This window comes from Microchirus variegatus (assembly GCF_963457635.1).
Source record: "Microchirus variegatus genome assembly, chromosome: 5".
Classification (NCBI taxonomy): Eukaryota; Metazoa; Chordata; class Actinopteri; order Pleuronectiformes; family Soleidae; genus Microchirus; species Microchirus variegatus.
In genome coordinates, this window is record NC_139806.1 from 15,164,087 (window position 1) to 15,268,201 (window position 104,115).

The 104,115-nt window shown below is 40.5% G+C and overlaps 7 protein-coding genes across 7 annotated transcripts in view; 1 reads left to right on the forward strand and 6 right to left on the reverse strand.

Annotated features, from left to right (window-relative positions):
• Window positions 1–28,522, reverse strand: part of ece2a (endothelin converting enzyme 2a) — a gene marked incomplete at both ends in the record, with an annotated part of 65,823 nt that extends 37,301 nt beyond the window's left edge. Inside the window, one exon of the mRNA XM_083889548.1 lies at window positions 28,363–28,522. Coding sequence (XP_083745674.1) covers window positions 28,363–28,522 — 160 coding nt within the window. The remainder of the gene's footprint in view (window positions 1–28,362) is intronic.
• A 5,663-nt stretch (window positions 28,523–34,185) lies between these two features.
• On the forward strand, window positions 34,186–45,727 carry map6d1 (MAP6 domain containing 1; the record flags this gene model as incomplete). Its single annotated transcript, XM_083890553.1, has 3 exons — window positions 34,186–34,625; window positions 38,108–38,447; window positions 45,659–45,727. 3 exons carry the CDS (start codon window positions 34,186–34,188, stop codon window positions 45,725–45,727), a joined length of 849 nt encoding a protein of 282 aa, XP_083746679.1.
• Window positions 45,728–46,895: 1,168 nt separating this feature from the next.
• yeats2 (YEATS domain containing 2) lies at window positions 46,896–65,691 on the reverse strand (the record flags this gene model as incomplete). Its single annotated transcript, XM_083889919.1, is given in 30 exon segments — window positions 46,896–47,733; window positions 48,873–48,946; window positions 49,093–49,167; window positions 49,279–49,514; window positions 49,831–50,035; window positions 50,661–50,740; window positions 50,836–50,912; window positions 51,151–51,301; window positions 52,276–52,401; window positions 52,942–53,076; window positions 53,183–53,570; window positions 54,564–54,569; window positions 54,571–54,723; window positions 55,765–55,911; window positions 56,659–56,783; window positions 57,309–57,467; window positions 57,620–57,848; window positions 57,938–58,123; window positions 58,713–58,801; window positions 60,090–60,257; window positions 60,686–60,928; window positions 61,421–61,580; window positions 61,658–61,702; window positions 61,954–62,065; window positions 63,479–63,640; window positions 64,587–64,705; window positions 64,833–65,063; window positions 65,167–65,259; window positions 65,393–65,490; window positions 65,592–65,691. Coding segments are annotated over 30 exon segments (4,281 nt in total). The 3' UTR covers window positions 46,896–47,624.
• A 1,596-nt stretch (window positions 65,692–67,287) lies between these two features.
• klhl24a (kelch-like family member 24a) lies at window positions 67,288–85,508 on the reverse strand. The gene is made up of 8 exons (XM_083889849.1): window positions 85,286–85,508; window positions 83,412–83,530; window positions 82,477–83,321; window positions 80,527–80,711; window positions 76,648–76,766; window positions 71,703–71,891; window positions 70,976–71,164; window positions 67,288–70,894 (listed from the first exon to the last, which is right to left on the reverse strand). Exons 2-8 carry the CDS (start codon window positions 83,484–83,486, stop codon window positions 70,694–70,696), a joined length of 1,803 nt encoding a protein of 600 aa, XP_083745975.1. The 5' UTR covers window positions 83,487–83,530; window positions 85,286–85,508; the 3' UTR covers window positions 67,288–70,693.
• A 3,167-nt stretch (window positions 85,509–88,675) lies between these two features.
• Window positions 88,676–89,635, reverse strand: LOC310927255 (putative G-protein coupled receptor 148; the record flags this gene model as incomplete). The annotated part of the gene is made up of 1 exon (XM_083889549.1): window positions 88,676–89,635. The coding sequence occupies one exon, from the start codon at window positions 89,633–89,635 to the stop codon at window positions 88,676–88,678; it is 960 nt and encodes a 319-aa protein (XP_083745675.1).
• A 1,428-nt stretch (window positions 89,636–91,063) lies between these two features.
• On the reverse strand, window positions 91,064–93,461 carry mterf4 (mitochondrial transcription termination factor 4; the record flags this gene model as incomplete). The annotated part of the gene is made up of 4 exons (XM_083889550.1): window positions 91,064–91,483; window positions 91,875–92,059; window positions 92,764–93,196; window positions 93,435–93,461. The coding sequence occupies 4 exons, from the start codon at window positions 93,459–93,461 to the stop codon at window positions 91,091–91,093; spliced, it is 1,038 nt and encodes a 345-aa protein (XP_083745676.1). The 3' UTR covers window positions 91,064–91,090.
• Window positions 93,462–94,431: 970 nt separating this feature from the next.
• pask (PAS domain containing serine/threonine kinase) lies at window positions 94,432–102,239 on the reverse strand (the record flags this gene model as incomplete). Its single annotated transcript, XM_083889551.1, has 20 exons — window positions 94,432–94,598; window positions 95,126–95,275; window positions 95,362–95,495; window positions 95,703–95,902; window positions 95,989–96,123; window positions 96,208–96,333; window positions 96,583–96,750; window positions 96,857–96,999; window positions 97,109–97,662; window positions 97,907–98,027; window positions 98,151–98,386; window positions 99,092–99,263; window positions 99,540–99,657; window positions 99,747–99,928; window positions 100,418–100,667; window positions 100,775–100,912; window positions 101,068–101,202; window positions 101,276–101,446; window positions 101,531–101,760; window positions 102,035–102,239. The coding sequence occupies 20 exons, from the start codon at window positions 102,237–102,239 to the stop codon at window positions 94,432–94,434; spliced, it is 3,735 nt and encodes a 1,244-aa protein (XP_083745677.1).
• Between the last annotated feature and the right edge of the window lie 1,876 nt (window positions 102,240–104,115).

Here is a 104,115-nt window from a genome sequence, read left to right on the forward strand (position 1 = left end):
TACAGTGTGTAAACACTGTCAGCATCAACCAGACTCACAGACGATGCAGAATCAGCCTGCAAAGTAGGTTTTGTTTTGGAACGTGAAAAAGACAAAGGAGGGCGGTGGCAGAACTTTGAAAAAGAGTGAGTCATATTTTGTTTGAAGGGTCACCTTGTCTGCACAACATGATGAAGAAACATCGGTGGAAAGAGGGCAGCACTCAGTGTAAGATTTATACATTTCAGAAAGGGGTGATTCACTTATTATGCAAGAATGTGTGTGTTCATGTGCGGCAACAAAAATAGTGATAACATTAGACTAATATTTACAACAAGAATAATACTTAAATGAATGAGTCCAGCATTATCCAATATTATTGTATTGCAGTGTATTGGCAAGAATCTGGCAATACATATCCCTATACAGAGATCCAATAATGATATCCTGGATACTACAAGTAAGGCCTTTGTGAATGTGTTAAGAAAAAAAATGTCATATTAAAAACATTTTCACAAACAATGCACTGTGTAACAAGGGTAAGAGAGTATAATGGCCGAAAGCCTCTTGCCACCATCAGTCTTAAAGGACTCGTATCCTATTTTCTCAAAGTTAACCTAGTTCCCTGGTGTCTTGATGAACATGTCTGTGACATGCTTTTGGTCAAAATACCATAAGAATGAAGCACCAGAGCAGTTCAACACGGACACATCCTCTGAGGCTGGAAATTTGTGTAGAACTCTGTGCTGCACTGTGCAGCCAAGAATAGAACACTTTGCGTCTTCCGCTCCCTCTGCATAATTTTTTTTTTGGTACAAAACGGAGCTCCGTGAGACAACAATTCTAACTCTGACGTCAGATACGGTGAGGAAGTCGACATCACGTTCCTCCTGTATTTACTACAAAATATAGCGCGTCAGTGTTTGTGATAATCAACGGTTACAATCATTAGTTTTAGGTCTTCCTCGGTACCAAATTCTGTCAGTTTTGTAAATGATGTTCCCATTTAGAGGTAATTAGACAATAAAAGCATGTGCACATACGAGTTGACACCAATGTGGTTGATTACCTGGTTGCATGCTGGCCCATTTTAATATACAGTCTAAAGTAAAAAAGTGAAGCAGTACAACATCTTAATGTGAATTAAAACTTCAGTCCAACCAAAAACTTCAACTCTGATTTATAGTTCGTAATAGTGATTCCATAGCTCCTTGTCTAACTCAACATAATTATAAACATTTGAGATTTGAACTTTGACCTATCGTGAGTACACCACAGTAACAGTGACTCTCCAGTGTCCATCTATGGTCAGGAGGGGTGATGGGAGGGGAATCCCTGCCAGTGAGGCAGCGGGGTAAAATATCAAAGCTGCTATCTCTGAGGTGAGTTGAGCCCAGCAGTGGAAACTCCATGATGTCAGAGATATGCAGGATATTCATTCTCATCCCTGATTGGTTTTGACACATTAAGGACAAGGGGAGGGGGGGAACGTGGCCAACGCTGACGACAGGGCGATGACCACGTGTTTGAGCATCAACATCATCCCCCCCCCAGGCTGTGGGCTAGCCCAAGGTAAGGCGACACCACAGTAAAGCTTTAGAAAGTTCATCTCTTTAAGCGCATGTACGCGCGAATCACGTGGCTGCCTCCAACTTTCCACAGGGAGTCGTCACGAGTACCTACGGTAGTGAAAGTTGACACTGGGTCACACTGGGACTTGTTTTAACCAATTATCTGTTGTCATTTTTCTGTTGTTGTTATCATCCACCACCATCTGGTTGTTCATGGATAAATGTTAACATGACGAGCATTTGTACACCCAATCAAAGTTTTCTGACGTCCCGTCATTCCAGAGTAGGAATAGCTGAACTATATAATGTTTGCTTATTTCTTTAGCTCAGTGGGGCTTCCCTGGTTAAATGAAAGTTAAAAATAAACGTAATCTGTTCGAATTCTTTCTCCTTTTGCAACTGTTTTATATCTCGTCGCACAACTGTGCAAGCAGCACATTACATGGATGAAGGGATGTGTGATTATATAAAAATGGCTGAATGTGTGTACATTTTGTCTTTCTCTCACCATCTCTGCATCATCACCAGATTAACATTCCCCACCACCCCGTGTTTTTCAAGCAGTTTCAGATGCTCTTGAGAAGTTGCATCAGCAGCAGCAACGGCAGAGACGAAATTCTCTCCAAAAACTATTTTTTCCTCCCAGTAAGTTCTCCTTAGAAGTCTCCTTTTCTCTACACTCACAAAAGCAACCTCAGTTACATAACTGAGTGTACAACATAATTAGAGACTGAATAATTAAGCATGTGCCCACAAAATGTGACTGTTTGATGGAGTGAGAGTGTGATCGGTGTGCGCGCGTGTGTGTGTGTGTGTGTGTGTGTGTGTGTGTGTGTGTGTGTGTGTGTGTGTGTGTGTGTGTGTGTGTGTGTGTGTGTGTGTGTATATGATGGAGGACTTTTAGAAGGACTCCTTTGTATGAATCCGTCTCTTTGTAGTGGTGCCCAGCCTAAAGCTTCTGTCAAATTCCCAAACGCAGACAGCCACCAGGAATAGGGGCTTTTGTATAGCATTTAATTATCGTCTATACTTGTGCACATAAAAGCCAGCAAATGCACAGGATACAAGCGCACAGATCGGTAAACCATCCTCATGAGAAACCATTTCTGCTCCACGAATACACGAACCGAGCACGGAGCTCAACCCACACAAATGCTAAACTTTGGAACCATTGGAGGTGAGAGGAACTCTCTCAAACACTAACATTTGATTGATCAGCCTGGAGAGTGGACATGGTCCCAGTTGTGAAAGTTGATGACAGTTGCATTTTTGGACAATTAAAAACGACTTTATGGATATTTGGAATCCATAAAAATGAAACGAAGAGATAATAATGCAGGTATCCACAATAATCACTGGGACTTATTGTTGGAAGATCACATTTGTGAACACATGGTAGAAATGCTCTATCATGAGGATCGTTTTCTGCTCACCGACTGTGTGCACTCGAATCACGTGCATACATGGATTTATTTTTCATGAGTGGGTTTTGAGAATAAATTTACACCATTTTCAGACTAAATGAAACTTTAGTAAATGGTATTGGAAATTTAAAAGAGTCCTTTACACATCAGCCTTCTCCTCCTCTGCTCACACAGAAACAAAACTTGAACACTTGCATTCTGCATTTAAAGACCTCTGTGTCCTGAAGTAAACCTGCTGTGTAGTGGTCAAAGTCTGGAAACGAAAAAAGGATGGAGAGAGCACAAGCATGAAGGGTGAGCAGCTGTCAGACAAAGTGGGCGAGTCGAGAGCAACAGGGGTGATTTAGAGTGGGTGAGCGTGCGAGAGAGAGGCAAACCGACAGAAAGAGTTTGTGGAGAGTCCGAATGAAGCTATTTGATATGCCTTCAATGTGTAACCGAAGAACAAAAGGACACGCACGCAGACACAAAAACACAGAGAGAGACAGACAGAATGACTCAGTAGTGTAACTGCACATCCCTGTAAAGGATGACGCTGTAGTCTGTTAAGCTTCGAGTGACAACAACTATCCTCCCTCAAAATAATTGTGACTATGATAATAATGAACGACTTACGCAGCACATCAACTGTTTTTGGCCATTGTTTTCATCCCACTGCGGCTCAAAAACTGATAAAAACTGATCAATCAACACCAATCAACACCTCAAGTACACCTCGTCACTACATTGCAACATCTCCTGGCTCATATTCGTCCAAAACTGACCCAGAGTTTGTTCGTATTTTCATTGAGGTTGCAGAAGAGTTCCTATATTCCTGTTCCTATATCAATATCAAACAGTGTGTTTACATGTATGTTAAAAGCCAAATTTGAGTTGGACGAAGACAATAATGAAATTTTCATAATGTCCGACTACAATCGAGCTAGCCTTAGCCAGACTAACATACCTGGCTAATGCAATTCATAGTCCGTTTACTCCTACATGTATATGCTCGGACTGGAGTCGCACTTGGCGTTCTGCACCAAAATTTTCACCCCGGTCTTTGACCCAGAAGTAAAAGTAAAACCTGCACTACTTTTGTTGGAACACAGCAACCACAATTATATCACGGTTAACTTGTACAGCGGGTACGAAACATACAGAACCACAGCACGATCCATCTCGCCAGTCCGGTTGCCGGTCTTAGTCTGACAACGGCCTTAGCGCGATTAAACTATGCATGCAAGTTAGTTTGAATCCCTGATTTAAGTGGTGTCTAACGCCTGCAATTGCAAAAACTATATTGTTGTAGTTTTTGACAGGCCATACATCCTACACTACAGTTACACTGTACTGTAGCAGCCTGTCCAGGACTGTTTGCTTGCACATTTGTGTTAACAGCTGTGTCTGTCAACAGCTTTCTCCTCTCACTCCCCCCTAGATATGTATGTGTGTTATACCTCTGCAACACTGAGCCAGTTGCAGAGGTATAATATTTATTTTTCCACAAGTTACTCCAGCAAGAATGTAAGTCCTTGAGTAACCACTCACTCATCCACCCCACCCCCCCCCCCACCACCTGTACTGTGTGTTCTCTTTGAATGTGTTGTTTTCAATATGTCGGTGACTCTGCGATGTTGTCAGCAGAGGAGAGGAAGGTTGTGAGTCAGCTAAACAACCGAGTGAGTCAATGCACATGTGTGCAATCATATTCACACACAGGGATAATTTCTCTGCTCCAGTTTATGCGAGACTATTCCTCCTCCTCACCTGCACTTAGAAACCAGCCTAGAATGTAATGGGAGGTCGGTGGTTCAAGCCCTGGTTGGTCATACCAAAGATGTGAAAGATGTGTGGATTTGCATCTCTTCCAGGGGGGAGTATAAACACTCATTTTCACTACTTCAGAAACTGGAGATAAGCTCCTTCATTGAGCGTCTGACCTTGTGTTACTTACTGTACCAGGGATCTGCACTGTGACCTACATACACATGAGACAGAACTAACTCCAGGATGGTTAAAGACATTCCGTCTTTTGGAAAAAAACAAACAAAAACATGATCTGCCTGCAATGAGGATGAGATCATCTTAGTATAAAAAATCTGGCATTGTAAGAGTAGATCCATAATCCCATGTAGTTAGGCACTGCTTGATGTCGCTCCATGTATAGGATATGAATGCTTCACGTTAAAGGCGATATAGCCCGGAAGCGCCATTACCTTGTTTATGACGAGAAAGGACCATTCCATGTCACCTTTAACGTTTGACATTTGGTGGGCAGGTCTGTTGACGTCTGGCACTGGAGATGAGTAGAAAATGGTGCTCAAGTTATGAAGGTATGATGTCTACCTTGGGTGCATTTTTTAAGACAAATAACATTGGCAAAAGAGAGAACAGCCTTATCGGAGAGCTCTGTGTTTGAACCTAATGCATAAACATGATTGTATTGGCTAGCCGTTTAGTTTGAAAAAGTTGAATATTTCTCTCAACTTATGACACACACAATGTGAGCAAAATGGTAATGGAGCCATAATCCATGCAGTTGGGCACTGCTTGATGCCGCTCCATTCAAAATGAAAGAGACACCACATATGTATGAGTCAGCCATATAGGTACATAAACAAGATGACAAAGATTCATCAGAGATGCCACAACAGTAAACAGCACCAATAAGTGGAAGATAAATTGGCCCTTTCATCTGAATGTGTGTGATTAAATGAGGCCAATTCATGGAAGAGTTTATCACTATCCCAGACTGCGAGTGCAATGCTGGTGAATAGTCTCGGGCAAAGTACACAAAAAAAGCACGTGCACACATTGTTGTGTAAAGGAGGCAGAGGAAGTAACAGCAGTGTGGTCATCTTCAATTAGCCACCTACCAAGACCACGTCTGTGACAAAATGAAATAGCTGAAAAAGCACAGGTATTCTGAAAGTGCTTATTAATACACACACACACACACACACCACACACCACACACCACACCACACCACACACACACAAACTTGACTGGTTAATATACTGCCTTTTGGCAGATGAGTTCATCAATTCAAGGTGACTGTGTCTGTATGTAAATGGTGTTGTTAAGTGACCTTGGCTTGATTATGCAGTATGGATCAGATTTTACAGATGAGGATGAAGTGTTGGAGTCTTCGGACTTACAAAGCATACCAACTACCCGAGGAGGAACAACATGTCACTATGCACTGTCATTCAGACATGATATTAACAACCCAAAATGTGTCCTGGATGCATCACCTGTGACCACAAAAATGGACCTGGCTTCCAGACGTCTGTTTGCAAGCACAAAAGAGCCAGGATAAAGTGAATCAAAGCTCTGTTTGTGCTGCTGTAACATGAAATATGATTTCAACCATCCCAAATTAAACCAAACAAATTAAGTAAATCAATGGCTGGGTGCTGATTAATACAAAAAAGGGAATGTTGTGGATCAGAGGACATCGGCAGAGGAGATAGTCTATTCTGTCTTGAAGACGGATTGTGACAGGCTGTGACCACATCTAAGGACATATTCAGGACATATTGAGAGCTTTCAGACCTGCACTTGGCACAATATCCAGATGATGGGATCACTCAGGACAGTTGTAAAAGCCAGGTCTGTACAGGGTTAACATCATATGAGGTCTCTGTGCTGCAAGTTAAGGACCAGTTCACTCAGGACTGGTCTCTAGTTCGGTCAGACTTGGTCTTAACCCTGTGGAGGCCATACATTGACCTACACATAGTCCACTGATGATATAGACAGTCTGTGTTTATTCAATCACATTCATTCACACAGTGCTTCCAGAACCATCAGGAGCAATGTGTGATCAAACTGGGATTTCGAAAACACCATGCTCTACCCCCATGAGCTACAGCAGGGTTGCATCACCACCTTTAAAATCATAGACTTTCCAACAGGTGCTGGTGCTGACATAATCGTGCGGCCTGCAGCTGACAGCAGTGAAGTTGCTAGAAAAAATGGGTGAGTCAGCCAGGATACAAGCTGGTGGATGAAGATGGTGACTAATACTGTATGCTTCATCCCCTCTACTAAACTGCTGCTACATGCAATATCTCATCACTACTCTCCATCGCTGTCAAGCACACTCATATGGTCAGTGTTCTAGCTGTCTGTCTGAAACTTTAAAGAGAAAACAGTTAGTCATCATCGACTCGTTTACATGTACACTTATGTCAGGGTGCACGACGTGGATGTTCTGTCAGAAGAAGGTTGTGCTGTGTGAAGTATAAAACCTGAGACACACACACACACACACACACACAGTGAAACTCACATGATAGTCTGTTCTCACTGAATCATAACCTCTTCCTGGTTGGCAGGAACAGAATGTTTTTCATTCCATGACAAAAACTAGAAACAAGAATTGAAGGAGGTGAGAAGGAAGAGCGAGAGATAGTTATCAGGACAATATCACCTTTAACAGGCTCTATCTAAACATGATCAAATTTTAACTCGTCAGTGACCTTTCAAAAGTCACTCTCTCAGCCAAGAGGAAGTACTTGGTGTCATGGGAACAGAACCTCCATTAAGGAGCGGTGAATGTCCCAGTCTTAATATCTGTGATGCTTCGAGGTTACGTTCAGTGTGAGGGGGGCTGCTGCTGCTGCTGCTGCAAGTGAACAGCTCTTCTCAGACTGACAGAGAGGTATGAACGACAGTCAATTTGTGGGAAACAGGAGAGCGAGGGATGTGAATGGCTGGGTCTATGAATAAGGGTAAGAGCGGAGGAATTTAGTGGGTGGGGTGCGGCGTGAAAGAGAACGTGGAAAAGGAGCAAGCGGAGATCGAAGAGTGTGAAAAGAAGTAATTGGCAAGTGCGACGATAAGGGGAAGAGAGGAGAGGCTTGGAAGTGAGTGGGTGGTGTGACGTGTTCAGTCTTTCTCTAACTCTTCTTTGGCTTCTTCATTAGGTATCTCTGCTGCAGCGTCAACTCCAACTGCATACTTGATGAGAGAGTCAACACACAGGCGCGCTCGCATAATTTGATAAGGCAGAGCCAGGGTTCGCACTGAATCTGGCACCAGCCCTGAACCAACCGTGTCTGTATAACAAACACACAAGTTTGCACTGAGACACAGAGAGAGAGCCGTGACAGTGATAACACAGTTTTCAGCCTATTAATTTATTTATTACAAAGGTTGTTTGATTGACAAGACAGCATTTACTTTACCAGCAACCATCGGAAGAATGTGTAAAGCAGGGGCCTCAAAATGGCGGACCGGGGGCCACATGCGGCCCCCATTCGATTACATGCAGCTCCCCACTTCATATCATGTTATAATTTAAACATGGCCCACGACCTCACCGTCTTTTAAACACAGTGTGTTGCTTCAGGCACAGCTTCCAGCGAGGTGATAGAATATTTGTCTTTAATAATGATAGCAATAATAAGACATTTGTTCATAATTATCCCATTATTAAAAGTATCATACACTACACAACATTCAATTACATCCATAAATACGGTTGTTTGGGCCCGAGCCACCAAAAGCAGTGGCCAAAACGGCTCCTGGCACAAATTTCAATGACAGTTGTCCACACTATTATTTATGTAATTTAAAATAAATGTCTGTTTTTTATATGAATACATTAATTTTGCATCATAAATAGTATTATAAGTCTACATGTGAGATCATGATGTAATATTGTGAACAGTTGTTTTTTTCCCCACTTTTTCTTCTCTAGGCCGGCCCCCTCTTGACCACAATAGATGCGCATTGGCCCCCAGGTCATTTGAGTTTGAGACCCCTGGTGTAAAGGGTTAGTTCAAGACGCAAAAATCCTCACTGCGTTTGAGTTATTATTAAAGCACATTGTGTGTTTGTTGAGTTAGATGGAGGTCAGATAAAAATCAATGGATCATTTATGCAGAAAAATCCAAATGGGTTCACTTTTGTCTTTTTCTGTATCGTATTTTGAGCAGATAGCAGATCACTGCTGTATCACTTTACTGTAAGGCTGCAAATAGAAGAAAACACATCTAAGCTACTGTGCACCTTGAGGACAAAATGTGTGAGCTATATTTGGTAAATGTAAGAGGAATAGTGAGAAAGCCTAATTTATTATTCCTCCCACTGCAAACCTTTTCCTGTAGCAATGAGAGTGACACGTGGAGTTTTATGTTTGGCACTTGTCAATCTGTGTGAAACCTACCTGCAAGGACTAAATGCAAATGATGTCAAAAGAAATAAGCTTTCATTTTGAGTTGGTGGCAATTTGCAGAACTAAATTTAGTGGGCTTTCTTTTTTCTGTCACATAAAAGATGAGGGCTGCAGAAAATACTGTTTGACACCCAAAGTGGCCCACACAGAAGTCAGTTAAGTCACAGAACCATTATCCTTTTACTCAGAGGCAACATCCATCTTTATAAAAAAGCTTCCCCCCTTTAAAGTCCTCACATCTGGGACACAGTCATCTGGAGCATTCCCAGTTTCTCTCCCCCTTTCAATCTCATTGTCCTCACCCTTCACTCCCTTTGAGCGACTGCTGAGAAATGCATTAGGAACAAGATTAAGACCTTTAAAATGGCCAGAGTGGGAGGAGTGAGAGGCGCAGACTGAGAGAGGGGGCAGTGCTCTGAAAGATGGTAGGATATAATGCTTGGTGAAGGCGAAGACTGCTGCCAAAAAAGTAGTTACATCATCACAGGTCAGCGAGGCAAAGTGTAATCATGATGGAGATGATGAGGGGATGAAAGGGGGGAGGAGGAATCACGGAGGGGGAGGAGACCAGATGTCAGCTCCTGAAGAGGAAAATGAGCTAGAGCCACAGAAAAGGTAGCTACAAGCACTATATGGAGGGAGGTGGAGGTAACAAAAGTACTTTGTTTGACGATAACAGAGGCAGTTACACCCAACAACAGATCACTCTGGCAAAAACACAAAGAAGCAGAATGGGTAGTGTTTAGCATGAATTGGTGAAACAGAGGAGAGAACATCAGGCTTCTTATGAGAGCAGCCAGGCAGAGGACCACTTCTTAGCCTCCTCCAACTCCTTACTTCCATCATTCCTCCCTGCACCTCTCTAATGTACATTATGTAACCTGAGCAACAGACTCCAGAGAAGAGGAGAAATGAAGAGCAAAAAAATAAAAAATAAAAAAAAGCACAGTGTGCCACACAGAGACAGATAGACAGATAACGCAAGACAGACGTGAGGTATAAGAGCAGCGGCATTAAGTAGAGAGGAGGCAGCAAACAGCAGAGAGTAAAACTGAATCAAGGTAAAGGGTGGGGGGGAAAGCAGTTTAGGTTTGAGGAAAAAGAGCTGGGAGTAAAAGACAAGACACGAGATGATTCATTAAACATTTAGAGACGACGGGAAGAGAGACATGCAAAGAGAAGTGGAGACTATGCGGATCCAGGAAGGAATTCAAGGGAGGAAAATGGATAAAGAGAAAAATAAGGAGGGCACAGAGATGATGTGGTTGATGTGTCAGGGTTTTAAAAATACATCTGTGTGTGTGTGTGTGTGTGTGTGTGTGTGTGTGAATTGAATTTAATCTGCATGGGAACACAAGGTCTGGATAAACTCCCAACATTGGGATTTGTGAAAATCTGTAGCTTAACTCCCTCATTTCTCCCAATATTTTCTCCTCCCTTCTGGTCTTTTAAATTTGTTTTATTTATTTATTTCTTATGAAGTGAATAACAGATATACAGAGCATTCACTGAGCCCATCCTGCCAACAACGGACTGTTGTCGGACACCGCGGGCCTGTTTCCACATGTTTAAATGAAACACTGTGCAAGTGCTGCTATTTTTTTTTTTATATACAGTACAAATGTATATAATAAAATAATTTTTTCTTCTGCCATAGCATATGTTAAGCATTAGAAAGGTCTTTCTTTACATGCAAGTGTGACTGCACCCAGATACATCAGTACATGAAACAACAAGGAGGGAAGAGGTAAGAGCAGAGAGTGGAAAGTTTTGACATCCTTTCGGGTATGCCAAGGCCACTGTAGTTCCCCGACATACTTGGGAAAAGAAGAGAGGGTGGAGTCGTCCTCCGCCATTAGCGGTGTGCAAATTCTATCCTGCTCGTGACAGAGTTAGTCAGATGAATGCCAATGCGTGCTCTATAAAGTGATGCAATAACTGTTTTATCCTGCATTGGCATTAGTACAATGCCACACAGCACTGGACACCTTCTCTCCCTCATTAAGCTCACACACAGCAACAAGGACACCACCTCCTTGTTACATTCCATAAGTAAAATAGATGAATAACCATGTGTTTTCAAAATAAATATCTTGGGGAGCAGGTAGTCATGGCAACAAGCGATGGTAGATTTGTATTTTAGTGCTCTCACAGACTCCAGCATGATTTAATACAGTGGGGAAGGGAGGGATTGTCTTGATAAATAAAACTAAGCACTGGACTCAAAACTCAGGGGGATTGCTGCTCTCGGTCTCACTTGACTTAACAAAGCATGTCTCACACCCTTTCTTTTGAGCCAGTGTGGTATTCAAGGTCCAATTTTGAAGCTTAAATGAGCAAAGTATTACAAACTGTGGCAGACCATCTGCTCAGCGAGTCCCTGTACAGGCGGATGTAGGCTACGCATGAACACGTGGTTTGTTACACTTTAGTGGAGCTCGGTGATCACGGCGTGAGACTCAACACACCATCTCATATCATCAGCCATGATGAACCATGTGAGTTAGTACGGCACATAAAAAAGGGCCATTTAATCAGGACGAGCTGTGGGGCATCATTCCCCAGAACCACTTCGATGAAACATTCACCTAACAGTGAAATATCAATAGTTTCAGCTCCAGTTACTAACTTGTTTATGTGTAGTCCGTCTCTCCCCGACATCCAATTATAGAGTTGATCCATAAGGACATATGAAAGTCTTCTTTCATGGTATAGCAGACATTATCGAATCACACGGGACTGGGCTTCTACGTGCAATAAAATGAGCACTTTAGCACAAGCACGTTGACATTTTGGAACCTAAAGCGCTTTGAAATGTCCTGGTTTGCCTCACTGCATCACACATTCTGCATCGTCATTCGTCTGTCATTGATAACTGGAATATACAGCACATGCTGCAGTCGCTCATCTGTTATTAGCTGCTGGATACAGCCTGCATGTGTACATGTTAATCCTCATTATTGTGCAAAGTCCCTATTCGAAATATACAAGTATTGCTTATTACCCATTATCAATCCATGCATTATCAGTCAGCAATAATATGGGTAACATAACATTACAGTACAGTAACAATGCAATCATAGTGGTGATATTTGTTGCAACAAGCAGTAATATTATGGTAATAATATGTGGTAATCACCAATAGTAGCTTGTAATAACACAGACTATAGTAATTCTTATTAGCAAACTGTAGATTATTTTGGAAATGACATGGTATTACTGCAATATTACCACACCATTATGGTTATTACCAAACTGGAAATTAGAAATAAGAAGTATTGCCATAATATCACTTCCGACCTGTAAAATTATTATCAAACTATTGCCATGTTGTTACGATTTTAAAAGTCACGATTAACCTGACCAAAATAATTGCGATTAACGATATTATTGCAATGACTGAAAAAAACGAATTAATAAACAGGGGCAAAAATGATTTAATAAGATCACGGATGATTATCGAATGAATGGGAAAGATGCAGCTCTCCACACACACAATAAGAAATAGATCACAAGGACTGTATGTTGGTTAGACAGGATTTTCAAGTCACTCACATGAAATATTAATGTTTTTATTCTTCATTCACGATTAACATACTAGAAATTACCCACTTTTAGCACAATGTAAGTGTAAGTTCAATCCTGATAAGCGATAATATCGTATATTGTCCCATCACTGGGATGTGTTAACATTATTTGTAAGATATAAATGCCATTATTTTCTGACTTAAAAATATAATATGTAACATTTCTCAAAACAACAATAATAATATATATATATTGTTGCGTAATGTGCTTTGAATTGGATTGGAAATAATGTTGCAAATATACAGAAATCTGTTTTTCTATTCAAGGCAACTGTCTGATTCAGACAGACGAATAAAATGTTCAGTACTACAACTTAATCAGTGTGTTGTGTGTGTTTTTATTATTACTGTGTGTTTTTATGGCTTATGATTACTCATAGTCCTTTGCTGCACATTGTGCCATCAAAGCTCTGCCAGTAAACCAAACAAGACAACAACTCTCAGGATGCCACATGAAATCTATCGTTATCGTTTTGATTGACAGTCCCCTAGTGGTAGAAATGACTCACTATGTATTTAAACAGCCTGTGTCACATCAAACTGTCTAAAACCTGACAGTAAATAGTTTTTTTTACATTCACAGACAGCTCAGAAAACAAGAATGTTGTTAATGTGATATGGAAATTTCAATTTATTATCTTGTTGATAATGAAAAAATAAAAATACTTTGCCAAAGACACCATTCTGAAAGCCCAGAGACAGAAAGAGAGGAAGTCCAGTGATGTGCAGTGATGGAACTGAGGGGACAGGTGGCTCTCAGCAAGCCAGAGTCTGCACCGAGTGCTTTCCCCATTAATCAATTCAATCTCCCTCTCTCTCCCTCTCTCACTCACAGAAACCTCATTTTATCCGCCTCGTACTCTTTTAACTGGTCTCACTCTTATTGGCTCTCTGGTCGGCTCATTGCTGCACCAATGCCCACAGTAACACACAGGCAATAAAGAGAGGAGACACTGAGAGAAACTGCGTCATAATGCGTCATGCAGAAATCTGAACAGACTCGTGACCAATGGATTTAATTTTTTCTGAATTAAAATCAATCGTTTTACACTTAAAGCTCATTCTGATTAGGGATGGGAATCGGTATCGATCCATATCGATCCCATACTGGTCAAAATCACTGGATTGGGCAGATAAAAATGTAACATCCAATCCAATGCTTCACTATACACAGACTGTAAAAATGTAAATAAAAATCAGGAAAAGCATTTCAGCTGAGTCATGTTTGGGCAGTTCATTTCTTCTTGTGTCTTTGAAATGACTCAGCACAAATGTGTTGTTAGATGAACTTCATAGTTCATAAATAAAGTCTGTAACGACCGATATTAGAGTTTGTCATATTGGAACCGGACACAAAAAGTGCTATCCTTAATTTGGATTACCAATTTTTTTTGTTCATACATGTTGTTCAACTAAAATGTGACGAACTCATGGTGAAATTGCACATTAGATTTTCTCGATTAATTGTTTGTCCACAAAAAAAAATGATTCATTTTTAATGATTTCTTTGTTATGTGGAGCGAAGAAACTATTCACATTTAAGAAGCTAAAACAATCAGAATTCTTCTTTTAATAATGAAAAAGGCTTTAAACTGATTAATTGATTATCGAAATAGTTGAGGATTCATTTTGTAATCGATTAATAGATTAATTGTTTCAAATCTTATTCTGAAGATTCATTAGACACAACTTAAGAAATACTGAATTTGAAATTAGATGGACGTACATAACATGCTAGGTTATGATATGTAATTTGTCTCTGAAATAATTTTTACTTAAATCAAAATCCTCTTTCAATTATGCTGGAAAAAAAAGAATGATTCACATCACTGAAATGCTCTTATTTTGAAATAGAAACAGGATGTGTTGTGTATATGTAATATATGCAATAGATAGAGATGTTTAAACAGTGGTAAAATAGAATTTCCAAAAATCAAAGTACAAACTACACATCAGCAGCAAGTCACAGGAGAATAAAGTGCTTTACTCTGCAGCATCACAGCAGGCTCGCAGCAACGCTGCATCACTGCAGAGAGCTACATGAGCTGCTGGGACATCAATGACGCACGCACACACGCACACACACACATTGCCGTTACCTAGCTGAGGGGGCTTTCCCTGCACAAACCGATGTGACGACAGGTTAATGACGACAATGTGACTCGGAACACAATGTCTACCACCTCTCTCTCACTGACAGGCAACACAATCGACCACAGCAAAGATGCATTTCTCTCGCAAACGGGCACAGAAAGCTTTAGATTCCTGTCCAATTCCACAGCTTTTACCCAACAGAATTATTTAATGCAAGTGTTCAAGCAACACAGTGAGTGATGCTGAAACTGCAATAGCTGCTCGATACCCTGGGTGGGGTACACACTATAAAACCATGTACAAGCTCTGAGACACAGAGAACCCATCAGTGAACTGCAGATTCGTTCTGTTGTGCTATATAATGCGGCAAAGCAATTTACTTTGTGTCATTAATTCAAAATGCAAATAATAAAATGACTTCAAACCACTCCCAAGTACATAATTAGAAATCACTCCTTGCCTATTAGCAGCGCCATATGTGCTCCAATATTGTTCATATTAAAGGGGACATATTTTCCCCTATTTCAGCAAGTTAACCTAGCTCCATGGTGTCCTAATGAACATGTCTGTGACATGCTTTGGTCAAGGAAATGACATCAGCCACAGAGGCTACTGGGAGATAACAGCAGTGAGCATTTGGAAAAGTGGTCATTTGCAGGCTCTAGCAGGCACATTACTGTCATATATAACATGTATCCACTGTACAGATAAATCCTCTGAGGCTGGAAGTTTGTGTAGAACTCTGTGCTGCACTGTGGAGCCAAGAATAGAACTTTTCACTGACTTCCGGTTTTCAGATACCATTGCCCTCGCCAGCACTCTCGCGTGTTTTATGGAGCTCTGTGAGACAACAATTCCAGGAACTTAGCGCATTGTGACGTCCCAGTGAGCACGCAAGTCAACATGGCGTGTTTTATCTCCTGTACTTAGACTGAGGAGGACCACAAAAACATGAGTGAGTCATCTTTTTTCACACTTTGCCAACTGATAGGATCTCCAGAGTCCCAAATATAAGGATTTAAATTATTAAAAAGTTGATTTTGCATAATATGTCCCCCTTTAACCTTATCACAGTTTTAATCTTTTAAAGTCTGTCGTTTCTTTTAGACAACTCCCCAAATTGAACCGGGCTCAGAATCAGAGTGAAAAAATGTCTGAGTGAGACACATTTACAACAGCAGGAGTTTCTTCTGCTGCGTTCTCACATGAGCTCACACCATTAACCAAATATCAGACTAGTGAGCTGTCAGGAGAATCTCCACAGAGTGTCCAGAGCAATTCAGTGGACATCGGGCAGGTTTTAAACAGTCCCTTCACATGACCTCCAGAGTATTTCTGGAATTCAGTGCATATCTATAAGTCATTTACAGTATATAGCCAAGTAACATGCCCACCACCTACTGTTTCAGTATAGTTTGGCTTAAATTGATGAGGCAGAACCGAAGCTATGTTGCCATGGCTACAGAGGTGGTGTTTACAGGTGATCAGGAGACATGTATGGAAAGAGGTCAGAAAAAGACCAGGCTTAGTGGCAGATATAGACAAACAGGTAAAAGTGAGGATGAAGAGAGGCACTGCAGGATTGAGTGGTACAGTATGAGGCAATGAATGTGTATTTTGAACATTGAGCCTATAAATGACCAAATGCATGGACACTTTAAGCTCTTCATGCACAATTCTGTGATGTTGTTGCTCGCCGTTACATACAGTCAGGTGTGCTAGATGTGCTTTAAATGCATAGCTTTAATTTGAGGGTACATCCAAATCAGGTGAACGGTGTAGGAATTACAAAACTTTCTAGATGTGCCTCCCACTTTTTAAGGGACCTCTACTGAAAGGTGTTCTAGATCTTTGCAGCTGACAAAAAAAACATATAAGTATCAAATGTACAGCAAACTCCAGAACAGTACCTTAGCACTTGAGAGGCAACTCTGCAGCCTTTCTCCTTCTTTTTCCTCCTCCTCCTTCTTACCGGAGGAACATAAAAAGACACAGAGGAAGTAAAGAGCGGAGGTGAGAGAGAGGGGAGAGAAGGATGGAGCAAGGGTAATGTGATGCAGTGTGCTGTGCAGACAGAGGTGGCCGTGTGAATGCTAATCACCAATACATTCCCCAAACCCCTCTGACACACACACACACACACACACAGTGTCTGCTAATGACAAATTATTATCATAACTTTACTTTATTTATGGTATGTTCTATAATGAAAGTCACAACATCCCAAGTTGCCAATTCCACGATGAAATTACATCCTAGGAAAAGCACTTAAGACGGCACAAACCTCCGCCAAGGCCGCTCAGGTTCCCATATTATCATGACAGATCACAGATCTGGATTTGAACAAACTACACAAAAACTTTAATTATTGAAAACTTCCCCACCTCGCGAGGTTAACACACAAACGTGGTCAAATTTCAATCGTCAGGGTGAAAAAATAACTGCAGCTGTGTGTGCATCCTGACGGGAGAGTAGGATCTTAAAGAGATAAAGTAAAGAAACCAAAAACATTCACATTTCGGGAGAACTTGTAATAATCATTGGGGGAAAACACTCAAACCGATTTATTGATAATCAATTGTCCACAAAGTAAAAAGTCAATGTGAAGATTGAGTGGATTATGCAGCTTAGTGTGGACACTGTTTCTGGGAAGAAAGCTGAAATGAAAGTCTACTTACATCGACTGTGTGAGCAGAATTTCCCAGCAGCTCAAACCAATATTTAGCACGTTTGGATAAAACAAGTAATTAATGTGGGATGGAACTGGAACCTTTAATGGAGGTTGACGAATTAGACAGCAAGTCACTCAGTCATGTCTGCCGTAAGTATGACCAGGCCCTAAAGACCAAAACACACAAACAACCACTGCTAATTTCTCTATTAAAAAAAATCCACATCAACTGTTCCTCTACACTTATTTCTCTCCATTCTTCTTCCTTTGGTGTCTTTACCATCTGCCTTTATATCTTCAGTCTTTAAGTCATCCGTATAAGACCCCATTTAATGTTTTCCATACTAAACAACAGCCCTCATAAATATAATTGCATACAGCACATGCTTAATCAAATGAAGTGGTCAGGCTCATAGGCGAGCTGTATAATATGTACTGTGAGTAGCAGCCATGTACCTTTTTACTCCCATCGACTATTTTATTAACACAAGTCAATGACTGATGAGAGAGTGTGTGTGACCCTCACAGTCCAGGCACGTATGGCAAGCAGTTTTAACATTTAATCGCCAAGTTTGACTTTCTGGAATTACCATGACATACATCTGTGACATCATTTTGACTGACTAGTATGAATTGGAGTTGTAGATACCTGTGATGTCATTGCTACGAGACAAAACTACAGTTACAGACATCTGTTATTCAGATTGGTAAGGTTCAAACTACGTTTGCCATACATGTGAATGGGGTTTGTCAGTATAGACATCTACAATTCAGCTGCGGATAACTGGAACTGAATAGTAATCTATAATTCCAGTTTCAGATATCTACTCATTATGACTATCTGAAACTAAATTAAAGACATCTGCATATCTTCAAATGTCTTCAACATATATATGCACATATGTGCATATAAACACATATGTGCGTATAAACACATATATGCACATATGTGCGTATAAACACATACGTGCGTATAAACACATATATGCGTATAAACACGTGTGCGTATAAACACATATGCACATATGTGCGTATAAATACATATATACACGTGTTATACATATACACATACATATACACACATCTATATATATGTATGTATGCATATTATACATGTATATGTATGTATATACATGCATACATATATTTATATTTATTTATGTGTATGTATGTGCATATATATGTTGAAGACATTTGAAGATATGCTTATGTATATATATCTATATATATCTATATATATATAGATATATATTGATATATTTATAGATGTATCTATATCGATAGATGCATCTATATCGATAGATGCATCTATATCGATAGATGCATCTATATCGATAGATGCATCTATATCGATAGATATATATATATATATATATATATATATATATATATATATATACACACACACACATATATATTATTAATGGATATATTGAACTATAATTGTGACTAGTAACAATGATTTCACAGATATTGGTAGTGAACCTCCTGAGTAACGATTAAATGTGAAACGACTCGCCGTACAAGCCCCATCTCTAAGGGCATTCAATGTCAACTCACACACACACACACACACACACACACACAGTTTGCACAGCTATTCTTCTTTAGATTCTGCATCGACTTCCAGTCATTAGGAAAACTTTAACAAAATAACCTTATCCCTAATCCTAAACAGCAAATGCCGAACCCTAAACACAATTCACAGCCTAGCCCTAATATTAAGCAGTTCTTCAGAAATTAGGTTCAGCCTCATTAGAAAAAGGTTTTCTGATCATAATAAGGTCTGGGGTTATGCCAGAAAAGGTCCTAAATAGGTGTACACATAAGATAATAAGATATCTTCTAATTACCCCAGAATAAAGAAAATCCCACTGCAACATCAGAGACGCTGTGGCACACACACACACACATGCTGTGCTCTGTTTATCAGGGCCAGGCCCATCGATCATCCGAGCCTGGTTGCCTGGGTAATCCCGTTATTATTCAAAGCATGCAGCAACAGCTTGCAGAGTAGCTTTCGTAAATGTGTGTACATGTGCATGTTATGTGTGTGTGTTATAGTAGGTATTGGAGATTCCCACTGGCAACGCACACCCTGGTTGGTCCAGGATTCTGCCTGAGCTGCATACCTATGAGGGTGGACATCATCTCAAGCTCACACAGAATGAAGATGATGATGATGATGATGAAGATGATGATGATGATGATGATGATGAAGAAAATAGGGGCACGGGAAGCGGAGCCTGGCTATTTCACATTCTTTTCACTTCCATCACCTTTCTCCACCAACACACCGCCTTTGCTCCCTCCCACGCTTGTGATTTTCATTCAGCATCCTTCTTTTTCTCTCAATTTTCTTTTCCGTGCTTTGCAGCATTTCATTCAGCCCGTGTGCACCCCCTATCTGCTCGCCCCCCCCCCCTCTTTTTTTCTCTCTTTCCATTCACATTCTGTGTCTTTGAGGCTGATTCATTCATAAACAGCACCACTCCTTACAGCAGCAAAAACTGGAGAGGAGGGGGGGGGGGTGTGATGGAGGGAGGGTTGCCCCCTCTGACTTAGTGACTGCTGCATGTCGAGGGCTCCCGGAAAACCGAAGACAGCCAATCCTGATGCCGAGAAAAGGGGAGGGTAAGGAGGTAAGGAGGGAAGGGTGAGTGTGAGGCGATGAAGAGAGGAGAAAAGGATTGGGAATAAGAATTCATATGCCTCAGGCAACTCTCCTCTGCCCTCTCGGTTTTCTCTCTTTCATTCATTCATTTGTTCATTCATTCATAAATTTCCCCTTTGTGGGAAAATAAAAAACTATCATATCTTATCTTATATTATATTATATTATGATTGATTCATTCAAACCACACAACACACTGCACCTGTGGTAAAGAATTTTGTGTGTAATTGTAGTACTGCATATTATATATGTATAATGTGTACTTGTTGCCTTTTCAGGACCTTTTCTGACATAAACACAGACAATAATCCTCATTTCTGAGGATTTAGATAAGTTTAGGGATAAGATTTGAGTTGTGGTTAGGTTAATGTTAGAGTTAGGCATTCACCTGTGATGGTTGAGGTTAGGATAATGGCTTGTTTGAAATGTCCATGGACAAATAGCTGCACAAACCCGCATGTGTGAGTGTGTGTGTGTAATATCGCTTCCTTGAAGCCAGATGACACTGTAGACAAAACAGCCCCCGTTGAGCAGCACCATTTATCAATTCATCACCTTGCTCCTGACAGTAAAAACAATATATTTCTCCCCTCCCTGTTGCTCATCATCACCCCACAATACACACGTGCTGTATCCTTCACAATATTCAATGCCAGAATTGAGCCACTGTCAAATATACACAACCAATGCTCCTGTGAATGAACTACAGTAGGTGGCGACTGCCAGCAAAAACTGGGACAACGATGACGACGATACAAGCCCATCAGATCAGATATGCTCCGCCTCCAACTGCCAGAGAAAGGGAGGGCTGCAATCAATACTAGGAAGGACCATTGTGAAATGGCCGAGGCTCATCTCTTGGTTCTTTTATTCCGGAGGCTTGCATGCAAGTGCTTGGCGGCGCAGCAAGTGAGAGACATGAGAAAAAAACAGGATGTGTGAAAAAGATGAAACAGATGCAGGAGTGTAAGGAGGAAAAGAGGGCAACAAGAAGAAAATAAAAATGAGGGGAAGCTTACAACATCACACACATATCTAATCAGAAAGGTTAACATTTTCAAATCTGTAATAATCATAATAATTACGATTGATAACGTCCGATTTAAGATTGATGTTATATTAATTGAAAAAAGGTGCTTTTCTTTCAAAAATAAGGACATTTCTACGTGACGCAAAATTTTGGAATGGTAGTGTATTTCACAAATCTGACGTAAAACATTCATGTACTATACCTCCAAATATATATGTGCAAGAGATCACTATATAAAGAACTTCTGTTATGTTGCGAATGGAGAAATTGAGACCATAATATAATATTCGGTATAGCACATTTCAAACAGCAGCAGTGACCGACTGCTTCTCTGGAAGCGTGCACATCTCTAGTGGGATGCAAATTTCAAAACGAGGTGTACCTGCACACAATAACCCACCAGCAGTTCGTTGGGTCTACCACAGCTCCCAGCACTGTTGTAAACACCTCTGCTCCAGCTATATATAAACAGGGCTGGCTCAGAAAACACAGGTGGACGCCTTCGATACCAAACACTGACACAAAGGCAGAGGCAAAGGCTGGGGGTAGCACAAGTGAGGCAATTGTCTATGAGGAAAATGAGAGAGATGAGACAGAGGTGATGAGGGAAGAGAACGGAGTGCTAGAAGGTGACGGGAGGACGTGATGAAGGAGGGAGAGGAGAAGACAGGTGTGAGGAATGATTGAGTAAGAAGGGGCCTGCTGCAGGCAGAGGGGGGACTTTAAAGGAGTCATATTATCCCCTATTTCTCCAAGTTAAACTAGTTCCCTGGTGTCCTAATGAACATGTCTGTGACATGCTTTGGTCGAAATACCATAAGGATGAAGCACCACAGCAGTTCAATCACCCTGTTCCGAACGCTCTGTTTAGTAGAATCTCTTTAGGTCCACCTTAAAAAAAAAAGTAAAACGAAACTTAAGGGACAGGAAATGACATCAGCCACAGAGGCTTCTGGGAGCTAGCAGAAAGTTAACATTTGGAAAAGTGATCATTTGCAGGCTCTAGCAGGCACATTGCCGTCATATATAACATGTATCCACTGGACAGATAAATCCTCCGAGTCTGAGGCTGGAAGTTTGTGTAGAACTGCTGCACTGTGGAGCCAAGAATAGAACTTTTCACGGACTTCCGGTTTTCAGATACTGTTGCCCTCGCCAGCACTCTCGTGTGTTTTATGGACAAAGCAGAGCTCCGTGAAACAACAATTCCAGGAATTTGTCCTTCCTGAGTGTGTCAGGAAGGACATGAAGGTGTGCGGCCTGACCAGCGTGAACCCCCTGGACAGAGCTGCATGGAAGAGGGGTGTGACGACTAGCCGGCTGCTGCCCACCCCTGTTCCAGGGACCCTGGCAGCAGTTTAATCAAAATACTGGATACTACTACTACTAGCACATTGTGACGTCTCAATGAGCGCGGAAGTCAACATCACGTTTTATCTCCTATACTATATCCTGTGACTGAGGAGGACCACAAAAACATGAGTGAGTCATCTTTTTTCACACTTTGCCAACTGATAGGGCATCCAGAGTTCCTTTAAGCATATCAGAGTTTTAAATAAGTCCCAAATATAAGGATTTAAATGATTAAAAAGTTGATTTTGCATAATTTCCCCTTTAAAAAAAAAAAAAAAAAAAAAGATGGACTTTTCAGAGGTTGCATTCTGTTACCATGCAGTAATGTTCTTAATAAAACTTGTAATGTCATCGTAGTTGGGGGCACTGTGACACACATAGTGATACATCAGCTGACTGAAAAGTCACACTACACTATTCCTGCCAACAAACAGCGATTACGTCATCCTCTGAAGCTCAAGGGACCCATGAAGTCAGTGGCCAACAATGTCAGTAGGTGAGCTAAAAATCGAAAACCGCAATGCAGCACATTTAGATGAGTAGGTCATGTTCTCTTTTGCAAGTCTATAAAGTAAACATCGATTGACATAAGAAAGTGTGAGTGAAAAAGTGAATGGCAAATAAAGCAGCTTTGAGTGACCATTTACCATTTAAATCAGAAAATATGCAGATCACAGAGCATTTAGTGCAACTGCATGTGTCAAACCTTTAGTATTTCCTGCTAAGGCAAGTCAAAGGGTTACTAAAAAACAATGTAGAATTGTCTGTCTGCACTATATGACAAATTTATACATTTTAATCGTCTCACAAACCCTAACAGATAGGTGTCCTTGTGTCATGTCCTGTGTGCCTGCAGCGCACTGATGTCAACATGTAGAGATGCACTAGATACTCGGTTGCAAATCGCGACCCCACACACACACACTGAAGGAGAAAAAGAGCTGTTACATCATTACCACCACTCGCCGTTGGGCAGGGAGGCATGAGTACTGACCACTGGGAGACATGGGGTCATTACATCACTGGCAGCAGCCCAGAGCAGAGCGGGCCATTAAAGAAGGGCTGTGCGGCAGGAGGGAACTGGACCGAGCGCGAGCCGATCATTGCTCGCACTCATGCAGGTCAGGTAGGAGCGACAACCCTGGAGCCCTGCAGCTTACCAAGCCAGCCAACAATAATGGACATTAGTTATGTCACACAAAGTTATACAATCAAAATATACATGTATTTTTCTGTATTATCACTTAGTAGTGTGCCAGAGTGAACCAAGAGGTTATTTTCCATCTGGACAGATTTAACATGATTTAAAATGAAATACTAAACTATTACAGCATCACTCAAGTAAGAAGAACAGCAATACAATACATAGACGTCTAGAAAACCAATTTCAGGAAACCTATTTCAGAACTAGGGGTACCACACGATTCGATACATGGATCACGATAGGGCTGAAAAATTCATCCAAATCCCAATATGGCCTATTTTCAAATCACAGAGGGCACAGTATTTCTTAAAGCCAAAATGTGTGTCAAATTACCATTCTAGATTAAATACAGTCCTGGCCCATACACATCATATTCTACAGACTTTGTTTCTCATCAATCTGCACAAACATCACACAGTAATCATTTGAAATATGTTATTCAAATTAGAGACAGACCCATTTGTTTTTTCAGGGCTGATACAATACCGATTACGAGTAGTCAAGGAGGCCGATAACCGATATTTGGAGCTAATATTAATTTGCAGCTAAAGTGAAAATATTGGCGTCAACATTTTGAATGATACAAACACCAACAATTAACTTTAACGTTGAAATGCCTTTAAGCATATGTTTATTAAACAGATTTGCAACATGCTAAAGGTTTTTTTTTTTGTTTGTTTTAAAATTCCAACAAAATTGCAGGAAGCTCCCCAACTGAAATTTTAAATAAATAAATTGATCTCTTAACGGCCATTGGATTTTAAAAAAAGCAGATGATAATCGGCCCGGCCGATAATCAGGCTATCCGTAATTCAAATGATGTAAAAATGACCTCTAATCCCTCGAATCGCAACTTCAGTCAAAATAATCACAATTAGATATTTATTCAAAGTGGCTTTAATCAATATATTGCAAGACAATCATATAACGATGCTTGACGATATCTGTCTAACTGAAGAAAACAGAAAGTTAACGTGAAAAGTAAAAAAAAAAAAAAGGCTCTATTTAGTCACAACATAGAGAACAAAGGTCATAAAGTCTATGTATTGAACACATTATCCCGCTGTAAACTCCCTCTTCTTCGGCAAAGTAACTTCCGAGGAAGTTTCCCTCTCTCGTTTGAGCAGCGCCACCATGAGGAGACGTCAAGAAGAAACGCCCGGCAAGTGAAACTTGCAGGAACTGTTTACTTTAACGCACCTTAACGTACAGTATTAATTCAAATATCAACCCTGGCATATCGATTATCGTAAGGAAGTACAACGATATATATCACCACACCCATATTTTGACTCACCCCTATTCAGTACATTACATTAGCAGGTACTAAATTCAGGTATAATTCAAAACATACAACACACATGCTCAGTTCCGCACAGACGCAAGAGTTAACAGACCAGAATATTAATCAAGCATTTCTTTATGTGCTCTAAATAAACTGAACGCAGCTCGTTCTCTTATTTCTCAAACAGTTGTTGGGATAGAGATCTCACATTAACTTCCTGCATTATATTAAAGCAAAAATAACACCGATATGACCTCATGTCAACAGGGTAGAGGTGGGCGTCAGCAGCACAGCCTGGAAACAGATGATTTGATTTTGTGAAACGATTTTGCCACTTGTTGGATCACGATGCACCAGAGGATCAATACTTAATGCCATTTTGAGAATTCATCTTTACATAACACTAAAGAAAAGAGGGAAAATCATTCATTTCTACTGTTTATTTATGAGAAAAGGGGGGAAAGTAGAGATTAATTAATGTGGATTATCTCAATTCATGGATTAGTTTGTTACTGTTGTTATTGATTGCACACTTATACAAAGCAGAGATGATAATATGCAGTTTGATCTCTGATTATTACAGACCTCTTAAAAAGGTACGATTATGTGTGTCTTTCTGAGGAGACTGACAGACTCTGCTTTGTAACAGAGAATAATATCACGAGGCGGAAGTAGGTTACGAAGAAGGTGGGGAGCAAAAATCAGTGAGATGAGGAGAAGAGGACAAGAGGCATTTGAAGGAAAAACAGGTAAACAAGCATTATGGAAATGGAGGCTCAGAGAGCGACGACAAACTGCGGATAAAGACTGCAACAAGATTAAAAGATTCACATGAGGAGAAGAGGAAGGAGAAAGACATTAAAACTGTCGTCGGCAGGCAGCAAAGCATTAGACCTTGCATCATTGATCATCTCTTCCTCCCGTCTTTCCATTCCTCTGTGCTGCTTAGATTATCTTAATGGAAATGACCTCCATGTGAGGCAGCTGAGTGGCCCAAACCTGATTAGTAATTTACCTCCCTTCACCATCTCTCTTTCCATTGTCCACACATCTCACACACAAATGGCACCACAGTGCCTCGGGTCTTTCTTAACGTCTCCCCCCCCCCCGTCCCCCATTCCTCCCTGCCAAGTGATGTCCAGGTCCCCCCCCCCCACCCCGGTGGCGATGATGGTAATGTATTGTGTCATTTCATGCGAGCCAATAGTCTCTCTGGATTCACACAGTGAAGTGAGGGTTAGTGTGAGCAGCACGGCGATACTTGAGTGCTTTTAATAAAAAAAAAGTGTGTGTGGGGGGGGGGGGCTGTTGTATGTGTACAACACGTGCGAGTTCACGCATGTTTTAAGTGGGTTTTCCATATATAGCTCCTTATCTGTGCATGTGCGTTGTTGAAAAAGACGGCAACAACACGTGCCGCTAAGAAACGTGCGATTCCACGATTGTGAGAGAGACATAAAAATAGAGCGACGCTGTCCACGATGAGAGCTCTCAACACATATAATGGCTCTCCTTTAAGCACAAATCAGTTTGCAATAAAAGAAAGAGTCTGCTGCTGTGTAACGCAGGAGAGAGAGAGGCATGGAAAAGATATTTCATATGTCAGACTCCAGAGTCTGTGAGCCCACTCACGCCTCTGCTGTAGGTGTGCCGATGACGCACAGAGAAAAAGTGAGACCGTCTGTCAGCGTTCTGACTTCATGCTTTGAAATACAGTTTTGAAGCAGCACGGCTACAGACGAGCATCATCCAAATTAAAAAAAGAAGAAGACCGAAAGGGAGTCATTAAGTTTCTGTATATTTTAAAACTAAAGCCTTGCAGGAATTTAAACAGCAGAAGCAAAAAAAAAAAACACACTAAGCTACTGAGAACCTCTCCAGCTCCCCACATACATGCACACACACACACACACACAAAAGCCCCCGTCACACCCTGACACAAATTGAACAAACCTAAAAACAGCACTGTGCATGCATAAACAACAGTCATATGAGCAGGAAATAGACCACCATAGCCCTCTATGTGTCTGTGGAGGTAAAACAGTCACACAACTAAAGACCTGAAAGGTGGTATTTCAACAAACTGGCATCTGTCTATTAGAAATTAGAATGATAAAACAAGAATTATTTAAAAAAACTACCACTTCCATCAGTCTTTGTCAAATTAACTGCATCCGAACACAGGTGATTACATCAAAGTGTACTCATTTTCATCACAAGTAAAACTGATTAAGTTTCCGTAAATTGCCCGCATACTCCGTTATCAGCATTGGCAACACTTAAATATGCGATCTGTGTGGGGGGGAAAAATAAACCCTCAATCTTGCTTAGAATGCACCCAATAAACAACAAGGTCAAATTTGACTTTGTGCTAACAGTGCAAACAGCTGCTTTACATTTAATGCAACTCTAGGTCACAAAATGAAACTCGGCGCTCATGCTTCAAATGTTTCTGTAGCACCTTGTACTGAGAGAGATGCACACAGCCATGACAAAGGTTGTACTGCAGGTACAAGCCAACTTGGCTTCATTTCCAAAAGAACAGTGACACCTTGTGGACATGAACAAAGCTTTCACTCCAAGTGTCAGGTCTACAAACAACAAACAATGTTACAATAAAATAACAAAGAATAATGTGTAACTATGTAGAATTTCAAGAGGAAATACATCATGATTTGTTGACACTGTAACACAAGCCAATGCGATTTGAGGTACCACACTAAGGCGCTATAATAGCGCCGCAATAACAACAAAAATGATCCAAAGTTCTGCACGGTAATTGTTCAAAAACATTCACTGAACAACAACTTATTTCCCTTTGTTAGTTAGCAATTATTTAAATGAGATGGGTGGATGAGATGGACGGACAGATGGATGATGTATTGGAGCAGACATTAATGTATTCTGGTGAAATGAATGCTGTTTGCAGACAGGTCTCCTGGGCCCGAGTTTAACGGCCTGTCATGCAGCTGATGTCGACACATCAGGTGTTCAATCTGTTAATACACGTTACATCAAAGCATTCAGGTCACGTCCACGCCGTCGCGCACAAGGACAATGATATGCAAATGACTGGGAGGAAAAAACCATGACGATAGTATCTGATACTCACGAGGACAAAGGGTCACGTGCATTTTTGCTTAACCTGACAACAGAATAGAGAAGGGTCACAGGATGTGAGGGAGTGGAGCTGAAGCTTAATTTTCACACAGTTCACGAAGCAAAAGTGTTGCAATACGACCTCCGGTTCATAATATTTTGGATTCTACAGGATTGTGTGGCGCGAATACATATACAGGACAATTAATGACACAAGTACTCACCAAGCATGAGAATGGCGTCTTCCTTCTTGACATGTTTCTCCAGAAGGTGCTGGAATTTGGAGAAACTGCCCAACCAGTCATAACACTGCTCCGTCTTGTATCGGTCATCCCAGTAGTCGACATCTTTGTACTTGGCGTTGTGCTCTGGCAGGTGGTCCATCTTCCCTTTAACATACAAATAATCGAATTTACTGTGGTTACATCTTGACAGTTCATACTTAAAACAACATTATTAAGAGGCGTGTCAACTAAAAATGCCCCAAAACTATTCAATTACAAGTCAAGTAATGATTCCACCTTTGGCTCCCGTGATTTGGACCTGTGATTATCACAGTTTATGAATCAAAAGACAAAATAACCTGCATATTATTATTATTGTTATTATGATTAGTACTGTCAGGGTAGGGCAGCAGGAGGAGGAGGAAACAGGGTACAGCAGCATGATTAAGGGATAGTTCAGGTTCCCCTGAGCCAGCCCTACCTATAAGATTAATTTAAATAAATAAGGTTTTAAATATAACTTTAAATACAGAGTGGTTGTCTGTCTCCCAAACTGACAGGTACCAGGAGCCATGAGAGGAGCCTGGTACCTGAAGGCACCGCCTCCAATTCAACTCTTAAAGGCGGCTTGCTACTAGTTCTTTGTGTCTGATACCAATTATAGCAATATAAAATACAAACAAATATTATGATATGCAAGGTCCTTGGTAACATTCACTAGAGCCGTTTCCATACTATGACGTAATCTCGTTTTATCGCCGATATTCACGCAACTGCGTTGCAACAGCCTTTTCTAGCGTTTTGAGAGTAAAGGGAAGATTGGACTAAATATCTGGGCCGAAGGTAGATTTTTAAGTAATAATTGCCACCTTAAAAGCTTGGGGTTTGTACCCTATTAAAAAGGATAGATTGGTCCGACTTAATATGGAGCTGTTAATTAAAGGAAAAACATCTTTAAACAGTTACGTGGGACAGGATCCAACAGACAAGTTGTTGGTTGGATAATGATGCTAATGATGTTAACTCAGGGAGATCTATAGGGGGAGAAACTGTGTAATGACCATCTGGTGCTTCAGTGGCTTCTAAAACTTTTGTGCTGGACAAAACATCGAGTGAGTAGTTTTTCCCTAATGGATGTTATTTTATTTACAAAAAAAAGATAATGAAGTTGTATCTATTGAGCGTTAAAGGAATAATCTGCTCAGTAGAGCTTTGAATCTGTGTCAGCCTGGCTACAGTGCAGTAAAGATACGTACAGAGCCCTGCTAGGGTCAGGTGTGGAAAAAATAAAAAATCGTTTGAAAACTGTTCCCTCAGGTTAGTAAACTGTTCCCTCAGGTTAGTAAACTGTTCCCTCAGGTTAGTAAACTGTTCCCTCAGGTTAGTAAACTGTTCCCTCAGGTTAGTAAACTGTTCCCTCAGGTTAGTAAACTGTTCCCGCAGATTAGTAAACTGTTCCCTCGGTTTTGGAAATCAGTGCCTGGTTGTGTATTTCCTTTTCAGAGGGGTGATGTAATCTTGCGAGGCTACTACACTATCAATGATATTATTGATGAGAGAGAGTGTGAAATCAAGACTGCCAACTTCATCTGGAACTGGATTAAACAATGGCAGCAATTCCTCCTTGAATTTATCTGCAGTGTTATCTAACTGGAATGTTATTTCTCCCCAATTCCATTGTAATTGGACATTGAAATTTTACTAAATAAGGTCATAAAAGAGAGTGCTTTGGCGGTATTCTTCACTTTTTAATCCCAATATCAATGCCACATGTCAGAACAAGAATTGATGGCAAATTAAATGCCGATCTATCACTGTTGTTATCTACATGTAATGTACTTAGTGGGTGATGTCGATTTATTTAAAAATCAACATATTCTTCTTGTTAAAGCCATGTTTTAGTAATACAGCATAAACCAATATGATGATGAGTTATGAGCTCATTAACTAAGAGAGTTTGTAAAAACGAACTTTATACTTAAAAGCCCACATATAACTGTGGTAGTTTTTAAACTTGTTTTGGTTTTGTTGATTAGGTTTGAATTTCTAGAGGGATGTAAATCGGTATTGGTCAGTATTGGTCTGAAAATCTCTGGATCGGATATCGGACAATACAAAAATCCTATATATATATATATATATATATATATATATATATATATATATATATATATATATATATATATATATATATCACATGCTTCACTGTGCACAAATGGTAAGATGTAAATAAAATCAAAAAATGTCTAAAATTAGTGTATCGGACTAATATCGGTATCGGTAGATATTCAAACTTTGATATCGGTATCGGACACGAATAAGGTGGTATCATTCCCATCCCTGTTCTGGACCACAGCCATCCAGACTACAGGAGCCTGAGTGTACTAAACCTCATACATGTCACACACACTTTCCAAATGTTTACATTCTTATTTTTAGCTCTGGACTCTGCACATATATATGCATCCTACATTAAGCATGCATTTCTTTTCTAGAGTTGTTTATTGGTTCTCCTCCTTATCCCAACCGGCAATGGGAACTTTGTTATTCGCCTTTTAAGGGCTTCATCCGGTTGAGTGTGAAAGACAACTACAGAGGTAGCCACGGCGCATGCGCGGCCAAGTGTAAATATCAGGAAGGTCTCTCTTGTCACTCTCTCTTTGCTGCGTTCACACGAAACACGTGGCTGACACAATTAGCTTAGATTCACACATTTTTCCTGTAGTTACTTACGGGTTTCACGTAAACTCCTTTTTTAAACAACGCCGGTTGGTGCCGTGGACGTCCACGTGCTGTGACGGCAGCGGAATCTAGCGTGGACACATCTGCAGCAAATGAAGGAGTGACATGAGCTGAAGTGTGTCTGCGCTAAAAGCTGCACTTGTCTTACAAGTTAGTCAGAAGAAGAGAGACACGTTTGTCCTTGTTTTTGTGCTCTGTTCCTTCTACTTTGAAGAGTGTAGAGCTGCAGCCGCCTCTCGACTCTCTACTTCAGGCTAACGTGAAGGTTTAGTGGGCGGGGTGATACCGTGCTGCATTCAAATACACCGCCATGCTGTCGGATATTACAGCACTCATAAGCACACGAACTCCTGCTACTTTCCCATAATTAATTAACTTTTATATATAACTCACATTTGTCAAGTTTGTTTTTTCATTCGATTGTGATAAAACAAGAACATAAAAATACATACGCAGCAAGATGACAAGCAAACAAAATAAGAAGGAAGTGTTTAAGGTATGGAAGCCCGTGTCTGCCACACAAATACAAATAGATATTAGTAAGTCATAATTATGAGAAAGTCTCTCATTCTTATGATGTAATAAGTCCTAATTATCAGACAATAAGTCACAATTATGAGATAGTAAGTCATAATTATGCTAAAGTATCTGATAATTATGAGAAAATCTCTAATTCTTATGATATAATAAGTCATAATTATCAGATAATAATCCACAATTATGCTAAACGACCTCATAATTATGATAAAGTTTCTAATTGTTATGATAAGTCATAATTATGCTAAAGTGTCTCATAATTATGAGAAAGTGTCTAATTTTTATGATATAATAAGTCATAATTATCATATAATAAGTCATAATTATCAGATAAGTCATAATTATGAGATAAGTCATGTCTATCAAATAAGAAGTCATTATGAGAAAGTAAGTCATAATTATGAGGAAAGAATCTAATTATTATGAGATGATAAGACATAATTCTGCTAAAGTATCTCATAATTATGCGATAGTTAGTCATAATTTACGAGAAAACATCTAATAATTCCAAGATGTTAAGACACATTCTCATAATTACGACTTACTAATATATATTTTTATTTTTCAAGTGGCAGAAACAGGCTTCCATTGTGAGGGAGTACGGTGAAGTTTTCTCGACCAAACTCTTGCATCAAAGAAGCTAAAGTGTGAATATGTTAAAGGGATAATTTAGTCTATTTGAAGTAACTGTGTATAAGAAACTTTACTGCAGCCAGCCTTCAGCGTGATGCCTGTTTGGAAAGGGAAACAAACGAAGCTGAACATGATTTGATGTGAATGGAACAACTGAGAAAATGACTAACTTATAGATGTAAATAAGACATTTCAACTCTCATTTGACCTCTTCAAAACTGAGGAGAGTAATGGCATATTTTCTCCACCAGATGGTAGTGTCACACCATTTATATTTTATTGTTATTAATATTATCTGCTTTGACCATTGTCAACTCATGCCATCATCTGTGGCTCACACTGAGCTGAAAGTAGAGTGGTGATTAAGATGATTTATGGGCAGTCTCCTTTTCTGTGTCAAACCCACCAAAGTGGTTGTTAAATTGTTGCACTGACTCACTTTGGGAAACTAACCTCGTCGTCTCAATGAACTATCATCGTGCACATCTCTTCATTAACTTGGACAATAAATAAATGGACGCCCTCTTCTCTCTTCAGTTACATAAGGAGAAGTAGAGCACATGCAGAGAGACTCTTTATCCATTTATAACTTTAAAAGTATAGACTACACTTAAACACAGACTTCACTCTTCATTTATACAATATGTTACTCACCACTGTCTGTACGATACAGGGTACCTCACGATACGATAATGATAGCAATAATATCACGATACAATGCATCTGTGAGACGATCATATAGCGATTCTATCGGATTTCTCTATTATTCACAACATAGAGAGTGCATAAAGTCTATGTATGCGTAATGCTTTAAAGGCAAATGCTTGGTCAACAGCAGATATATTATTATTATTATGCAATCATATGTGATTCATGCAAGTATTATGTTTAAGAAAATACAATAAATGATGTTGCCAATGCTAATTTTTTTTGTTTGTTTGTTTTTTCCTGAATGTATTCCTAGAGCACATTTAAAAATAACCAAGGTTGACCAAAGTCCTTTACAGATTTAAAGGCACAGCAACATAAAATGTATAAACCATTGAATCAATACAAAAATAGAAGTAAAATAGTGACATATTAGAATAGTAAAATGGTAAAAACTACATAGAAGTGTGCGGGGTTGACTATGTTTGATCCTGCGGCGAAGGTCAAGGAGAAGAGGTGGCAGTGCAGAAACTTTCACCCAAATATGGCCTTTGTTTCTGGAGATATGCTGCACACACATAAACAGACAACAGGCAACAATATGACCTATATGGCAGAAGAAATAATATTTTTCTTGATTGTCAATAACTTAAAAAGTCACAAAGTCATATTGGACAAGTGTCATCCCAGGATGTTTGTCCCCTTCCCTGCAGCAGATTCCATTCTATTCTATACAAAGAGACACGTGAATGAAGATGCAAGAGTGTGTGTGTGTGTGTGTGTGTGTGTGTGTGTGTGTGTGTGTGTGTGTGTGTGTGTGTGTGTGTGTGTGTGTGTGTGTGTGTGTGAGTAGATCATCCTGACAGAACAGGTCTTTATTTCAAAATGGATCCAGTGAGACTCAGCACTGAATGCAGACTCTCGGGATCCAGTTAGTGAGGTGGTGGCAGGCGGGGGGATACTTTGCCACATTTTCTCTCTCTGCATAGAATTGTGGAGGCTTTATCAGGGACCACGTGACAGGAATGTTCAGTCCCACACACACACACACACACACACACACACACACACACACACAGAGAGGTTCATCTCCACTGCTGCTGCTCACATGGACACTCCTGGACTCTCCTCACCTGAGGGAGAGCGCTGCTCTCTCTGAATGTAACATCTGCTCTTTTCTCTTCTTTTTCTCTTCTTTGATTCTTTTCCTCTCCTACTCCTCCTCCATCACCTCCATCTCCTCCTCCTCCTCCTCCTCTCCTCATGGCTTGGCCGTGTATCAGCAGAGTGTGCTGCCTGGCTCGCTTGTGGGACCAGTTGGACAAGTCGGACCTCTCCGTTCCCCTGACCACGCAGAACTACTCGGACATCACGGAGCACGAGGTGCGCTCCGTTACCAAACAGGTCGCCGCCTCGTACCGGGAGCGCGCGCCGGGGAACGGACACGGGACCCGTGGATCATTCAGGGCAAAGAAGGAGGAGACGGAGGAACCCGGAGTGCCTTTCCCCAGCGTCACACAGTACAAGCAGGACTTCAAACCCTGGCCCATTCCCAGGAAGGAGAATTTCCCCTGGATCAGTAACGGAGGGAGCAGCAGTGTCTCACACAGTCCGGCGAACACTCACCTCAGCCGGGGTGTGAGAGTGGAGCGGGGCAGGGGGAGACAGGGGGAGGAGGAGGAGAGCAACACCAGCTCCTACAGGTAGGACCCAGTGGCGGGAAAGGGGGGGGGGGGGGGGGGGACGGGTGTTCAGGTGAAAAGTAGGTCATCCCTATGTCATAATTACTGATTGAAACAAATAATAATAATAATTCCATTTACACCAGAAGTTGGAACAGAGATTGAGTCAGATCAAATCTATGGTTCTCAAACTGTCGTATGTGTACCATCGATGGTACGCCAGCTTCCTCGGGTGGTACTTGGAGGAAAATCCAGTGTGTGAAGTACAGTCAGGTCCATAAATATTGGGACATCGACACAATTCTCTTCTTTTTGCCGCCGTACACCACTACAATGGCTTTGAAATGCTTTAATTTGAGGGTATTTAAATCCAGATCAAGTGAACGGTGTAGGAATTACAACACTTTCTATATGTGCCTGCCACTTTTTAGGGGACCAAAAGTAATTGGACGAACGAAACAATCATAAATCAAACTTTCATTGTTTAATACTTGGGTGCAATTAATTTGCAGTCAATTACAGCCTGAAGTCTGGAAGGCATAGACATCACCAGACGCTGGGTTTCATCCCTGGTGATGCTCTGTGAGGCCTCTACTGTAACGGTCTTCACTTCCTGCTTGTTCTTGGGGCATTTTCCCTTCAGTTTGGTCTTCAGCAAGTTCCACTTAGTTGCCTTGGTTGCTTTTACAGTATGCTTTGGGTCATTGTCCATCTGCACCGTGAAGCGCCGTCCTATGAGTTCTGAAGCATGTGGCTGAATTTCAAATCCATTGTAGTGGTGTATAGAGCCAAAAAGAAGAGAATTGTGTCCCAATATTTATGGACCTGACTGTATATGTGAGGAGGAGGATGATGAGAGAGCAAATGATCTTATTGGCAATAAATCTGCCTCCTGTGGAAAGTCTGTAGCTGACTTTACACCACTGTATTTGAACATCGATGATGATGTACTTTCTCAGATGGTACTTGGTGTAAAAAGTTTGAGAACCAATGCTCCACATGATATTTTGCACAAACAGCATAGATCTGACATGAGCAGGTGTTCCAGTTGAAACTTCCATCTAGGAAATGGGAAACTGGAACACACCACTGCACATTTAAATGTTGCAAACAGATTTTAATAGATCGATTTGTCTTATTATCGTAATATTTCAAGTTTACTGCATACCGTTATACAGACCAAACTGAATGTATATATAAGATTAGTAGGAAATAGCCTTTTAACATTATTAACATAAAGTAAAGTAGTTTCATGTCTGACCTTGTACAGGAAAGTTGGCCCTGAACAAAACTTACCTTAACTTACACACTGACCTGGTCAGAGGAGGAACAGTCAGAGTGCTCATACTTTGATGCTTATTAACATGCATTTAAAAAATGTTTTACCTTCAGGAAGGGCTGGTGGATAATTAAAGGTACAGTGCATAGTAGCATCTATTGTGAAGTTGAATGCTGCAGCTGAATATCTCTCACCCCAGCCTTCCCTTCCAAGCATGTAGGAGAACCTATGGTCGCCTCAGTTATCATTTAAACTCAAAAGGTGTGTAATTTGTCCATCAAAAACATGGTGGTCAAACATCGCAGCCTTAGACCGAGTCGTGGGATATAAAAGGCCAATTGTGTGGTCATGAAAACAACTGACTGATGTGAATTGTTTTAATCATGATTTTTGGAGTTTTGGCTCCGCCCCTGCCTCAAGGTTTAGTAAAGGTTACTAAAGTAGGATTCCATTAATCATTACACAAGCCAAAACCTATTCCTTCTGGGATACACATTTAACATATAGAAGAATTACAACATACAATAAATACACAAGACTATCTAACTACACGATTGTAAAATGAAGGACTCTAACAGAAGAAAAAGTATCATTGCTGGATCATTTAAGTTAACATACCGAACATTTAAGGCTGTAGTTCAGGGAAATAACAGTATAATAAGTATAATAATATGTGTCCAGCCATGGCAAAAGGGTTCACATGTCTACTTCGGGACATTTGGAGTTATTTACAGATTCCGAAAGTGTGATATCTAAGCTTTCCAACAATGTCAAACCCATGTCCATCTTGTTCTTATATTATAAGAACAACTTAAAGGTGCCATATGTAAGAATGTGGCCAAAAACAGTTACTACATTCAAATCCAAAATACTGAGGTCTTTTAGGTTTCATTTTCTGACGTAACTGGCAACCCGTGGTTGCTCGGCAGCTGAGACTCTACTGACTGCAATGATTGGTAGACGGCGGTAGGTGGCGCCACATGCCAAAACATGATTTGCAGTCTGCAAAATATTTTTTTTGTTTATGCAAATATTTTGTCTGTACTGTTGTTGTTGGTGAGTTCAGTTTGTTAGAGACTCAACATTATTCCTGAGTCTCTGTGACATATTAGGAGGATTTTATGGCCAGTTGCTTTAGATTTATTACATAATGCACCTTTAAAAATCAAAATAAAGAAGAAAGATAATAAATACATAACTCCAAGAAATGTCTGTGTGCACACAGAATTCCCTTCTGCATGAGAATAATACATTTACTGGTTTGAAGTTTCACAGTCTAATTATAAAATAAATGTCATTTGCGCATTCAAATCTATTTTCCTATCCTCATAATCACCTTACAACCCCTCAGTTTTAACATATGATCCACTGAGCTGCGATTCTTTATCCACTGGAAACTCACATGAAGACGATTCAGTGATTCAGTGTAACACCAAAAGTAATGATGAGACATTTAAAGACTGAATCCTCTGTGGTGCAGATTAATCAAGCTTTCATTTCCCCCTCACATCTTCAAACTTCACATTTTCACTTTCTAACAAAGAAAAGGTTCCTGTTATTGTTGGGGTCAATTTGACCCCATTCAGCGTTTCACGTCTTTAAAACATTATTTATATCAGAAATTATTCATTCATTATTCATTAGTCATTTTCTTGGTTAGAAAATTTGAGGATAACAGAAGATTTAAGCCGAATCCAAGAAAACATTGTTTTCAGTGCAGTTATTTCCATAGACTTTAACCCTTGGTGCACCTGTGGTAATTTGCCGTGGGAATTATACGTACACAACTCCTTATATGGACGTCCTGGGTGTGTGTGTTTATAGGTCACAGGTAGCGATATAAAGGTTGTGCATAAGTGAACTTTGAACTGCAACGTATTTCCAGATTTCACAAATTCAATCCAATTTTAAGCATTTTGAGTACTATTTGCTCAGGTGTGTTTATTTTGTTGGTGAAATTTTTCTTCTTTTTTTTCCATCAGATTGCCTAGGTTATGCTGAAAAAAGTGATATAAGACACCTCTATATTGCACATTGTTACTGTACTTTTTAACATAGTAATGGGGAAAAAGTAGCCAAAATGCTCCGTGTTCTGCTCTGTGGAAGCTCATGTTTACCAAGCTCTTGTGTGGAAAAACGAAACTGAGCTGCATGTAACTTATATAAACAGGATATAAACTTTCCTGAACCTCCGTCTGCCCCTCATGTCCGTCTCCTCCTCCAGGCATGAGTACAGGCCGTGGACGGGAGCAAAACCAGCCAAAAGTGCAAGAAAAACTCCCCCAGCTCAATATTCCAGCCCAGGCACAGAGTCCTCCCACCTCCCACTGTGTGAGACCAGCTACCAGGCCGCCTACAGTGTGGACGTCCACAGGTCCTCAGGGCTGCAACATCAGGAGCACGTCCTACCGTCTGCCGCCTCTAACGCACATCAACCTGCTGCTGTTGTCTCCCTGTCCATGTCCTCTGGCCTTCACGCTGCCGCCACTTCACCCGGCTCCTCCAGCCTCCAGCGGGACGTCGCACCTGAGAGGACTGAGCTCAGCGGAACAACTAAAGGAGAGGTAAGTGGTTTTCAGAAGTAAAGTCCAGAGTCAGTGATGTGACTGTTGTTTAGAGTTCACTCAAAGAGCAACACCACGTTCCTTTGGACCAAAGTCATCTTTCTTTCCCTCGTCTCCCCGGTGGCCTGATGCTGCTGCAGCGTCTCAGAGACGTGAGACAGCATTCTGTCTCTCAGTATCTCAAAGTGACCCAGCAGTTTTAAAACAGGCCGCACACTGTGTTAGATAAGACTGCGCTGGTGCTACACTCACTTTACTTTGCCCTGAATAGAAGACGTTGCGTACTGTATATGGACAGTTAGACGAGCCATGCTCTACTTTCAAAATAAAACAAAACTGCAGTAGGTAAATAGATTAAAGTCTGGAGTTAATGTAATTCTGACTTCTTGTTGGTGAAATTGTCTCGTCTCTGTAACTCTTTGTACCATCTGTGCTGCTATATTGACCAGGACTCCACGTAAGAACAGATCTTTGTATCTCAATGGGAGGCTTCCTGGCTAAATAAAGGATAAATGAAATAAAAACACAACATAAATAACAGTTTTTTATTTATTCCAACAGTTAAATAATAATGCACCAAACCACAAGGCAGACAATACAGTCCCGTTTATATTTCCTTCTCTCGTAAAGCAGTTGATCATAGACCGTTTAAGATGTTCATAAATGTTGTGAAATTCGACATTTGAAGGAAATAGAAACAGTTCAGAAAAGACAGCTGATATTCTTTTCTTTACTTTGGTCAAATACACAAACTTTCTGGGCTTCTGTCTTGTGCTGTATGAAGTAAAACAACTAGAAAAGCACTCAGAGAGCGCAGACCTCCGCCAAGGCAGCTCAGTGCCTACAAAATACACCCTGCCGCCGTGCAGCGTGTACAAATCACACCCAAAATGTAATCACTTGTTCCTGGTCCCATCGCGGACATTTCCTGAAAATTTCATCCAAATCCTTTTTGGACTTTTCGAGTTATGTTGCTAACAGACATACAGACAGACAAACTCCGGCAAAAAACATATACCTCCGTGACTTAAAAGTCCATTGTGTCTTCTCATTAAGGAATATTAATGCTTTGTGGCCCTGGGACATTTTTTAATTCAAAAAAACCTATGACCAGATTTGCATTTTCCAACAAAATGAAAGAAAAGAGAAGCAGATGCACAGAGACTGAAAGCTGAGGCCAAACTAACTGCAAACACGAGGTGAGAGGATTTACTCAGTTCAGTTCAGGTTGTTGCAGATTATTGTCGGATTAAAAAAAAAAAAAAAAAAAAAAAAAAAAATGAAGAGACCCCGCGGCCCTCAAGTGGTGGATAAAGTGGTAGGAAATAAAAAAACGAATGAATGATAAAGGAAGGGAGGTAACTCAGTAAGTGCCCGACACCACTCAGTACCATCCATCAGGGCAGAGCAGCGTCGGGTCGAACCGGTTTGTTAGAATCTCATATTGGAAGGTGTCACAGAAAGTTAGGAAATGTTTTTGCAAACAGCAACTTCTCTCTGTTTGAGGAAGAGTTCACACAGAACTGGACAACCTTTCTGTTTTTTTTTTAATTTACATTTTTTTTACTGATTAATGGCTTTTCCATTAAGGTGTAATGCCTGTCACTTAAGCCTGTGACGTTAATGGAGGTTGACGCGAGAGATTTCAACAGTCAGCAGGACACAGACTCTATTAATATCACGAGTGGCCCAGTTGAGTTCACCTCAGTGATGTGCTGCTGCCACCGAACACACACAGGTTTGCACTGCTATTCCTCTCAGGACACTGCAATGACGGCCTTAACAAAGTGTGATCCCCGATCTTAAACATGAACACTTAAAGGACTCAAATTATACCCTATTTCTCCAAGTTAACCTAGTTCCCTGGTGTCCTAATGAACATGTCTGTGACATGCTTTGGTCAAAATACCTTAAGGATGAAGCACCACAGCAGTTCAATCACCCTGCCAAAACAGCCCTGTTCAGAACGCTAGGTTTTGAGTGACTGTCTCTTAAAATGCAAATGAGACACAGGAAACTACGTCGGCGTCACTGAGGTGTCGGCAGCTAACAGCAGTTAGCATTTGGAAAAGCCATCATTTGCCGACTCTATATATAAAATGTACCCACTGGACACGTAAATCCTCTGAGGCTGGAACTCTGTGCTACACTGTGCAGACAAGAATAGAACACTTTGTGGACTTCCGCTCTTCCGGATACTATTGCCGTCATCTGCACTCTCGTGTTTTTTAGGGATAAAGCGGAGCTCCGCAAGACAACAATTACAAGAATGTCTCATTGTGACGTAACATAAATAACGTAAATAAAGTCATTCAATTCAAATTGAAAAAAAAACAATGAGTGCGGAAGTCAACGTCGCATGTTTTATCTCCTGTACTTGAACTGCGGCGGACCACAAAATCATGAGTGAGTCATCTTTTTTCACATTTTGCTACTCATAGGGCCTCCAGAGTCCCAAATATAGGTATTGAAATGATTAAAAATTGATGATTTGACATGTCTGATGTATGATTTTGCATAATATGTTTCCTATATTGTTAACTAACAGGAATTTAAGGGAATTAATGGGAATAAAGTGGAAATGTTCAGTTGTTGAAGATGGGGAACATAAATATAGTTGGTAAAAAAAAATATTGTAGCATGGATTACTATTATTATTATTATCTTGCCTAAAACAATCAAATTTGATGTGAATACGTAGTTGAGTATAATATGCTATTCCTCAAGTCACAGGGACGTAGCACTAACCATTGTGCATTCGTCCATCACATTTATTACACGTTTATTTCTAGAATTCTGAATGACTAAAGCTAAATTTCTGAGCCCACCACACAAACAAGACTATTGAAGCCACAGCGTTTGCTGTATTTAAAAAATTTTTTTTTTTATCCGACTTTTTTTTTAGACAGAAGGGGAGTTCTGAAAGGGAGAGCTGTACGAAATATTCCCGTCAACGTTGACGTTTTTGGTTGTTCAGTGAAAGAATGAAACGTTCTACGAACAAATAAATCCGCGTCATGTTTAATTTTTTAATTTAACTTTAGTTTAATTTAATTGTATCCTTTGGCAACTTCTACTCACAACATTTTTCATATTTATATATATTATAACATATATATTTATATTTTATATTTATGTTGGTATATGACTCAGTTACTTTAATTTATCCAAAATTCCCAGTTAATTCCCCAAATTCCCATGGAAAGTTTCCAATTTGGAATACGTGGGCGACGGTTGTTCAGTGTTAGAGCGAGTCGTCCTTCAACTTGAAGGATGTGGGTTTGATTCCGGGCTCTGCTCGTCTACATGCCGACGTGTCCTTGGGCAAGACACTTCACCCCACGTTGCTCCTGACGGCTGTGAATTGGTACGATAGATGAATGGGTGAATTTGAATTGTAAAGACTAGAAAAGCGCTATATAAATACAGACCATTTACTCCAGTATGCAGTGGAGTGGTGGGTTATAACACTGTACTGGCAACAGTCTGTGAGGACGACAAAGATACTTCATTTAGTACAGAGCAGAGAAGCTGATTCAAACAGACTATTTCGTTGAATGATTTAAAAGCTAAGTCCACAATAAGCTGCTAAAATCAAAATCAATCCGCTCTTGCTGATAAAGAACTTGAGCAGCCGTGAAATTCTCATTATGGCTCAAATCAATCTGTCAAATTGCGCACGAGATAAAAAAAAATCCATCACCAGATAAAAGCCGTCTTTAATTTTATGACACGCAGCAGACATTTTAGCGATTAGATCGAGCCGATGCTTTTGTACGATGAGAGCGCTGGAGGAGAGCAGATTTATGAGGACGGGCGGTGTAATCCACACAGTTCGTCAGGGGCCGAGTGAGACAAAAAAGTGGCGACGGTGAAGCACATTTAACATGCTGAGTGGAAAGCTCAGCAGGAAATCCTTATTATGGGCTGTTTCACAGTCAGTTTGGAGACAGCAGTTCAATTACAATGTTGTACAGTTTCAGCGCTGAAAAAATCCTGCCCAAAGTGACCATGGACACAACGACTGGAGCTCAGTCAGAGTAACACGGTGCTTTTTTTAAAGAAGGAAAATAAATAATACTCGTATTACAGCAGCAGTATTTAGTGTAATATTATAAAGTGGTGGCGAAGTTCATGTTTACACAGTAAAACTATCTTTACTAACATGGAATCTGTTAGCAAGGAAGCTAGCAAAATCAAGTAGCATTCTAGGTCACTTTGGTACATGATAAAAGATGTAATTTTACTATTAAATTAAGAAAAAATAACTATACACAACATACAATTTCACCGAATGCAACATATTCTCATGTGTTATTATAAACTAACAGCTAACGGTTATATTTGGAGACGTGATACATTAGCTTGGGTTAGCATTAGCATTAGCTTCGAGCCACTGGACAAACCTGCTTCACTTCAGAGCGCGGCACATCGCGGGATGGACATGCTGCCGACAATGGTTTTTAAACTATGCTGAGGTTTAAACAGTCACATTATAAAAAGTTGTTTTAATCTCAATAAAATATCACAGCATACTACTCTGCTGTTTCTGTACCAAAGAGGCTCGTATACGGTAATTTTTGTGTCATTACTTCTCACGCGCAGGCAGTTTTCTGCAGCCGTCAATGTCAGCAATGTCATTTCACCAACTAAAAATATTAGTGGCCCTTATTTGACTTAATACAACACACAAAATAATAATATATGGAGAAACTAAAAAGCACAATAACTGTAGACACAAAATCAGAAACAACATTCTATACAAAAAACTCTTAAAAACAAACTGTAAGCCTTTGTTGATGTCGTCTATTAAAGTTAGAATATGTAAGAATTAGTAACATGTAAAGGTCAGACTGCAGATGTAGGTGAACTACGGTGGCCTCCACATGCCAGAAAGGATGTTCTGTCTCTTCTGCTTATTGCTGTGGAAACACAGCGGCGGCACAAGATGGCTGTGACCTTTGTAAAGTACAGGCTGCGTTCACATTAGCAGGCTGAACTGACTTATACTCTTGTCATGGCTGCGTGGAAGTCACAGAACGTCCGATCGTGAATTACAAAGCAGATTTGTGTCACTTCAGTATTTGGTCCTACATCAGATATATACTGAATATACTGATATGTAGCCATTGGACATGAATGAGGATATTCAGATCAGAATCTATGCCTTTCACCCCATGTCAGCTGAGACTGGGAGCAAAATTCTAAATTTCAGCCAACCTTTTTCAAGTTTAATGACTCACTAATAACCAGACCTGGTGTTCATTATTAACAGCCATAATTTAAGATAAGACGAAAACTAGGCGACTTTCAACCCCCGTGAACCTCATGTGGATGATAAAGCAGTAGAAAATGGAGTTACCATTACTGAATTCCCCCCTATGGGCTCAATATAGAAATGAGAACAATCAAATGTGATCTGTAATGAATCAGATTTGATCAACATAGCCGGTAATCTGAAAATAAACCAAACCACTCTCCTAAATGTTACACACTGGGCATTTTATGTCGTTGTTTGACGTTTATTACACTGAAGACGTAATGCAACTGTTATTGTCTTAACACGACTCTGTTTTCAGGTCCGTCCATTAAACTCTACCTGGACCTGATATAAACGATTAGAATCCTCTGCAGCTACCTCCCTCTTTCCTGCAATGTTTTTCTCTCTCTCTCTCTACCTGTTTTAGTCCTCACCGCTTCACATCTACACCCCTAAAGCCAGACGCTCTCTTCTGTTTCTCTCCTCTCTCTTCTTTCACTTGGACCTCGTCGCTTTTCCCACGCTGCCCAGGACTACAGACGGGTGTGCTGGGCCAAGTTGGCAGCTCTCTCTCTCTCTCTCTCTGTGCTTTCAAAAGGAGCAAAGCAGAAAGAGACGGGACGGGGGGGAAAAAGGATGAGGCGAGAGGAATGAGATGCTGTGTACGGTAGTGAAAAGGCAGGGAGGAGGCTCCATGTGATGGATTATCTGTTGCGGTGCATAACGCTGCATCAGGTTCAAAAGAGAGCTGGGGTTGCTGCTGCTACACAGAGCAGAAAACACAGTTTCTCTGTGGGTTGTTGGGGTGGTGGGTGGACGAGACTGACACAACAGGCTGACTATGGGAACAACGTGTACTGGCTTCCCTGCCTCCCACAGCTCTGTATGTCCACACTCGAGAGTATACATTAAAGAGCTGTTGGAAGAGCAAAGTGTGATAAAAGCAGCATCCATCCATCCTCTACTGCTTTATACACATGTGGGTCGTGGGGGTCGCTGTGGCAATCCGAGCTGACATAGAGCGACGAGAGCTGCAACTAACAACTATTTTTCGTAATCTACTAATCTGTCGATTATTTTCTCTTATTCTACCTGAATTGTACTAGCTCCTACTTCAAAGCGTTCCAGGCAATTGAACTCGAATGCTAGAAAACATGGACGATCGCGGCGCTTTTGCTTTATGTTTGAAGATTCTACCCTTAATTTTGGTGAAGTGGGGGTTTGGTCGATCAGCCCCAACTTCGCTGGTAGGAGGTCCCACTCTGACAGGCATTCCAGTGCACTTTTTGTAGTTGGAGGTAGGATAAGTCCCATGTCTAACTGGTTTGGATGGGCTCTGGAACGCACCATTAGATCCATAAAATGTCAGAAAATGTAAAAAAAAAGAATCGGTTGATTGGTGAAAATGACGATGTTCTCGAATGTCTTGTTTTCCCCAAATCTGCATGTTTTTGGACTGTGGGAGGAAACCGGAGAACCTGGAGAAAACCCACGCACACACGGGGAGAACATGCAAACTCCATGCAGGAAGGCCCTTGTTCTGACTGGGTCACAAACCCAGGTTTTCTTTCTGCAAAGGCAGGAGTGCTAACCACTACGCCAACCGTGTGATATAAGCAGCCACCCTTCTAAAATGAAGTACCACAGCTTTTCAGTGACATATCGTATAATAGCTTTAAACTATGTGACTCCACCGTGGCAATTCTGTGGTCAGGCTGCGAGAAACAGCTGCCATAAGCAGAACACAGCAGCACTAATCGGGAACGAGAAATTCAGTCATGGTTGCTCAGGCTGTGACAGCGGACCTTATGCTTTTTAACAGCACAGCCCAAGCAGTCTCTTCTCATTTCATGAGTCCACACTGGTGATCACACAGCTGCTGCTGCTCTCTCTGGTTCCTTCTTTGATCAACTTAAAAGCTGCTGACTTGTTTCTCTCTCTTTCATCTTAGGAGCACGTGGTGAGGACTAAGATCCCTCCGAACACGTCCGCGCTCTTTCAAAGTGGATCGAGAGTCTGAGCGAGGTACGACGTCCTCGCATTTTTTTGGAAACCGTTTCCCACTTTCAAGGAATCAACCGGAGAATGGTTTGCGTCCATTTCACACAACACAAGAATCTAAATCTATGCAAGGGAATGTACTGTTGAAACGCCGGTGGAGCGGCGTTGAAACCTGAGTGGAAATAATATAGACACCCCCTCCTCACCTAAACACTCCTCCCTGCCTGTTGCTATGGAAATGAACATGCATGAAATGTAATAATTTTTTGGGAAAAAAAGCTTGTTTTTGTTATGGTTATAGAGGCACAAAAAACAGGCTGTTGTGTGTGTTTGTGTGTGCACATAAAGCCGAGTACGCTGAGTGACAAAGTGTTTGCTTAGAGTACTGTAAGTGTTGCTAAACGCCTGCGAGAATTTCCTCAGTGCTAGAAAAAAGTTTTAACCACTTTCTCAAAGTAGTATTAGGTCACACATTTTGTAAATCTGCTGTTGGAAGAAAGAGCGAATATCGACGTGAATGAAGTGACAATAAAAAATTATGTCTTTTCAATTTTAAAGCCGACTTTGACTGCTGTGACTGACAACTGGAAATGGAAAATGTCAAGTATAAATCGGTTTTAGTTTAGTATAAATAATGAGAAGTGATTGCAATTAAATTCCATTATCCTAAAAGCCAGGGAGTATGAAAGCAGATGTAAAAATCAGAATCAGTAGAATTAGCTAATAACCAACATTTCAATAGGGACTCTATAAAACCTGAACCCTTCATAACAACCCCTGATTTGTTTATTGTCATTTATTTACTTGTGCTTTTTTTTCCAAAAAGAAAGAAACCCAAAACAATTCAGGTTTGCCAAATGATTCAACCTCCGTTTATTACAAGAATATTAATTAATTATCTGGATATTTTTTACACTTGTGTGGATTAACAGACATCACAAACATTCAGCCCAAACACATGAACAAAGCTGACAAAATACACATACGCATTTCACTTACCATCAAATTCATTAACGCTCTCACTCACACAGGTTCGCAGGTTGTTGACATTGCATACAAAAATAAAAGTGAATTTGAAAACATCTATTTTATATTGGTCACATACACTGTGAACATTACATGATAAATACATAACGGTTGTTAAACGGAACACTTAAAAGCACTTTAACAGACTAGGAAAAGCTGGTTCGTGTACGATAAATACTGGTGTCTTGAATTCATGACGACAGAATGATTTGCTCAGTATAATCTCTATCCTCACATTGATTCTGTAATTTCAAAATGTGAAGCATCGATCTCTGAAGAGCCTCAGAAAACAGCCACTTCCTGATCATTTGTATTATATTATAAATATATGTATTAAATAGATGTGTACCTCAGTCAGGTAACACTGTAATCGATCATAAAATGTTTTGCGGTGATGGATAATCAGGTTGTCGTGGTGATGGTGCGAAGGGAACATTGTCAGTGTTCACTAGTGTTTCCAACTTGTGTTTAAATCTGTGCATCACATTATCTTTTGAAGGAGGTGACGGATGTGTGACATTTTAAATCAACCCTGAACCTTCATTTCAAACACTCATTAAAATAATCCTGTTATGAGGTAAGCAAGAGCACAACAGCCTCTCAAAAATCAAGTAAACTGATTCCCACGACACCGCTTCTCTTGATAAATTAGGACTAAAATGTTTGCGATATGCCGCTCAGCATTAGAAACAATGACTATTTTGCTGCTATGCGAAGCACACAGAGCCCTTTTTTTTATATCATGTTAACGAATACAGTACATTAGTTATTACTGCACAACCTGAGGCAACAGGACCACATGTAGGTGTGTGTATACCGACAGTGGGGGTGTCCGTCATAACTCGCAGATAACACAGTCCTCACGTCTTTGTAGGTCAGTCCCACCGTCCTCAGTTGTCCTTCGACAAGTAACCCATGTGTGCGTTTGTGAGGAAGTCACAGGTGGGGATGCTACTCACCGCCTGGTGGATATTCATGGCTGTGATCTCTCTGGGAGCCCTAAAAAACAACAACAAAAAAAACACCAGTGTTTCCAAATTAAGATTTTAAGCTTATCTTATAACATACAGGAAATATCTATATATTTAAAGGAGTCATATTATACGCTATTTCTCCAAGTTACACTAGTTCCCTAGTGTCCTAATGAACATGTCACAGTGACATGCTTTGGTCAAAATACCAAGCATAAAGCACCACAGCAGTTCAATCACCCTGCCAAAAACAGCCCTGTTTAGAACGCTCGGTTTAGTAGTATCTCTTCAGGTCCACCTTAAAAAACAGTAAAACGAAACAAGGGACAGGAAATTACTGCACTGTGGAGCCACTTCGAGGACTTCCAGTTTTCGGATACCGTTGCCCTACGTGTTTTACGGACAACGCGGAGCTCCAACAATTCCAGGAATTTAGCACATTGTGACGTTCCAATGAGCACGGAAGTCAACATCCAGCGTTTCATCTCCTGTACTTAGACTGAGGAGGACCACAAAAACATGAGTGAGTCATCTTTGTTCCCACTTTGACTGATAGGGCCTCCAGAGTCCCAAATATAAGGATTTAAATGATTAAAAAGTTGATTTTGCATAATATGTCCACTTTAAGAGTGTCAGTAAATGGACAGCATGGTGCTGTTTTCCTTTACAAGCCTGTTACTTGCCCTCACTGATAACATGGCTGCCATTAGCTCACTCTCCTGCACCCAGTCCATAAATAAAATGAGCAATTTTATCTCACACAGGAGCTGCTTGTTTGGTAGGTTTGCAGCACTGAGGTAAACACCAAATCCAATATGGCACATTTGGACTTAATGTTTGAGGCAGCAGTGGATCAACAACTTATGTGCGCCTTGATGAAATATCTCTGATTTGATGGACTTTTCAGCCAGAAATGGATGTGAAATTGTGAGGAGAAAAAGCAACAAACACACTCAATTATCAATTTACTGTAAATCCTTAAGTTCAGAAACAATTATTATGGAATTTCTATTGATTAAATTGGAAGTCGGAATTAATTGATTAATTAATTGATTAAGTCGGAATATTAAACTAGCAGTTGGAACAAGCCCTAGATAGAATACAACACATGAAGTGGAAAAATGGAGCATGACGAAGGTTGAAAGAGAATAAAAAACACAGGCTGACCTGTTCTGAGGGGATTTGGTGCAGGCCACAGCCAGAGCTTCTCTCAGGACGTCACTAGCAAACTGTTCAGTAGCCTACAATCACACAGACACATCAGGCACAAAAAACAAACTGTACAAGGTAAAATACACAATATAATGTGTATAATCTCATACACAAAGGTAATGATGAGTAACTGTAAATTGCCATTTTTCCTGCTCCTGCCTGTAAAGAGACTGACCTTCAGAATCATGGCTTCAACTACTGGAGCGAACACATTCTTCTCCACCTCGACTGGCTGGAAGTTTACCCCAATCTGAGGGACACACAAAAGTTGCCACAATGAAATGGATTAACACTGATGCAGTGTAGGTAAAACCCAAGCTGCGTGTATTTCCACTTCCACAAGTCCAGATTGGTATCTGACCTGCTGAGCGGTTTCACCGACAAACTGTGCTGACACACAGGGGCCTACGAAGAACTTGGGCTCTGCGTCAGCTTCTTGCTCTTCTTCTTTAACCTTTAGCTTCTGACAGGGCGGCACTACAGTGACGATGTCGACGATTTCGTCGTCTGCCTCCTCCGGTTCCGTCTTCAGCAGAGCTTGCATCTGCTCCAGCCGCAACACCAGCTCGTCACAACTGCTCAGGGTTGACGGGCACTCTGTGGACACACCCACGTGAACGGTTTAACACGGCACCACACAAGCAGCAGCATCAGCAGCAAAAACAGAAACACAGACTGCTTCGGGACTCTGCCATGACTGCACATTTTTGTTTATAGCAAACCTGAAAAATCTCACTGAACCAACTGGTAACTGCAGAAGCACAACACCCACACATGCAAAACTGAAGAGGGAATATTAATCCACTTTTAAGAAGCTATATATGATTGTGACCATTCTTAATGACTATGAATGAACAGATCACAGCATGATTTAAACACTGGACTTCACACAAAATAACCGACACAAACTCACCCGGCTCATTATCTATCTGTGTGAGGATGTCCTCGATGGACTCGTCGTCATTTTTGCGCTGTGGCTCAGGGTCAGGCGGCGTGTAGCCCCTCTGCCGACACCACTGCACCACCTCTCTGGTCTTGGGCGGAGTGAGAGCCTGTAGGCGGGGCGAGCGGTCCAACACGTCTTGGATGACTCGCTTCACTGCCACTGCTCGCTGAAGCTACGCAGAAACACGCAAGAGTCTATTATGTAAAACTTATTATTAGATTTGAAAAAAATCCATGAAATCTCCAAACCTATTATTTAATGGCTGCCAAAACCTGGTATGCATAAATACACTTAAGTAAATGAATGACCTGCAGGTATATATAAAAATATACATATGTGTGTGTGTCCACAACATCTCTGTGTTCGCCTGAAAGACTTTTATAGTTTTACATTAAGAGAAGAGATGGGTTAAACTTGCTTGGGTCTGGTGAGCAATAGATGAACCTAAACTGAGAGAAGAAAATCAGTTGGTGATACAAGTCTGACTGGAGAGATAGGAAAGCATGAGGCAAACAGAAATCTTGCTGATTAAGGAAATGGCACTGAGACAGATCACAGCAAACAAAGTACATTATTCCTGACATTACAGACACTATCGTCCTGGAACCTGGACTGTAAAAGTGAGTAAGTGGGTGCTGTTACTCTGAGACCATGGAAAAGGAAATAAAGCAGTTACATGTGTTCAGCCAAAGAAACAACACGCTGACAAATTTTCGCAATAAATGTACATTTTTGCTTAAAATGTTAACCATTCAACCCTCATTTAAGTAAAAAAAGAAAAGAAAAAGAAGAGTCACCTCTGATGCTCTACGCTTGCCAATAGTCCAGGAATAATACTGGTCTGTTGAAGAGGCACAGAATGGATGGGAGTCTTCAGCTATACAAACAAGTTAAAAAAAAAAAGTGTATTATTATCTCATAAACAGGAAATTGGATTTTTAAGTATAGTAAATGAAAGGAAAGCTCATTTACTTTTTTCCGGCACAATCAGAGGAAACTTCTTCACCACAGCTGTCAGCAGCTGCATCATGGTCTCGATGTGATCAGTGCTGAGGTAAAAGAAGTGCATCACAGGTGTCAGGTGCAGTGTGACAACATATTCACAGATGACATCATGCTCTTGAAACCCTTCATTAACAATACAATGGAAACATATGCATGTTTGTATGTAAAGAAGCTCCACTAGTCTTCACTGAGAAGAACTAGTTTACCAAGTTACAAATACAAATATTCTGTCCATCGAAGAGTTTATTGCATTCTAACATCATGACTTCTTATTGCACTTACTTGATGAGGTCATGTGTAGAGTTATCCGCCCCTTGTTCCTGCTTGACAGTTGTAGCTGCAGAAGCAACATGGGCAGATGTGGGAATGGGGGCCGTCACCGGGGGAGACGGACCAGCTGTAACAACTGTGCCAATACCCGGCTCCGTTTTCACTGCAGCAGCAGCAAAGAGACAGAGAGAAACAAATTCATTTTCATTTAACTCACACCCTGGGTATGACATGATCAAGGAAAACACAATTGTGAGAAGTAAAGTCGCTGCTGAAAGAATTTGCTCTGCGTCCAGTGTGACTGCAGCATTAGAGTGTGTATATGTTTGTGTGTACACACACTATATTTGAGTATCAAATGAAGACAAACATTTACCTACAACTTGTTCTTGTTTACAATAATTTGTGAATACGTTGTGTGAACGTATATGGGAAATGACAAAAGGCACCAGCGCAACCAATGCTAAACGTTAATCTTGAGCCCTGACCTACAGTCATATTCATTTAACTTAATTAACTCACAAGTGAGGACAAGTGTCCGCGAACGTCATGATTCATCAGTGTTTGTACAGAATATTAACGTAAATGCTCCACTAACATAACGGTAGTTAAGCAGCAGTCCTTCACCCTCTCTCTGTCTTTATCGGCAGCACCTGCAACCTCACTGCCGGAGTCTGCTCCTCTTTATGTTATTCCTCTCTTCCTCATCTTTAGGAATTTTAGATGTTTAAATGTCCCAGCTTTTCTGTGCGTTTTTACACCCAGAAAAGACATCTGTCGGACAAAGACATCTCAACTAGCTATCAAAACAAAGGCAGTGATGTAAGAGCAGGTGCAGTGACCCACGAGTGAACGGAAGACTGCAATTAAAGGTGCTCAGAGTTTTTATATCAACACCGTGTTTGGGGAGGAGTTGAGCAAACTGTGTCTCATGTGTCATGAAGCCATATTTTTAGACGTGCCTATGTTTTGAAAAGTCTACAGGAGGAATAACTATTCTCAAAAGTTCTTAGCCACTATATTGTAACGTATATAATTTTTTTAATGATACCTACTGAAATATATAATACAGTAGAAGAGAATGGAGGTGTGCAAGGGGACAGAGGAGTGGATGGAGTGGTGATGGACCCCTCTTACCTTGTGCCAGGGGCAGAGCAAGGGAGGGGGAGGCCTGGATGGCAGGACTTGGGGAAGCTCCAGGTCGAGCTGCTCCAGACGTGGTGCAGGAGGAGGGAGTGGTGGAGACCGTGCCTTTAGACACGACTACACGGAGAAAAAAACAAACACTTAGGATGGATCAATATGCCATTAAACAAAAAGGCTTAATGGTTCATAGAAAATGAGAAGGGATGATGATGTTGGGATTGACAGAAGCTGAATGTCTCATTATATAGTCATACATATAGTCATCAACTCAATACACAAGACAAATAAAAAAAAAAAAAATACAATTGTTTGCTATTTTTAACAATAATCTGAAAGAACATTTAGAAGAAACAACATGTTTTTAACACAACACCTTTTGTTCAAGATATAGCACGATTTGATTTGAAATAATTGATTGTAAGTGAAGTTAATTATTCACATTATTAAAGATGATGAATTGTTACTACATGGAATACTGAATCAAAATATAAAGTACTCAGCAAAAATTACCTCAAGATACCTTAAGAACTGGAAACACCAAAAATACAACAATTATGCTAAACTGCTGCTAAACTTTGTTGGTTTGTACTGTGATGTAAATTAGAAAATGAATAATTGTTCAGCCCTGCATAAGACGTTATCATCGTAACACCTCACCTTTACCAACAGGCATCAGTATTGTCTGCAGCGCTCCAGACCCAGCGCCAACCGCCAGCTGTTTGAGTTGGTTAGCAGGAATGGTTAAAACAGTCTGCTGAGAGCTGGAACCTCCAGAATGGATCTTCAGCATCCCTGGACAAAACGCATTTCAATACAGAGAGCAATGAATCTCTTCAAATAAGTTGTAAAAACATTGGTACTATGTGATTGTTGCACTGTTAGGTTCCTGATCATCTACCTGAGAGAGTTGCAGCAGTCTTCCCTGCTCCGGCTGCCACTCCGCTGACTAAGGAAGCTGCCCCAACCAATGACGCGCTGCTGCTTTTCGGCACAGCCCCGACTCCTGCACCCTTGGATGTGCCGATGACAGGCAAATTGGAAGTGCCTTTGGCAACCGTTACCAAAGCTCCTGTTGATCCCGCAGCAGCACTCTTTGTCATGGTGGCAGAGTTGCCAGCACCCTTGACCAAAGTAGCCACAGCCGTCTTTGACAGGCTGCCACCACCAGCAGCGGCGGCGGCAGCAGCAGCAGCACTGGCGCTCTTAGCTGCGCTGATGACTGCTGCTTGGTTGGCAGCTACCAGGAGTGAGTGGTGCTGAGAGGCAGACTTCCCACCTTCAGCAGCCTGCATGGAACACACAGAAACAAAACTGTTAACCAGGAAATCCTTCACTCTCAATGTCAGAAGAGTTTTATTAAGTCATCTAATGTGGATTATGTTCCGTTCAATAAATGTTTTACATGCCATTTTTCATTTGTACACTTAAAATTCTCATCTGTCTCCTTTGCTGCTACGTAACAGTGAATGTATACATTATATGATATTTACTTAGATTATTTAAAGCAAACATGGGTTTTTTAAAATGAGAATTGTGTCGTCTTTGTTGAGTCTTAACTTTGCGTTAACCGTCTCGTGTTTGCCTTGTTCACATTTGTTTACTGGTTTTGTGCACCTCTGAGGGTGAGTTGTACTGATCAGGTCACTGGTTTTATGGAATTTCCAAAAACAATGGAGACAATTTTCTTTCAGGGAGAGTCCATCTTCACTGGAGGCATCAACAAATGCCAGCCTACTGTATTTTTCTCTGTTTGTTGCAAACTGTATGCCTATTTGTGCGTTCGAGCCCCTCAGCAGTTGTTATGTTTCCATTTCTCAAGTTAATGGGGCCACTGACTGAGGCTATAATCACCAAAACCCAGACCCAATGCTGATGGACGGGTTGCGGCTCTTCGCACTCTGCTCTCTCTGACAAACACTCAAATGACCTTGCCACTGCACTCACAATGGATCGCTCCTTATTTCTGAGCATTCATACTGCATTGGCAAATGCAACATCACTTTAGAATTTGCCCTGGTTTAATGCATATTTTAAAAAAGCACATTTGTTAATGGGGATCATCATTTGTTTATTCAAGCTTATTTTCCACAAATATATCAGTTGTAAAAATAATGATTTTAAAATAATAATATAATGGATTTGCTAAACATTTAAGTTGTTATGGAATCTAGGAATGTTAAAAACTATTTGAAACAGAAATTTGAGTTGACGTTTAAAGAAACCTCAGGTTGAGTAAAATATAAAACTAGCCTGTTGTATGTTGCTTGCTGTCGCAGTACTGATGGCGCTGGGGGTGGTGCTAGCAGCAGTGATGACTCCGCCCGTCATCCTCAGCGTGGTCGTGCCCGGCTTGGACAAATGTCCTGCAGCCGCCGCGGTTACCGTCTTAACAGAGCCATCTGACAACTTCACTTGTGCGCCCTGGGAGCTGCCCACCACCTGTCAATCATAGAAGAACATTCACCAAACTCCGTACAACAATCCATGTGAGCATTTAATCCACGGTAAATCAAGACCACAAACCAGAAGTCCTTGAGATGAACAACTAGCCAATTGCTCTGTGCCAAATCAACTCCAAAAATTTTAAACAGAAATATGGAAAAGAACCACTTCATACTAAAGTCCTACTGTAAGTGTAAATGGATGTAGAAAACATTCACCCACCAGGTAAGTTAATCAACTATGAGGCTGAATACAAATGTGGCAGACACAGATATACAGATGGTGTGCAGTTTTTACACTATTTTATTTTTAGCTGCACAGTATGGGCTTTCTGAACCACTCCGTTACATTATTAGTACATTCATGTCATACATAATAAAGGATGTCTCCTACAGTGTGTTTCACGGACGTAGCCTCTTCTGCAGCACAGCTGTGTTATCCGGTTCATGGAGAATGAGCGACCGTGTGTTCATATGGGCTGATATTGTTTTGAGAAGCATTTCACTCATTGTTTATTCGAGTTATCTTTCACAGAGGAGAGAAATGACGAAGAAACATTGCTCCAAATAAATAATGGAGGAAAACCTGAGCCAGTTGGTATTAACATTAGTGTGACAGTTGAGATGCGAGGCGCACTGCAGCAAGAGCATGTCGCTGTTGACTGAATATATACACATTTTTATTGCAGTTCAAGCAATTGTTTGCGATATGTATATCACGCATATTGATATCGCAATGGCGATAGGGCTGTAACGATTACTTGAGTAATTCGAGTTACTCCTCCAGGCAAAAGCTCTGCCTCGAGTATTCGTTTAATAACGACTAACTAACGCCGCCAGCACACGCAAAATTCCAAAAAGTGTAGTCATTATTTTTGCTAGATCTTTAGCGATTACTACATCAAAGACCAGTCTGATAACATCAGATATTGCTCATAAAGGGTCTCAAACCTGGGCTGTGGGTGTGCGAAAATGTAGTGGAAAAGCACAGCAGTTGCTACTTGGGTAAACAGGATACAGAAAATTGTACTCTACTGACCTGAGCCAGAATAGCAGCTTTCTGGCCAGCTGTTACCCGGATGGCCTGCGGAGTAACAGCTGCTGGGGATGATGCTGCATGACCTGCTGAACCAGAAACCCCTTGCTTCCCTGAACCTTGCGCAGGCTGACCAACCAGAAAAGTACCCTAGGAAAAATGGACAAAGAAGGTTTGGGATCAGGTTGAAATTCAACAGAGTTTGATGAAATTCACATTCAGTGGAACTGTCATGGTCTCAGCTTCTCTCTCTCTACCTTTTCTAAATGTGAGGAAACACTGTCTCCTTGAGGACTGGTCATTAATGGAAAACATGTCTCAGGTCTGTGCCTTAAACCTATGTAAATACAACCTCAGTGAAACCTTTATAGACAACTTCATTATATGCTGCTGGCTAAATGCACAGACTGCACTATTCTAAAACTGACTGAACGATCAATGGCGCTATAATGAATGTGTCTAATTAAAACCACTCTAGGCTCAGGCTCTCAACTACAAGACTGACAGATACTCACTGAGGCAAAGAAACACCATTGGTATACTGTACAATCAAACCCCCCTTTTTTAACCTATACCAGGACATTTTGTTATGTTTTTCTGTCTGTGAGCAGCAGAACTCAAACTGTGAATGTAGATTACGACCCAACGAAAAAGAGCTGGTGCTCTAAACACAGGTCCAGAGTCATGATTTTCTTTTTCTTTCTTGTTTATAACTTGTATTAGTAGTTTTAAATTAAAATTAAATTAAAGTGAAGCATTTTAATTTTTACTAGAGAACATAATTATTAAATCACAGAAACCAACACACGGCAATAAACAAAAATGCTGTAGCTATCCACAAAAACAAAATTACATCTAAGAAAATTATGATTATGACATAACTGCTCTTCTACCCACCTGTGGGGTCTGTTTTAGGATATAGGATGTGTAGGACAGGTTGGAAGGCAGACTGCTTGATGAGGAGGAGGATGGGGTCTGAGAGCTCCCTGCGCCTGCAGATGAGCTGCTCTGGGACTGCTGACCTAAATTACAAAACAGCCACATACACATCAGCCTCAAATCTGATAAACAAATCTGGTATTCTTTATCCTCATGAATAGTATCAACTAAGGGCACATTTATTATAATAAACTATCACAAAGTAGAGCTCTTCTGAGTAATGTTGGTTAGCAGTTTTTAGGTGCAACTTGAATCACTCAAACTCACATGACGTCAAGTTATCACATATACACTAAGTGAACACTGTAATTTCGTTTTCATTAAAGTGGAGGTTGTAAATATTTGAGAATGTCACAGAATGTGTTTTCTCTGAGTAAACTGAGAATATGTTTGTGTTTAAGACTCATGATGCTAAACAAATAGGCTATATTTCAGCAGCATGTCTGCGGAAAGTTAAAAAACTAAAAGAAGCCCCCTAAAGCATCCCATTAAATCAGCATAAATGGTTTACATGATGTGCTTTGCTGTCACAAACTGCCATATTAACCTATTTTGTAGTCTTAAAACTTATAATCTTAACATATGTGACAAAAGGATGCATGTCTTACTTGCACTTGAGGCTCTGAGGATTGCTCCCTGTGGAATGAGAAGCAGCTTTCCCTTCCCTGATGGGTTTTTACTGTTGGTCGTCAGGTAGAGCTTGGTGCCTGGTGGTAAATTGGCCAGATTAGCCAGATTGTTGGCTGGCAGCTGAAGAGTAGCCATCACTGTGGACATGTAAAGACAACAACAAAAATCAAACTGTCACCATTTTAATGAGATTATGGTATATTCAGTAGGTCCTTGATTATGATAATTATCAATGAGCTGTGCAGTTCAAGCATCTTCAGTATCTAAGTCTGTGTGTTTGAACTCTAACCTCCACTCTTGCCTCCTGAACCACCAGTTGCCTTGGTAGCACCTTGCTGACCAGCGATGCCACTGGCTCCACTCATGATGGCTTTAGCAACTCCCTGAGCCAAAACTTGCTTTCCGCCCATCACCTTAGAGACTGAGGGGTTGCCCTTAGCGACCAGAATCTGTCCACTGCTGATAGCCACCTGTTTTACGGCGGACTGAAGTGTTGAGCTTACGGGAATACCCAACATCTAGAAATGAGAAAAGTGTCATGTTTACCCTTTGGACGAAACATGTGAATTAGTGCTTCTTTATTTGGGTATTTGCCACAGAGACTGACCTTGCTTGACGTGGCCCCTGCGGCCCCTGCTGCCTGTTTCTGGGCTGACACAGAGATCATGTGACCTCCCTTCACTGCGACAAACTGGTGGGCTGCTGTAGTTGCGGGTTGCTGCTGGCTGGTTACTGTGGAAACCATTTGCTGTTGCTGTGTTGAAACCTCTCCTGGCTCTTGTTTGATTATAACCTGCACAAGAAGTGAGTGCACATGGGTAGGTGGATTGTAACAAGACGACAGGGCTTTCAAACAGAAATGTAAATTCTTTGATAGCAATCAGTGAGAAGAGATTAGTTAAAATCAGTATCTATTCATAATTTATTCATCAAAGGGATGTTGATATATTCCCCAGCTGTCTCCATCTGTCCTGGCCTTTACTACTACAGATGCCGGGGCAGATGAAATGTAGAATCCGAGTTAATGAGAACACAAATTACACTTCATTCTTTGTGAATGGTGATAGGATAATGAGCAAGTGGGATTTACACTGGGGTATAGAAACTCTGAGTGAAATAGAAGTGCACAACTGTCTCTGCAAAGCTCCCCACATACCCTCCCATCTTCAGTGTGATGTCCCATTTAAATAGCTTGCCAAAGCAACCACATCTGCTGAAGATAGCACCTTGGCCTACTATTAATACCACATTGCTTTGTTAAAGATACAGACACTACCGGGATGTGATACATTCTCACTGGAATGGACTTAACACACCAAAGTTGTGTTTTCATGTCTTAACTGTCATGTTCAAAACTTAAGCCATTAAGACGATCGACTCACCTTCATCCCCGAAGAGAGCAAGGTGCCAGTATGAACTTTAGGGGCTGGAGAACGAGCGCCTTGTGCCACAGATTGTTTAGCTGGGCTTCCTGTGGAGTAATTTACACACACAGTAAGTCAATGACAGATGATAACTCATTACAGTTCCTGCCGTTCTTTCCATGAATATCAAGGTCACAGTTGGTGTGAGGTTTTTGTCAGGTTTACTCAGTGTGGGTGTTGGGCTTGAGCACTGCAAACGCACTGCTCCTTACATACCACATTTTAATATATTTCACCGTCAGACTAGTGAATCAGCCATAACACCCACAAGAGCCTCATCCAGTTTGACAATACATTACTTGACACTGAACTGACACCGCTGATGTGGGAAAGTAAACACATCAGACTCGGTGATGATTCTGCTCTATGATGGAGCAGATTTTTTTGCAAATAACCAAACGGAGCACAATAGTATGTGACACGAGTGTGGGGGTCTCATACACCTAATCTGGCCATGAAACACAGGAGCTCAGTCACCATGGTAACCTTGCATACAGCAGTCACCTTGCTGACTCATCACACTTGTGTAAAATGGGAACAAAGGTAACTCAGTGAGATAGAGACACTGAAAATAGGAAGAGGAGGAAAGTTTTTCTAACAGATATTGCAACTGCAATTAGATTTAAGATATAATTGTGTGTATATATATATATATATATATATATATATATAACTGTGTGTAAAAGATATCAAATGTGATAAAGCACCCACAAATTTAATTTAAAGAGGACAGTGGCAACTGACGCAGGCGATTAATTGTTGATTAATTGTTCAACCTAAATAAGTGAGTAAACTGAAAAGGGGAGCCTGGAGGATGCCATTAATCAACAGTTCTGCTATGCAGTATATTCTTCACAGCTGGATTTACTGTAAATCCTGGGGAGAGCAACTATAGTCATTAGACATGTATATAAAAATGCCTCCTTTGGTGGAAAAAACAACTACATTTGAATTAAAGTTGATGGGAGAATGAGCCTTTACTTCCCAATTGATTTATAACACCAGTAAAGACTTACTTGAGGAGTGAATGGTCTCAATTGCCAGTTTCAGGTCTTCTTTTTTTATTGATCAATGTGTCAGTTTTGAAAATTATATTTCCATTTAGAGAAAAACAGACGATAAAACATGGCACATATCAGCAATATCAGTGTGACTGACAGCTGGTATTGCCCAAAAGGAGCTTGGTTTCAGGTGACGTCTGTGAACTTCCGGTTTACAAAACTGCCATAGCACTGGTCAAATTCTCCAATTCTCTATGAGGGCAACTCAGTCAGTGCATCTTCATTTTGCATCGGATATCAAGTATCACTCTGAAATTGAGTGGGAAACGTGTACCTGCGGAGGCCGAGGAAGAGGAGGCCATGCCGATCACCTGGCCTGGTTTGTCAACAATGATATAAGGGTTGTTGAGCACAGATGAAGAGTTCTGCTTGCTGTGGACAGGAGTGGAGGTGGTGGGTGTGCGAGGCAGTGGGGAGTGGCTTGGGGTGGAGATTGGAGACCCTGTAAAGTTAAGTTAACACAGAGTAGAACTTCAAAATTCAAAAGAAAGATAATATTCAGACCATACATGGATTTCGCAAACTTTTGTCCTGCAGACGTTTTGACATGAAGGCTTTGTTCACTTCCTGTAAGTCAGTGCATTGTCACAGAGCCAGCATTAACCCTTAAAACTAAAGAATCTAAATGGATTGAGGTATATGTAAACAATGTATACATTTTTCTGTAAATTCTACTGCTTTCAAACTTTTTTGCCTTCATAAATACTTTTTGACATGGGACTACCGTTAAAAACATTATCAGGAAAAAGTGTACTGTGCAACTTGATCGTCTTGTTTTAGTAAATTCGAATGATCACGTCTAACTTCTTATTTACACCAAAGTTTGTATGCAAAGCCTTTAAAAATCACTTCGAGCCACTAGATGGTTACCTGAGACTATTTTGCAGCTCATGGTGATTGGTTGGAATGATTTTCCAGGAGACTCAGCAGGACTTGGTGGCTGTCCTTGTGGGACAATTTTACAGCTTGCTGTGATAGGCTGGAAGGCCGAGTTGCCATGGGAACCCAGGGTGATCCGGTCACTTGCTTTTGGTCGGGTTGGAGTGCGCTCACCTGCAGTAAGGCCTGAGCTATGTCCCCCTGCATGTCTCCCTGTCTCTGCTTTGATGAAACCTGGGAGGAAATATAATAGTTTTATTCCCAAAATAGACCAACCAGATATTAATAGGTGCTTAAATAATAAGGTGTTGTGAAATATGTGGGGGTGAGTCTCTATATTAACGGAAATAAATGGTAGAGGTGATAATTAAATTGTGCATGCAATTACGGGCGATGTCAGAGCCAATCTGCACTTCACTAATTCAAAATCAAAGTCCTGTGGTGTTAAAATGTGCCTACACACTACGAGTCCCCATAAACTGACACGTTCTGAGTGAAGACTCAGCTTATCTTGAAGTTCTAATCAAATAAATGTGGTTTCTCACAAAATTGATATATCCTTGAAGCCAAACAAATACATGAGATTTTTCCCCTCTACATAGACAAGACACAAACACTAACAACTTCTAGTTATCAAAGAAATCCAAATGATACCTTAAATTGTAAATATTGAAATGTATTTTTACATGATCATATTTGAAAAGCGGTATGTTTATACTGCTATACCTTTGTCTACAACGACATCATGCGACATGGGCGAAGTGGAGCGTCCATAACTCTGGGCCAGGTTGGTGGGGCTGGCTGCCCTGTGAGTCACCTTGGATGAAGTGGACTGAGGGATAAAGTCCTCCCCAAGAGAGTCCCTGTGGAGCTCCACATCAACCACCTGGAACAAAATAACAACCCATCGTCACAGATTAAAGCAATGAAACAGGTCATTGCGAGTGAACATTTATAACTTACAGTTTCTGCTCCCAAGGTCTGTAACCCAGTGTATGTTCTGTCCAACTGTAGGATGACAAAAAGACAAAAACAAATAACTTTAAGGCATAAAATTAATTGTACTGCACTGCTTGTCGACCATCTCTCAACTAAATCTGATATTTTTGGTGACTTATATTCAGCAGCATCATATAAAGGACATTATAGATACATTGGAAAGTCCATGTGAGGGTGAGGGTGTATTCAGAAAAATACTGTATTTCAGTCTGAAGAAGACAACCAGTTGAGTTTTGATGTGGTCTATGATGTGGTCTGACCTTTAACTGGTGGATGATGTCAATGCGTTTGTTGCGAGGGTCTTTGAAGTGGATCTGGATCCTCACAGGAAACTCACCCCAACCGCGACGAGTCAAATGAAAGGGAGGCTCACTGAGAACAGACATGTTCAAAAGGCCTCATGAAATCAGTCATTAAAATACACCTCAGGATTCGAGACAAGAAAACAAATTACAATGAGTTTATGAAGAAAACTAAGCTCTCACACCGATTTCTGACTTAAAACATCTTGAAATCAATGACTTGAAGGTCTTGCATCGACTCCTCTGGTAAATCTTAAAACTTTCATCCTCACATAACATAACATTAATCTGAATTCCTGTATTGACAGGGATGTGTGAATAGATGCATATTATACAGCCAGAGCAGAGAAACTCAACAGTTCACACTATGAGTAAAGCCCTAGGCATCAGTGGAGAGAGAAAAAACCTCCCTTTTAACAGGAAGAAATCTCTGACAGAACCAGACATTTATAGGGTACACTTAATAGATGTTTACCCTATACATGATACTAGGCATCCATTTATCCTTTCATTCATCTCATCTTCATTCAGACCATTATCACTGAGCTTCACTGCTGTAGAGCGGCTGCTACAGCAAAATGAACACGTTGTCAGCTGAAACTACTGCAAGGCTACAGTTCAGGGTAAGACTTGCTGACTGATGAAACCATCAGCAATCTTTCATCCATTGCCAGATTTAGGGAGTAGAAACTTGATATGTCAGCCATAGAACTACAAGATTCAAGAGCTCTGCTCACAATGTTATGTACTAAAATTACACACACATAGTTCAATGCTTTAGGCAGCAACAAGGCCTTAAAGGCACATGTTTATTAAAAAAAGAAAAAAAAAAAAGAAAAAAAAAAAGGACAGTGTGTATGATTTAGGCGTGTCAACTATTAGTCATGTAGTCATGTTGACTTCTATTCTGAGTCATTGTGTACTAAATGACGCCGAGGACTCCACCTAATGACTTGCGTGTATAATTGCCTAAAGGTTTTAGCCAAGTCTTAGGCACTGGCACTTTACTTTCAGCTGTGGGGTTTGTCTAGTAGATCAGAATTGTTAAATATCCACAGGGGGGCAGTATTTAACTGAGAATAAAAGAATGTGCTAGCAATCAGGAGATAGTGGTTATTTAAAGTTGTCCGGAATCAATAATCAGGAGATAATGAAGGTAGACTGCTCCACATTTACATGCTATTATCCAAATTGAATTCCTAACTTCCTGTGACAACAGGAGGGGGAACTACTAACCAAGACTAATAAATATAGTTAGAAGTAAACATTGTGTTAATGAGTAACCATGACGAATCTTAGAGAAACAAGTTTGTCTGCGTGTGTCTACCCATTGTTGTTGCCTGAGGTTACCTTATAAAGCAGCACCCACTGCTAATATTTACCACAAGAGTGGAGCCCTGTCTATATCAGAACAAGTGTGCATGACTGTGCTTATACACTCCTTGCGTGTCTCACGTTAGAAAAAAAATAGACTGGAACAAACCTGACTTCCACTAGGTCATTGGGTTTGTAGCTGGGATGCAAGAAAAACCAGACTTTCTTCACAAAGTGGTCTATGCTGGGTTCCCTCCTGGAGCCTCTGACATACACCATCCACTTATGGGTAGATTGGTCATTCTCTTCCCGCTTATCAGGGGGAATATATCTGAGGGATAAGGACAAAAAAGACATTAATTCAATTGCAGTAAAAAATAACATGCCTCATTGGACACGAGATATAATTAGGTTTTTTTATGATGTTAGAAGAAATAATACACCATTTCCAAAAAGGAAAACGTGATAGGCAGGTGGGAAGACAAGACCATAATATAACAGCTGGTATGCTTTGAGTTTCACAACAAGCCACTTGACAGAGGAAAGAGTGAACAAACGGTTTTAGCTGATATAGGAGATTGCAGTCCACACAAGCTAAAAGCTCATCTAATTTATCTTCCAGATTAAATTAGTATGCCTGTTGTGTCAAATTTAAGCCTCACATCTACAACAATGAACCAGATGCTCTCAAGGAACAGAGATATGTGGATCAGTTTACGATCAGGTAGAAATTAACTATTAATTATAACTATAAATCATTTTCAAAACTTCATCAAGCTCGGACTTGAATGAAGTCATACACAAATTCAACTGACACAACATACTTAAAAAGCACTGTGGTAAAAAAGTACATATATTTTGTTTAAACAGCCCATATCACAAAAACCATTGCAGTAACAGTTCTTTAAACAGCATCTATTTTGTGTTTTGTGTCATTTTGACTTCATGTACAACAAGAGACAGCAAACCTATACTAAAGGCCACTCCCATTTCTGTGACTGGATCACCATCAAAAACTAATAATTTCTTCTCTGGGCCGTAACATACATTCCCAGAAAAGGTTATCAAAATCTATCCTATACTTCTTTAAGTTTGCTGTCCAAAACTTTTCCAAAACATAACCTTCATGGCAGACATAATAACCATAACCAATCAACAAGCTACTACTAATAATAAATCGAGTGAATGGCTCTTGTAATTAGAAAAACCTGTGCTACAACATACTACGACTGAGAGATGACAGAGTGAGAAAACCTATTTGTGGTTTAGTTACGTACTTGGATACATTCCCCACTACGATGGTCTTCTTTGCATAGAGTCTCGAAGCTTCCTCTCCAGTTGAGTGGTAAGTCACCCTCTGATCTGCTCCCACAGATGATGGCACACCAAAAGTGTCCTTGGGCAAATAATCAAGAAAATGGCAAGTCAAATCACAGGTTTTTCCATTCCAGAGCAATACTGATGACCACTTTTTAATTGATCAAATAACCAAAATGCTCGTCATCTCTGTCAGCTGAACTCACTTTGCCTGTATTACGTCCAGGTCTGCGCTCCTGCTTGCTGCTATCCTCTCTCCATGCTCCCTCTACATCCCTCTCAGATCCTTCTCCTTGTTGTGACAGGGACTCAGACTCTGACTGAGCCAAAGAAGGAGTCTCAGAACCCTGGTTGAGAGGGGATGAGGAACGGGATGGGGACTCCAGGAAGCGGCGGATGGCTGGGTGGTTCAGCACTGCAGGGTCACTCTTAGAAGCATGCTAAGAAACCGAAGAAACAGTGCTGGTTGATGTTACTGAAGCTGGAGATGAGTTATCAGCCAAGTATGAATAGAAAGAACCCCAGGATGAGGAAGTTTACCTCTGTGAGCTTTGTTATCCCAGCATTGGCATAGTAATTGGCAACTATGCAAGCCCTAAGCTTGTCCATCATCCTCCTCGCTTCATTGAGTCGCTGCAAATCAATAAAACATAATTTCTTATTCTTGTATCAACTCAATATGAATTATGTATTATTGACAAAGTTCAAATAAAAGGCATGTAAAATGAAAATAAGACAATGCACTCCTCATGTATCCTCCAAATACCTGACTGATGACATCTATCTCGTGTTCTTTGCTCTTCATCTCCAAAGAAAACTGCTCTCTGATGATGGTGTCAATCTTCTGTACTGCTGCCTCTCTAGCTGTTAGTACAAGTGGACAGTGGGTAAATAAAAATTGACAGTAATGTGTGTTTGCTGTCACAGCATTTACATGAAGGTGTACTGTCTCAGAGTTAACTTACCATTATGTTCAACGGCTTTGTTTCTCTTGCTATTTTGGACAAGGGAAATGTCCTCATAGTCAGGATCGACGCCTTCAATTTTCCTTTTGACTCCTGACATGTCTGCCTGTAAAAATAAAAGCTGCTTATTTGTATTTGAAAACCTTTGACCAGCTTTGATTATAGCTGGGGTTAGTCGGCCAGCACAGGCTGTCAGGTTTCAGCTTGCCTACAGCTAACTTTAGCCTTACCTAGCTATCCAGTGATGCTAGCAGGCAATCTACGACCTAGCATGTGGCTTCCAATAGTTAACCTGTGGTCTTTAATAAAAGACACTTTGCAAGTGAGCTACATAAACTACAAACCGTAAACATGTCGCTATGTTTCGCACTGATATCGTGAGAAAACAACCCGTGCCGGACGTCCACGAAGCCGGCAAAAATGTAAATTTAGCAACCGCTACCCTTGTTTGCTAACATAGCTAGCGCTAGCACACATTTGTAGACACATATTCAATTGGTTCAAAATGCAGACTTACGGGGCTACTCTGTACAGTGGAGCAACGTTTCTTTGTGAGGCGTGTGTTTTAATTCAATGAGACCATGTCCTCTGCGGTATGCTGCACCAACTTTACAAACTAATGTTTGTTAAAATGCTAAATCTCGAGGTGGACAGGTGGGATAAATGGTGGAGCGTTAGCGTTGCACTTTAGCTGAATGGCCACCAGGGGCCGCTATTCTACAAACTCTTTGGTGTTGAGACCCAGAAGCATTTTGTCTTATAATCATTTTGTGTTATCTGACAGGTGATGATGAAAAATCATGGTGATGATATGACATCAACCCATTGCAAATGGAACTATTTTTAAATACATGCACCATAATTTGAATCTACTGTGTATGGCCCAATGGAGTTGAGCGATGAGTGGACATCCTTCGAGCAATAATGATTATGGCAGAATTGTGAATGCAGTGACAACACACATAACAGTCCACGCCTTTTAAGTATGGGTAGTAGCAATGACTACAGTCATACCACTAAAAATGTTGCTGGTTATAGCAGAGTCGGGGAATACCATAAACACATAGTAAACAAAGACATGTCAACATGTGGGATCCATTTTACACACCTTGTCATTATTGAGTTTTCTAGCAGCTGTCCAGCTCACAATCACCTCACACCTCATAAAAGTAACATAGTAAATGGTTAGTTATTCCAACAATCAAAAGGTTTTTTAAGTTAGTTTTAATTCCTACATTCCTACAAAAAAAAAAGATACTTTGACTATAAGTGGGTGAATTCACAAGCTGTTATATGAAGACCAGTATAGTTAAACATTTCTCTGTATGACTGTAGTGATGGTATGCGGACAGTACCACACGTCTAATGAGCTGGATTGATGTACTGTATGCTGTCACATGAATGATATACAATGTTTTCTGGTCTGTGTTCTTGCGACATTGTTTTGCATTAGTGCAGACACTGAGCCCCCAGGAATCTGAGAGAAGAATGTCTGTGGGTTTGGTTGAACTAAATCATAACATGAAGTGTAAAATATATAAATAAGAACATCAGACACAACAAATGGGCATCATGAGTGTTTACTGCACCACATGCTGCCCCAGCTGAAAATAGTGTGATGGAATTTTTTTTTCTTATTCAAACGACACGACATAAATGTTGGTAAAGAAAGAAAAACTTTATTATTTCTCTTACAGAAGTCAACCATTACATTTTAGCATACTGCAGTAAACAAAAAACAAATCAAATCAAAGCTTTCCCACAGTTAGACAAAGCATCTGAGGAAAAGATGGCATTCAAATATCACACCATACATACAATAATAAAGGTTTATATCAAAATGATCAAATTGAATTCCCACATTTTTATGAAGGCACATGCTGCATTAAACAGGTTAAAGCCACCTTCTTGCATGCAAGAACTGACGTTTATCCAACAGTCAACTTTGGGGAAAAAAATTGAATCCACTTTGGGTTAAAATCAATCAACTTTTAACACTCTGCTCTTCAGAGGTTAAGTTCAGACATGCCATTTGCATGTGGGAGTCAAAACATACCTCAGCAACACACACAGTCCCACAAATCACCATAACAAGCAAACAAGAAATAAGAATTAAAAAAAAAATCAATAAACTGGAATAATAATAATAATTATCTTATCAAAAGCAAAAATTTTGAGTTTCCACACAATGAATAATGATAATCATTCATGTCGCACTCTCTGCATCCAATACTCACAGACACACACACACACTCAAATTCTCACTATTTATCCAAACAACTTTTTTTGCCTCTCAGCCTCCTCTTGTTCGCCTCCTGAGTAAACCTAAGTATTTCACTGTGAAGGAGTGTGGGTGGGCCTGGGGCCATTTCTTTGAAACATGTACAACTCTACTGTTAAAGACCTGACACTGAACTTGTCTTTCTAAGAAAATGCCTGGAGGATGGATTAACCCGAAATCTCCCACCACCCCATGTTTGTCTGAGTGACGCACAACCCCCCCTTTAGACCCTCGCAGGACATGTTAAACCTTTCTCACTCATGCAATTTCTGTTATACTTATAGGGTAAAGCAACACAAGGCATTGCTTCCTCCCTTAATGTAAATAATTCTGAATAATTGTGATGGGTCAATGACTTCTTACAGGGAGAATTCGCATTGGGAACCTGTCCTTTGCACTCCATACGTTTGGTGAGTCTGTAAGAAGTCAGTGACTAAAAGTGCCATCATTCACAGCACTGTCAAGAGTGATGCTGAACCTCACTTCAATTAAAGAGACTTGAAGATCGTCCAACAAAAGCTTTCGCTATTGTGTGTTTGCATCAGCGACAATGAGTCCAATCGCTTCATGTTAAAGCTCTATCAAGAAGTGGCCAACAGGAGGAGCTGACAGACCCCCCTCTCTCATGTCACGTGAAAGCAAAGAACATTTACTGATACAGTAAAAAAAAAAAAAAAAAAAGATAGAAAAAAACAATTCAATGTTATATATTTTAACAGTTTTCTGTCAAAGTGCACACTTGGGGTTCTAAGTTACAGGAGAAGGCCAATATGTGTCCAAAAAAAGAAACATTTAAATACAGGTTAACTAATAATAAAACTAATAACAACAACAATAATAATATTAATAATAATAACAAACACAATTATATTCACAGCAATATCTCTATAGTCTATCAACACCAAATGTAGTAAAAGGTGACTTTTACTGACCATAAGCTACTCCATCCAAACTCCATGTCACTCAAATTGTGAGGTATAGCACTGCTACACACACCAACTGCGGACTGTTAAACACATCAACACAAACACACCTGGAGGTATCTATGGTATCCCCCCCCCACCCCAGGGTTACATGTAAGTGCACAGGTGAGAGGTGCCAGCATCAGCACGAGGAGTTCTGTTAACTGACACTAGTCGTTTTGTAATGCTTGCGCTGGAACTCCGTGACAAACCTCCGTGGCTCCAACACACATTCAAAAACGAGTCATAAAAGTCGCATACATACAAAGACGCATGCACACCAAAGATGCATGCCACTTATTCAGAACAGTCTTCGAATTTGATCAACAAAGGCTTCTCACGTCTACAAAACCACACACAAGCCCAGTACACCGATCAATCGACACTGACATGAAACAAACTCACTAAAGCTACGGGTAATATGATTTAAAATATTTAAAAAAACATGTATAACTTACAATACAAGAAAAATAACAGTAATGAGTGAATTAAGAATAATTATAAAAATAAAGCTATAATGTAGATCAGTAAATGTGAGCTGTGACACAGCTGGAGCAGGAAAAAGGGAAACACATGGGGAAGTGAAACTGGGTGGCACATGCAGGGATGTGAGAGATAAACGGAAACAAGAGGGCAGCGATAGCAGTGGCTCTGTTCCAATATTTTTGCACAGCCTCCGCAGTTTCTCTCCTCTTTTAACTCTAGGTAAGAGCAACTTGTATTTATGATGAGCAGCTGGCTGACTGTTAATCACATTTTTACAGATCATTTTTTTATATCAAGGAGAAGATCTGTAAATGGAGGACAGTGCTTTTTTTTTTTTTTTTTTAGACTTTTGTCTCAGTGCTGTGTTGTACTCCCAAATCGAGTATCTGCAATCGAGGTTCAAGGTCAGATTTCTGGCCTGACTGATCATCTTTCAATCAAAAACAAAATCAGATACTTTTTCCTTCTCCTCACAGATTATTCTTGGCTTTGTATAGATCCCTTTATGTTATTGTTTATCAGCACAATCTGTGATAACTCAGTTCTCACACCAGATCTCAGGGGGAAGTTACTATGCACAGTAATCAAAGCACAAGGAAGTTGATTGTCAATCAAACTAAGTGTTTATAACCAGTATCACAGTAAAAAACAAAAAAAACCAGTACCGTTTCTAGTCTAAGCTCTTTCCTTTTTAATAATTTTAAGTATTAAATCTATAAAACATGTGGCATTGTTTGTTTTCTTTGAAAACGTGAACACATATAATTGCAGCTTATGAGGGAGAACATTCTGAGCAAACATTTACTTATATTGCTTACTGTTCACTGTTTTCAACCATATACCAGGGACCCTTTCAGCCAATCAAGGCTCAGGTTGTAATCAAAAGACCTATGGACTACATGAGATCCCGTGATGTAAATAGATAAGGACTATGTAAGGAGTCCGGACCTCTGTTTTAAGATATTTTAAATACAATTAAATCTGACTGGTAAGCTTTATAATTTCCAGTTTTCTTTGTATCTGTTATATGTGACACACCGCTCACCAACCTTGTGCAGTTATTACTAATGCAAAACAAATCTGCCATGTAATCTTACTTTATCTTAAGTTGGAGGCAAGTCGTTAACTTTGTCAGCCACTTTCACAGAAGGTCAATAACTACGGTGCAGTTAACAGTTAAAGATTTACAACAACACACTGAATGTTGCTACATGATGCTGTGGGAAAAACATAAATGTGCCTGGTTTAGAGAAGACTGTACTTTTGTTTGTGTTGTAATGGAGTGAAAGTAAAAAAAGAAAAAAGCTTCCGTTTCAAAGAAATAAAGTTATAAAGTTCTGTACATGTGTGTGTGTCTTTGTGCTTGTTTATGATCAGGGCCTGTGATACTTGTCGTTGTAACGGTGGATGGTAACGCAGCCGTGATAAGAGATGGGCCGCGGCATGGCCGCCACTCCTGTGATGATGCCTGTTGCCGGGTCGTAGCACAGGATGGTGTCTGTGGCTTCACCGCTTTCCCCTCTGCCGCCAAGGATGAAGATCTTACCGTTGCACACGGACATGCCACAGCTCTCCTGCAGATAGAGAATAGAGGTTACGGCTAGTCTGACAGTTTGAAATCAGTTCCCACTGTATTTGCATATACTTTATTATACCTGTTTGTTAAAAGTGTGAACCACATGTATCCAGTAGTCTTCTATGGGGTCATAGCAGAATATGGATTTGGTGAGACCACCGCACACATAGACCAGGTTGTTGAGGGACACTGCTGTGATGCAGCGCTTGGCGATGGGGATGTTGGCCCGTAGTAACCAGGTATTTGTCTCTGGATCATAGCACTGAACCTGTGATATAGAGTTATACACAGTTAAATGTGTTATCATGTGATGAGTGGAGTTGTTGGGTAGAACATTTGAGGCTTGAGAGACAGAAAGCATTTTTGAAATAGTTGCTTTGTGAACAACATAAGATCCCCCTTCACCACACTCTTAGAAATCAAAGTGCTAAGTAGAACCATATAAGGTTCTTCGGCTTGTCCTCATAGGAGAACCATTTTTGGCTCCAGGTAGAACCTTTTTATAAAGGTTCCACCTGGAACCCTTTTGGAGGGTTCCACCAAGAACCCTTTTAAAACCCTTTTTAATCAAAAATGCATTCCACTGCTGGGTGTTTGATAGATCAGACCTGCTGTATGACAGAAACTTCTAAGACTATTCAAAGTGCAGCCTATTTTAAATACACGTGTGGATTTGTTTCCCAACCCTGTGATTTGTCTACATTTCCACATCACTCCTGTCTTTAAGGTGTAATAACTGAGACAAAAAACACACACATCACGTGTGCTTAATTGTGTGGTTGGGCAAGTGCACATCTGTTTCCCACCTTGTCTGAACACGTTTCGTCATCAGGGCCGCCTCCAATAACAAAGAGCTTGCTGGCACAGCTGGCAACGGCAGGAGAGCTGACGGCCTCTTTCATCGGTGCCACCTCTGTCCAGCGGTTGGAGAAGGAGTCGTAGCACTCCACGCTGCTCAGACGACTCTGGCCATCATAGCCACCCACGGCATAGACCTGAGGGCAGACACACAAACATATATTTAAATTAGAAGAGTTGTAAGTCCCAGATTGGACCATATGACATCTTTTTTACACGGTCAGTGGCATAACACAGTATCTGATACAAGAAAGAGGTTTGTATTTAAGCTTTCCAGGTTATGAATACAACAGCTTCTACGTCAGCACTTAAAAACCAGTCTGTCAGGTACAGTTAAAAGATGACATGCTGTTCCTCAACAACCACCATTACCCCTAGGTCCTCCTTGCACTTCACATCCGTAAACACTGCCGTGCATCTCTGCAGGCAGTGCTGAATTTGCATATCTTGAACTTGATCATGACTCCAACTGTATTTAACTGCCAGTTGCATTTTACTACATTAATAAACCATTCTAAAATTCATGCCCCAAAGACGTGTGTTGACATATGCCAGGAACAAGGAAAGGAAAAAAAAGATGTATGAAGAGGAAAGAGGTTTTTAAAGAATGTTGAAAGGTAAAGGGTTCCTGAAACACTGCCACTTCCTGAACAACATACCACAAACATTTTTGGGAGGGAGAACATGGGTAAAGGATACACAATGCGTAACATTATAGTAAACAGCATAACACTGCTCATCAAAATGGTTGGTCTTATGCAACAGAATGAAGGTATACATCTGTAAACAATGAGAGCGAGAGAGAGAGAGAGAGAGACAGACGGAGAGAAGGAGGAGAATATGGCAGAACAAAAAGACAGAAGTGGTTGTTTACAATCAACACCTGAATTTGTGATAGCACGACTGCCTTTTTAAACCGGAAAAACTAATACTTGGAAAAACACCTTCATGAAATTGTTGAGTCATTCTCTGTAGTTCCTGTTTTCGCAGACAACAAATCAATCAAGGAACTGACAGAACGAGAACACCGGCACATAGAACATCTGGGTTTTTTGTTGTTGTTGAGAAAGCCAATAATAAATAATAATGTGGATATACTGTTATAATAATGAGCACAGAAACAAGTGCTGAGAATATGTTTTTACATGTATGCAGACTATAACTTTGGTTATATTATTGGATATATTATTATAAGTCTCTTTTGTAACAATCTCCTATACCTAAGGATACAAGTGGCAGTGTTCTTTGTGGAATATCCTAGGTGCAATACTCTTCTGCATTCTTCTTCATATATTGTGAATTGGCTCTTTAATGCACTGAGGATATCCAGACACTAGCTTGTTTGAATACACTAAAGGGGGTTGGGGGAACCATGAACATGTTGAATATACAATAAAGGCACATTTCACACACAAGAGTGATGGTGGTAGCACATATTCTAAAACCACTTCATGTACGTGGCTATTGCATAAACACCAGGGCCAACTATGGCCACCTTTATACTAAACTTTAATACTGACATTGGCTGAATATGGCAGACCTGACAACAGAGGAAAAATAGAGCTGATAATCACCACCCCCACATCGATCCACATCGATCTATCGATCTATCTATCTATCTAACCGAACAGCCAAGAGGTAAGAGGAGGTTACTGCTTGGAAAACAACAGCTGAGTGACTTCAGGGGCAAAAACAACACAAGAGTTAGAGAGAGAGCGTGAGAGAAAGAGAGAGAGCGAGAGAGAGAGACATTATGATCGATGAAAACACTCGTCACCATGTGCAGCCATAACAGGGAGAGGAAAACATGTCGTGACCTATTTTTTTTTATATACTCCATGGAAACAAGACCAGTCTGACAGAACATCACAGAGTGTAGGACTCTACATAAAAAAGTATGTGTATGTATGTCCTAAAGCGTATATACTTATTATTATTTTTACTACTACTATACTTTGGAGAGTTTAGACTTAAGAATGGGGCAAGGAGTGAATTATAAAACCTAGTTAATCTTAGGTCAGCAAAATTACACTATAGTAAAACAAATACAAGAGTACATGCTTGTTTCAGAGGCTTGTTTACCACACGCTTGACACTCAGGCAAAAGAGTTCCTCTTCAAAAGGGGAAATTACAGACTGAATGAGGAAATGACCGGTTACAAATCCAGTGGGAGGAAGGGGAACTAGTTTTTTTTTTTTTTCAAAGGAAAAACGACATTAGAACCTGAAGAGGTGTAGGTTCATGATATAAAAGGGCACATATTGTCTGAAATCAAATCAAAGAAGATTCAGTGGAAAGAAAAAAACAAAAGAGAAGAAATGAAATACCAAACACAACAGAGTTCTGCTGAAATATGATAAAACAAAGAAGAGATTTTGTAAGGAGGACGAAAGACAAACAAAACCACATGTGGTTGGATACAAGAGCATCTCAAGGGTCAACTTGAAATGGTGTAAAAACTGTACAGTGCTTATTTACAGTAACCGTTCTCACTGGTAACTCCAGCGTCTCAGGACTTGGACTTGCAATACTATCTTCATTAAATAAATGATCTAAATCATCTACTGTGCCTTCTTATTTCATCAACAAATCATTTTTACATAAGAGTTGAGCCAACGACAGCTCATGCACTTTAAACTTGGCTCCTTATTAGCTGAAGATGAATGACAGCCATATCAGTCATGACTCACTTAATTACAAACTTTTATAGCTCCAGTGTGACAGTCCAGCTGATTTCCTCACTGTTGTGGAAGAACAGTGACTTAATGTCTGATTCCACATGTTTGTTGTTTCTCCGGCAAGGCAACAAAGGATCACGGGTGTTTTGAAGTTGTGGCGAATACTGTTAAGACAGGCCTCAAGCAGATACCAAATAAACTAGTTTTGCAGATGATCAGATCTTTCCGATCTTGTGAATAAAGCATTATTGTAGCCCACAGCTTAAGAAGAATCAAGAATATTGCTTAAGTCAAGACAGTTGTCAGTATGGTTGCTCCTTTTTTACGCAACAGATAATTACGGTTCAAAAACTTTTCATGAATTAAAAAATCTTTTGTATTAACAGTGGCCAACATCTCCATTGTATTATGATGGTCTTTATAATTGTATATCCAGTAAAAGAAAGTTCTGTACGATAGACAGACTTGACTATCTTGTTTTATGCTGACTTCGCAACCGCACATTAACTATAACTACATTGAAATGATATTTAATGTATTTCTTTCCCTTAGGGCATGGACAACCTCATACTGTATACATTTATGCAAACCCAGTGATTGTTTACTGGCTTATCAGTAGTTTGCATCACTATGTACGGTCACTTCAGGCTAATGTGATTGAGAAGGAGACACATACAGCATGATACAGCCATGTAGACTAAGCTAGTTCTTAACTTAGAAAGTGTGAGTTGCTGGCACAGACTCCATTAGACTCCCACTGCCCTCACACAAGAATGTCCACCTGGTCCTGTGCTACAAACTGTAAATAGTAACAGGTCAAAAGTATAAGCAGTGATCGAGGATTGATGGCGGCTCACATTTCATAAACACACTAGTGTCAGATCTCTGTGTACAGTTACAGCACATAGGGCACAGGGGGACAGATACTGTATATGACTGCAATGGTTTCAAATAAAATGCAAACTTCCCTCACACTGCTCCAGGATGAGCTAGCAACAGTGATTTACAAACCTCTGAGCCACAAGAGAATCACGCGGACCTTCTCAAAATATTTTAATACCTTATCTCCACTTCAAGCTGTAATCAGCAACACATATGGTTTGCAATCAAATCTATAGAGCACAATTTCGGGGGCGATTTCGGATATTATTTTGCGCCAGGAGGAGCAAAATAACAAATGTGGGGAGGAAAATAAATACATTCATGCATACTTCTTGCAGTCAAACCCTATGGACAAAATTTAAGACCTCATGAAATTGCAATTAAGACTTTTTATTACTTTTTAAGGGCCTTAATTTTTCCAAAATTGATTTATCAACTTTTAATACTTTTTAAGACCCAGCAGACACCCTGTTGTCACAAACACTGCAGAGGATCAATGTTAAGTAGGAAGCAGTGTGACTGCCGTGACTAGACTAGACTAAATCGAAACCAACACAATGTGCGCACAGCCTTTGGTATGTTTAAAACCAAATTCCTCCATGTCTACAGGTAAGAGAGCTTGCCTAACAGTGACATGAGACATATAATGTCAAAGACATGACTCAGCAGTGGAAAAAAAACCCTTTCAAACAGGTGACTCCAACGCATTTTCTCAATATGTTCTACATGTTCCCTTCTGCACTGTTACCAAGTTAACACCAGGTAATAGTAGAGTATGATGCTCTGCATTGTTCTAATATTACACAGAAGCACCCCTGACTCACATATTTAGAGAATGGATTCTAATTTGCGTGATAGAGGGTTATGACAGCATGTATTGTAACGGAGCATGTAGAGAAGGTCACATGACTGCACGCGACTTCAAGTAAGTTAAGGAAAGGCTCAGGCTACATCTATATTACATTAGGTTTTTAACTGAAAACCTATAACTTCTGTTCCAGATACACCTGCCATCAAAAACAGAGATTGAAAACACTGCTGCGTCAAAACTCAAGAGCAACATTTCAAGGTGGACGGGTAGAAACGGAAAAGTTTGGAAATTATTATGCAGTAGCCCGTTGCAGTTACATATTTTACGATCTAACCATTCATATGAATGTAAGTCATCCTAAGTCTAACTTGATTAATTGTCGGTACTTTTCGGAGAGGGCAAGAAAAAACGTGTGAAGCAGCTGGTTAGTGGCATGATGACACCATCAATGTGCGAAATCTGACACTGAATCATTAATCAGTTGAGGTTCTCATGAAGGCTAGATCGCAGTCTCTCCTCACCTTGCCTAGTAGGACACCCATCTTGTGTCTCCATCGGCCTTTGTTCAGAGAAGCCACTCTGATCCACAAATTGAGCTGCGAGTTGTACATCCAAACATCTCTGCCGTTGATACGACCACCTGGAAACACCAAAAGACAGAAATTTTTTTAAAAATAATTTTTAGATTCACATGTTCAGCCATGTTTCATAATGTTTGCACAACCATTAAATGGGCAACACGTAAGGTGTGCAACTACAGATTAAAGTAGAACTACGCAGCATTTTTACCCTGACGGAACAGCTTCAACAGAGTCATTGAAATGGTCTCCACTGGCTGGTTTTCCGCTAACAGAGAGTAGGGGACACTGAACTAAAATCAGTGGTCTCACGAGAAACACAAATTGCTTTACGGCACTACGCCTCCCAGCCAGGTACCATCTATATCAAGGCTGCGAGGGTATTATTTTAGACGTTCATCGCGGCAGAGTCAGCGAAAAAGAAGCAGAAAAAAACTGTTGTCGGGAGAAGCAAGGAAGAAGAAACAAGTGTCTGACGTGAGGGGCAATAAACAAGTAAATATCGGAGCAACTTTTTTGAAATGGAGAGAATAAAATGAAAGACAAACAAAAGGATTTTGGTGGGTGGTTCGCTCCAGGGGGGTAGCGTCAGTGGTGAGTTTTTACGACAGTGAGAATAAAGCAGTAGACACAAGGGGGAGCTCCATAGACTTGCAAAGTCCCACTTTAAAAACAGACTTGAGGTTGCTGGATAGTTTTTATGAACCCAGAGAAACAGTCCATGAAATGTATATTGTAAATAAATAATACTGTTATCAGTGAAGCCAGTATTTCAATTGAATGTGTTTCTGTAATTTCTGATGATCTGATTTATTACATATAGTGCCTTCAACTTTCATTATTTTGGACCATAATCAGGCAGCTTAAAGAGCTACAGTGCCTTTATAGCTGAAAGCTATTGTCTCTGAACAAATATGCATTGTGAAAAGTTGTGGGAAGAAAAAAAAAACAGTCACCAGACCAGGATACCGAGACAGGTAACCTAGACACATTTTTAACAAGAACTGTCACATGTCCCCTCGCCCCCTCTCTCTCTCAATAAGCCTCCCGCCACTCAGTCACTTAAGACACACCTGTCTATTCATTCTGTACAGACAGACAAACAAGACAGATCCTTGGAAAATATGACAAAAGAAGTTACCATTTCAAATGGACAGATAAGTTAAAATGTAGGTTGACTGTCCATAGAGCAATATTTCAGTGAGCACTTTATTGTAATACAGAGCATATAGGGTGGTTATGTGTAAATACAGTTGTCTAGACCTCCTCTTTATTCACATGCACTCAAAGCAAGAGTTGTACAATGGCTGGCAGAAAGGTAAGATAGGTGCGGACATTGATTTTGTTTTGTTTTGTAGTGTATAATTAATGTTCATGAAGGTAATTAATTGTCAGCCTATTGAAATTATACAGTAGAAAAAGAGCATGAGAAGGAAGTCATCTACAATGTGTGTCTGCTCAATAACTGCAGGAGAGTGCGAGAGCCAGACAGTCTGCTTCCACTGAGGCGTCTGTTTTTCAAGATTTGCATAACGGAAACACCCTAGTGGGTGGATGAGCTATTTCAAAAAGAGCCATACTCTTTAAGACACCCCTCAGAGAGATTTTTGTTTTCATTAAAAGCTTTGGTTTGTCCCAACAGCTTAGATAGGGAGGACCACAGATGCTAATCACTATGTTTTAATAATAACTAGCATTGGAAGACTTGTCTGACAGCTTTTTGAAAGCTGCACGCTCGACTATTGTTGCATGTACTTTTATTGGAAATGCTGAGGATCCCGCTGCAGTTTCACAGAGAATCAGAAGTTTTTGCACACTTCTCAGAACCAATACTTTTGATTTATTTGCCACCACCACCACAAAATTAACATATTATATTAACAATGGTTAAAACTATTTAATTCTGCAGCAGTGTGAGTAGAGCTGTTTGTCTCTCTCTTAACCTGTGGGTTAGGGTACAATCAGACCGTTAAAAAATAGTATTTTGTTCTTGTGAACAGACATGTCTTTAGTGTGTATTTGAATACAGAGCAGATGGGGCCAGATCCAATTGCATGTTTGGTCACGGGAGACACTCAGGACACAGTTGTACTTCACGCTGTCCACTGACAGATGTTAATACTATGTCTGAACAGGGCTTATAATAGATGTTACTGTACTTGTGACTAATAAAGACACATTTCTGTGACAAAAGCACATGTGTTTCACCATTCACATAGGTGAAAACAGATGACCCAAATGTCTTTTCTTTCCTACAGTGGAAAGACATTGTACTTTGCGAGATTAGATCATAACTCGTGTCTTGCTGATTGTAATCTAAAGCACTCCTGGATTCAAAACATTTCTGTGTTAATCCAGTGATAAACACTCTTGACAAAGTGGCTCTTTATAATGGATGAAAAACTGCAGTGGTCAGAGACACAGACTTAGGACAGACTTGTGTACCCAACTAGGCCACATCATATTTCAAACCACAGCTAAGTGCAGCTGTGCGGGAGGCTGGAGGTCCTCCAAGGTATTTGAACCAGTTCCTATCATGAGGAGAGGGACAGACAACCAGACAGACAGACAGACAGACAGACTGGAGGCATAAGTAGGAATGCATTCAAGAAAAGACAAGAACATTTCAGTTGAGAATGAGGGATTAAATGTATAGACACCATAACAAAGGATTATTGGACAATGAAGATAATAACGCTCTATGGAGTCTGTACGATAATATAAAGAATGTACTGTATGTGTGTCAGAGAAGTGCGGAGGGAGGGATATGTTGACTTTTCCATGCAAAGCTTGAGGGTTAGATTAATGGTCACACGTGAGGACTTGGCACTGTGTGAGTACAAGCACTGCTCACGCTTCATGTTTTCACTCTTTGGTTTTTGTCAAGTAGAGTCTTGCAACTCATATGCAGCATGCATGAACATGAGTGTCAAGTACTGGCTTGTGTATTTTTTATAGGAAATAATAATAATAATAATAACAAAAAAACAAAACCTCACAAAACTGAATCTTCTACACAGCATATTTAAAAAAACAATGTTTACTTGGCAACAGCCTTAACGCTGACTTCATTTGTTAAAATCAGTGATGCAATAATGAAAGCCTGATTCAATTTAAGCATTCAGGCCCCACTTGGCCTGTGTCTTATTCAATTTAAGTAATGTTTCTCTACAGGAGGCTCAGGCCCCATTTGGCCTGTGCTTTGTTACAAAAGTGCAACAGCTTTGTCAAGAGGCCATGAGAGATATTGATACTCCAGATTTACTTTAACTTTCCACAACACAACCAACTGGCATAGTCTCAAATTGAAAAGGAGTCGTTGGGTCTTTGCATAAAGGGGATCCTTGAATGCTGCTGAACAGACGTAAAAGACAGTGAGTCTGATGACTGCCCAAGAGAATGAGCAAAGGAGCCAATGAGCCATCAAAGGTCACTCTCTAAAATGTGCCTGAAGAGTGCATCCAGATGTCGATCTAATATTTTCCTTTAGTTCAAACTCACAGGCCAAGAATAAGACTAACAAAGGCAAAGAGCCAGCATGGAGTTTCCTGCCACACCATCACAGATAAGACGGCAAGTCAAGCACGGACACACTGTCCACACATGTCCCTTGAGTAAATGTTTGTTTTTGGACATGATGACATAATCTTAATATAATGAGAAACCTGACTTTATATTAAAAAACAGTGTAACAACGTATCCAGGTGTCAATAACTCTCTAACTGAGGCTTAAATATTGCAGTTTGGCTTCTTTTATGTACAAGCCATGGGTAATATCATGGCGTTGAGTAGTTTTTGTAACAAATGTAGTAGGGGCATTACCTGACACCAGGATGTCGTTGCGAAGCGCACAGACTGCATACTCTGACTTAGTGAACTCGGGCAGTTTGGCCAGCGACTTCCACTCTCCTGTGACGGGGTCATAGCATTCAGTGTATGGCAGGTTGAAGCCGCCCACTCTCTCACAGCCGCCCACCACCACAATCACCTCAGAGTAGCCTGTTGACCTGTACAGAAGAATTGGAGGGGAAGGGCGGACAGAGGACATGACATGGAGATAAACAGATGAATCAATACAGGACTGTACATGGATGGATCTTGCATCTAATAAAAAGTAGCATTTATTTATTGGCCAATGCATAGTCTGTGAAGACATAAAAACACACCTTGTCAGAATAGACCTTAGTGTTTTTGCAGTGCTTAAAAAAGGAATTTGGGCAACATTTCAGAAAGGCAAAGTTTCTATGAGCTGACAAAAACACAGATGGATGGCTTGATCTTAAATGCAAAGGTAGGAAGTTAATGATAAGGTAAGCTCAAATAAACAACATATTAGTTAGGAATTTTAGGTAATAACTCTCCTGGATATTTACGACACTCGAGTTTGCAGGTAAAGGGAAGGTGTGACTTATGTGAACTGTGTCACAACTACATACATTTTCAAAGAAGAAAAACTCAGATTTAAAAAAAAAAAAGAAGAAGAGGGAATTCAATTCCCACGATACCAACTCTGCTGCTCAACACATACCTAAGGCTTGACCACATTTCCTATGACCAGCTAATTAACTGCAGCTTCTTTTCTTATTGTGCCTTTCTAGTTGATTTTACTATTATCTGTTGTTTATTCACAGAGTAAAAGATTCCATATATATACAGTGTATACTGTACATTCACACACGCATATACAGCATTTATGTGTATAGATAGGTACATGTAGACAGATAAACAGACAGGAAGACAGGCAGCCAGACAAACAGACAGCTAGTCTAGTCAAAGATAACGTGTATTTGTGCACGTGATTAATTAGACTCCAGAGGCCTCCCAAGAGAAGAGCAGCACAGGTGTAGACACAGAAAGGGGAGAACTCTGCATCTGTTTTGAGCGGGAGAGGTTTTGGGCCTTCAGGGCAAACACAAACAAGAGCTGAGCATGCTCTGAACAGATCTGCCTTGATACTCGCACAAAAAAAACCCCTGAAATATGTCACACATCCAGAATAAATAACGACTGGCATGGCTCCCATTTCAACCTTTACATCAGTTTAAACACACAACGGCAGCTGTCCTGCAGCCTGTTGTGCAGCAGGCTACCAGATGGTGTCTTTTGTCCTTTATCGAACATTGCATTGTGTAATTCAGCGGGAAACGCTTCAAAAGATCACACTTTGAACTCCACACTGTATGCAGTGTAGAGTGATTGGATTATTGTGTATTGTGCGTTTCCATAAACTAGAAATAAGTATGGGTGTTTAATTTTTTTAAATATAATTTTAAAAAAAATATTGACCTTATTACTTGTAGATCAATGCATCTATTTCGGGCTATAACCAAAACCCATGTATATTAGTAAGGTGGGTTAAACTGACAAGAGTCAAGATTTGACGACTGGTCCTTGCATCACAATTTTTTTTTCCAGTCTGCGCATGAACATACCCTGCCTCTCTCATTATAATTTCCATTTCAAAACAGGGCTACAAAAAACCCAGCTCAGTCCATGACACACTTTCCCGTTCAGCACAATAACACTCCCTCTCTCCCACTTTCATACAAACACTAAAAGGAGAGGCACAAAGTTCATGCACAATCATTCATGTGACTTAAGAGCAGCATATACTGTGAGCATATTATCAGACTAACAAGTCATACAACATTCACAGGTAAAATATTGTGTGATAGGGTCAACTAACTGCCAGGTTCATATTGTAGATAATATCTAGGTTAGATTATCCTTCACCAGTCATCCTCATAACTAACAGGTCAACATTTCAGTTACCTGCGTGGACGAGTTCTGGGTGACATCATTTCATTTCCAAGCACGTGGTAGCGTCTGGCCTCGTGGAGAAGCTGATAGCACTCTGGAGCATTCTGGATGAGCTGGTCTCCTTCCACTGTCTGGACAAAGTAGTTTGGGTGCAGAAGGGGCAGGCGCACATGGTGCAGCAGGGCCTTCAGCATCGGCCTCCTAATTTCCACACTGTGGTACACCCATCGCATTACTGACTCAAACACTACCTCCTCTTTGCCTACAGACAGCTCATCACTGTTAATATACTCTTCCAGCTCTTCTTTGTGTAGGTCAAGGAACTCCTCATGCTGAGCCACCTCTGAGAAATTGGCCTGGGCATAACTGCGGCAACGACTGGCTAACTGCTTCAGAGAATGGGCATCTGCAAACTGCTGGATGCCCAGGCAGTTACAAGGGTCCAACTGGTCCTCCAGGAACTTAGCACAGGCATCTCGCAGTGTCGAGATCTGGAAGAGGCTGGAGGTCTCAAAGAGGAACTGGACATTCTCAGTGGTAATCTTGGCACGGCCTGTGTAAACATAGGTGAGGAAGGAGTCCATGGCCTCTGCCAGGATGCCATTGATCTCCACCAGCATCTCGCGGCTCTCACGGTGATCATTGCAGAACATGGCTCTGAAATAGGAAGAGCATGCAGAGAGCACAGCACGGTGGCAGGGGAACTCGCGGCCCTGCACGCTGATGACCACATCAGTGAATAGGCGGCAGTCACGAAACTCATTGAACACCTGCAGGATGCCATCGGAGTGGGATGCGCCAGAACAGAAATCCAAGACCTCTTGGCTGGCTAACGTTTTGGGATCAACCTCAAACACCTTGGAAAACAACAAGAGGGACACATACTTGTTAATATTTGATATTTAGATACTTGAGACCAAAGCTACAAGAAAGAAATTATACCAAACCTTGCGTTTGACAGCTGGTGAGTCTCTGATCCCAGAGTCCTCTCTGATTATCCTCCGGCCCAAAATCAACACCATTGCTGCCACCTTCAAAGAAGACCTTCTCTCAGGTTTAAGATCACCTGAGGACAGTGAGCAGGATCAGCTCTATTAAAACCATGCTTTAAAAAAAAAAAATAAACTTCTCGAGGCATTTCGTCATCATGAGGTAGGAGAAAATGTACAATAATCATGACATGACCTACTTTGCTTACTTGTAGCACAAATTGAGAACATTCATTGCATGAAAACAAAGCCTTCAAACCATGAAGCATGTGTTTAAAACTTGTAGAAAACACCCGACTCCCGCAGACTATGTTGTGCCTGCGGGGTAAAGCTAATTTTTTTTAAGAAAACAGTTCCAAGGAAGGAAATCTGAGCTGCACACAGATCTGCGTGACACCTCCTCGAGCTCATCACTGTTGTGAAACAGTTGTGCCTGGTATAACAAAGGGACTGACGATGGTAAAGAGAAACAGGCAGCAGGGAGAGAGGCTGAGCAACGGTTACTAGAGGCCAGCCTACATGTCAGTCAGGTTTGTTTTGAAAAGGCTTGGGGGAAGGGATGCTATCAGAAAATGCATAATCGCTATTTGAAATACAAGTGCCAAGTCAGGGCACTGGATAACCTCGAATTAAGTTTAATCTTAGTCTTAAAAAACAGCTGTCTCTTTCAGAATAAGCTTTTAAAGCAATTTAACCAACATTAACAGTCAGTTATGCTCTGTTCACGTCCATAAAGGTGGTCTCAAAAACATTGTTTGTATGTCAGGAGATACTGTATCATCATCAACTTAACATTGAAATCTGTTATCTATGGCCATATGGTCTAAATTTGGCAGCAGGTCTGGCCTTTGCTTGTGTGAGGTCATTGATGTTCGGTTATTTTTAACTTTGTTTGGCTTAGCCTCAGTAGACTCAGTACGATTCACGTGCAATATAAACGTCAGCAGCATCAGCAACTCACTTAAGCGCCGTTTAACAGCAGACAGGTTTATCCAGTTGTGTCTGACGCATCAGATTTACTTTGTGACTAATAGCAATTGAGCAGGAACAAAAACAAAAAAGGAATACAATAATAATAATAAAAAAAGTTATGACATAAAATATTGTTTTATGTTTTCTTTAGCATTATTTCAGCTTATCCATGCAACATAACATTAAATAAAGGACTTACAACCAAATAACAACATACACAACACTATTACAAATAATACAAAAACATATTTGAATAAGAATATCTAATGATCAGTTATGGACAATCAAGGTGACTGGGTGGCAACTATTAATCCATTAATTGGTGATTGTTCAATGATTAAAAACATTTCTACTTTGATAAATAATGAATCTGTTTCAGTAAGTTGTTTGAATTCCATGTTTTGGGGTTAAGTGATCAATTGTTTGAGTGGGCTATTTAATGAAATACAAAAAAACCCAGATAATCTGGTTGCAACTTAATTCACGATCTATGTGTTTATCTTCTATGACAACAGACTGGTGAATATGTTGTTTTTTTATTCTCAGGTGCCGAAAAAACACATTGACATTTTGATTATTATTACATTAACAGCTAAATGCAGCTCCATCAGGTCTAATGTAGAGTAGAGTCATGACACCAGGTAGTGACAACACAGGTAAAACCACCACCATCTTATCAGACAAAGGAGACTTGCCTCGTGCCCACCGTTAACCCTTGACAACACGCACTAAAAACATTGACGGGCCCGCTGCTTCAGCCCATAAACTGTCACAAATCCTCACAGACGGTGCGAAATAACTGTACATTCATATTTCATAAACAATAACAAGGTCATTTTGTCGAGGGTAAAACGTGTTACCTTGTGGCGAAGTTTCCCGGCGAAGCGTCCCTGTCGGTCACAAAGTGAGAACAACAACAACAACAAAAAAAAGTATGGAGAAAGATGAAAACTCTGTCCTAAAAAGTTAAACCTGGAGCTTTTACCGTGTTCTAATAAGAACAATTATGAAAAAGAGCATGTCGGGCTGGAGTACAGCCGAGACATTTTGACTTTGAGTTGATGACAAAAACAAAGACTTCTAACAAGCTAACTGTAAACACTGGACCCATATATACATGTCAGGAGGGAAAAAAAAGAAAAGAAAATCCAGCCCACTGCGTCTGCTTGCTGTAACTGCCGGTGCATTATGGGTAATGGTGTTAAATTGAGAGTGTAGCAAGCTGATGTTTACCTGAAAAGAAACTCCATTTCCCAGGCGCCTCGGGTTCTCCACGTGGCTGTCCTTTGTTTGCAAACAAACGCAACACGAAGTAGGTAAAAAGTTCATAACAAAAGTGGCAGCGGTTGAGCAATACTCGCAATACAATAGATGGCTATTTGTGTGCAGTGTAATGAGGCAGTTAGCGAATCAGTGTCACACACAATTGACGAGACAACGTAGGCAACATGTTATTACTCGATAATTCAACAAACATCTTAGCATAAAGGTGCTACATAAACATATCCGCAATGTGATCCTATGGACATGTAAAAACAGGAGGAAACGCCAGTTATTTCAGGTGGAGGAGGAGCTTTGCTGGACTGAATCGCGTCACAACCCTCCTTACACGAATGCAAAATAATTCTCAGAGCTCCCAGCTGAGTTCCATGAAGTGGTCCTAAATCATAACAAAAACATACTTTCGTAGCTTTTGAGGCACGTGTTACTACTTCAGGGGTGAATATTACCCTTTCTACACGACTTATGCAGTCACTACACACTACTTTCACTGCGTCCTAGTTAAGCAACACTTTGGTTGCATTTGAAACAGTTTAATAAAACATTGAAAGAACACAGTGTACTGTAGATTTATTAGGCCATACATTAGATATGTAACTGTGTACTTGGTCTTAAATAAAGTAATTACATCTGCTCACACCCAGGCCAAGTTAGGCTATACATCCCTTTTCGTGGAATTGGAGGTGCGTCAATCAATCTTCATTCTTCAGTGTCACATCTGTAGCTTTCATCCAGTTATGGAAGTAGTGCAGCAATGAGTGATGCTTGCTATGAGTTTTCCTTTTGTCTTCATGAACCTATGTACTTTGTGTAAAGGGGGTCAGGAAGTGTAGCAGCTGTTATCTACGACAATACATTCCAAGACAGAAGTATTCCATTAAATCTCAGTAAGGATTCATACTTATAAATCAGTTGTGGACTTTTGCTGGTGTTGAGTTAAAACCGCACATCCTCTATGAAAAAGTTTGAGTTAAAATGTGTCAGGGAAAAGACCTTCTAAACGTGGTCTTCAGATCGAGACCAGTCTCGGGTCACGACAACACTACGCATCCACAAACATCCTCACAAACAATAAAAGGAGAAACGATCAGAAACAGGATGAATGTTATGCAAAATGCTCCAGAGAGGAAGTTCATGCAACCATGGAGATTGGTAAGATAAGCTGCCAAGAGCAAACATCTTCATGGAAAACTAATAAAGGAGTCACAGCAACACAGAAACATTTATATATCGTTATAATTTATAGTAGTAGATTGTCAAGGATATTAACACAAAAGTGGCAAACAATGACAATTGTTTGGATCCACCTGCAGATGCAGAACGTGTGCAGAGGGTTATTAGAGTCATTAGTGAAGTCAAATGGTCAACAGGTGTCAGTATGTCTCTCCTTAAGCATCCCTGCTCTTTTTAAACAGGAACAGGAAGACATAATTCTGTCTCTTTCAAGAAGTGTCAGTGTGGTGAAATGTGTCAGGGATGATGCTCCCAGTACATCTGGGAAATCTTTGATATCTGAAGTGATGACTCTCAAAAAACAGGGCACGATGTTGCTGGAAGTAGACTTTTTTTTTTGTAAAGAGGAACAAAACACAAGAATCTGTGGGACTTCCACTCTCTGTCTGGACTTCAAGGGTTAGTCTGAACCTCTAAGGACAACATCCAGAAGTAAGGTCACCAAGTATGATGTATACATGTGCAGAGAATATTTAAATTTTTAACCAAGTTGTCACACTGTTGGATTTTATCTTTGTTTTTTATCCCCCCCCCCCCTTTTCCTCTTTTATTAATTTGGACCAGTCTTATCTCATGAAAAACTCTAGTATTGTGACAAAGGACGTGTACAATAGAATAGTACACTCTGTACAGACATGGCAACACTCCTTAGTTTGCTGCAGGAGAGAACAGGCAGTGAAATGTGTCCCTCTGCTGTTGGACTGCTGTAACAGTCACAGATGGCACATGGCAGAGAGAGAAAAAAAACAAAAAACAGTTCCTCCTGCCAGTATGACTCATGACCACACCTTCCTAAATGAGGTTCTGCTTCCTCTCCGTAAGTGCTTTAAGTTGCCGAGTCAATTGACCATTTGTTAATGACAGATAGGAGGATTCAGACAAACAAGTCTTAAAAGCAAATGCAGTAACATGCTTTGTGACCATGTTCATAAACGCTTGAGGCAGAACATCGAGTTCCACATGGCGATCTGACAATGATAATAGAATACATTAAGTCCTCTACGGTCAACTCATAAAAAAACAATTCTGGGTTTTTGTTCACGGAATCATAAAACAGCGGAGGATAGAGCTTCAAGTTATATTTAAAATCCTGACTGATTCACAATCGTGTTCAAGACTAATATATCCATGACATTTCTGAATTGTCTTGTAGCACCTAATATTATTTTGAATATATAAAGGAGTCATTTACAAGAGATATACTTTGACAAATGAGTCACAACTTATATTCAGTAAAAACTCTGGAAAAAAGCCTCTAAATTTACTTGGCGGGCCAAAAAACAATACCTACACTACTGGTCAAAAGTTTGGGGTCACCTATACAATTTATGTGTTTTCCATTAAAACTCACATTTTAATTAATCAAAAGAGTTGCAAAATTAATAGAAAATATAGTCAAGACATTGACAAGATTAGAAATTATGATTTTTAGAACCAGCAAAACTGATGGTTGCTGGAAATTGGCCTCTATACACCTATGTACATATTCCATTAAAAACCAGACGTTTGCAGCTAGAATAGTCGTTTACCACATTAACAATGTATAGAGTGTATTTATGATTCATTTAACGTTATAGTCATTGAAAATATGTGCTTTTCTTTAAAAATAATGACATTTCTAAGTGACCCCAAACTTTTGAACGGTAATGTATAATAAATACAAGTTAAATAAATATTTAACTTGTATATCAGTGATGCCATGGAGGAGCTTAAAAACTGACAGTTCTGATGAGGCATCATGACAATGTTGTCTGGCTGACACTGCAGTGTCGATGCAGCAGCTGCATTAGAGTATTGGCGATCTCCCTGTACCTCAGCCCATAGAGGTACGGAGCAAACGCCCTGGGCAGCAACATAAAAACACACATATTCACTGTGCTGATCCACACACGGGTATCTTGACTTATGTCTTTCCTCTGGAACAGGAAGAGCTCCAGGGTGAAAACAAAGCCAGGGGCAAAATAGAGCAAGAGCAGAACCCCATGAGCCAGAAGCGTGACCCTGGCCCTGGAGAAGCGGCTCTGCCAGATGCCTTGAGCCCTTGTTACCATGTAGAGTCGAAGGTAGCAGTATACAATGAGAATGGCACAGACGAGTGCGGCGATTAAGAAGTAGATGTGGACCCTCATCATGTTCTCAAGCTGAAGGAGGCCGAGGTTGACGAGAACCAGGCAGACAGGCAACTTCAAGTGGGGATTTTCTCTCTCCTCTATAATGACCACAAGGATGAATGGACACGCAGCTGCCAGCATCCACACACCCACCAGTATCCAGTGGGTGCGGGATGGAGGAAGAAGGTCGTGGTAATGGAGGGGCCAGCGGACAGCGACGTAGGTGTCGACCACCATGAGGGTGATCGTGAGGATGGCGCAGCAGTAACTGGTGACAGTGACAGCCATGACCAGCTTGCACACAACCCAGGGGATCTGCACTCTCGCAGCATTACACAGCAAGGTGATCAGGTTGAGGATGAGGAATAGTACGTCTGCCGCCAAGGTGTTGGCCACCAGCAGGTAACGCGTCTCCTGACGCAAGGCCCGCGACAGGAAGATGCACGTCAGGAGAACGGGGTTGGCCAGCAAGGTGGCAATGGTGATAAGTGCAGTAGGAATGAAAAAGAATTCCAGGTGCCACCTCTGCAGACTCTCAACCCACTCCTGTGTGAGGTTTGTGATCAGAACTGATGAGGATGACATTTTTTAACGAGGTGTCTTTTATGTCGTTATACTTTCTCCTGCAGTTTCCTGTGGATTAAAGGAAACAAAAGTCACAATTTTACAGATGAACAGTGAGGGCCCTCTTTGAGATAACCGCAGTGCACTAAAGCTATGCAAATGAATCAAGGCGAGTATGTACACGAGGAAGAACGACAGCCCTAATCACACTGTGAATTATGGTGTTCAACAAATCACTACGTACATGCCTGTCATCTCGATGTGTCACCGGTTTAGCAAACGTGGACTTTTTTTTTATTCCCCTCCATGTCCTCTCTTTCATCAACTTTGTAATGCTACGCTTAAATACATCTATAACCCAGATACAATTTGTGGAGTTCAGATTACAATTCACAGCCAGAATCATCCTATAATTCAAATATGAACAGCATACACTGACGGACTCCGTCCCCTTCACTGATATATTGCAGTTAATTCACTGTAAAAAACACAAAGAGATAATATATCACAAAAAATAAACATTAAAACAGACCTTAGTCAGTTTGAATTAAAATGTTGTTCGGTTAAGACCCATAAATTCACCTCCACTCTCCAGTGAGGCATCAGGATTAAAATGATAAAATTGACTTTTTTAGAATAGCAGAAAGATAACTCTTACAGACTCAAACACTTCAATCATCAACATAAATCACTTGATCCACTCCACAAACGCTGCACAGACATGTATATTGACAAATTATTGATTGGCCACAGGTGACATTTCTTACCTTATGTTCAGAAAAGAATAACCTCTCCGTGTGGTGCATCCATAATCTTCGCACTCCCACAAATCAATGGGTGGGCCTTGTCTCCCTCACATGGCCTTATCTGCTTTACTTTTTGTTGACTCTCACGGGTAACATATGGATGGAGAATGCTGCAGCCACTTGGCTGTAACATAGTGACGGGGTGGAGCGTATCATCCTCTTCACTGCTCTTCACACTGTAGCTTTCTCATATTTGATACCCCTCCAGATATAAAACTGATTCAATCTGCATTTGCCTCTTTATTTCACAGCAGTTATGACCTTGATTTAAATTACTGGGTTGTTTTAAGGGAAAAAAAACCCACTATCAGTTTTTGGTGGGAGACGTTTCTAATTCACCCACAGATTCCTTATCGATCCGCCTGACGGCACATTAACGTCACGCCATCTTACATATAAAAGATCCTGGTTATATAAATAGCAAAGTAAAGACCAGATCAGAGGTTTCACTCCACTCGTTGCTGCCATCATAGGTACACCAATTACAACATCACACCATATTTCCATGTGTGTTTTAGATAAGAATACTCTCTAGCACTTCATGATAAACCCGACTTAAACAAACAGCTGACGGGGAAGATTTTATTGTTTCATTCATCATCAGATGTCATTTTCTCAAATCACTTAACTGCCTCTTCAAATGATTTCCAGTCCTCTCAGTCTTTTATATTCATTTCTTTCTCCTCTGTCTGTATCCACTCTTGCCTCTCGTCTCCTCATCATCTTCATCCTCCTCCTCCTCTTCATAATCATCACTGTCAGCTTCAATACTTCCATGCACTTTATCCTCTTCCTGCCATTCTCTTGCCATAAGTCTTTGGAAGATTTCATACTCCTCTGCTGACGCCATGGCGACCGCTTTGAGGAAGGTCTTCTGGTTAACGTTAAGGATACTGTCCAGTGTAGGGTTTTCGGTGGTGGTTTGGCCTTTCTTGTCGGGGGTTTGATACAAACCTCGACGCTCCAGGAAACAGTGTCGGGAGCGAACCTCGTCCAGGGAGAAACCGAACAACCTGGACTTGATCATCTCTGCCTGTTTGACACCCATTCGGAAAAAGACATACTGTGGAAGGATGGAAAAATAATTAATAAATACATTTGGAGTTTAAAAAATAGATTTAAACATATATTTCATTGGTTTGTCCTTCTGCTGACAAGTGCCGTTGCTTCTTCACACATGGTTCACAAAGGGAAGTAATGTAGCTGTATGTGTTTTTGTATCGGTTTCAGATTAAGGTATGTAGAATATAATGAAATTAAAAAAATGCAAATAATGTGTCAAGTCTTGTCCCAAAAGTGAGGAGCTGCTCACAGCAATTTTTGTAAAGTTGGTGAATCAAAAGCTCAATAGTGTGACTGGCATGTTAGTTCAGGACAATTAAATATTTTGCTCTAGTGCAATGAACGTTGTATAACTATACATCAACACATGTTTGTTTTGTTTACTTACTCACCTGAAACTTGTACTCCACCTGACTCAGATCCTCCAAAATTATGCCTGGATTGTCTCTGAAGATGTTTGTGATCTGCGGGGTAGTAAACAGGCACCTCTCTCTGAGAAACAGCACCACGAAATTTACTTTCTTCACAGGCACAGTCAGGATCTGGGGGTAATGGGCCACCACTCTCTGAAGACTGCCTATGAGGGGAAAGGTTAGACATTTAATTAAAATGTACAGTTTTCAGCAGTTATCTTTATCTTCTCTTGCCTGCAGGGACGCAAGGAGAAACTGATTTTAACCACTTTATAAAAAGAGTACCTAATAAAACCTGCTGAAGTCTATGATACCTGCTCCACCATCCTCCAACTCGCAACCTCTGTTCATCTGAATCAAACTTCCTCTCTCCACCACACTGATCCAAGCACCATAACTGCTCCCCAAACGTATGTGCAGCACTCTTATGAATCTTCAAAAGCACTTTATAAATTAAATGTATTATTAGTTATTTTTCTTGGCATTAGACAGACTCTTGCATCGATTAGAAAATCTGCCATTAAAGATATTCTTAAGGTATTGTGGACTTACGCAGGTGTGGATTTTATTAGGTGAGCCTTTTGGTAAGTGCCTGAAATCTGTATTTCCTTGTGTCCCCACTTGCAGCCATGTTTTCTGTCCTGTTGTATGCTGGTTCTCAGCACAGGGGGCACACACAGCTTATGGAGCGATGGCTACATGTCTGTGCAACCACTTTTCAAATAAAAAATCCATAACAATCACTTACATTTAAACTACATAGATATGAAGGTATGTATGAATCAATTTAGACAAGAAATGCTTCCACCTAAAGAGAAGCTCCAGCAATATTCCGATGAACTATGAAGCAGCAAGAAGATGACCTTACCTTCCACAAAGCCTAGTTTTCGCAGGTTGCCTATCCGCTGCTGAAGCTGCTGCTCCTTAACAGTGCACAGTTCAGGACATTTCAGCAGCAGCTTCTGTACACTGGAAGCGTTGTACCCCAACAAGAAGAGAACTGTGAGAGTTGACAGAGCATTTTTGGCAGCACTTCCTCCTCTGACTGTGGACACAGCCTCATGTATCTCTTCTACCTGGGTTTCTGTGAAACCCAAATCCGCTAAATTCTGCAGGGATAGCTCTGTGACTGGCTTTTCAGATCCATGCCCGATTTCAAAGATGTGTCCCGTTGACTGCATAGAGGTATGGTTGCTGGAGGAGCAGAACAGCCTGGGATGGGAAAGGATGAAGCATCTCCCCACCTGAAGAGGTGTGAGCAGATAAGAGGCGGCAGTATTTCTCACAATCACCCGGAGAACCTACAACAAAGAACACAAGAACGTAGTCATCAGCTAAGTGTGTGTGTGAAATGAAACCTTAGTTGTGTTTATTTCCGTTAGCAAACATTAAGGTTAGAGCGGGGTGTAACAAGCTGTATATTACACTGGGCTGTAATAAATAAGAAACCGTTGAAATATACTACCCATTAACGTTAAATAATAATTTTAATGTCTCTTTAATAAGTGAATATGTTGATTTGTTGCATTTCTAGGTCACCTGTCGCGTAGCGGCTGTTGTAGCCATGCTTGTCCGTCGAATATATACTTCCGTCAATTCAGTGTGGAGAGGAAAAGTTCCGGCTTGTGTGTCGATACCAAGGATGGTCTCTATACCCGTGGATTTTATTTACACTGTATGCCATAAAACCGCTAATAAATGTGTGTAATTACTGCTATAAGGCAATGGCAAGTTTTTTGAAGCCCAGCATACAAAATGTTTACTTTGGAAACATATAGCCATATTTAGACTGTAAACTACATGGAAATTACCAGGTAAGCACCAATATATTTTCATGTGTCGCTTTCAAAATATAGGTCACATAGTGCCATGTTCTGTTTACACTCAAGGTTTGCTTGTCAAACACACACACACAAATCATCCACGTTAACAAAATGAACACGTTCGTTGTAAAATATTTATTGATGTATAAAAATAGATAAAATATTGTAAATATTCTTACAATTTTTAATTAAAACATTGAGAATAAAATCATACACACATTTATTAAAAATTAATTTTAAAAAAGGGTCAGGAAACCCTCCATCCCATTTTTCAACTTCAATCAAAGATCTTTTTGTAGTTTCTTGAGGCTGTGGTCACATAGATTTAGGTGGTGGTGCTGGATCCCTGTGAATCATTACATTGATTTAGATCATTTAAATACTCCTGAAATAAAAATAATAAATAAAATGGTTTCTACTTCAAAAACAGTGCCATTACATTCTTGATGATGCTTGTGCAATCATTTTACACTCTGCTATTGCAAATATGTCCACATGTACTTTTTAAACAACAAAACAGTTTGAGGAATAACACTTCTCACGCACAAATTGTGTGTACTTAATAAAGGCAAAGTAGTTTTCGGAGTACTTAATCTAGAGACATTAATGTTTGTTTACTGTTCGTCTTTCTAACGTATACTTTCATGTCTTAGCAGTGCTGCAGATCAAATGTTGGACAGATGGCTGTATTTCACTCCTTTAAAATCCAGACATTAGTCATCATGGAGGTACTTCTGAAGCTCATTTTCCAGAGCCACCATTGACAACCTCTCATCCTCATCTTCCTCCTCATCTTCAGACAGAGTGTCGTCACCTTGATCAGGGTACAAGACTTGTTTCTTGAAAACACCGGGGCTTGGCTCCTGGTGCTGTGGTGAGCCTGTTACAAGGAGAGAGTGCAGAGTACATGAACGGTCCACTGTTGAGGTCAGTTATTTTAACAGCTAAGAATACGGGAATGAAACATTTCAAGACAATTCTAAATAGTGTAAAATAAAGCCACTAATAACTGTCAAGCAGGCTGTTGAAACAAGGTAGGAAACTACTATGTAAGGTATAAAGAAAATACATTTTCATTGCTGGTTTTGCAGGTGGAACGAGAAGAAGAAAGATACATTTTCATTTATATATATTGCAAAACTTAACCAATATATATATAAAAAAATTAAATGAATGCACATTTATGTGTTTTCATCAACTGCTGTAAATATTGGGAGTTCATTCATTAAGATAAGCAGTAGGTGGTGCCAGAGTCCACATCATGACAGAGGGATAATAAGATGCAACTTGATGACATAAGAGTGCTAATAGCTGTCGATATAGAGGTGAATCATTAAAGTGTATCTATTCAGATGTTTTTATGGAAATTTGCATAAAAACAGGTGCACGGTTATAAAGAATACTCACAAAAACTCTGAGTTGCTGGAACTACCTCTGCCCAGTTGTACTCTGCCAGCGAAATGGGTTGGCTGATCCAAGGCTGGAGCAGCAGCTGATCCAGTGTTGTCCTCCGAGTGGGGTCGGGGTGTAGCAGTCCACTCAACATACCACTGAGATCTGAGAGAGTAAATAGAAAAATAACTGTTTATCTGCTCCAATAGCCAGTTATAACTTTCTGTCAACATCAAAAATCAGGGGTGCACCTGGGGAGAGGGGGAACGGTGGCTTGAGTTTGGCTGCCAGGATCTCACCCACGTCACAGAAAGGGTTCTCACTAAATAACAAAGTGTAGAGCAAAACTCCCAGAGACCACAACTCCAGCTCTGGGCCCTCGTAGCTAAAGAAAATCACCAAAAGAGAGACACACAATAAATTAATTCTTCCAGTTCCATCATACGAAAACAACTACAGCCAGAGATTTGTTTCCATACATACACATCATATAGATGCTATTTGCAAGATTATATCTGCAACCATTAGCGTGATGTGCCATTTTTGACCTGAATTCTTTGTAATGTATCCTGTTTGTGTATTATATACTTACGGATTTCCCTGAAGCACCTCTGGGGAGCAGTACTCAAGTGTGCCACAAAAATTGAAAAACAGCTTCCTGGGAGCCATCATGGCAGCAGAGCCAAAGTCTATCAGTCGAATGTGGAAACACTTGTCAATGATAATGTTTTCATCTTTTATGTCCCTGTGAAGGATGTTCTTAGTCCTTAGATAGAAGACAGCAGCCACCAGCTGTGAAATGGAAAGATGTTTACCAGTTTAACAAGGAACAAACACGTCACTTCCCTTTCAACCACATCTCTCAGGAAAATACACACCTGTCTGAAGATGTAGCTGGCCAGGGGCTCATCCAGCCTCGGCTGCAGGTCTATAAACTCAAAAAGGTCCAAACCATCTCCATGTTTTTCCATTACCATCTGGAAGTAACTCCCATTCTCAAACACCTCCAAAACCTAGTGGCACAGATATGAATGTTGTAAAGCAAAGAACAACAGTTTTTTATTTTTTTATTTGAGTGTTGTACTGTGATAAGTTACCTTGACGATGTTATGGTGCTGCACTCGTGTGAGTATGGCAATCTCTTGGCTCACTCTTCCCAGCATGGGGTCATCTACCCAGCAGTCACTCACTATCCTGGATTTACTGATGAACTTCACTACTACCTGCAAATGTGGACAATTAAATTAAGTTACATCTGCTCCACACAATCTTAATATTTTATTATTAAAAAAAAAAAAAAAAAAAAAATTTTGCATGGAAATTGCTGCTCTATTAGGAATGGCAGGGCTTTCTACAAGCGTCATTTTATATTTTTATAATTTATTTTTCTATTAAAAATTGCAGGCTACTTCATGTGCTTGTAGAAAGCCCCATTATGGTTTGAATCTGCATTGATAAAAATGATGTCTTACTTCTAGTCCATCACAGCGCCGTACTGCCTTCCATACAAAACCAAAGGCTCCTTTACCCACAGCTTTGAGAGGCTGGTACTCCTCTTCAAACTGTCCATCACAGGCTCGAGACTGCTCCAAGTCCATGGTGGAGCGTAGTGCCTCCCCATGACTGGCCTCAGCAATCCTCTGATAGAAGAAGTTAAAAAAATTATGACCAACACTTCCAGTTATAATTTGCCACATAATATAACATGACAAACTAACTGATGTCCTATGTTTTTTACCCACTGACCTCTCCTAGACTGGCTCCTGATTGGTTGTGCAGCAAACTACTTGTTTGTAAAATTGATTCTTGCTGACCAGGTCTACTCATCCATACACAAAACAAAGAGTTTCCATCAGGGAGATTAGTCCTGCACACATCTAATTGCAAATCTGTTGAGAAAATGTAAGATTCGGGTTAAAGTCTACTTTATATGGGAATATGTGTAGATTTGTACTACAAAGATAACAGAAAAATTGCAAACAATTCAGTTGTACCAACCTACTCTGGTGCCGTCTCTGTGGTAGGCGTTTCCTTCAAATCGCCCCTCGAGTATCTCTGTCCCTTCTGAGGACAGAACGTGTCCATTTACCTTCTTTTTTTTGGGTGTAGATGTAGCAGGAGTGTCAGTCGCTGTCTGAATCCTGCCATTCATTTGCACACAGAACTCCTGGCTCTTTCCTTTATGAATTGAAGATAGAGCAGCCCACTGATCCTGCTCGCCTGTTACCCCTTGTTCTTCATTTGAACCATTTCCGGCTTCCACAGCAGCATCTTTGGTCTCAACGGGCTCAGCAAAGTGGTCAGACCCAACCTCGCATGGAGAGGGTGTCCGCAGGAGCTCTGTTGTATCACATGATATCATTGAGTGTTGGTCGTCACCGTTGTGAACTCTGGGCAGTACTACGCTACCACTCAGATCTAGGTCAGCCAGGGCCCGGGTCACAAGGTCACCATTGGTGTTGACGTCCAGGAAGCAGCTGGCTGAGTCTTCAGCATGTGCTGGGTCAGATCCACCATGACCAGCAAACTTTTCACAGAAGCCAGAGGAAGACCTGGGAAATTTAGTCAAAACAATTAAAACTAAACAAAAAAAAGCATTTGTTTTTCAAATCAAATTATTCAATTTTATCAAAAGAGTGACGAAATGTGAATTAGTCATTTTTGCACACACACCAATTAGTGGTAGTGAATTTGACCTCTGCATTTAACACATCCTTATTACACAGCTGATGTGAAGACACAATGCCAGAAAATGCCAGTTATTTGTTGATAGCAAATGCCAATTTCTGCCCTCACCTGCTCTCCAGTGAAATGACTTCGAAGCTGGAATCTTGGGAGACAGAGGCACATGACTGGTGGTGTTTAACTTTGGCAGAGGATGTGCCACTCATAGCATGTCCTCTCTCATTGGGAGTGTCTAAACAGGTGAACAAAACGCCCAAAAAATAGTCAAAGCATTTTCTCCGAGAGTGCTCTTTTGAAACTATATGAAATAAGTCAACTTAAAATATTTACAATAGCATGCTGTGGATATTCTCACCTGGAATAATTTCAATCGCAGGTTTATTCTTTTTCTGGGCCCCATTAAAGAGCTGCTTTTTGAGGTTAAGTTGAGGTGGTGGCTCATAGACAACGGGGCAGCAGGTGTCATCTCCTGCAGGTTCCACCCATGCAAAAGTCTTGAGTAGTGCCTGAGTGGTATCTGCACTGTCTAGTTGGCTACAGAAAGGCGCAACCTGGGCTGCCTCCTCCATCAGCTCAGCGGTGTCATCGGCCCTTAGGAAAGAATGGCTGGGATTTAATTTAAATACTGTTTTCAGTCAGGATTGATCAATGGTCAAACTACAAACGTAACAAATCCTGGAGAAAAATATGATGGGGACTGGACTGAAAATATTGATGGCAATGTACTGGTGTAATAATATTGCTCTGAATTCAGGCAGTACTATGTGCACTTCATTAGCAGGGTGGTGTGGTTTCAAGGTTTCACTTTTTGTTACAACTAGTGTTAATTTGTGAATTTCTCTGTGAGATAAATAAAGTATCTATCTATCTCTCTCTCTCTTTCCATAACTAACTGAATCACAATCAGTATATTCTCCAGAGGATGTAGATCCTGTTTGTGATTGAGTGAGTTATGGTAATGGTGTTACATTACACAGCATTACCATAACTCAATCACAAACAGTATCTACTGTACATCATCTAGTTCGTCTTTGTCATTATGACAAAACAATAACTGCAACTGCTAAACACTGATCGAGAGAGTGATGGTTTTTGTCTTCTACATAGATCTTCAGAGATAAAACCACTTGTGGCTGCAGAGGCTGCTGTTGCTCAGTAGTAGTGTTGCTTTAAACTATGAAATCTTTGCAGAGAAGGGGAAGTCATGTGAAAAGCTCATGATCAAGAAGGTAATCATGTTTGGTTAATGTTACATTTTAAAACACATACAACAAGGCCACTGGGACATTTTCTTACATAACTACACGTGTAGAGGTGACTGCCGGAGGGGAAAGAGTCGATAAAGCGCTGCCCTGCTTTTCCAGCCTGGTACTGGTGCCAGTGAAGATCCTGCCTCTCCCTGTCGAAGTTCTTCTCATGACAGCCTGAAGCACCGTGGCCATATCTCCAGCGACAAGTGAGGATGGGTCTAGGTCTGAAAGAAAGAGTCAGTTACTTGTATGTAATACTAACAAATTTTGTTGTATAAGGAAAGTAAAATGATGGAAGAAAGTCTCAAAAAGACAGATTTTACACTTAAATAACAAAGATCCATAACTGTAAGTAATTTGAATAACTATACAAACATATCATGTTCTTCTTCTAATGATTTCCATCAGGCTGTAACTGCGAACAGTTCAAAGCTCTCACTCAGTTTGAAGTTTTCTATCACCTTGTAAAATTTACAATGGATATGAATGCTCACCAGATTTCCCTGTCATTTTGGATGACGTTATACTTTTAGCAGCCTCAACTTGAGAATCAGCAAATGGACAAGTCTTTCTGTTCAAGTCATAGAAACCAGGCATCAGGAAAGTGACACACTGTTGATGAAAAAGCAGCAGTGACAGACTCAGGAGTTGGCACAGATGTCAATCCAAACAGCCTTTTCCTGCTGGTCGGGTTGGCTCACCTTTCCTAACAACTCGTCCTTGTTGTAGCCAAACAGATTGAGGGCCATGTGGTTGTGGATGCTGGAGATGGAGCCATCAGGGCGGAGCAGGAGAAGGCCACTCAGAGGAGCAAACACCCAGACTGTCCCAGAGTACTCCACTGTAGAGTTCAAGGAGATGGTACCTCTATCCACTTTGACTCCTTTGAGAGTCCAGGCACATTGTGAAAAAGCACAACAATTATACTCAATTACAGTATCTTTGGAGAAACATGTTACTCTAAGATGGTTGTTTTGCATACTTCTAAAGAACAATCTCTAAATTAATACTGAAACCCCCAGTTATTGTTCTCTGTTAACCATTTATCTCTATCTGTCAGTATTTCATGAGCTACCAAGTTAATACTTTTTTGCCAACCTATTTGCATGTAGTTTTTAGATACTACACTGTTCCTTTCGGTTGCTTCAATCCACTCTTATGGATCGCTACATGTTTTTGGCAATCAAATTTTGAAAAACAGCATTTAATTATTCAGAGTCACAAACTTTTTCACCCGGATGCGCTTCATAGAAAGGGATTACCAGCAACACATTGGAGTAGGCTCGTTTTTTTGCTCAGAATATAAGTGACCGAACCCCTCTGTGACAGAGCCGTAGATGACAGCCAAGTGTTAAATTCAAATTAAACTCGCCAGAGGACTGCTCTTTTCCATGATGCTGCTCACAGATTATGTCTGTCTTGCATGCAGGGGAGGTGGGAGGGGAGCAAGGCTGTTGGTCATGTGAAACTGAGCTTTCAAGGCAATCTGTTGGGCAGGTGCAACCAGTATCATTGTTTTGGTGTTGGGGTTTTCCACATTCAACTGCCCCCTGGAGTTTGATGCACAGTGGGACAAGTGCACCACCCCTGCTTTTAACACACTGTCTCTGAACCCTCAGCACCTAAAAGAAGTAGAGGAGAAGAAATACAACAATGACAAGACTCTATTCTCAGAACAGCTTTAAGCTGCAATACGCAACATCAGACAAGTTTAGTTATTAACACTTACTTTAGGCAGTGCATGAGTCGTGTGGAGAGGGATTTGTAAATATGGGATTAGCTTCTTAACAGAAACTCCTTTTAATTCATCAGGATGGTGGTATCCATGGAGATGGGCAAATGCCAAGTCACAGGTTAGGATGCTGCCCTAGAAATGACAACAAATGTGTGACAAAATAATTTTAATTATACCCATTTGATATAAACATATCATACCAAAACATTTTAAAACATATAGAATTCCCTTTAAAAATGTTAATGGTAAATCTCTTGAGAACAGCTTCAAGAAATTATCATACTTACATCCTGTGAAAGGGAGAAAAAGGCTGACAAGCGTTCTACATTTTCCATAATGACAAGGCAGTGGTCTTCACTTTGTGATGGTTTGTGGGTACACACTGACACTGGCACCTCTCCAGATAATGTCACAATATCCACCTACAAAAAAGTATTTACATAAACATACACAAAAACATTTGTAGATTCATTTGATCATCAGCATATTTCATACCACTTTTCCAGACACAGCTGCAACAGTTCCATCTTCTAGCAGAAACTCTTCTTCCAATGCTTGCTCCAAGACCTGACTGGTTCTCTTTAAGAAAAAATCCAGTTTCTTCCCAACCAGCTCATAAGAGGTGTACTCAAACAGCTTGCAGGCTTGTTCATTCACTGACACTATCTGTAAAAAATTCAAATAAGACAAGTTTTCAAGGCATGATTTAGTTGCAGGTCTGTTTGGCCAATTCTACTCCACACAAAGTACCTCTCTAGTTTCATGGTTGATGGTGAGAATGGCTTTGTTAGGGTTTGGGACAGATGGAGAGCCTTTCAGCGCAAATGTTCCAGACATTAGCTGACAGTATAGGCTTTTTGCCGTCTCTGAAAGGGTGGATAAGTGTGGCAGGCAGCGGGAAGAAACTGGAGAGGCAGGATGTAAGCTGGAGATTTGGTAGTTTCTTGTTGCAGCAGAGCTGAAAATGTCTAAATGTTCACCTGTAAGCAAAAATTGACAAAACAGACATACATAAATTTTAAATTACTTTCTCCCAAATTAGTGTTATCATTAATTAGCATTGTTTTTGCCCATAGCAAAGTCTTCAAAACATACATGTGCAGTTGGAAATGCTCTCGAGCTGTGTGTGTGTGAGAGAGATAGTCTGTCTGTGCACTCATCCTTTTTCTTTAATAAAAACAGTAGACCACTTTTCACAACAGGGCTACTCACAATTACAGCCAAGACATACATGAATGTGTTTTGTATACTCACTTGACAAGGAGCCAAGACAATAGCGACGCTGCAGTGACAAAAGCTTCCTCTTGTACAACGGTCTCTGAGTGTTAGGGTAGGACTTGTTAAGGTCAAAGTCATCTTCTAGGAGATCAGAGCTGAGGCTGGGCACAACACATATAGTCTCTCCTTTACATCTGACACCCTGGCTCGCTCCAGAACTGGTCCCAGTCGACAGCAACATTGCTGTTTGTTATTCAGCCAGGACTGACAATGATACAGAAAGTCACAATAGGTTGCAATATTGTAACAATATTAATATTAAACAACTTAGTAGATTATGATTAAAAAAGTATGCATGAGGCAAATACGAACAATTACCACAAGTATCCAGAGGAAGTTTAAAATGAGAGACAGTGCAATCTGGAAGGAACAGTCATAGACACAAACAAATGTTTGTGTTTGTCTGTCAGTGAGTCGATATGGCAATATTGACAATTATTGCCATAAGATATGTCAGATTAAATATTAGGTTATATATTGAGTGAAAGTTGAAGATCCAAGGGAAGGGAAGGAGCAACAATACGACAACATATTCGATGGTATTAAAGTGTTGTCTTGAAGTGTGTTTGCACACCACATAGCATATATACTTACACATTGAACCTTTGTTACACTGAATTTGACGCAAAATATATTAATAAAATATATGATGATTAAAGGTCAATGAAAGTATGTCCATAGTAGCAGCGACATAATGCTAACATCATTGTTTGTTGTCGCCATAACAATGTTTTGTGCTTGTGAATCTTATAAGAAAAATAATAGTTCAGCCCTTTCAGTTTACGATTGATAATTCACAATTCCCTTTGTTGTTTTGTTTATTTAAACGTAAGCGACGTGCATATCATCACTTTCGAATGTCAGCGTAAGAAAACATTCGGAAACAATACTCACCCAAAATCGCAGAGAAACAACGCGAAGTTCCCAAGCTGTGCGAACAGATAATGGACACAGTCGTTTAAGTTGACGCCAGTTGACAAGGTAACGTTACCTCCCTTAGCTACTTGCTAGCTAGCCAAGTGCTAACGCTAACACAAACAAAACGCCGCCGTGCTGTGTTTAGTAACGACGTCACAGGGTTTCCCGCTGCAACTTTGAAATACTTCCTTCACACCCGACGTTACCGTGTCGCTGGCACAATTCGGACACCATTATAAGGCAGCATTCTTGAGTTGAACCGGATTTTATAGCGATTTTCTCACTTGGTTAAGGCTGTATTTTTGTAAACCGCGGGCTTGCAGCGCCAGTCGAGTAGAAGCTTCGATTACGTGACTGTAGCCAATCAACGATCACGCCACCAAAGGGCGAGCGCTCATTGGATAATTCACCAGAAACGCCCGCCTCCGTTTCCATGGAAGCGATGACAGACACATCGATGGGAATTATGGCGTAATTTAGAAACAATAAGTCTAGTTTGTCTGTCTATTTATTGTACTGGGTTAAAAATAACAAGATATACATTGTATTGACAGTTAGTGTAGAGCTTTCACACATATTATAATTATAAGCTCTTTATTTGTATGTACAAATCTGATGAACACCAAAACACACCTTTGAACAGAATGAACATAAAGATCACCTTAACAAGTAAAACTGACAACTGGGACACATTGGGTAAGAATGTAATGTTTTCTATGTGCAATGACCGCAGGTGTCCATTTCTGTATGTGTCTTCGTTAGCTTCACAAACTCCCCAAAAGGAAGATCATCTCCCCAACTGTGACAAAACAAACACATTTAACTACAATGCAGACGGGAATTAAACAAATCAGATATTATCATCACTGTGGGGCAAAAAATAGGTCTGGCAAAATCCAAAATGAAAGTAGTCGAGGAGCACAAAAGGAGAAGTACAATAATGCTCTACTTTTGCATGAGTAGAAAAAAACACAGTAACGTTAAAGGCTCATTCAGACATAGCTGCTTCTTAGGGAAAGATATGTAACAGTCAATACAGACATTTTTCAATCAGTTTTCATCTCATGGTAAATGTGAGCAGAATTCCTTGTCCTGAACCTGTTCATCACAATGGCAGAGTAGCTCCATCTAAAATGGAT

What these genes read in the sequence shown, in the direction of transcription:
- klhl24a (XM_083889849.1), bottom strand. Translation starts at nt 83,486, where the DNA reads ATGGTGTTGATTTTGGGCCGGAGGATAATCAGAGAGGACTCTGGGATC. An exon ending in CCCAGAACTCGTCCACGCAG is followed by an intron (nt 80,712 to 82,476) that starts GTAACTGAAATG and finishes TCTTCTGTACAG; the next exon opens with GTCAACAGGCTACTCTGAGG. An exon ending in ACGAAACGTGTTCAGACAAG is followed by an intron (nt 71,165 to 71,702) that starts GTGGGAAACAGA and finishes TCTATATCACAG; the next exon opens with GTTCAGTGCTATGATCCAGA.